Genomic DNA, 144,179 nt, shown 5'->3' with positions numbered 1-144,179 from the left:
ACAAACACAGCCATAACGAATACAAACATCTGGGCTTCCCTGGTGGTGCAGTGGTTGAGAGTCCGCCTGCCAATGCAGGGGACGCGGGTTCGTGCCCTGGTCCGGGAAGATCCCACATGCCGCGGAGCAGCTGGGCCCATGGGCCATGTCCGTTGAGCCTGCACATCCGGAGCCTGTGTTCCGCAATGGGAGAGTCCACAACAGTGAGAGGCCCGTGTACCGCAAAAAAAAAAAAAAGAATACAAACAACTCATAGGAATCCAGATCCCTGGAGTGCAGGCAGGACTTACAGATTTGACCAAGACAAGATTCAGGACTTTGTTCGATTTGGAGCAACTCCAGGGACTTGATCAAGCTGCTTCTTTGGCCTCTCAGCAGCAGAAGTCTACTCCACTCCTCTGTTTCCGCTTCTCTTTTGGGTATGTTCTCTTCTCATGGTTAACTTGTGAATTACCAAAATTTCTCAATTTAAATTCTGAGAGAAATGAGATGCTGCTTCAGCTTAGGATGGAGAAAGTAGGAAAGAGCACCAATCCCACCCTAACAACATGAAAAGCCAGATAAATTACAAAGTCATAAACATCCTTCAACCAATCAGAAGCCTGAGGTTACAGGGAAAATAAGTGGCCTAAAATCCAAGGAAAAATTGGTCCCCCCCATAAAAGAAGCAGAATGCAAACACAGGAGGAGGAAGACATTCCAGTTACCATACAAGCAGATAACAGGTATTCAGATAAACTTTGTAACACTTTTCTAAAGCAAAGTGTGGGGTGTGACAGTTAGGAGTTCCTGGAATTTCCAGATAAAAAGGGAGGTTGCCACCATCAATGCTCTTATCCATGGACCTCCACCTGGTGTTCATTACTGAAACTGGGTGTGGGGGTGCATTACATCAGCCACCCTGGGCTGATTCAGAACTGAAGGAAGGACTAGAACATGGTACAAACATTTTAAACCATTGTGGAAAGGGCAGAAACCACTGTCACCCTCAGGGCATAACTAAAGACGCATTGTACCTCTTGGAAGGGTAAGAAGAAATCCCTCTGTCCATGGGGAAGGTACAGAAAGAGTCCTGGCCCAGGATGCTATACCAATGTCATTAGATGCCTTCTGCTATTGGAGAAAGGGACAGGACACTAAATAATTTGGCTGCCATGAGGAGGAGAAGAAGGACCACTGAGAAATACCCACCCCCCAAGACACACAGGGTCTGCTTAAGACTAAGCCTGGACCAGGACAACAAAACACTCCCATCATCTCCCCCACCAAGCTAGAAACCACCAAGAAATGAGAAATCGCAGTCTATAGCTTAGAGAAAGGCAAGGCCATGGACAGAGAGTCTGTCCAAGGATCAGTCTCACAAAGAAGGCTGAAAGCAGAGCAGGGATGTTGAGAAACACCCTTGAGCCCCACCTCTAAGCACAACGGAATATTAGAGGAATTTGAAGCAGGAGGCTCACTGAAGGTAACCCTAACAACAGCAAAGTCAAACTGTAGTTCAACTCCTGGCTAGACTGACTCAACTCCCAAACTAGTAGCCTATCTAAAGAAAAGGTGTGCCCATTTCCAGGAATAAATAGTACTGACTCCACACTTTTCTGTTTTATACATGATATCTGGCATTTGATCAAAAATATGAGATATAGATTAAAAAGCAAGAAATAGGGGGTTCCCTGGTGGTGCAGTGGTTGAGAGTCCACCTGCCAATGCAGGGAACACGGGTTCGTGCCCCGGTCCGGGAAGATCCCACATGCCGCAGAGCGGCTAGACCCGTGAGCCATGGCCACTGAGTCTGCGCATCCGGAGCCTGTGCTCTGCAACGGGAGAGGCCACAACAGTGAGAGGCCCGTGTACCACACACACACACACAAAAAGCAAGACATAAACAACCCACCACCAAGAGACAAACTAATCAATAGAACCAGATCCAGAGATAACCCAGATGTTAAAACTATCAGAGAATTTAAAATAACTATGATTAACATATTAAAGGCTCTAGTGGAAAAAGTAGGCAGTATGCATGAGCAGATGAACAATTTCAGCAGAGAGATACAAACTATAAAGAGTCAAATGAAAATGCTGGAGAGGGAGGGAGGGACAGATTAGGAGTATGGGATTAACAGATACAAGCTAGTATACATCAAATAGATAAGCAACAAGGATTTACTGTAAAGCACAGGAACTTATTTTCAAAATCTTGTAATAACCTATAATGGAATATAATCTGAAAAAAAACTGAATCACTATGCTGTACACCTGAAACTAACAAAATATTGTAAACCAACTCATCTTCCATTTTTTTTAAAAAAAGAAAATGCTGGAAACAAAAATATAATTGAAGAAAGTTTCCACAGGCTCTTCACTAGACTAAACACAACCAGTGGAAGAGGACCTTCAAGATGGCAGAGGAGTAAGACATGGAGATCAGCTTCCTCCCCAAAAACACATCAAAAAATCACCTACATCTGGAACAACTACTACAGAACACCTACTGAATGCTGGCAGAAGACCTCAGACTTCCCAAAAGGCAAGAAGCCCCCTAGCTGACAGGGTCTTGGTGCTCTGGCCCGGTGTCAGGCCTGGGCCTCTGAGGTAAGAGAGCCGAGTTCAAGACATTGGACCACCAGAGACCTCCTGACCCCACATAATATCAATTGATGAGAGCTCTCCCGGAGATCTCTGTCTCAATGCTAAGGTCCAGCTCCACACAAGGACCAGCAAGCTCCAGTGCTGGACACCCCATGCCAAACAACTAGCAAGACAGGAACACAACCCCACCCATTAGCAGAGAGGCTGCCTAAAATCATACTAAGTTCAAAGACACCCCAAAACACACCACCGGATGCAGTCCTGCCCACCAGAAAGACAAGATCCAGCCTCATCCACCAGAACACAGGCACCAGTCTCATCCACCAGGAAGCCTACACAACCCACTGACCCAACCTTAGCCACTGGGGGCAGACACCAAAAACAATGGGAAGTACGAACCTGCAGCCTGTGAAAAGGAGACCCCAAACACAGTAAGTTAAGCAAAATGAGAAGACAGAGAAACACACAGCAGATGAAGGAGCAAGGTAAAAACCCACCAGACCAAACAAATGAAGAGGAAATAGGCAGTCTACCTGAAAAAGAATTCAGAGTAATGATAGTAAAGCTGATCCAAAATCTTGGAAATAGAATGGAGAAAATACAAGAAACGTTTAACAAGGACCTAGAAGAACTAAAGAGCAAACAAACAATGATGAGCAACACAAAAAATGAAATTAAAAATACTCTAGAAGGAATCAATGGCATAATAACTGAGGCAGAAGAACAGATAAGTGACGTGGAAGATAAAATAGTGGAAATAACTACTGCAGAGCAGAATAAAGAAAAAAGAATGAAAAGAATTGAGGACAGTCTCAGAGACCTCTGGGACAATATTAAACCCACCAACATTCGAATTATAGGGGTCCCAGAAGAAGAAGACAAGAAAAAGGGACTGAGAAAATGTTTGAAGAGATCATAGTTGAAAACTTCCCTAATATGGGAAAGGAAATAGTCAATCAAGTCCAGGAAGAGCAGAGAATCCCAATCAGGATAAATCCAAGGAGAAACACACCAAGACACATATTAATCAAATATCAAAAATTAAATACAAAGAAAAAATATTAAAAGCAGCAAGGGAAAAGCAACAAATAACATACAAGGGAATCCCCATAAGGTTAACAGCTGATTTTTCAGTAGAAACTCTGCAAGCCAGAAGGGAGTGGCAGGACATATTTAAAGCGATGGAAGGGAAGAATCTACAACCAAGATTACTCAACCCAGCAAGGATCACATTCAGATTCAAAGGAGAAATTAAAACCTTTAGAGACAAGCAAAAGATAAGAGAATTCAGCACCACCAAACCAGCTTTACAACAAATGCTAAAGGAACTTCTCTAGGCAGGAAACACAAGAGAAGGAAAAGACCTGCAATAACAAACACAAAACAATTAAGAAAATGAAATAGGAACATACATATCTATAATTACCTTAAATGTAAATAGATTAAATGCTCCAACCAAAAGACATAGACTGCATGAATGGATACAAAACAAAACCCATATATAAGCCATCTACAAGAGACCCACTTCAGACCTAGGGACACATACAGACTGAAAGTAAGGGGATGGAAAAAGATATGCCATGCAAATGGAAATCAAAAAAAGCTGGAGTAGCAATACTCATATCAGACAAAATAGACTTTAAAATAAAGACTATTACAAGACACAAAGAAGGACACTACATAGTGATCAAGGGATCAATCTAAGAAGATATAACAATTGTAAATATTTATGCACCCAACATAGGAACACCTCAATGCATAAGGCAAATGCTAACAGCCATAAAAGGGGAAATCGACAGTAACACAATCATAGTAGGGGACTTTAACACCTCACTTTCACCAATGGACAGATCAACCAAAATGAAAATAAATATGGAAACACAAGCTTTAAATGATACATTAAACAAGATGGACTTATGATATTTATAGGACATTGCATCCAAAAACAACAGAATACACTTTCTTCTCAAGTGCTCATGGAACATTTTCCAGGATAGATCATATCTTGGATCACAAATCAAGCATTGGTAAATTTAAGACAATTGAAATCATATCAAGTATCTTTTCCAACCACAACACTATGAGACTAGATATCAATTACAGGAAAAAAAAACTGTAGAAAATACAAACACATGGAAGCTAAACAATATGCTACTAAATAACCAAGAGATCACTGAAGAAATCAAAGAGGAAATCAAAAAATGCCTAGGAACAAATGACAATGAAAACAGGACAGGCCAAAATATATGGGATGCAGCAAAAGCAGTTCTAAGGGGGAAGTTTATAGCAATACAATACTACCTCAAGAAACAAGAAAAATCTCAAATAAAATCCCTAACCTTATACCTAAAGCAATTAGTGAAAGAAGAACAAAAAAACTCCAAAGTTAGCAGAAGGAAAGAAATCATAAACATCAGAGCAGAAATAAATGAAAAAGAAATGAAGGGAGCAATAACAAACATCAATAAAACTAAAAGCTGGTTCTTTGAGAAGATAAACAAAATTGATAAACATTAGCCAGACTCATCAAGAAAAAAAGAGAGAAGACTCAAATCAACAGAATTAGAATTGAAAAAGGAGAAGTAACAACTGACACTGCAGAAATACAAAGGATCATGAGAGATTACTACAAGCAACTATATGCCAATAACATGGACAACCTGGAAGAAATGGACAAATGCTTAGAAAAGCAAAACCTTCTGAGACTGAACCAGGAAGAAATAGAAAATATAAACAGACCAATCACAAGCACTGAAACTGAAACTGTGATTAAAACTCTTCTAACATACAAAAGCCCAGGACCAGATGGCTTCACAGGTGAATTCTCTCAAACATTTAGAGAACAGCTAACGTCTATCCTTCTCAAACTCTTCCAAAATATAGCAGAGGGAAGAACACTCCCAAACTCATTCTATGAGGCCACCATCACCCTGATACCAGACAAAGATGTCTCAAAAAAAGTAAACTACATAGATGAGCATACATGCAAAAAACCTCAACAAAATACTAGCAAACAGAATCCAACAGCACATTAAAAGGATCATACACCATGATCAAGTGGGGTTTATCCCAGGAATGCAAGAATTCTTCAATATATGCAAATCAATCAATGTGATACATCATATTCACAAACTGAAGGAGAAAAACCATATGATCATCTCAATAGATGCAGAAAAAGCTTTCAATAAAATTCAACACCCATTTATGATAAAAAACTCTCCAGAAAGTAGGCATAGAGGGAACTTACCTCAGCATAATAAAGGCCTTATATGACAAACCCACAGCCAGCATTGTTCTCAGTGGTGAAAAACTGAAACCATTTCCTCTACGATCAGGAACAAGACAAGGTTGTCCACTCTCACCACTATTATTCAACATAGTTTTGGAAGTTTTAGCCACAGCAATCAGAGAAGAAAAAGAAATAAAAGGAATCCAAATTGGAAAAGAAGAAGTAAAGCTGTCACTCTTTAGAGATGACATACTATACATAGAGATTCCTAAAGATGCTACCAAAAAACTACTAGAGCTAATCAATGAATTTGGTAAAGTATCAGGATATAAACTTAATGCACAGATATCTCTTGCATTCCTATACACTAATGATGAAAAATCTGAAAGAGAAATTAAGGAAACATCCCATTTTCCATTGCAACATAACTAGGAATACACCTACCTAAGGAGACAAAAGACTTATATGCAGAAAATTATAAGACACTCATGAAAGGAATTGAAGATGATACAAACTGATGGAGAGATATACCTTGTTCTTGGATTTGAAGAATCAGCCTTGTGAAAATGATTATATTACCCAAAGCAATCTACAGATTAAATGCAATCCCTTTCATACTACCAGTGGCATTTTTCAGAGAACTAGAACAAAAAATTTCACAGTTTGTATGGAAACACAAAAGATCTTGAATAGCCAAAACAATCTTGAGAAAGAAAAACAGAGCTAGAGGAATCAGGCTCCCTGACTTCAGACTATATTACAAAACTACAGTAATCAAAACAGTATGGTATGGTATGGTATGGTACTGGCACAAAAACAGAAATATAGGTCAATGGAACAGGATAGAAAGCCCAGAGATTATCCCACACACATATGGTCACCTTATCTTTGATAAAAGAGGCAAGAATATACAATAGACAAAAGACAGCCTCTTCAATAAGTGGTGCTGGGAAAACTGGAAAGCTACATGTAAAAGAGTGAAATTAGAACACTCCCTAACACCATACACAAACATAAACTCAAAATGGATTAAAGACCTAAATGTAAGGCCAGACACTATAAAACTCTTAGAGGAAAACATAGGCAGAACACTCTATGACATAAATGACAGAAAGATCCTTTTTGACCCACCTCCTAGAGAAATGGAAATAAAACCAAAAATAAACAAATGGTGCCTAATGAAACTTAAAAGCTTTTGTACAGCAAAGGAAACCATAAACAGGATGAAAAGACAACCCTCAGAATGGGAGAAAATATTTGTCAATGAAGCAACTGACAAAAATTTAATCTCCAAAATATACAAGCAGCTCAATATTAAAAATCAAACAATCCAAAAATGGGCAGAAGACCTAAATAGACATTTCTCCAAAGAATATATACAGATTGCCAACAAACACATGAAAGGATGCTCAACATCACTAATCATTAGAGAAATGCAAATCAAAACTACAATGAGGTATCACCTCACACCAGTCAGAATGGCCATCAAAAAATCTGCAGGCAGGGCTTCCCTGGTGGCGCAGTGGTTGAGAGTCCGCCTGCCGATGCTGGGAACATGGGTTCGTGCTCCAGTCCGGGAAGATCCCACATGCCTCAGAACGGCTGGGCCCATGAGCCATGGCTGCTGAGCCTACGCGTCCAGAGCCTGTGCTCCGCAATGGGAGAGGCCACAACAGTGAGAGGCCCACGTACCGCAAAAAAAAAAAAAAAAAATCTGCAGACAATAAATGCTGGCGAGGGTGTGTAGAAAAGGGAACCCTCTTGCACTGTTGGTGGGAATGTAAATTGATACAGCCACTATGGAGAACAGTATGGAGGTTCCTTCAAAAACTAAAAATAGAACTACCATATGACCCAGTAATCCCACTACTGGGCATATACCCTGAGAAAACCATAATTCAAAAAGAGTCACGTACCACAGTGTTCATTGCAGTACCATTTACAATAGCCAAGACATGGAAGCAACCTAAGTGTCCATCAACAGATGAATGGATAAAGAAGATGTGGCACATATATACAATGGAATATTACTCAGCCATAAAAAGAAACGAAATTGAGTTATCTGCAGTGAGTGGATGGACCTAGAGTCTGTCATACAGAATGAAGTAATTCAGAAAGAGAAAAACAAATACTGTATGCTAACACATATTTATGGAATCTAAAAAAACAACAAAAAAAGAAGAGGTATTCCAGTCCAGAATACTGAGGTTGGCCTAATGCAGCACATTTCAGACTCCATGGGAAATAAAATCTAGAATGAAATTTTGTGACCTCTCAATGATTAGAGTTTTATTATTGTGGTTTTTAAAAGAAAAGGGAAATAGAATATGGATAATAAAGATTTATTTTTCAGTTCCATTTGCACCCTGCATAGTTGTATTCAAACACTTTACACTGAGCCTTTCTACATTTAAGAAGGAATAACGGTGGTGGTTAAGACTCTTCTCAGTCCATGGCTCTCCCTCTTAACAGCTTTGACTTTGGAAATGTTACTTTGCCTCTGAGTCTGTTTCTTCATCTTCAGAAATTTATTATGAGGATTAAATATAATTCCAGGGAAGTGATTAGCAAAATGTCTGGCCCCTTATAAACACCCAATAAATTGTAGTTGCCGTTAGCTTATTATTTTTTCATTTATTACATTATTATTTTCATTATTATTTGATCAGAGCCACTTTTATCTAAGCAAAGGTATAATCTGGTAACTGCCTCTCTTTGCCTTATTCCTTGGGTCTCTCCAAAGACCCGGGCACATTTTTCTGTGACTTTTCACACTCACCGCTCATTCTCCTTTCTGAGGTCTGAAAGGTGAGTGCCAGCTCTGAACCTGGAAGCTGGACAACTCTGAGCAGACCCAGAGCATCATGTGCTTTCCCTGAGATGCAGCCAGAGAGCCTTTCCGTCCCTGCCTTTCCACCCATGTGTGCTGCTTGTTAGCTTTGCCCATTTTAAGGATGGGGTACAGTGGATTTGCATGAAGGGATCATATGAGCTTTAACCAAATCAGCACTGTGTAGGGCTACAAAAATATGTCTCAGATTGTTTTGTTTGTGGCAATTGTTATCAGGCTGACCTGTTACCTTATTTCCTGGCTTCACTTGCAATGACGTTGTATTTTAGATCCAGGGTTAGCAAACTTTTCTGTAAAGGACCAGATGGCAAATATTTTGTGCTGTGTGGGGCTACACACAATCCTGTTTCATATTCTTTTTATTTTTTTCACCACTCTTTAAAGAATTTTTTTATAATTCTTAACCTGTGGGCTATACAGAAACAGTCTAGGGGCCCAAACTGACCCAAAGGCTATAGTTGGCTGACCTTTCTTCTACTCTCTTATTTCCTTTGTATTAGACAGTTTGGCATCAAGAAGAATACACACAAACTTTTTTCTCTTTGCTCCCATTAAAAGTCAATCTTGTTTTTAGGTTTTCAGGAAACTGGGCTCTTTCAGAGATGTAATTGAAAGAGAAGAGGTATTTCATTGAAATAACTTTTGAAATACATTGTGTATATTTACAGACACTCACACACATGATCTCTACTCCAAGTTAACAAAAATGTCCGAACTTTCTCAGCTGGTTTCCAGGTTTCCATGGGAACACAGGTGAAAACAAAACGTATATCCTAAACAAGTACCAGGTTTTCTGGCTGATGAAACATTTTATGAGTTGACTTTGGCGGGGTGGGAGTTTCATTTCCATCATTGCCTGCCTGGCCACCCCTCCTCCCTCCCCTCTCCTCCTCTCTCCCGCCCCCTCCTTCCTCTCCGTGTGCTCCATTTGCCACATGTGTTCCCCATGGTCTCCCTTCTGCTGGTCTCTCCCTTTCCTCCCTCCTTCACCCACCTCTTTATGCTGCCCTCGCTCTGTGAGCCTCTGAGATGAAGTTTAAACATCTGGTTTCCATCTCCCTGCAATGTTTAACTGAAGCCCAGCCGACCCAGATTTCCTGTTCATAAATCATGACTCATCTGGAACGCACTCAGGACCACTTTGGGGACTGTTTACTCAGCGTATCTCCTTTTTCAGAAGAACTGCTTCCCTTCCACTTTGTTTCGAGTTGGCTGCCATCTTCTACATTGGTAAGTTTCTCAATCTTTATTTTCGAAATGTAGACAAAAGGAGAATGAATTCCTTTGATAAGGCATTGAAATAAACTGTATCAAAACTCGAGTTTGGCAGAACATGAGATTTTATGATAATAAAAGTAGTGAAAAATTGGAGGTCCACGTATATTGTGTTAATAAAATAAGATATTTGATATCTTAAACTTTTCAGAAGTAGAGGTGTTCACACATGATCAGAGCTATGTGCCAGGTGGTGCTGAGAATGTTAACTCATTTAATTCTCACAACATTACCTCAGAACAGGTACTATTAACCTTGTTTTACAGATGAAGAAACGGAGGCCCAGAAAAGTTAAATACCTTGCCCATACATTGAGTAAGTGGCAGTCGTGTGAAGAGACTCCAGACAGTCTGGCACCAGAACCTACTTTCTTAGACAGCTGATTCAACTGCTTCTTATTTTCTTCAACAATAGAATTATCCCCATTTCACAGATGGGGAAACCAAGGCACAGAGAAGTTCAGTAAATGACGCCATTGTAGCTATTTTCAACTTTTTCTAAACATTGTCTCTTTTCTTCGTACTTCTGGTGTATTTCAGTGCTGTGCTCTCTGTCTGGGTTTACACTAAATTTCCAAGAAGTCTTTTAATTCTTCTCTGTAGAATTAAAAGTTTAAAAAACGATTTCCACTTTCATATTTTTCACAGAAACTTGTGATGCATAGGTTTCTCTTAACCGACATCTCATAAGAGAAATAAAATGAATGTCAAAATATTTTTACCTAAAAATTGACCAAGTCAATCAGATGTTTCTCCTATGGTCATAATTATTTCAGAGGAAACTAAGAAAATGAAAATGTGAATTAAGGCAAAGGGCAGTGAGTTGCGCTTTAGTTCTTGATTGGGAAGGACTTGGCCATATGTCCATACATAACTTTAAGGGTCATTGGAAAGCAGAGTTTTGGTGTGCATCCAAAGAAGAGGAGACTGGATTTTGCTGAAGAGCTTACAATCTCTATAGAAAGTTCTTCCACTAAAATGTAAGTTACTTGAAAACGGCAACTTTGTTTTGTTCACGGTTATATGCACAATGCCTAGGACAATGCCTAGAACATAGCAGACATCCGATAAATTCATTTTAAATGAAGGAAAAATATGAACATAAGCAAATTTGATTTGAATGTAACCTGAGAAGGCTTGGGCTGCAGTCCAGGGCATATTTGAGAACAAACTCCCCCAGACTCACACCCTGTTTATTTCCCCATGTGTACTTCCCACAGATCATTAAATTCAGAACTAAGGAGATTCAAAAGGCGCAAAGTTGCCCAAGTATGGGCAGTTCCCTTTAGGGGGCCTGATGAATAAAAATCATGATTATCCAAAATTTCTTGTATTAAAGATTTACAAGTGTATACCCCAAAAATAAAAGAGAAAGGAACCTTGGCAATATTTTAAGTACATAGGTCACTAGAAAACTCTCCAACTTAGCTAAAAGAGTCTTGAGATTTTTCCATCAGTTTCCAGGATTCACCCCCATGTTTCCCGATCTTCCATGCACCCCAGGAATGGATTAGAATGAGTAGTTACACACACACACACACACACACACCCCACAGGAAATCTGCCTTTTTCAGTCCACGTCCAGGGCAACGTCTCAGCCCAGGGCTGGGTTCCTCCCTGGGGGCTCAAGGAGAGAGTCTGTCCCCTTGCCCTCTCCTTCTTTAGAGTCTGCTAGCATTCCTTGGCTCATGGCCTCTTCCTCCACCTTCAAAGCCAGCCACACAGTATTGCTCTGACCTGTTTCCATTATCATGCCTCACTCTCTGATTATGATGATCTCCGGCCTCCCTCTTCCACTTTTAAGGATGCTTGTGATTATATTGGGCCCCCTCGGATAATCCAAAATAATCTCCCTATCTGCTGTTTAGCAAATTTAGTTCCATCTGCAATCTCAATTCCCCTTTGCCATGTAATGGAACATATTCACGGGTTCCAGGGATTAGGACGTGGACATCATTGGGGGTCCATCATTCTATCTGCATCAAGGTTGCATAGCTAACAAGTAGAAGAGTTTGCATTCAAATACGATTCCAATTACAAAACTCATAGTCATAACCATGACATCCTCCAGCCTCTCATCTGATTACCATGCTGCTCTTTCTACCCCTTGAATGACTTCTTGGGACACTTCAAGCCTGCATCCAAGACGTCTTCATTCTTCAAAGCTCAGCATGACTTTCGTCTCTGCTGTGGAGCATTTCCTGAGTAAACTCTCCCAGTGAGCACCAAAGCCATGGTCAAACCCCCATCTGTAATCTTCCCTTCCAAGTGTTTGCAGAGTCTGGGATGACTGGAACCCAGCCTTACGCAGGCCACTTCATCTTCTACCACCTACCCATCTGGTTTTAAACCTTAGGAGTGAAAAGAACGAGAATCATCTTTCTTCTATAGGAAAGCTTTTCACATATATGCAGGAAATAACCAATGACCTCTCACCTCACGTCTTCTCTTTGCCACATAGAAGAGCTCTGTTTCCTTCAAGCACCCTCACAGGCCAGGGACTGGTACCACCTCCACACCGTGGGCATTCTCTCCTGCACATACAAGTTTACCAGTGGGCTCCTTATGGAGTAGCAATTCCTTTGGTGTGGTCTAACCAGACCTCCACCTAGACACCATATTTCTATAAACTCATGTGAGATCAAACTAGCTATTCAGTGGGTATTTCATAGTGTTTACTCAGATTTAACTGATAGTAACATTGATTAGAGTCTTTCAGATACTTGCAACATGCTATTACTATTATTCCTTTATCCTATATTGGAAGGTAGTTTATTTGTGTGATTTGGATGAGCAGATCCAAACAGAAGTATTCGCATTTATGCCTATTAAAGTGGATTTTTACAGATTCAGCCCCTTCAGTCAAGGTGTCCCTCCCAGTTTCACGCTACCTATAAATGTAAAAATAGTGACTTCTGTTTCCATCCGTGGCACTGATAAAAATGCTCAGTAGGGGCTTTCCTGGTGGCGCAGTGGTTGAGAGTCCGCCTGCCGATGCAGGGGACACGGGTTCGTGCCCCGGTCCGGGAGGATCCCACATGCCGCGGAGCGGCTGGGCCCGTGAGCCATGGCTGCTGAGCCTGCGCGTCCGGAGCCTGTGCTCCGCAACGGTGAGAGGCCCGCGTACCGCCAAAAAAAAAAAAAAGCTCAGTAGTCTAGAATTGGAGAGAGTTCTACAACACAAAGACCAAAAACCTTTGGGTGACTGAGTCAACAATTCTTTTGGACACCATTAGCCAGCTAATAATTCACCTCATTATCCCAGACTCCACCCCATATTTCTTCAGCGTGTCCACAAGGAGATCATAAAAACTGGTCAAATGCCTTGACAAGGAAGAGATGATTCACTATGCTGACAACATTTCCCAGCTAAGCTCTTATGAAAGAAAGAAATGAGATCTGGGTAGTGGACCCTGTACATCGAGTAGCTATTTTCCCCAGATCGTCCAGTGAATGAAATGCAGTGGTAGAAATATTTTCAAACCAGTCACCTTACACAAAATTACAAGTATCTTTTTTTAATATTGTGGAAATTATAGAATCAAAGAGCAGAGTCATATAACCAAGTCTCCCTTCGATGCCTTTGGACATGTCAGTGTTCTGTCAATGAAACGAACGTAGGATCTGCTGTGCCTGTCTCCCTGGGCTGTGGTGAGTATCAATTTAGCCAAGATAATGAACCTGCACTGTGAAAGCCACAGCACTATGCATTTAAGGTGATCTTGACATCATCCAAGAACACCTTTCACGGCCTTGCCTCATTTTCCTTAACCAGCTTGGGAACATCATACCTATGGGTGCAAACCTCAGGTGAGTTGTAGTAGCAATAAGTTCCTTTAAAATGCACCTACTACAGATGGACAGTTTGGAAGTTAAGAACAATTCATGTATTTTATTTTTTATTATATGAATTGCTCTTAACTTCCAAACTGTTCATATGTAGTAGGTGCAGTTTTAAGGAACTTATTGAAACTAGAACTACTGTATATAAAATAGGTAAACAACAAGGACACAGGGAACTCTATTCAATATCTTGTAATAATCTAAATGGATAAGAATTTGAAAAAGAATATATATATATATATATCTGAATCACTTTGCTGTACACGTGAAACTAACACAACATTGTAAATTAACTATACATCAATTTAAAAAAACCAATTCATATAGCCAAAAACTTTAATAGTACTAATCCCAAGAGAAAGGTAATCCTTTTAATAGAACAATTTCCAATTCACAACCGAATTTGTACTTATGAAAGTGCTTAAGCCATAGTTGTGGCATCCTTGGGTTGGTTTGTCCAAAGAAAGGAGTTAGCCAATCACATTGAAAGGATATCTTTCATATATGTGTGGTCACACCTGCTAGTTTAGCACCATTCAATAACCAGAGAGATGACCAACACAGAGGATGAGGGTGTGTTCTCTCCAACTCTCATCTAAACACACAGAGCATGGACCTGAGGTGTGTGAAATGTGGTGAAACGAACATAATAGCCAAAAGACCAGCACTCTTCATTCACCAAGTGTGTGACCTTGACCGGGCCACTCCAAGTCTCAGAACTTAATTTCCTTATCTGTAAAATGGGTTCATTGTGCATTCTCCACACTGCACCTTCTTTATAGAGCTGTTGTGAGGGTTAAGTGAAAAAATGTATATGAAATTGCCAACTGCAAAGCCAGGCTAGACCACAGGATTTTCCAAGACTAACACGGCAACAAATGTTTTCCTTGAGATGAATCATGGCTAATCCATACAGGACCAACTTCCACAGGTGACTGAACATTGCCTTTGATCACCAGCTTAACATTCATTGTGGTGTCAGAGATTTCAGTCAATATACCACAATCCCAGCATATCCACTTTGGGCTAAAATAAAGCCTTGTATAATGTATAAGCACTTCCGAATAAACTGACCTTGTCTGCATTTGCAATAACAAAATCCCAAACTTAAGAAGTCACTTAAGAGTAAGGAGCAGTGAGACCATTCACTCTTAAATAAGATATGAAATAACAGAAATGCAAAGTAGCTTCCAGCTTTAATGGTAATATTTGTAATACCTTTTTTAGTTTTATTTATTTCTCTATTTATTTTTTAAAATTTTTTATTGGAGTATAGTTGATTTATAATGCTGTGTTAGTTTCAGGTATACAGCAAAGTGAATCAGTTATACATATACATATATCCACTGTTTTTTATATTCTTTTCCCATACAGATCATTACAGAGTACTGAGTAGAGTTCCCTGTGCTATACAGTAGGTTCTTATTAGTTATCTATTTTATACATAGTAGTGTGTATAATATCTTTTGATAATGAAGAAAAATAGTGTTCTGTAGTAGAATAGTAAATACTAAAGATTTAAAACAAAAAATATATATTGATCTGTGCAATTTACTAAGAACATTCCACACACCTTAGCTCAATGAACCCCTTCTGAAGATGAGAAAATGGGAGCTTAGAGAGGTTAGGAAGCTTCCTCAGTTCTATGCAGATGTTCAGTGCACAAGCTGAAACCCGAATCCAATCTGTTCCACTCCAAAGCCCATGCCTTTTCTCTCTGACAGCAGACACTTTCCTGTACACCAAGCTGCCTCCAAGCTCTTAAGTCACCTCTTGCCACTTTCTTCCCTATTACTTGATAAAAAAGCAATGTCCACGTATTGAGGTTTGGAGAAGTTGTTCTGGCTTATACACGAGTTAACTTGAATTTTATGCTAACTAAAGCAGCCTATCAAATGTACATTGTACATCTGCTCTAATCATTAAAGAAAAGAGTGCACTGATCAGAAGTAAAGAATGTCCATGTTAAAAATAAAGATTAAATGCCTCCCTTCCTGGGACGCCAATGCTGGTCCTCCTTCGATGATAAGACTCCCTTCCCAGGGCCAAGGCCATGCTGACTCTCTGTGTACCTGCTGGTCTGTTTTCTTGAAACCTTGAAGAAATGTATCCCTGACATTGTTTTTTTCTTTCTTTTTTTTCATATTCTTTTCCATTATGATTTATCACAAGATACTGGCTATAGTTCCTGTGCTCTGCAGTAGGACCTTGTTGTTTATTCATTCTCTATGTAATAGTTTGCATCTGCTCATCCCAAACTCCCAGTCCATCCCTCCCCCGCCCCCCTCCCCCTTGGCAACCACAAGCCTGTTCTCTAGGTCTGTGAGTCTGTGTCATAGATAAGTTGATTTGTGTCATATTTTAGATTCCACGTACAAGTGATATCATATGGTATTTGTTTTTCTCTTTCTGACTTAGTATGATAATCTCTAGGTCCATCCAGGTAGCTGCAAATGACATTCTTTCTTTCTTTTTTAATGGCTGAGTAGTATTCCATTGTATGTATATGTATGTGTGTGTGTGTGTGTGTGTGTGTGTGTGTACGCGCCACGTCTTCTTTATCCATTCATCTGTCAGTGGACATTTAAGAGGCTCCCTGACTTGTTTGATGTTCTCTGTTCTGACAAGGTGTGCAACTGTGCTGAAAACCATGCTCCTCCAGAACAGTTCCTCAGAGTTATCTGGGAGGCTGGCTTCCAGGCTGTAGTCCTCAGCTTGGCTCAGATAAAAAACACTGCCCTACTTTTATTATAGACAGCTTCCAATAATTTTCATCGACTTTTACTGAAAATGCCTCCCTGAGCTCTCTCCACTGATGTTTCCCTGTCTGGTTACGATCAAGAATACTCGGACACGAGGGATGAGGATACGGGTCACACAGGCTGTGGAGTTAGGGGGGAATAGGACATGGCTGGGGGAAGCCAGGAAGCCCCATGGCTTGTGTCAAAATGGGGAAAATGCATTCAGAGGTATCCAAATGAGGCAAACGAGGCTACCAAGGCAGAGCCACCAGGTTGCTCCGCATGTGGATCCGCTCGCATCCCGAGCAGGAGGATCTCAAGCTCCTTGTGCACTGGGCTCAGGTCATCTGCAGCCGGGGTCTGGAACAGAGGAACCAAGACCCAGCGCTCCTGGAGGGAGCAGGGTCAGGCAGGAGTCAAGACGTCAGCCAAGACAGGGGTTGAGACTGAGCTCCAGACTCGGGGTGAATGGCCATATCAGGCAGGGAAACAGAGCGGGCCTCAGTCCCACCAAGTGCGTCTCACTAGGGGCTGGGGAAGCAGGCATGGCATACCAGGCAGAAAAATAAGTCAGGATCCTGCCAGGTTATGCACCAAGGATGCTGACGTAGTCCCTGCCCTGGTCAGAACTGACCCAGGAAGCATGAGAACTGATCCACCCAAGGGAGGAGGTCAAAGTGAACCCAGCTAGGAAAGGTCAAGAAAGAAGGAACTCAGAGCTCATCCAACCTGCATCACCCTCTTCACCTCTGTCTGCCCTGTGACCACTGTGCCTTATTATTATCGCTGTTGTTATAGTAATAATATTATCACTATTATTAAAGAATTATATGCCCATTGATCAGTAACGATTCATTGAGTTCCTACAACAAGCTAAGGGTTGTACCAAGTGGTGTTTATACAATGGTAAGGGAAGCAGTCTGGTCTCTGCCACCACGGAAATGTACAGGCCATGAAAGGACATTGGTGACGGGTAGATGAGTCACTCACTTTGGTCGCAAAATTTAAGGGAGCACCAAGAACCTCAGCAATCAAGATAAATAATATTGTAATGAAATATTTTTTAAAAAGAAATAAATGCAAGAAAATCCATGATGAACAATATATGAAAATATCAAATAAAACAGAATCTTCCAAGGGAAACACACAGGGAAGAAACGAAAATCCCCTACTTTCCTGAAACCAGGGACAGTACTGCAGTGAGCCTTTCCTTCCTGCTTTTAAGTATGTTTATTTGCATTTTCAAAGGGAGTGATGGCTCTACCCTTCATTTGATCCTTCAGGCTTGCATTTTAATCAGGATCTATCACTGGAAAGTGTTCTCAGTTTCGTAGTTTACTAGTTGAGCTTAAGTAGCAATTGATGCTTCCAAGCTGCAAATTAACTGCACCCACCATATTTCCTACGCATGCAATGTGTCCACCCAGGGAACTCTCCTAACCCTAGCCCTTGGGATCCAGGCTGATGGAGACCCATGTTGTATTTACTTCCTCAATTGTAGAGGCAGGAAAAAGGAGTCAGGCCATCGTGCCCTCTTCCAACTTCTGCTTCAGAGTGAGCTTGCCGATTCCACCCACCTTATTGTTGGCCAAAGCCAATGACGTGGCAACTCCCAGCCTACAAGCATCAAAGAAGGTCAACTGTACCATGGCTTGTGATGGGCTTTAGTGACATCACAGCCACCCTCTGGCCAACCAGGACAGTGAGAAATTCTTGCCCCTTTTGGCCACCATGGAGGAAGGTGGGCACCAGATTTGTTGTTCCAACAAGAAAGAAAGAAATGACTGGAAGAGCAGAGAATGCTGGGCAGTCAACAAACAACAAGCATGCACTGTAGTAAGCTGTTCAGCTACACGTTGTCCATGCACCCTCGAAGGGGGCCTTCTCCAAAGAACAACACTCCCAGTTAATGTTTTCCTATTTGGATGTCATTTGGTTTGGGGTTTTGGTTTTTCTATTTGTCTGCTTTTTTTAAATTAGTAGACTTTATTTTTTAGAGCAGTTTTAGGTTTATAAAAAAATTGAGCAGAAAATATTCGGGAGAATTCTCTTGTATCCCTTCCCAAACACACACACACACACACACATACACACACACACACTTTCCTTATTATTAACATGTTGCGTTAGTGTGGTGTATTTGTTATAATGATGAACTCAGTTGGTTGAGGTTCTTAGCCAGGGAAGAGCCTTAATTCTCTTGGCTGAGGAGCCTGAGCCCTTGGTGGTCCTGCCTCCATGGAAGAGCAATCATTTTCAATGGACCTTAATCACTGTACGTGACGGTTCAATGAGGCACAGCAGAACATCCCGCAGGCTGCATCCATACTCCTCTCCACCTAACTTGTAGCAGACAGCTTTTTACCCTTGAGGGTCAGGATCAATCACGTAGGCACTATAACCCTTCTTTGCTTTAATCCAGTAGCATGAGGAGTCCTGAATGGCCAAGTAGCAGCACTATTTCCTACTCAGTGGATGTACCATTATTAAAAGAATGGAAATCTTACTCAGTCCTTCCTAGGGTACCAAAATCTCTAACCCAGAATATCCCGGAGTCATGTAACACAACGGAAAAAAATGCAGTCGTGTTATCAGGGACACTTGTGGGAAATTGCACATCCCTTTTCACGTCATTGTTCTTAGATTCATATTTATTAACTGCAAAAGAAACAGCAGCATATATTGGTCTCTGGCTAAGAGAATTTACCACAGGCTGAAGGTCAGCTATTCAAAATCACAAAACAGGACAGATCTGATCTTCAGTAAGACATTTCTTTTAATCATTAGGTTGATCACATATATTCTGGTTCTTCTCTCCTTCCAGAAACCTACTAGGAAGGTCCTTCCTCACGTCCTGGGAGTCAAGTTTAACCTTGTAACTTGATTTGATCAATGACATATAATGGGAAGAGATAACTCATGCCAGGGTGTGAGTTGCCTTATCTATTTTTTTCCTACCTCGGTAACTGTAGACGCATTTGCCAAGATGAAACCTCTGTCAGCCTAAGTCCGGGTTGAGTTGAACCTGAAATGTGAGTGAGAAATAAACCATTGTTGTGTTTGGGCTTGTTGATTATGTCACCATAACCTAACCCATTCTAACTGACTCACCATTTCTTGTCTAAGGGCCAGTTGTTATGGACCATGGGGTACATGATGAAAGTAGTGAAACTTCATTTGCTGTAAAGAGATTCCCTTAATTTTTTAATTATTATTATCTTTTTCAGAGGGGGGCATGTTGCATGGCTTGTGCGATCTTAGTTCCCTGACCAGGAATTGAACCTGTGCCCCCTGCAGTGGCAGCACGGAGCCCTAACCACTGGACTGCCAGGGAATTCCCAAGAGATTCCCTTTAGAAGCAAGCCTGTGTGACATCCTGTGACAATGAATAAGGCATTTGATAAGCCCATGGATGGTGGTGCTGGCAGAGCATGGTAACCAGGAAAAGCAAACCCAAATTCAGAACAAGTGTCTGTTCCTAGTAGGACAAATCACTGCTCCCTTGTGGTGGAGTGAGACCAGTGCTAGCAACCCTCCATGGGGTTGTTGGTTGGTCCCTCAAGATGCCACATCGGGAGATCGGGGTCAGCCTTCATTGGCTGGCAAGTAGACCACACAACAGCAGCAATGGCCAGACTTGACGAAGTGGAGCCCACACCACGGTTTCCACACGTGGGCTTTATCACAAGCTCCAGGGCCACTTGGTTTGTTCAGCCATTGATCGCTGGAGGAAAGAAGCTAACGAAGACACCCCAGGGTCTTTGGGGGGGCTTTCAGACAGGATGTGAATAGTCTGAGCTTCTGGGTTCATCTGAAAAGCTCCAACCTTTTTCTCCAGGTGTCGTTGTCTCTAATCCTCCAGGCATGCTCATTTTGAGTCGATGACTCTCACACCGTGGTCCGTGGATCAGTGTAGAGCCTCATCTTTTGCCATTTCTCCCCTCTGGTTACCACGAAAGAAGTAAATGTGAAGAGGACATGGTACCTAGCACACGACTGCTGGTTGTTATCTTCCCCCCTGTTAGGGTGACTTCATGCTAAGTGGATAAGGGAATGGTTCAGAGTTCTGCCTTTAGGAAGGTTTCCCTTCTCTGCTGAGGACACCCCAAATAAGAGTTTAACACAGCATCCACCCACTGTCACATGGCCCTGACACATCTTGCAGAAACATCTATACACCGTGTTCTATTTTTCTCCTCCGTAAACTGTTATCGGTGCGGGTTGAAGAGGTGGTGCCACTGTAGCAGAAGTAGGGACATGAACTACTTGCTCACGCCAGGGTCCGGTGTCTGCAGACCTGCTTGTGCTGACCCAAATCTTCCACTGAGTGATGGCGTGATGCTGAGCACATCTGACTAGGTGGGTGGCTAGGTAGGCTGGGAAACAGCTGGTTCATGACTGGGGACCTAGGTGGCATTGTCACCTTGCACTTACTCCTATGACAGGAGCCGTTTCCAAAGGAGACTCTTTACATCATCAAGGGGATGGGGATGGCTCCAATCTCCATGGGACTCTGTGGTGACTCCATCCCCTGGGGGGTTGTCACTGGCTCTTCACAGCTCCCTCACGTCCATGGAGAGTTTGGGGAGGACTGGCTATGTTGGACCAAAGACACACGTAAGGGCCTCACAGCTGGTCCCCATATGCTGGTTCCATGTGTCTGTCTTATGATACGCTCAAAAGCCTTTAAAGAAAATAAGCGAATAGCAGTAAAAATAAATTTAAAAGATCCAAGGCCTGAAGTTTACAAAGTTAATTTTGGAAGACATGGAAAGAGTAAATAAACAAACTAAAAAGTTTTTACATTTGAAAAGGAAAAATGAAGTAGCATAAACTGAGATTATGAACAACTAACATGCTATTAAAAAGGATTAAAAAATGACACAAAGTTTTGAAATGATTCAAGAGGAATAAAATAAAAATAATTGAAAGATGGAGGATTAGGGAATAAAGCTGAAAAGGGCAGAAAGACAGTAATGAAATAAGATGGCAATTCAAACTCGAATGCTTTACTTGACAAAGATGAACCCACTGAAGGACACTTCAAATGGTCTACATGGACCCTCTGACCTCCAGTTTAGAAGGGAGACCAGGCAATGTCCTCAAGTTGGCATCCAATCAAACACTTTGGCTCCCTGCCTTTGAATAAGCAAGGATTTGGAAGCTGGAAGCCTTGGTGGTTGAGGCAGTTTTGCCCTCAGTGGGACATTGGCACATAGCCTCATGTGTCCCAAGAGATGTCCTAATAGCCTTCACTGCCAAGCAGCCAGCATGCACCCATTCATTCTCCATTCCATGCATACGCGTTGAGTAAGAGGTCCCGTGGGTCACGAGGGACACACACATGAACTGATCCAAATCCTCACTCCCAAAGACTCATGGAATAATTAGGAACAAGAGCTATACACAAAAATTACTGGCACCCAAACGTCTGTTTTCTTCACCCCCACTGACCTCCGGCGTTGATCTTTTCCCATCTGCATGGGAAAAGGGTCTTTGCTTTGGGTCCACACCAACTTTGAACTGATACTCCTATTTTATAGTTTTACTCAAATTTTTTTGGCTCATAAGAGGTAATGCATTACATAGAGAGCATTTCACTGAAAAAGTCAGACACCTACTCACCAGATCTCTTTCCTGGTACCCGACGACTGGGTGCTTCCTGACTGCCACAGGTCAGGGACACCAAACCAGTATCTGAGATGGAGATTTGCCGGCAGAAAGGTTATTTATTGGGACATGCTTTGAGGATCAACTCTGCCATCTCTGAGAATGGTCACAGTTATTAGGACAGAGGAGACTGCGGTGAAGACAGTGATAAAGAGGTGGGCAGATGACAGCAATCAGATGGAAGGGAGGAGTTCTTGTGAGGTTGGGGGCAGGGCAGTAACAGCCCGGGAGGTGGTGATGGGGAGAAAAGACAGCAAACTCATCCTCCGGCACCGGCAGTGATGGGATTCAAAAAAAAAACAAAAAACAAAAAAACCCTTGAGGGCTTCCCTGGTGGCGCAGTGGTTGAGAGTCCGTCTGCCGATGCAGGGGACGCGGGTTCGTGCCCTGGTCCGGGAGGATCCCACATGCCGCGGAGCGGCTGGGCCCGTGAGCCATGGCCGCTGAGCCCGAGCATCCGGAGCCTGTGCTCCGCAACGGGAGAGGCCACAGCAGTGAGAGGCCCGCGTACCACACACACACACAAAAAAAAACCGTTGAAAGAATGGAGGCAGAGAGCATTCCCCAGAGCAGAAAATCAGTTTTCAAGTAAGGCAAATAGGAGGGGGAAAAAAATCACTCTGAAACATTTACTGATGATACAAGGGGAGTTTGCTGATGATAGCCATGATTCAGAAGACACAGGGGAAAGGTTTGGGAAGCAGGGAAGAAGTGGAGGATGAAGAGTCTAATTGGACGATGTAGAGAGCGTGTGGGCGGAGACTGTGCGCAGTGATGAATGAGAAAACCTCTCATGAACAAGCGATAAGATAGCCTCACACTAGCTAGTCCGGAGCTTCTGCAGAAAGGCTTCTGGGCTGCTTGTGAAACTTACAAGCAGCCTAATTCAATGCTCCTCACCCTGCATGTTTCAACCAAATAAGGCACTCTTCCAGACCCTACCCAAAGGAAAAGAAACCAAAACTCTGCGGTGTCAGAGTCAAGAAACAGAAGATGGAAGAGGCACCACTTCTGCCATGCCCTGCATTAAGCAGAGAGGAAGATGTGCTCCTGGTCTGGGCATCCTGCCAGGAGAGGGGTGAGGCTGGGGACAGGTGCCACTTGTTGCCACGTGATGCCGTGGTGCTACTGCTGCGGTGCCCCCATTTCCAGAGGACTCTCTTTCTCCACATGCAGGCCACTTAGAGCTGGGGTCAGCCACTTGGTTCTTGGGCCCAAGGATGACTGAGATGCTGAGCAACCTAAGGCCTCTGTTCACGACCCCTGGGTTTTCCCTGGCTACAGAACCTTGGTGAGCTGCCTCTCAACTTCAGTTTGTGGTACCCGTGATGTCTGTGCCACGGCATGACATCTCTGAGCCAGCCATTCTTAAGCCCCTGACTGCCTAATGTGACAACCAAAACCACTTTGCTTCTACTGATTAACAGTTGATCTGGGGATTTTGCCCTTTGCTGCGGTTCCTTGAGTGAGATATGGCTTCTGACCCTGGGGCTGGGGGGAATCAGGTCACGGAGCAGTTGTCATAGAAGGGGCCCAGGGCCTGGGCAGATGGCCAAGCAGCATCTAACACACAGTTTTATAACCTTAAATAGAGATTTCATTTATAAGCATGGTAGCAAAGATGAAGTTTATAAGGGAAAATAAAGATAGATATGAGTTCAGAAGAATGTAGAGCCTCATAAATAAAAGGAAAATAGTGAGGACTTTAAAAATTGGCAATATTTGTGAAAGTTGCTTAATAAGTAAAGAAATCTTTCAAATAGAACAATAAATAGGCCAAAAGGAAAATAGGCAAAGAGGACAAGAAGTCAAGACAGACTTTCAGACCATGCTGAATTCAAAAGCCAATTTGCCCACTAGCAGCTGTGTGGCTAAGGGTGATCGCAAACCCTCTCTGAGCCACCATTGCCCTGCTTACAAAATGAAGAGCTGTTAATAGGCTCCTTTCCTACCTCCCTGCTCCCCTTGACATAAACCTAACAGTCCTCAACAACAGAAAGTGGGAGGAGATTGTCCAGCTGTGCTGAGATATAATCGTGTCATTTCCCCGCCTACATTTCAGGACAGTGTCCTCTGCCTTCAGAGGACACTGAAAGTATTAAACACACACTCTTTTGAGTGACATCAAGGCCCTTGAAGACTTACTAGCTGGCTTTTAGTCCAGCCTCATCTTTACCATCTCAGGAAGGTCCAGCAATAACAAAGGTCATGTCCCCTGAACACTGACTTCTCTCCAAAGCCATCAAGTGTTTGCACATGCTCAGGGACACACAGCATTCTTACCTCCATTGGAACAAATATCTTGTATCTTGTCTGTACATTGGCCTCTAAATGCTATTTAAGAGCCAGGGCCAAGGTGTTTCTTTTTCTTGTCCTATCGCCTTTCTCAGGGCAGCGGTGTGTCCATCGTGTGAGTGCCTTTATCAAAGCTCCTGTCCACAGGGAACTCTACTCAGCGCTCTGTGGTGACCTCAATGGGAAGGAAACCCAAAACAGAGGGGATATATGTATACATATAACTGATTCAGAAAAAAAGAAAGCTTTTGCTGTATTGCACTGAGAATATATTTTTTTAAATTTTTATTGGGGTATAGTTGATTTATGTTAGTTATGTTTAACAAACTAATGTTGTGCTAGTTTCAGGTGTACAGGACAGTGAATCTGTTATACATAAACATATATCCACTCTTTCTTAGATTCTTTTCCCAAATAGGCCATTACAGAGTGTTGAGTAGAGTTCCCTGTGCTATACAGTAGGTCCTTATTAGTTACCTATTTTATACATAGTGGTGTGTATGTGTCAATCCCAATTTCCCAGTTTATCCCTCCCCGCCCTTACCCCCCGGGAACCATAAGTTTATTTTCTACATCTGTAACTCTACTTCTGCTTTGTAGGTAAGTTCATTTGCACTGCGATTATTGTGTGCATGTCTGTCTCCCCTACATGACCAGACAGAAGACGACTCCAGCGTTTCCACTGCTGTTAACAGAGTCCAGCTGAGTGATGCACACACAGCCCCAGCCCTGGGGTCTGACACCACGCACCAAAACAGTTGCTAGACTCACATGTACCCCCATGCACGCCAGCATGACTGTTCTTAGAGCTGTTTGGATTTTGTAATTACCAGGTATGATGATGACCAGAAGGGGTGAAATCCCCAAGGCTGGAGTGAGAAGGAGGGGCAGGTCTGAGCCTCCCTTCCAGAAGCTTCTTCCTCCAGGCACTTCGTTTATGATAACGTCTTAAGCATTTGGCTCATGTGACAGGTCGGCCTCCTCTTTCCTCACGACCCTGAATGCCCTCCAGGACACTCCCTGCATTGTATCATGTACTCTGTTTATTCTCTGTGAAAACAGCCTTGCTGAACATAATGAATCTTCAGACAATTCTGGCAACTCTCACAGTCAGGCACGCATTTACCATTAGACCTGCAGACCTTGTCATCTGCTCTGTCCTTCTGTTGGGGTCACATCTAATGATTCTGAGGTCAAGTTGGGGTGTATTTCCAGGCCACAGCTCAATGTTTTGCATAGTCGTATACAGCAGAACAGACACAGCAACAATGAATTTTAACTCAGTGCCTCTAAACAGGAGATTGTAAAGTGGTGGCCCGAGTTGACTCGGTATAGCAGCGTATTAAACCTGTAAACCTGAATGCCCGTAAGATGGACATTCCCCCCTCCATACCCCAAGCCCTAGCAGTCCCTCCCCTGGCCTTGCTCACCTATGAAACCTGCCAGGCCTTGAAGGTATGTGTGTCCATGAGGCCACCCACCCCACATACTGAATGAGCTCCAAACAGATATGGGGGCTGGGACTGAGGGTAGGTCTCTGATGCATCACGGTGGCTGCTTTGGCTGCTTTGAAAGGACACCTTTCCTCCGCACTGTCCCATTCTGTCCACTTTGAAGGGTGGGGACCCCAGGGCCCAGAAGCCTAGGAAGGCGTGAGCCTCACTGTCACGGTGATTACGAGAGGGCATGGCCTGAGAACCCCATGCTGGTGAAGCTCTTCTCTGAAAAGCAAAAATTAATTTGGGGTGGGGTTGGAGTAGCAACTTCTGCCAAACAAGGGAATCACAGAGTCCCAGCGAGACCCAGCAGTGGTTCCTTTATTTTCACAGCAGCTGAGAATGGCTGTCGCAGCGAAGCCTGCTTCACCCCTCCTGCTATTTTTAGCCTCCTCTCTGCCACGCTGGCGAGGCCGTGCTGCCACATGGCAGGGAATGCGATCCATGTGTGCAGACTGGACCACTTCCAGCGGCTGAGTGTTCCCTTAAAAGGCATGAGAATGTCAAATCCGACGGCTACAGGGACAGGAGCGTGGGCTCCAAGCGGACGGTGAATTTCCATCTTAGAGAGCTCTTTGGGGACAAGGAAGCTAACAAGAGCTTGTGTGTGAGCATCCTTTCAGTGAAAACGGGTTTTCATTTTGAAACTGAAATAAGGATGAGGATTTGAGCTGATATATGTTGCATTCTGGTCGTCCAAGGAAAGACTACCCCTGTGTGATTCATTTGTGGCAGGGACTTGAGAGCCACTCATATAAATTCCCTTCAGACATTTACTTTACAAATCAAAGCTGTTTGGCCATTGGGTTAGAGCTGGATGCTAAACAGACCCAGGCTCAGCTCAAGCCTTTCCCAGGGCAATCCCACAGAAGGAAACAGTTTTCTGAATATATTCTAATATAGAATAAAATGAATAGAATAAAGTAGAAGATAATAGAACAGAATTAGAATATATTCTAATTTAGGACCTTTATTCTGAATATTATAAAGCATGCATAAGTTTTTGTTTCTGGAAATGATTAATGCTTATTTTTATTATCCTGAAGTTGTGTCTTATCATGAGTAGCATAAATTCTCTTGATGAGGTGGGAAATCTAACAAACTATTTATTGTACATAAATAAGGGCCAAACCCTCTAACACCGAATCCCTCTTTTGCCCCACTAAAGTAGAGAAAAACAAAGATGGAGAAATGTTTGAAGTCTTTTTTCACCTACTGTTTTCCAAGCATTGCCATGGGTCACAAGCATTATGTCTGGTGCAGGGATGAGTTAAGGCCACCAGAAAAATTCAGAAGGTGGGGAATTAGGCGTGGGCTGGAGTGTCAGGAACAGACCATTGACATCCATGTTGAGAGATGCAGCGAAGCAGCTGCCTTGCTGATACAGTTAAGTTGACAGTCATGACTTTTCCTGGACCACAGTGAGGGAACCACAATAGACAGGAAATGTCAGTAAGCGCCATTAGTTCAAGTGCTTTCTTTAATGAAAACTATATAGCTTTGTTTCTGCTGTTCTATTTTGCTTTGGAAAATATCAGGAGTTAATTTAGAAGAATAAAGCTTACGGCATTGGGTGAAGTACACACGGTTTGTTAAATGGCACATTGCTATGTTGTGGATGCACACTCACAAACCTATGCATGCACAGCAATGAATACAGTCAGCCCCCATCCCCCTGACCAGAGCCCCACTGACCTTCACGTCCTGGGCCTAAGGGAGGTGGGCTTGTTTGTCTGGGAGTAATGTCAGTCATCTTGCAAATGATTGGCTCAAGGAAGGCCACCTCAGCCAATTCTAATCATTGGAATTCGGGGGGTGGGAGCTGCTGGGAAACACGCTGTCACTCCCGAGAGAGCCACAGAAAGAGATGGTCTTCCTTTTCCATTAAATATTGCCATGTCCAAGTGAGGACCATCTCGTTACCAACCTGAGGGTGGAGCCCACACTGAAAATAGCACAGAGAGATGAAGAGAACCTGGTCTTTGATGACATCATTCAACCATCTAATAGACCGACGCTACAGCCCATGCTCTGCATTTCCTGTGAGGCGGGGATAAAAAATATCTTTATAGGCAAAGCTAATATGATATGGGGATTCTGTTTCTGGATGCTGAGGCCACCTAATACACATGTCAACATCTGCACGAATCTTCTCACGATTTCCCCTGCCCTCATTTCAGCAGCACTCAACACAGCTGAACATGCTTATTTTCTTGAAATAGTTCCTTTACATACTTTCCAAGATACCATTCTCTCCTGGTTCTCTTCTATTTGCTCCAGATGTTCCTTCTCAGACTCTGCCTGGACCCCTCTCCTCTCACTGTCTAACTGTCAGTGTGCTGAGAGGTCTATTCTAACCTCCTTTCCCTTCTCTATCTACACTCGCAAACTGGCTTATCTCCTTTGGACCCGTGGCTTAGAATATCACATGCTCTCCCAAAGTGCCAGCTCTATACCCTTAGTCCCAGTCATTGCCCTGAACTTCAACTGCCTTCTTGACATTTTGACTCAAAAGTTCAACTGGCATCCCAAATTATGATGCATGTAAGGGAATTCTTGATTTTACCACCCGTTTCTAAAAAGAAGCAAATGGCACACCAAAAACACCATTTCTCCCTCATCACAGTAAAAGGCATCTCATCACCCATTTAACTCCCTTACCTTCCCCGTGTGTCTAACTCGGAAGCAAGTCTTATTGACTCTGCTCCCAAAATAAGTCCAAATCCACCCTCTCTTCTCCATGTCCTCTGTCTTCTCCAACCAGGGCTGCAATTCCGAACCACCCCTCCCCGGTGTGCTCCAGCCCCACGAGCCATCTTGCTCATTCTCCAACGTGCCAGACTCAATGTGTCAGACTCAGAAGACCCAGCTCTACACCCAACCCAGAACCCTCCTCCCTCAGGTCTCCCTGGGCCTGGCTCCCTCTTGCCTTTGGGGTTTTAACTGATAAATCAACTCTTCAGGGAGGCGGAGTCAAGAGGGCATACTAGGAGGATGTGGAATTCACATCTCCTCACAACTAAGGCACCTACCAGGCACCAGTGGGGGACTATGGATGCCTAAGGGGACAGGAAGAACCCCCAGCGACCAGCTTGTGAGATCTTGGTTACCAGGCTGGAGGTCAGGCCCAAGCTCCTGTGGTGGGAAATCTGAGTCTAAACCACTGGACTAACAGAGAACCTCAGACCCCAGAGAATATCAATCAGATTGAGGCATCCCAGAGGTCCTCATCTCAGCACCAAGACCCAGCTCTATCCAACTGCCTGCGAACTCCAGTGATGGACATCTCAGGCCAAACAACCAGTAAGACAGGAATATAGCATCACCCATCAAAAAAAAAAAAAAAGAAACAACAAAAAATATATTACAGACAAAGGAGCAAGGTAAAAACCTACAAGACTAAATAAATGAAGATGAAATAGGCAAACTGCCTGAAAAACAATTCACAGTAATTATAGTAAAGATGATCCAAAATCTCAGAAACAGAATGGAAAAAATACAAGAAACATTTAACAAGGATCTAGAAGAACTAAGGAGCAAGCAAACAGTGATGAACAACACACTTACTGAAATTAAAAATGCTCTAGAAGGAAGCAATAACAGAATAACTGAGGCAGAAGAATGCATAAGAGAGCTGGAAGATAAAATGGTGGATATAACTGCCAGGGAGCAGAATAAAGAAAAAAGAATGAAAAGAATTGAGGACAGTCTCAGAGACCTCTGGGTCAACATTAAATGCACCAGCATTTGAATTATAGGGGTCCCAAAAGAAGAAGAGAAAAAGAAAGGGTCTGAGAAAATATTTGAAGAGATTATAGTCAAAAACCTCCCTAACATGGGAAAGGAAATAGTCAAGTCCAGGAAGCACAGAGAGTACCATACAGGATAAATCCAAAGAGAAACATGCTGAGACACATATTAATCAAACTATCAAAAATTAAATACAAAAAAAAATATTAAAAGCAGCAAGCGAAAAGCAACAAATAACATATAAGGGAATCCCCATAAGGTTAACAGCTGATTTTTCAGTAGAAACTCTGCAAGCTAGAAGGGAGTGGCAGGACATATTTAAAGTGATACAAGGGAAGAAACTACAACCAAGATTACTCCACCCAGCAAGGGACTCATTCAGATTTGATGGCGATTACAACCATTACAGATAAGCAAAAGTTAAGAGAATTCAGCACCACTAAGCCAGCTTTACAACACATGCTAAAGGAACTTCTCTAGGCAGGAAACACAAGAGAAGGAAAAGACCTACAATAACAAACCCAAACCAATTAAGAAAACGGTAATAGGAAAATACATGTTGATAATTACCTTAAATGTAATTGGATTAAATGCTCCAACCAAAAGACATAGACTGGCTGAATGGACACAAAAACAAGACCCATACATATGCTGTCTACAAGAGACCCACTTCAGACCTAGGGACACATACAGACTGAAAGTGAGGGGATGGAAAAAGATATGCCATGCAAATGGAAATCAAAAGAAAGCTGGAGTAGCAATTCTCATATCAGACAAAATAGACTTTAAAATAAAGACTATTACAAGAGAAAAAGAAGGGCACTACATAATGATCAAGGGAACAATCCAAGAAGAAGATATAATAATTGTAAATATTTATGCACCCAACATAGGAGCACCTCAACACATAAGGCAAATGCTAACAGCCATAAAATGGGAAATAAAGAGTAACAAAATAATAGGGGACTTTAACACCCCACTTTCACCAATGGACAGATCATCCAAAATGAAAATAAATATGGAAACACAAGCCTTAAATGACACATTAAACAAGATGGACTTATGATATTTATAGGACATTCCATCCAAAAACAACAGAATACACTTTCTTCTCAAGTGCTCATGGAACATTTTCCAGGATAGACCATATCTTGGGTCACAAATCAAACCTTGGTAATTTAAGACAATTGAAATCATATCAAGTAACTTTTCCAACCACAACGCTATGAGACTAGATATCAATTACAGGAAAAAAACTGTAAAAAATACAAACACATGGGGCCTCCCTGGTGGCGCAGTGGTTGAGAGTCCGCCTGCCGATGCAGGGGATACGGGTTCGTGCCCCGGTCTGGGAGGATCCCATATGCCGCGGAGCAGCTGGGCCCGTGAGCCATGGCCGCTGAGCCTGCGCGTCCGGAGCCTGTGCTCCGCAACGGGAGAGGCCACAACAGTGAGAGGCCCGCGTACGGAAAAAAAAAAAAAAAAAAAAAAAAAAAAAAAAAAATACAAACACATGGAGGCTACACAATACGCTACTAAATAACCAAGAGATCACTGAAAAAATCAAAGAGGAAATCAAAAAATACCTAGGAACAAATGACAATGAAATCACGACGACCCAAAACCTATGGGATGCAGCAAAAGCAGTTCTAAGAGAGAAGTTTATAGCAATACAATCCTACCTCAAGAAACAAGAAACATCTCAAATAAACAACCTAACCTTACACCTAGAGCTATTAGAGAAAGAAGAACAAAAGAACCCGAAAGTCAGCAGAAGGAAAGAAATCGTAAACATCAGAGCAGACATAAATGAAAAGGAAATGAAGGAAGCAATAACAAACATCAATAAAACTAAAAGCTTGTTCTTTGAGAAGATAAACAAAATTGATAAACCATTAGCCAGACTCATCAAGAAAAAAAGGGAGAAGACTCAAATCAATAGAATTGAAATTCATTTCTAATAGAAATGAAAAAGAGAAGTAACAACTGACACAGCGGAAATACAAAGGATCATGAGAGATTACTACAAGCAACTATATGCCAATAAAATGGACAACCTGGAAGAAATGGACAAATTCTTAGAAAAGCACAACGTTCTGAGACTGAACCAGGAAGAAATAGAAAATATAAACAGACCAGTCACAAGCACTGAAATTGAAACTGTGATTTAAAATCTTCCAACAAACAAAAAGCCAGGACCAGATGGCTTCACAGGCAAATTCTATCAAACATTTAGAGAAGAGCTAACACCTATCCTTCTCAAACTCTTCCAAAATATAGCAGAGGGAGGAACACACCCAAACTCATTCTATGAGGCCACCATCACCCTGATACCAGACAAAGATGTCTCAAAAAAAGTAAACTACTGGGCCTCCCTGGTGGCGCAGTGGTTGAGAGTCCGCCTGCCGATGCAGGGGATACGGGTTCGTGCCCCGGTCTGGGAGGATCCCATATGCCGCGGAGCGGCTGGGCCCGTGAGCCATGGCTGCTGGGCCTGCGTGTCCGGAGCCTGTGCTCCGCAACGGGAGAGGCCACAACACTGAGAGGCCCGCATACCGCAAAAAAAAAAAAAAAAAAGTAAACTACTGACCAATATCACTGATGAACATTGATGAAAAATCCTCAACAAATACTAGCAAACAGAATCCAACAGCACATTAAAAGGATCACACACCATGATCAAGTGGGGTTTATCCCAGGAATGCAAGGATTCTTCAATATATGCAAATCAATCAGTGTGATAAACCATATTAACAAACTGAAGGAGAAAAACCGTATGATCATCTCAAGAGATGCAGAAAAAGCTTTCAACAAAATTCAATGCCCATTTATGACAAAAACCCTCCAGAAAGTAGGCATAGAGGGAACTTACCTCAGCATAATAAAGGCCTTATATGACAAAACCACAGCCAACATTGTTCTCAGTGGTGAAAAACTGAAACCATTTCCTCTAAGATCAGGAACAAGACAAGGTTGTCCACTCTCACCACTATTATTCAACATAGTTTTGGAAGTTTTAGCCACAGCAATCAGAGAAGAAAAAGAAATAAAAGGAATCCAAATTGGAAAAGAAGAAGTAAAACTGTCACTGTTTGCAGATGATATGATACTATACATAGAGAATCCTAAAGATGCAACCAGAAAACTACTAGAGCTAATCAATGAATTTGGTCAAGTAGCAGGATACAAAATTAATGCACAGAAATCTCTTGTGTTCCTATACACTAATGATGAAAAATATGAAAGAGAAATCAAGGAAACACTCACATTTACCACTGCAACAAAAAGAATAAAATACCTAGGGATAAACCTACCTAAGGAGACAAAAGACCTTTATGCAGAAAACTATAAGACACTCATGAAAGGAATTGAAGATGATACAAACAGATGGAGAGACATACCATGTTCTTGTATTGGAAGAATCAGCATTGTGAAAATGACTGTACTACCCAAAGCAATCTACAGATTCAATGCAATCCCTATCAAACTACCAATGGCATTTTTCACAGAACTAGAACAAAAAATTTCACAATTTGTATGGAAACACAAAAGACCCTGAATAGCCAAAGCAATCTTGAGAAAGAAAAACGGAGCTAGAGGAATCAGGCTCCCTGGCTTCAGACTATACTACAAAGCTACAGTAATCAAGACAGTATGGTATGGTATGGTACTGGCACAAAAACAGAAATATAGGTCAATGGAACAGGATAGAAAGCCCAGAGATTATCCCACACACATATGGTCACCTTATCTTTGATAAAAGAGGCAAGAATATACAATAGATAAAAGACAGCCTCTTCAATAACTGGTGCTGGGAAAACTGGACAGCTACATGTAAAAGAATGAACTTAGAACACTCCCTAACACCATACCCAAACATAAACTCAAAATGGATTAAAGACCTAAATGTAAGGCCAGACACTATAAAACTCTTACAGGAAAACATAGGCAGAACACCCTCTGACATAAATCACAGCAAGATCCTTTTTGACCCACCTCCTAGAGAAATGGAAATAAAAACAAAAATAAACACATGGGACCTAATGAAACTTCAAAGCTTTTGCACAGCAAAGGAAACCATAAACAAGACGAAAAGACAACCCTCAGAATGGGAGAAAATATTTGCAGATGAAGTAACTGACAAAGGGTTAATCTCCAAAATTTACAAGCATCTCATGCAGCTCAGTTCAAAAAAAGAAACAACCAAATCCAAAAATGGGCAGAAGACCTAAATAGACATTTCTTCAAAGAAGATATACAGATTGCCAACAAACACATGAAAGGATGCTCTACATCACTAATCATTAGAGAAATGCAAATCAAAACTACAATGAGGTAACACCTCACACTGGTCAAAATGGCCATCATCAGAAAATCTACAAACAATAAATGCTGGAGAGGGTGTGGAGAAAAGGGAACCCCCTTGCACTGTTGGTGGGAATGTAAATTGATACAGCCACTGTGGAGAACAGTATGGAGGTTCCTTCAAAAACTAAAAATAGAACTACAATACTGCCCAGCAATCCCACTACTAGGCATATACCCTGAGAAAACCTTAATTCCAAAAGAGTCATGTACCACAGTGTTCATTGCAGTACTATTTACAATAGCCAGGACATGGAAGCAACCTAAGTGTCCATCAACAGATGAATGGATAAAGATGTGGCACATATATACAATGGAATATTACTCATCCATTAAAAGAAACGAAACTGAGTTATTTGTAGTGAGGTGGATGGACCTAGAGACTGTCATACAGAGTGAAGTAAGTCAGAAAGAGAAAAATAAATACCGTATGCTAACACATATATATGGAATCTAAAAACAAACAACAAAAAAACGTGGTTCTGAAGAACAGGGGCAGGACAGGAATAAAGACACAGACGTAGAGAATGGGCTTGAGGACACGGGGAGGAGGAAGGGTAAGCTGGGACGAAGTGAGAGAGTGGCATGGACATATATACACTACCAAATGTAAAATAGATAGCTAGTGGGAAGCAGTCACAAAGCACAGGGAGATCATCTGGGTGCTCTGTGACCACCTAGAGGGGTGGGATAGGGAGGGTGGGAAGGAGATGCAAGAGGGAGGAGATATGGGGATTGTATATGTACAGCTGATTCACTTTGTTATAAAGCAGACAGTAGCACACCATTGTAAAGCAATTATACTCCATTAAAGATGTTTTAAAAAAAACTGTTTGAACTAATAAATAAATAAATAAATAGACTTTTTTCCCCTCGAATATATAGGGGCTCCACCAGTTTTTTCGTATTGTCTCACTATTTCTTTGTCTAACCTCTCCTGGAAAATATGTGCGGATACTGGAACTTCGGCATTCCTCTTGAATTCAGACATGCTTGGCTGGTTTTCTCTGCAGCTCCCCGAGTCCCTTCCACTAGATGACTTTTTGTACCAGTAGTCTGAAGGTTTTCATAGACACCTGTGATTTAAGGCAGGAAAATCCTATGTACGTTCCAGGTTGAGTCTTACTTGGAAAGTGTCACCCTTACGCAAAGAGGCCCTTTCTCCTTTGCTTCCCATTACCCTCTACCAGGTATCTTTGGGCTGGAACGACTGGATTTTTAAACCCTCCTTCTTCAGTGTTTCACTCTTGGGCAATTTTATGCCCGCCACGTGAGTTGCAGAATCAGGAATAGTGTGGAAAGGGATCTCTGAACTGGTTCATGCTGGGCCTCAGACCTCTGAAGGACTGTCCAGTTCTTAAGTCCTGACGCCAAACAAACAGGAAGACCCGCTGGGAATCCAATGGCAGTAAGAAGAGCACTTCAGCTCCAGGGAGAGACAGGAGGCACACGCAGCATCAAAGGTCAGAACCCTGGACTAAATCGGAGGAGCAGACCCCTGGGCAACCCCTGGACCGGGGCCTAGCAGCTCAGCACCAGCAGCAGGCCCCAATTTCTCTGGAAGCCACACCCAGAAGGCTGGACTCCGAGAACCTGACCAACAGCCAGGTCCAGCTGGAAATCTGACAGCGAGGGAAATTTGGCAGTGAAATCTGAACCATTCCCTAAATATGAATCACCGTGGGGCAGAAATCTCAAACCGATCTTGAGGGTTCAGGGTATTGGCTTCCTACAGAAAGACTGGTGCCCATTCACAGTCCTTGTGATGTTTTTAAAATTATGTAGAAAGTTGTAAAGGGGGTGAGGGCGGGAGGGAGGAGTAGAAGGCACTTAAATCCACAAATCCAGCAAAGCTGATGAAAGGATCGAAATGTGCTAATAGTACGGTCCCAACAGATGTCTCAGTGACCTGGCCTCGGAGAACCAGGCACAAGCCCAGAATGGCTAGCTTTTCTAAGTCCTCCCCTGAGCAGCTCCAGGTAAGGAAAAAGAGATGGGAAAACTGTCGTTAAAGGAAAAGGAAAGGAGAGAGGGACTTTCTGCCCGCTGAGAGTTTCAGAAGGTCTTAGAAAGGGACTGGGTAGGGCGTGCATTGTGCTGGAAGAAGATACGGAGCTTGAGATTAGATCCAACTTCCAGGGAAACAGTCCCTGGGGAATGACAGTGAGGGTCCCGCAGGAACCAGTACACCTCTGGGAACTCAGGGAGAGCTTCTGGGTCATGGTGACTTTCTCAGATACAGCCTCCATTAGGTCGTAACTGGGTGAACTGGACCACTCTGACCCTCTGTTTCATCATCTAAAGAACTACTATAGTGACCGCTACCAGACAGCACTGCCTGAGACAATGTGGGTGAAGCAGTTAGGACAGTGCACGACACACAACTGCTACTGGGTAGAGGTAAATTGTGTTAAGATTACACCATCTTCTAGAACAGCCCCAAAACTCAGTGCATTACCCCAGTGGAAGTTTAGTTCTTGCTCACAAAATTCAAAACAGGTGTTCTTTTCTGGCAAGCCACCTCCATGCACACAGCCAGGCTGGAAGCTGTCCAAGGTTGCCTCATAAAGCACCCGAGGGTGGACCCTCGGGTCAGGGGCATGCCACAGCGCAGGCAAGGATGTGGAGACCGTGGCACCCTCTGACAAAGAACAGGTCTCAGAAAGAGGTCCACAGCTGTCTCAGGTCAGGAGTGCAGCTCAGACCATGCTTTGCTGAACACAAAGTCAGGACAGATGATCTAACAACTGTTTGGTTCTAGTTCCTTTGTGGAAATAATGTGTAAAACACTGTACACAGACGTTACCTCAATTCTTGCACATTTTAGACCACAATGTACCCAGAGTTCACACTTCATTTCCTCTGCTGTTGCTCTGGTCTTGGTCATCATCGCGTCTCACCTGAATTTCTTCCATGGCCTCACCACCGATGTCACCACTCCATCACTGGTGTCTCCGCCTCATTGCTCTGAGGTCTTGTCCACACAAAGAAGCTAGTGAATCCTGTAGAGTTCAAGGACGTTCCTGTCGGTCCCTTAATGGAGCTGCTGAATGATGGCTCCACGTCACTGAATAAAAGCCGGTAGATCGACCCGGGCCACCAGTGGCCCCTGGGCCCCTGCCCTCACTTGACAGAACCCAGCCCAGGGCCTTCTCCTCCATCTGAGGAACACGCTGCTGTAGGGGTCCCATCTGCCCCGAGCTCTCTCCTCAGTTACCACCTTGGCTCACCATCTATCTTCAGGTGTTTTTCAAAGTCTCCTTCTCAGCGAGGCCCACAGTGATCATGCTACTGAAACATGGTGGCTGCCCCAGCACAGCACTGCCTGCCCCCTACCCCACCTTCCCTGCCCCAGAGCCTCATCACCTCCTGCAAAAGCACGTCTACCATTTGCTGCTTCTTCATGGTCCTTGCATTCTCTCTGTCTCCCACCAGCAGAATGTAAGCCCCTCGGGGGCAGGAATCCTGTCTGGTTTGTTCAACACTCTATCCTAAAAGCCCAGAGGAACATATACAATGTGCTCAGGTGTCAAATGAATTAGTGTAACCAATTGTCTCCATTGAACAAGGCAGAATTATGTGGAAATGGGATCTTAGTATGAGATGCAAAATCAGCCTGATTTTCCAGGGGTGGAATGAACCCATTAATGACTCTTCCACTCTATTTTATAACTAACATTGGGGTAAAATGCAACTTCAAGATTAGGGTCTAGACACTGGGAAGGGAAAATGCTGTAGCTGGGTAGGGGACATGTCTGGTGGCCAAATGCAGTTTCTAAGACCACAGCCCTCCCTCCAGTGGTGTTTGATTCTGCACATCTGAGCATCCCTGGGTGTGGATGTAAGCTGTGACCACAGGTGATGTTTGTGCCCTCAAGCTCTCCTAAATTCCACGTTTTCTCTTCCTGGTGACCACCACATGCTAAATTGCACAAGGGCAGGGTAAGAAACCAAGGGAATTGGAAAGGCAGCTGCGGTTATTTTTCTCCTCAGCTCTTCCCACGTCTTTATGCTTTATAGATGCATTTGTGTTGTCTGGTTCCCCCAGTAGGTCAGTTCCAGCAAAACTGCATTCCCAGTGCCTAGACCTGGATCTAGCACGTGACACATGTTCAGTAAACACTTGTGGAACAAAGGAATGAAAGAAGGAAGGAAGGATGAGTGGTTAAGTACATCCACACAACACAGATTATAAAACAATTAAAATTTATGAATAGTGCAATTCGTATACAAAAATATCTTCAAGTTGAAAATAACTGTTTGATAAGGGTAATACACGGGTTTATTTTAGAAACAAATTTAAGTGTAGGAACATTTAAAGAACATTTAAATCACCATGCCAGAAACAACCACTGCTTAAATTTTCTTGTATTTGCTTTTGTTATTTTCCTTCACAAAAGGGAAATATATGTGTGTGCATGTGCACATATATATGAAACTATCATATTAAATATACAGATTTGTATCTTTTTAACATCATATTATATATATCAACTGATTAATGGCATCGACCATTTGCCAGCATCATGATGTATTTTTTAATTAAATTTTATTGGAGTATAATTGCTTTACAACTTTGTGTTAGTTTCTACTGTACAACAAAGTGAATCAGCTATCTGTATACATATATCCCCTCTTTTTTAGTTTTCCTTCCCATTTAGGTCACCACAGAGCACTGAGCAGAGTTCCCTGTGCTATACAGTAGGTTCTCATTAGTTATCTATTTTATACATAGTAGTGTATATATATATCAATCACATTAATGGCTATGTTTTTCTTTTGTTGGTGAAGCAGGATGTATGTAAGCATCCTTTTCTTGTTGGCCATTCTGATGATCTCGCATTCATTTTTGTCATTGCAAATAAAGTCATATCCTTAAACATAAATTTTTGTGCATCTCTGATTGTTTCCTTAGGATAAATTTACTGGGAGAAAAGTCATGATAACTTTAAATGCTATTCATGTGCACACACTGCTGGATGGGGTTATGGGAATGATGACCATCATGAGCATGGTGAGGGTTCTGTGCATGTATTCATTTGTCAAAACTCATCAAGCAACACACAGAAGTGGATGCATTTTATTGTACATAACGTTGATTTTTTTTTAATGTGATGGGGTGAACCGTCCCCACGTGAACAGTGCAGGAAGCAAGATGCCCACCATTCCGCCCTCTCTCGGGCTTTGGTTTTCCCAGTCAAAGTGCCCCCACTGAGGGGAAGACCTGAAAACTGCTGCAAGGACTGAGGGAATTTTAAGCAACAGGGGGAAGGAAGAGGAGGGGAAACTTGAGGTCGCTGTTGGGCAGAGGAACTTTGGGGCTGAGACAGCTTGTTAAAGGGTGTGTGTGAAGCCAAACCATGGACATGTGGTGAGCCTTCTCCTTCATCCCCTCGAGGAGCCTTCAGTCACTAACATGTGGTGAGGCGGACTCACACACACTAGTGGGGTGCCTCGGGGTGCCGAGGCTCACTTCTAGGAAATTGAGGGGCAGGAGGAAAAGCAGTGTTCAGCCTGCACTAGAGATCTGGGGCTGAGAGCTGTCCACTTATCAAGTTCCTACAAGAGGCTGGTGGTGGGTGCCTGGTGGGTCCTGTTTTCCCAGAGTTGATGGCTAAGGGCCCCAGCTTAGAGCGCAGTAACCAGTCACTAATGAGGTAGAACAGGGCCGAGAGAGAGGTGGCGGGGGCCTTTCGAGAGCAGCAAAGCTCTTATGAAGAGGCCATGCTCTTCCCTCACCTCCTGGTGGGGGTGGAAAGGAAGGGACTCACTCCCTGCGGCGTCAGGAAGGGGCGTCCACTGGACCCTGTCCCTGAAGACAAAGAAACACTCAAGAGTTGGAGATGATGGTCTGAATCATTCCTTCCCACCACCACCAAGTCAGGGGCTGGAGACCAGCTCTCAACTGACCATGTTCCTGACCCCTGAACCCGCAGGACCCCTGACCCCTGGTTGAGTGGAGAGAGGGATGTGGCAGTTGATGTGGCAAAGTCATGAGCATTTCCTATGGATTAAATGACCCAAGAAGGTGGCTGGACTTGAGCCAACTGGCTTACACTGCTCTCCAAGAGGATGCTCTCCTGCACAAAGACACCAGCACCGAGGGTCTGTGAGGAGGATGACCCCCAGTAGGGGGCTGTGAGGGGAGGAAGAGGTTCACAGAACTGCCAGGCTAGGGCCCCCCAGGTTCCACCGGAGAACCGACATACACCCCGAGAGAGTCAACATGGGACCCTACCACAGAAAGGAGTCAAGGAGAGAACAGAAGCCAACAGAAAGTCAGCTCCAAGTTCACCTATGGAGCCTGGGAAGGAGCTCCAGCCCAGAACTCCACAGGCTTGGGGAGTAAAAAGGAAGGTGGGAGGGAACAAGCCATGGGCTTCTCCACTCTAATCATCCAGTACCTGCGCCGGTCTACAGGGAAAAGGCTCTGCACAGCATCTGAGATTTAAGTTTTGAAATGAATAGGACGCAGCCTGAAGGTCCAGTAATGATGGTTTCAATAACCAATGCCACTGAGGAAGTGGCAGCATTCAATTGAAATCTCTTAACTACAGCTGCTACCTGGCTGTTAAGAGTGGATCGACAGGTCAGAGTTGGGAACCGGTATTGGAAACCCTAAAACTGTGTTATGGGTTGAAGTGTGTCCCCCCGAAAAAGATATGCTGAAGTCTTAACCAGGACCTCAGGATGTGACCTTATTTGGAAATAGGGTCATTGCAGACATAGTTAGATAAGATGAGGTTATACCAGAGCAGGGTGGGTCCCTAATCCAGTTTGACTGGTGTCCTTATAAGAAGATGACCATGTGAAAACAGAGGCAGAGATTGGACTCACATGCCTACAAGTCAAGGAATCACGAGAAAGTAGGAAGAAGCAAGGAAGGATTGCCATACGGGTTTCCGAGGCAGCATGGCACTGCCAACACCTTGATTTTGGACTTCTAGCCTCCTGAGCTGTGAGAGAATACATTTCTATTGTTTTAAGCCACCTGGATTGTGGCACTTGGTTATGGCAGCCCCAGGACAAATGCACACAGACTGTCCCATCCACTACACCAGTGAAGCTGCCTTTCCCAAGCCCCTGCAAATGTTTCTCTGCTCCAGTGGGATGGGATGCGCTTGGCTTGACTACCCACAGCCTGAGGGGAGGCACGCAGGCCTGTTTCTGTGGAAGGGGACTGCTCCTGTGGGGCTGGAGAGAAAAGCCTCTAAGAAAGTCACAGAAGGCACATTTCCCACCCAGGCTGAGTACCTGTTTGAAAGGAATTCATGGCCATCATGCTCTTGGTAGTTCCACTGGCTTGGCCTCATGCTAAAAAGGGGGCCCTTCAAAGCTGGGGAGGCAGTCAGCATGGCCTAGAGGGCAGACGTGGTTCAGGGGCCCCCTGACTGTGAGAGCTTCTCAGGAGTCCTCAAAGCCATGCAATCTACCCCGGGCTGCCCTGATACTCAACCAGGCTCTCTCCATCCCGACAAGGTGCTGGTAAACTCAAACCCCCAGCGTCTTGGATTGTGAAGAGCTGAGTCCTCCCCCAGATTCCTGCAGATTCCAGCAGAGGGGTCCTTTGCCCACAGCATCTTCCTTCCATCTCTGCCTTTGGCTACATTCTCTGACACACCGACTCAGGGACAAAGCTCAGTTCTTCCTCCAATTGCTCTGCAGATGTGCTCACTTTGAGTGCACTTGTGAATTTAGAAATTGCACCCAAAGATCTGGGTGGAAATCACAAGGAGTGGTGTCTGTGACTTCCCAGCCTCTCCCCACCCATCTCCATGGCTCTACACGCCCTCTCCCTCCTCCTCCCTCCCTCTGATCAATAGATTAACTGACAGATCCTTCCGCATCTTACATAAAACAGTTCGGTCCACACCCAAGGTCCCTAGAGCTCGGCCAGAAGCACTTGTCAGAGCAGATGTGTTTTACCAAACAAATTCAGTTTCCTTCCCAAGTGGAATTCAGGTACCACCTAAATATGTATTTATTTGTTTCTTGTGTTATTTCTGAAGACAGGAGCAAAAAGGTCTTTAAAGAAAAAAGAAACTTTATGCTTCATCTTTGAGACTCCAGAAAGGGGACTGGGGATTCCTGGGCCAGTGACATCCCACCTCTCAGCCACTGTAGGCAGGAGCAAAGGGAACCCCCAGGAAACAATTATCTTAAAGGGGCAGGGAAGGAGGCCACATCTCTGGGACACAGCAAGAAGTTAAAGGAGAGCATGAAAGTCAGCCTGGTTCTTAAGACTAGGAAGACTCCAGGGGCCCTAAGCAAGGAACGTGACCCTCCCGGCCATGGAGAGCTGGATCCACTGGGTTTCCCACTGTCGATAGAGCGCCCTTGCCCCTTCACTGGAAATCAAAGGGTGGTAGCCAAGACTGTGGGCCTGAACAAGCTCCAATTCCCCTGTCCTGGGGTGATTCTGACAACAGGTGCTAGGGAAACGACACAGCCAAGAACACCAAACCCACACCACTTTCAATATACTTTATTAAAAAGTTTCTTTGTATAAATTTCCTAAAATTTTTAAAATTAAAATTAACCCCCCCCCAAAAAAAACAACACAGACACAACATTAGAGGAATGCCAAAAAATCTTCTCTATTATGACTTTCTTTTCATTCTTTAATTAAGGCATTGGTCCCACAACAGTGCACAGAGATTAGAGGATTTTGCTTCCTTCTAACTAGATTGTTTGTTAGAAGCTCTAGAAAAAGGAAATTAGCTCAAAATCTAATCCAGGAAATTGGGAGGGAAATGGAAAAGTTAGACTTTTGTTTTTTCTCTATACACAGGCTTTCCATCTAAAGTCATGCTTAATTAAGAGGGGAAAAAAATGAACCAAGCAGAAGTATATAGAGTAGCTGTGAAATTGGGGGTTATTTTCTAGATCTTACACTTGCCTGTAACAGGCATAATGTGAAACTCCAGAGGGAATTTGAATTTATAGGAATGTTCACATAAACTCCAGCAGTGGATAACTATTATACAACGTTCAAAGTATACAATGTAATTGCCCGGAGACAAAGAGGGTTGACTCCACAGACACATTTAGCACCATATTGATAGGTCATGCAGCAGACGTTTCCTCCCAAGTTCGAGTGTAAATCAAAGCAGGAAATGGTACAGTGCAAGGGAATCTATACCCAGAGCTTCTACAAAGATGACTGGCAATGGCTGACTCCTTCTTCTTCAAGAGGTATGTGTCACTGGTCGGCCACGCTTAGGTCCCAATCGCAGCAATGACTCCGGGCTTGATGAGCACTGGGCATGGATGGAGGGGCAGCGGGTGAGGGTGGAAAGGAAGAGGAGGGGAAAAGTCACATTACTGACCCAAAAGGACACTGTATTTCTCATGAAAATATCCATGGCCTCTGGCTGTCATCACCAATCTCACTTTTCAGTTCATTTCCTTCAGTGGCTCCCCTGGAGCTTCTTGGCCTGGGGTTTGGGGCTCTCTGTGCCATCTGAGCCCTTTCTCTCTCCTGGCATCACCTGCCTGGCCTTTAAGCAAACCCAGCGCTCCCATTCCGCACTGGCCCCAGAATCTCTGTGTAGCTGTTCTGATTTTATTACCAATCACGTTGCCCAGCATAATGGAGATAGCGCATGGCCTGGCGGTCAACATTGTTATTTAGAGCAAGCAAGATTATTTAAAGATGAATAGACTATATAGCAGTTATTATTAATTGTTCATTATATTATTTTTCTAATCACCATGTCTGTTACAGTATTTTATGAATAACAGAAACTTAGTAATATTTCTGAAGGGTGAGGAGTGGTCCACCATATGTTTCCTCACTGGCAAAAATACAAGTATGTTTTTAGGAAACCATAATAACTCAGAAAATTAACCCCGTGTGTTTTATTTGTACACCTTCCTCATCTGAAAATCCAATTTATCTTCTTTTTCAAGTCTATCATCATCATTATCATTCAAATATCTTTAAAAGGTGAATTATTGGCTTGGATCCCTTACCTGCAAAAACCACCAACACAAAAGAAGAATCACTTACCAGGAGGGCAAACCTTTTCACATTCATCCTGTGAATCAAATCTGTTTTCATTTCCACCACAACCTCCATACCAGAATCTGGCGCAGCTTTCAGTAATGGAATCATAGTACCATTTTAATATAAAGTCCCTGCAAGTTCCTTCTTCTTTTGGCAACTTACATATATCTTGAAGAACAAGATGGGGAAAGAGGATTAATGAGAACATGTAAGTTACTGTGCTCCCAGCGTGAGGGGCTGAAGGTCTAATCACAGTGCTGTCAGAGAGAGAAAACAGAAGAGTTTCCAGGAGGAAAACTTCCTTTACCTCCCCAAGCTTCAGTTTCCTTACTGTCAAATGGACATAATAATCACCTACAGATCTGAGAGCAATAAATACAATCTTATCGATGAAAGGACTTCATAAACTACACTTGGAATCCCAAGTGTTGGCAATTATTATTGGATGATTTCAGATTAAATGAACTGTGTTTTCCCCTTTCCAATCACTGGGTCACTTAGTCTCCAGTGCTTTCAATGCTCAACCCCCGGAGAAGAAACCTAATTTTAAAACCTTGGAGTTTTCTACTCCATGGCAAAATAACAATTAAGTTCTGTCAGAATGTCATTCAAAAACAAGACTCTCCATTTCACTACAAGCCAGGTAGATTAAAAACAAAAGTCAAAGTGCAAAAAGAAAATCCTTTATGAATATGTGTGTAGGGACTTCCCTGGAGGCACAGTGGTCAAGAATCCACCTGCCAATGCAGGGGACACGGGTTCAAGCCCTGGTCTGGGAAGATCTCACATGCCACGGAGCAACTAAGCCTGTGTGACACAACTACTGAGCCTGCGCTCTAGAGCCCGCGCACCACAGCGAAAAGTAGCCCCCGCTTGTCACAACTAGAGAAAGCCCGCACACAGCAATGAAGACCCAATGCAGCCAAAAATAAATAAATAAATAAAAATTTAAAAATGTGTGTATATGCACACATGTGTTGTGTCTGTGTGTGTGTAGCTACTACCTTTGTGACCAGTCAAATTTAACAAGCCAAGAGAAGTGCTAACACTGATGCAAAATTCACAGAAGCAAAAATGTCACATAGCAAATCTATTTTGAAGACAGAGAAGCATTCTTCTTCCAGTTAAGGAAGTTTATGTTTTAAATGCATGCTTCTGATGCAGCCCAGCTGCAGAGTAAAAGCTACATTCTCCACCACACATGGAAAGAAAGAAAAGTTTACAGTTCACACACAGTAAAACTTCTGTTTACAGTGTTTTCTGACAAACTCTAGATGGGGCTGGAAAAGAGAAACATTAATATCAACTGTTATCTGAAAGTTTGAAAAACGTAAAACAAACGCCTGGAGTGGACAATGTTACATGTTTACATTCATAACTAACACCCATGAATCACCGGCCCTCCCCACACAGGGCTGACATTTCCGGGGGCCTTTCCCCAAGCTCCATGGATGGCAGGGGTGGTAGGCATCTTCAGGGATGGTTGGTAACAAGAAGTAAAAGGAAAATCTAGGTCTTCAGGTAGAAAACCAAAGCTCAGGTCAACCATAATGGACCAGACTTCCAGGCACAGGATTAAGGCTCAGAATTGGTCTAAGACACTACCTGGTGACTCTGGGGAGGCTGTCACCCCCAACCCCAGGAGGAAGGTGACCCCACACCTACGGCATCTCTGAGTTGCAGACACTTTCAGAGGCCCAGAAGGCCAGCAGTGCTACCAAGAGCTTCTGAAGACCCAAATGAGGCCAGGATAAAATGATGGCAACTTACAAAAACAACTTTCTTCCTCTCAGATGGGCCAACGCTAGAGGTGAAGGCCTGGTTTGAAGGAATGAGGGGACTGAGCAAGGCAAGATCATTCAAGCACCAACACACATCCCTTGTTTACTGGTGGGTCCCCTGTTAGCATGGGAACTTGGCCAAATGGTCGCCTCATCCCCTCCCCTTTCTTCCCCAGAGCATTCCCCAGTGGCCCAGGTTGGTTACACTTTGTTCCAAGTGCACCCAGTCCTGGCCATCTGTGTTTAGCTCTTTGGGTCCTACTCCTCTGTGCTCTTCTGAAGCAACAGAAGTCTTCCCAGACCCAACGACACCCAGCCTGGAGGCAGCCCAGCAGCAGGACACTGCTCCCTGACCAATTGGCTTTTCCAATTTCCTTTGATTTTCACCTTCAGTCTCCGGTACCAAACTACGACTCTTGCATTCTACATCCTTTACTCCAGCAGGAGTCACTGCCAAGACCTTTAAGGTTTATTAATGGAATATAAGGATGCTACTACTCTGGACACGTAAATTCTTAGAGAACCAAGAGAACTGTGTTAATGTGGGCCTCAACTTTGTGCAAAGACAAAAGCCTGGGGCTCTCCATTTTTAAAGCATCAAAATGGGAGGTTTTATGTTCTTAAGAAGAGAAAGTTTTTAACTCCCATCATTTGATTTCTGAGACCCATGTAGGCTGGACTCACCCAAGCTATGTCTACATATGCTAAAACAACGGCTTCAAAGTCTACAAAATTAAACTGTCCTATAGTCCAAAGAAGGATGGTTGGATCTCATTGAGTTTTTCCCTAGAACAAGTCTTTGGACATGACAGCTATTTATGTTTCCCTCCAGAAAGAGTTTTCCCCTTGGGGCCCAGCCCTGGAGGAGCCTGGGGTCCTTGATCCAAGAGAAGTGTCTGGCTACAAATTCATTGATTTTCTCCTCCTCATACTGAGAACACAACCAGAGCCTAAGAGACCATGGGGAGAGAAAATTATCACCAACCTTTCCTGGCTCACTTTTGCCTAGAATAACAATGTAAACAAGTTTCATTTTTTTTATTTTTATTTTTTAAAAAAGTTTCAGTTTAGGGCTTCCCTGGTGGCACAGTGGTTAAGAACCTGCCTGCCAACGCAGGGGACACTGGTTCGAGTCCTGCTCCAGGAAGATCCCATATGCCGCGGAGCAACTAAGCCAGTGCGCCACAACTACTGAGCCTGCGCCCTAGAGCCTGCAAGCCACAACTACTGAAGCTCACGTGCCTAGAGCCAGTGCTCCAAAACAACAGAAGCCACTGCAATGAGAAGCCGGCGCACTGCAACAAAGAGTAGCCCCTGCTCGCCGCAACTAAAGAAAGCCTGCGCGCAGCAACGAAGACCCAATGCAGCCAAAAATAAATAAATAAATTTATAAAAAATAATAATAATAATGTTTCATTTTAAAAGAGAGACTTGAAAGGCTGCCTGATTCAGATCCCCATCTGGTGAAACTTCCTGGTGAAATAGTCAACGGTTACTGGGCTTCAGTGAGCTTCCAAATATGAGAGGAAACTGATATAAGCGTGATGTCTGGAGAAACCCTGTCCAAGGAATCCCATGTTCACAGAAACCACAGGAGCCAACCTACATTCTGGAACAACAGCCATGGGGTGGAAGGCACCCAAAGAAACACAGCCTACTTTTGTAATAAAGACGTGTGTGTGTGCACATGTACTATTCATGGGAAAAAAACAGGAAAGACATGCATTGGATCATTAATGGTGGCCATAAATGGCCATCAGTGTTTGATTATGGGAATCATATTTTCCTTACATTTTTCTGTATGTTCTGAATTCTTCACAATGAATATCTATTATTTTATTACTAGAAAAAGTGTTTGAAACCAAAAACATGTTGAATTGGAAAATCTTGCCTTTTTTTATCAGTTGAGATTTGTATAGTGTCTAAAAGCAGCATATTTTTTTTTAGTTCTGTGATTCTAAAATTATCATTCATTATTTATTTCTTTAAACTTCTTTTTTTAATTGGGGTATAGTAGTTTTACAATGTTGTGTCAGTTTCTAGTAGAAACTGTATCTCCCAGTTCATCCCACCACCTGCCTTTCCCCCCTTGGTGTCCATACGCTTATCCTCTATGTCTGTGTCTCTCCTTCAAAGCAGCATTTTTAAAGGCATCAATTTGACATTTTCCAAACCAGCAAGTTATCAGTATTTAAGTTCTTTCTTAAGCTAAATCGTGGGAGCTGAGAGGAGGGGAAAGGGTTTAGGCTGCAGTTGTGAATATGTGTAAATATGTTCCTCGTTAGTTTAATGGTTTCAAAACAAGAAGAATGTTTAATTGCCTTAGGATCAGACATTGTTGACATGATATAAAGTGCTTCCAAACCTCTGAAGCAGATACAATTGGCAGGAATGAATAAAACTTTCCTGTGTTTACATTTTGAGTGTGGATTGGCTCAAAATGTACCAAAGAAACTTTTTTTGTACTTTTAACTTGATTTTAAATGTAGCTGTAATTGCATTTTAAATGTAGTTTCAGGTCTTGACCAATAGTGTTTTATTTCATAAGACTTTTATACTTCACAATAAAAAAAATACCAAATGCCCTTGGAGACCCGTCATAACCCAAACATGGTAGCTTACTCAGCTACATTCTCATGCAGCAATAAACACACAGCCTTGAAGATGGCTATGTCTCTTCAATGTAGAGAAAATATTTGTAGCCATTCAATATACCTCAAGTTGTGGGGTTAAGTTAGTTCTTTAAATTATTATCAACATAAAGTCATATATTGTCCCCATCACCTCATTTCATGGCAGCCAATGCTGTATATTCATGGTGGAACACAGCCAAGCAAATACTGGATTTCATCAAATCTAAGATATCTTAATTTTATAATTAATTTTATAATGTACTATTGTTTTATAATCCACTAAGTAAGAGAAAATGCTGCCAATAAGCCATGACATGTCATCAACTTCAAGTCACATTTCAATTTCAGAGGTACTACAATGGGGGAAATTGTACATCTTAGAATCAATAAAGTAAGTAAAACATTGGTGAACTTATTTCCTTCAGAGCTGTGTAACTGACCCAGGAATTCCTGATCAGACAAAATATGGTCATTTCTACAGACTGCTAATTTCTTGGGTAAGTAAAAAAGAATGTTACACGTTGTGTTAGTTATTTTTATTCTCTTCTGCATTGAAACATTTCTTCATACATGGGTGGGCCAATAATTTAGGATTCATTCTTTAATACTGTAAAAAGTAAATTTTCTGAGTTAGATTTTTTTTTTTTTTTTGCTGTTTAGAAACTTCAGAGTCTTAGCTTTACTAATCATATGCATGTAAAATATTCATCCAAGTCTTCTTTGGCCAAAAATGAGAAGGAGGAAGAGAGAGACGGTAACAAAAACCTAAAACCAACATTAGCAACAGCACAGCATCCTCAAAACTAGCAGTCACAAAACGTACTGCAAAAATGCCTAGCACAGTCAATGCTTTTTTAAGACTGTGATAAGCACTGAAACATTTGTTTAATTGCTGCTAACTGCCATTTTCAGGCAGCAAATGTATCTCAGAAAAGTGGGTGTGATTCCCTTAGGTGCTGAGGAAAGAAAAAAGTGGGGTGGGATTTTTCTTTTTGCAGGGCTTGTTTTGTTGAGGAAAATACAAGTATTAACCATTTAAAATGGAATCATGTAGTATTGCAAAGTCTGGAATCCTGAATGGTTAGTAATGATGCTATTGGTTTGCTGTTGTAATCAACCTTCATCTCAAGCTGAGGCCTTACTGCCACACCTCACACTCCATGTGACACAGGGCCAGGCCTCAGATGGGGGACAAAGAATCCCCTCACTAGGCTATCCTCCCATTACATGCCTGTGTCAAATTTCTGGTAAAGAAGTACCCATTAAATGTGAATTTCAAAAGGGACAAATATTAACATATGAAAACTCAAATAATAGTACTGCTCAATCTTCTCTCCCCTCATTGGATGCCATGGACCAAAGACCTTTTCATTTCACAGGATTTTTGCCCACAAATTCCTGCATAGATTCAAACACTGGTCACCATGTTTCCTAAACCCCAAGTGGTAAACTATTTCAAAATTCAGTTCCTAAAGATAGAATCAAAACCCAGTAAATCTTTTATTCATAGAGGTAAAAAAGCAAAGAAGAGTGTCTAGGGAATTCCCTGGTGGTCCAGTAGTTAGGACTCGGCGCTTTCACTGCTGTGGGCCCAGGTTCAATCCCTGGTTGGGGAACTAAGATCCCGCAAGCTGCGTGCCAAGGTCAAAAAACAAAAATAGTATCTAGCATTTAAAACTAAGAAAGGAACACATCTCTGTAAGCACAAACCGTGTTTGTGCTTACAGAGATGAACTGTAATGAACTGGTGCTGGAATTAAACTGCATTCACATCCACATATAAAAGCTAATTTTAAAACTTATTTTTGCCTGAATTGTCTAGAAAATACATCTTTGGAGAAATAATGCATATTGTGGCAATTGATATTTAGATGTGAAATATACATGAAACTACTGAGGAAGGATATAGTTAGTATATTTTTTAAAGTTTCTTATCAACAATGATTTGTTGTTACTCCTTTTCTATCTGCAAAAATATGAATATATTAAAATGTTTCACCCCCTGGAAAAAATTTCTAAGATGCCTTGATTATATGGCGGAGGGGTTGGTAGGGAGGAGGGAAAACAAGCTTCCATCTCCTAATCCTGTTTACCCATTTTCAATTTATACATTTTAAAGTAAATATCCAATTAATTTCACTGAAGAAGAGCATTCAAAATGGTGTGTGTGTGTACACCTACATATGCTCATTTAGCAAATGTTTATTAAGCGACTTCTCCAGGCAAAGTGCTGTTCTTTTTTTTTTTTTTTCAAAGCGCTGTTTTGTTACTTGCAGGCTAGAGATGAATTATGCAGAAACTTGTTCTTAAGAAGAGCAAGTAAAGGACTTCCCTGATAGTCCAGTGGTTAAGAATCCACCTTCCACGGGCTTGATCCCTGGTCGGGGAACTAAGATCCCACATGCCGCCACAATTACTGAGCCCACACGCCTCAACTAGAGAGAAGCCCGCATGCCACAACTAAGACCCGATGCAGCCAAAAATAAAAATAAATAAATAAATAAAATAAACAAAAATTTTTTAAAAAAAGAAGAGCAAGTAATTTATATTTTCAGGCTGACTTGAATCACTAGGGGGGAAATACACACGTGAAAGGGTGAAAGAACAGTCAAGTCCTGGATTTGAGGGCTCTGTACTGATCAGAAAGAAGGAGAAAGGTTTTGGACTCATCTGTATCTAACTACGACCCCTCGCCTTGAAGGACACAAAAGCCCCAGTCTCAAAATCTCTTTTCTGTCTGTCACATGAAGAGAGGAGACCTAAGTGTTGAAGGTCTAGATTGAAAACACCTTCCTACGTCTGAATCTGTGACTCAGTCTTAAAAAGCAAGACAGCCCAGCCAGATTCTTGCTTAAAGATTGTGTTGTTTATATTAACTTAACACTGTTTATATATTCTTATTCCCTCTGGACCATACATAAGAGAACCAAAAACATCCCCAAATCTCACTGTGTAATTTATTCCTAATCATTTTCTCTCAGTGAAGCACTGAATTTGCTAGAAGTTTTACTTTTCCCACACTCTGTGAGGGGTGAAGTTACCAGCAAGTGGCAAATAATATGCACAGATTTCAGGGACTTTGAAGTCAGAATGTCATCTGTCCTGACCCATATCTTTGGTGAAATCCTAGTAAGTCCATTGTGGCTTCTCTGAGCTCAAGCATCGTGTTGGGAGATGACTCAGGAAGGCAGCTGGGGTGCACTAGGGCCTGCAGGGAACCCCCAGTGCAGGGGACAAAGGCCTCTGCACATTGTCCCTTGATTATGAGCAGAAATCAAAGGAGTTGAGAAAACTCTAATTAAAAAAGATACATGCACCCATGTTCATAGCAGCATTACTTACAATAGCCAAGACATGGAAGCCACCTAGTTAAAAATCATAGCATTAAAAGTTTTTCTAAAATCTTTTTATACAACTCTTAAGTGAAAACTTAATTACTCAATCTACCATGAATTCTTGAATTGTTCCCATAAATTTATGTCAAGAGGAGAGAATTTCTTGTTTTTCTGTCAATCTTTCCATTGGAAAGGCAAAAGGAGTCTGAAAAACACATGGCTGTCTCTAACAAGGACCAATTCCTAAACGTGTTTCTAAAAGTAAACTATTTTAAAACATTTTGCAGCTCTATAAGTAGTTGGTTTTTTGACCCTTATCACAATCTGTGTATGTAATAGTTTCATAATTCCTGCATTGACTCATCATCTTCTTTCTAGTAACTCCTGACACCACATGTCAGTATGGGTTGCGGATGAATTAAGAGATGATAGATAGGTAGATAGATAAATGTAGATGTACAGATATAGATATACCATGGACACATGGACACAGGGAATAAAATACTATTCCAGCCACTATGGAGAACAGTATGGAGGTTCCTTCAAAAACTAAAAATAGAACTACCAGATGACCCAGCAATCCCACTACTGGGTATATACCCTGAGAAAACCGTAATTCAAAAAGAGTCATGTACCAAAATGTTCATTGCAACACTATTCACAATAGCCAGGACATGGAAGCAACCTAAGTGTCCGTCAACAGATGAATGGATAAAGAAGATGTGGCACATATATACAATGGAATATTACTCAGCCATAAAAAGGAATGAAATTGAGCTATTTGTAATGAGGTGGATGGACCTAGAGTCTGTCATACAGAGTGAAGTAAGTCAGAAAGAGAAAAACAAATATCGTATGCTAACACATATATATGGAATCTAAAAAAAAAAATTGTTCTGATGAACCTAGGGGCAGGACAGGAATAAAGACGCAGACATAGAGAATGGACTTGAGGACATGGGGAAGGGGAACGGAAAGCTGGGATGAAGTGAGAGAGTGGCATGGACATATATACACTACCAAATGTAAAATAGATAGCTAGTGGGAAGCAGCCGCATAGCACAGGGAGATCAGCTTGGTGCTTTGTGACCACCTAGAGGGGTGGGATAAGGAGGGTGGGAGGGAGATGCAAGAGGGAGGGGATATGGGGATATATGTATATGTATAGCTGATTCACTTTGTTATACAGCAGCAACTAACACAACAATGTAAAGCAATTATACTCCAATAAAGATGTTTAAAAAAATACTATTCTGGTAATAGAGAAGATTCCCTCTAGAAACAACTAAAAGAATTGAGAGCCCTGTATTTCCAAGTGGCCCCAAAGAGATGGGTGTGTGGAGTCGGAGACCACCCAATTTCATTTAAACACAGATGAGATATGATGCAAACTCTACAAAAAGGATGAGGTGGAGAAACAAGGGTCACTTTAAAACTTAAACTGGAAAGAGTAAAATAGGGAATCCTTGCCAACAGCTCAAAAAATAACTTGTTGCTGCTTCTGACAATGCAGGGCATATTGAGAAAGCACAGCTTCTTTTAAATCTAGCACCGTAGGAAAGCAGCTGGGCACTCGATATATGGCTTTCGTCATTATCCGTTACAGAAATTAGCAATGTAAAGAGATATGCCTTCCTTCTCCTGACTGTGGCCAATATATCAAAAACTAATGAACTGTCCCTAGAATTTGTGGAAACCCTTTGCTTTGGGGTCTGTAAACAATAAGATATCTAAATACCCTTGACTGTGGAATTAGTACCAATATCTTTTGCAGAATACTCTTAAGCAAAGCATATCGGCTATTTCAATAACCAGCTTCCCACAGATGAACAATCATAGCTCACGTTCCCCTGAAGAAGAGGATACGGGTCCCCCAGAGTTCCACTGCCCAGGACAAAAGCAAGTGACAACTGTCACTTCCAGAAACACTAACTCATCATGGATTTCACATAAAATGTGCACATGCTTGGGCTCAGACACATAGAGAATGGCAGGCTACACTAAGCCAGGGTGTGTGCTTAGGAAATTGGGACCAGAACATTGATCCCATGGGTCACTTCCAAACCCATTTATTTCATGGATTCCAGTCCGAATTGTCTTGTATTCTTCTAAGCAGTTTTTTATTAGATTAAATCACCAAGTGGATGAAATCCTATGCTTTGCTGCATCACACACCACAAATCAACTCGAGTCCCAAGATGAGTCACCAGGGAAATGACTAAGGGACACATGAGTTCCTGGCTACAGCCCCCAAAGCAGCCCTCATTCAACTTTTTCTAAGATCCTGGGGACAGGCAACTTGGAATGTGCAGAATAAGCCCAGGAGGGGCCACACAGAGCTACTTTGAAACTTTCTCCATACAAGTCACTCCTGGTCTGAGAATTAGAACCCCAGCAGATTAAACTGTTCAGAAGAATGCTTTCTTAGTGCTGCAGTGGACCTGATAGTTTCACAGCTCACCTGTTTTACTCCCAGCCAGCCGTTCTGCACTCACCACTAGATTGATGGTTGAACTAGAAGCTGACCTCACCGTTTGTGGAGATGGAGGCTGAATTTTCTCTATAAAAGAAAAAGATACACCACTAATAGGTAAATCAGAAAATGAAAGGCTTAGGAACCCTATGGGACTGAGGCAGGCTTGCCGTTCTGGGTCATGTCTTATGTAAGAAGGGGCCACTGAAACGTAGAGACCCAAGAAGTCTCCACACACCCTGCTTATGTCTGTTGTCTGCACGTTTGATTCATCTCAACAAGCAAACGGAGGAAATTTCTGAACCTGGAAGAGATCCTCTCATTTTTCCACATAACATCTTCTGCTTCCTTCCAAGGAAGTAGAACCCTGGGGTTGAAGCGTCTTTGGACTCAAATCTTCATGGGTTGTATGGTAACTGATGGGAATTGCCTTTCCTCAATCATAGTTCCTTGATATGAATAACTCTGGCCCAAGAGAAAAGAATGGGAGCCTCCCCTCCACGTCCCAGGAACAGCAGGGGTCGAGAAGAGTCAGGGGTGGGGGTGAGGGTCCAGGAGAACTTGGGGAGGGGGCTTGGAAATCATGCAGGCCAGGCCTCGGGGCAGCAAAGGAGCCACAGGGCCAACACAGCAGAGGGCGGAGCCTGAGCACGGTGAGACCAGGGGAGGGAAACGCTGGTGCCCTTTCGACACCTGTGGATGACGCCTGTGCCTGTGGACATCCTGTGGCCCCTGGGATGAGACTCCCTAAGGAGCCATGACTCAGTGGTGTTTTCTGTTCACTGACCACGGAAACATGCTTCCGACACGGGACATGGTGGGCAGCCAAGACCCAGCCAGGTTCCATGGCCGTATTTCTTCCTCCCTGGGAAGGGGCTGCACTCAGGCCACATGGATCTGGTTTCCCACATCAAGTAGCCCAGGACCCCCAAGGCAAGACAACAGTTCACAAGGAACCCATTTTCCATTTTGTTAAGTTATCAAGTTGGGTGCAACCGAAACACAGGATTTCGTTTTAACCTTGTTGCTGTTTCAGAAAAAGGTCAGTGAATAAGCACTGTTCCCTTTACAGCGCGGTTGGATATCCCACACACAGAGAGGTACCAACCTTCCTTAAACCGACAGTGCACTTACTTGTACTGAAACTGCCTTGGTAGACGGCTCTGATCTGAGACCTTAGGTAACAGATCACCGTGATGTGGTACGTCTGCCCAGGGAGCAGGCCCCCGATGACGTGGTCCGTGACCGTGAGGTTCTGCTTCAGAACCGGGGACTGATCGTGGGCCGAGGTGATGGTGAGGTTGTATAAATAAGGGCTGGGGGGCTCGGGCCTCTCCCAGTGGAGTTTGACGCTGTTCTCTGTGATTTCAGACGCGTGGACCTCTCGGGGTGCCTTAACTGCAAGATGGAGTGCTGAGAGCATGAGACAAAAAAGAAAGCCCTAAATGACTGTCACACACAGGCCAGAGGTGAACTCTAAAAGACATGTACCGGTAGACAGTCGATCTGAAATTTAGGTGAGGCAGACACCTAGTTTCTCTTTCAAGCTCCTGAGAAACACTGATCTTGTAGCCTACCAGCATATGTGAAACGTGAAACTCACAGTAATCAAAAATCTCATTGTGCATCGGCCAGGTACACGACTACCTTTTTTTCCTGTTGAAAATCTCTCTTATTAAGGAAATACTTTGAAAATGTGTGGTCCAGGGTGCTTAATCTGAAGCATTCAAGACAGAATGTGGCCCTAATTTAACATATATTAAATATACATCATGGAACTTTAGGGTGTGACATGAAATTCTTTCAAGGAATCCCTGCTTCTCCTTCTTCATAAAATGAAGACAATCTCCATTCTTTTCAGGAGCACGTACATCCTGCCTTCACTTTTCTATACAGTTTGTGACTGTATAGGAACTTCTAGCATCTTCTTTGCGGGAAAAATAAAATAACACCGTCTGAGTCCCATTAAGCCCACCAAGCCCCCAGCCCCGTATCTAATCCAGCCTGGAATGCCTTCTTCCCAGGGGCAGCACCAGCACGTAGTTCAGTCTGTGGAGACAGAACAGTCGTCTGGGCTCTATAACTTCTGAATTTGCTAAACGCAACGCCCCGGTGTTGCCACAGCACGAGGCTTGGGCCTCTTCTCTATGGGTACATGCTTCACAGAGGGGACAAGGCTTGCAATTACAAAGCTCCATCCGGATCTTCGGGAGTCATATTCTAAGGGAGGCAGGTCTGGCTCCAGAACTAAAGCATAGAAACATAAGCTTCACCATTTAAGAGCTGACAACAGGCTTTTTCTCTCTCTCTCTCTCACTCCCTCGATGGGGTCTAAAACCCTACATCTACTTAGAACTCATCCCTTTAACTGAAGACAACTGCATTTCCAGGAGGAGTGGGTGGTGGCCGCCCACTGACACCCCTGAGAGAATGAGCCACTTCCATGCCTGCCCCGATGGGGGTTCGGGGCTGGGGTGGGGAGTGGGAAAACGGGCAGCAGAGGCGGCAGAGGGGTAGGTATTTCACCTGCTCTTTGCTTGGAACTCACCAGCCTCATAGGGGGTGGAAGAGAAAGATTGCTTTCTCATATAGAAAAAAAGGGATGTTTTGGTAATTCCATGCTCAAACCAGCACCTTTCAAAATACATCATCTAGATGTCAGATTGCAGATCAAGGACCATGTCTGGACTGCTTTGTAAACAGGCTTCAAGGGACAAGCCCTGGACACAGTAAATGAGACATCCCAAGTAGGTGGCTTTCTTACCCATGGGCTTAGCAGTGGCTGGTCTGGTGGCGGCCAGTTTGGCTGCCTGGGGCCTGGGGGTGTCAGGCTTTGCGGCCATGGGCTTGGCAGCAGCAGGGGGTCTGGCAGGGGCCGGCTTTGCTCCTGCGGGCCTCGCGACCACTGCGGGTCTAACTGTCTTCGAAACCTCAGGCTTGGTGGCCTCAAGCTTGGTGGCCACGGGCTTGGCAACTTCGGGTTTGGTGGCCTCTGGCTTGGTGCCCACGAGCTTGGTGGTCACAGGCTTGGCGACCTCGGGCTTGGTGGCCACAGGCTTGGCCAAGGGCTTGATGGCCTCGGGCTTGGCGGCCTCAGGCTTGGTGGCCATGGACTTGACAGCCTCAGGCTTGGTGGCCATGGGTCTCCCAGCCACGGGTCTCTCGGCCACAGGTCTCATGGAAGCTGGCTTTGAGGCCGGCAGGTTTACTACTGTTATTGGTTTGGTGGTGGTGGTCACTGGCTTTGCTGTGGTCACTGGTTTAGATGTAGGACTTGAAGTAACATTATTCGGAACATTTCTGTTAAAACATATTAAATATTATTTCAACTGATACATATTTTCTCCTGCTATCTAAAATAGACAAAGACATAACTCCATGTGCCATGCAAAATTTGCTATCTCACCAAAATGTATGCAGTAGCTTTTATATATTACATATAGATTGCATATACTAAATTCCTTCCTTTTAGGATCTGTGCCACAGAAAAGACATTGAACAGCATATAAAAAATAGAATTATTAAAAATGAAGCCTCTAGTGTACTATAAATACACCTGAAATTTTATTTCCAATTTATAAAAGCTGGAAGAGAGCAAAGAAACAGAAACAAATATTGTCATAATAATAATACTTATTGTTAATAATAAATAGTAAAAATAAAATATTTAAATAATGCTCTAACTATAAAAATTGACCAACTGAAACACATACACCAAAAACTAAGATCAGTTAATAGCTACACTCGTTATAAGAAAGTAGCCACTCAACAAGATGCTGTGTTAAATGAAGCTATCTACGAAATAGACAGACATAGAGAACAGACTTGTGGTTGCCCCTGGCGGCGGGGGCGGGGTTGTGGGAGGGATGGAGTGGGAGGTTGGGAGTTATCAGATGTAAGCTATCATATACAGGATGGATAAATAACAAGGTCCTGCTGTATAGCACAGAGAACCATATTCAATAACCTGTAATAAACCATAATGGAAAGAATATTAAAAATAGAATGTATATATGTATAACTGAATCACTTTACTGTACAGCAGAAATTAACACAACATTGTAAATTAACTATACTTCCATTAAAAAGTTTAAATAAAAAAATAAGCAAGATGCTGTGTTGAGCTGGAAAATGATCAAGTCAGCATACGCTTTCATTCCTAGGGCATGTTGTGTATTTTTGTTTGTATTAATTTTTGTGTCTGTGGTTGTTTTTCTCACAATTTCTTGATTTACTATGAATCCCTAAAGAGAACAGCAACATAACCATCAGACATGGTAGCGCAGACCCAATTTTGTTCATTACTTGCCCTGAGACTAACATTCATTATTTTCTATAAATGTCATGCTATATGGCATAGGCAGTATATTTTCAAGTTGTTGTCATCAAACTTCAGATTCTAGGTTGCTTTGTTCATTCTGTTTTCCTAAAGATAAAGTTGAGCCAACTTGACGGAATGTTCTAGGGAAATTATACAGATAATACAAGGCTAGAAAAACAGAACCTGTGAACCTAGATCAAGCAGAATGAGTATCATAGCACTGGAGAAGGGTCACCACTGCCTTGGGAATGATTTTCAACTTACTAGGCTGAAATGTGAAGCGTTCCCTCTGAGGACAAAGGCAAAAGCTGAGGGACTTAAGGGGTATAGGGAGACATATGGGCAGTTGGAAGAGGTCACCCTGGGGCTCCGCCAAGAGTAAGGCAGGTTGTCACTTTACAAGGATAATTCGAATCTGCATCTCGTCTGGATGCAACAGACAAAACCTCCCCTTCTCCCAAAGCGTGATCCTCTGTGGCCTTCTCTTGAGGGGCACAAACTGCTGGTACAGTGCCTGACCTCAGTTCCTGCCACCATGTCCCCCTTACCCAGCCCTCTGTCACACAGCCACAGTGCCCTCCTCTCTACTCCTGGAGTTGGCATCAACAATGGCACTGGACATAAGGCCACGGAGCATGTGCTGAGCAGCCAGCATCATCATGGGCACTGCAGCCCCCCCCACCTCCCATCCATCTCATCGGTCTTCCTAGGAGACCATGCGTGTCCCCTCCCTTTGCTAACACCATCACCTGTGTCATTACAGCATTAATCATTTTGAGAGACAGGGAGTCCATTTTGCTTAATGTATCCAATCTTTCTGTATGAAATCATTGCACACCAGTTATAGTAGACTGTTGGGACATATGGCCCCAGTGGCCCACTTTCTCTGTACCCACACTCTTTGCAATGTGATGTGGCAGGTTCCCCCAACAAGCCCAGCTCCCCACTCTTGAATCTAGCGAGGCCAGCTTTGGACATGCTTTGGCCAATAGGATAGGGCATAGGTAACAGTGTGCCAGCTCTAGCCTAGACCTCAGGAGGCCTTGCTCACCTCCACCTTCTCTCACGGAACCCTCCCTGTCTCCTTGTGCACAAACCCAGGCTTGCCACATGGAGCCCAGCTGAGCCACCCACATGAGACCACCCAAGACCACCAGTCCACAGCTGACCAGCAGCTGACCACAAACATGAAAATGAGCTCTGTAGAGGCCAGAAGAATTGCCCAGCTGAGCCACCCACATGAGACTACCCTAGACCACCAGTCCACAGCTGACCAGTAGCTGACCACAAACATGAAAATGAGCTCTGTAGAGGTCAGAAGAATTGCCCAGCTGAGCCACCCACATGAGACCACCCTAGACCACCAGTCCACAGCTGACCAGCAGCTGACCACAAACATGAAAATGAGCTCTGTAGAGGCCAGAAGAATTGCCCAGCTGAGCCACCCACATGAGACCACCCAAGACTACCAGTCTACAGCTGACCAGCAGCTGACCACAAACATGAAAATGAGCTCTGTAGAGGCCAGAAGAACTGCCCAGCTGAGCCCAAGCAAAACCCACCAGCCCACAGAATCTCAAACTACATAAACAGTTGTTATTGTAAGTTACTAAGTTTCAGGTAATTTGTTACACAGCAAAAGCTAATGGATACAACAGACTCTTCCCCTGAAATGCTCCACGTGACATTTGGGAAGTCACGTTTTCTGGATTTCAACATCCTCCCCCCATAAAGTTAGGCGTTGGCTGAAGGACCTCTGCATTCCCTGTAGCACTCTAATTTCTAAGACAGTTATTATAATCACTTACATTTGTTTGTAACCAAACTGCACAAGATTCTTTGCCGGTTGGTCCCCTTGGAACCAATCACACTGTTTCCTGATATCTGGGGACAGGTAAAAAGCATTTTTACCTAGAGAAAAAGAGAGAAAGAAATATTTAAGGGCATGTGAACCACATGCAAACTAAAATCAATCTGCTAAGGAGCTAAATGGATCATGTATAGGTAGTCCGTGAATATTTGTTGAATTAATTCATTCTTCCAGACAATCTAAGTCCAGTGATTTGAAACATGAAGCATAATGGCGCTTGATCCATAAAACATCTTAAGCCAGTATCTCCTATTTGGCAATATTTGGGTGATTAGGTTAAAGGTAACATTGACTCAATGTGAGGGAAGACAGGAATAGAAGAAAACTCAAGTGCAGAATTCACCAAGTTCCAAGCTCTTGAACATCACATTATAATAGAATTACTTTGAACGTTTTCTCAGCGCTGTTTAACAAAACTACTGTTTTAATTTTCTGAAGATGGTAATAGTGGCTCCTGGGTGAACTTGCTGGCCTACCCTTGCTTCACATTTTTCCCCTAAAACTTTAGGGGGACAGGTCATACTTTATAAATCTCCCTCATTTGTTAGATGTTTCCTGTGCCTGACTCCATCAAGGCAGTGATGAATGATACACCTCCTCCAGGATGTGCAGTCTACTGGGACCACATACCCATAAATGAATGACCAATGGGCCATGTAATAGATGCAGTAAGTACAACAACCAGATTAACAATGCCCAAGCCTTGGGAGTGGGGACCATCGCAGAGAGCAGGGGGTCTGGAGATAATGTTTGAAGATGAATGCGGGTTTGTTGCTGAAGCAAGGGCGGAGATCATTTAGCAGAGGGAGAGCCATATGAGGTAAAGGCTCAGAAGTACCCAAGTGTAGGGCTGGGGGCCAAGCCCAGATCAATGCTGCTCCTTCTAGAAGCTTCCCTGATCCCCATCAGGGCACACTCAATGAGACATAACAGCATATGATGTCATGCCTAATAAATGTGCACTTGACCCCTTCACCCACCTAAACTATAAACTCCCAGGGGCACAGTCCACGGCTGGGAGGGGTCTAGTCAAGTCTGGTTGAATAAATGCGTGAACAAGGGCAGGATTCCCATCTGTGTCAACTGCCAACCCCAGCTCCTAACAGTGTGTCTGGGATGTGGCAGGTGCCAGTATATACTTGTTGAATGAATGGACGGGTCAACATGGGCACACTAGCTATCATTCCCATGCCTGCAGCCCCATCCCTGGGAGCCAAGTGTGCGCAGGACTTACTGCTGATGAAGGATGGCAACAGCCTCCCGAAGCGCATCAGAGGCTCTTCGTTGAGCTCAGTAGACTTGTCCACGAGCTTGAAGAAGATGTCGTTTGGTTCACTGGCGAAGCCAAACAGCTCCTTGACGTTTACCTTCCTACCAATGCCCAGGATCACGAAGAAGTAACCCTTGCATTTGGCCTGCAGGATGGCTCTCTGGGCCTCCTCCAGCTGCTGGTTCTGCACCTCGCCCGTCAGCATCAGGACCACGAGCTTCAGGTCCCGTGGGTTGGGTGCACTTTCAAAGATGTTCTCAATGGTATAGTCGATGGCACTGCCCAAAGCCCTGGTCCCCTGGAGCTGTGCCATCCTGCTGCCGAGGAAGGCCAGGAGCTTCTCCTTGGAGCCGTAGTCAGTCAGGGAGAATTCCACCTTCACAGGCGGCACACTGGCGTTGCCCACAGACTCATAGGGTGCATGCTGCACGACCGCCACTCTGGCGAAGTGCTGGGAGGCCTTGGGGTCCGGGCTCATGTCCAGCTGTTGGACCAGGTACAGTATGTACTTCCTCATCTCGTTGAACTGGAACAGAGTGGTGGACTCGGAGCTATCTAAGATGAAAGCCATGTCGATATCCACGTCGCTGCCCGCTGCTCTCCGGTCCCTGAAGGAAGGCCTCCAGTTGCCAAATCCACAGGATGGGTCGATGTTGCAGATGTCTAGAAAGAAGCATGGCAGCCCGTTTATTCTGTGACTCTCCTGGCAAGATACTGCACATCAGTCTGCAGGTAGTCTGGGGTCATTAGAATTGTCACATAATGTAGAAACCTATGTATACCTTGCTGACAGTATCATGGCTAGATTTCAGTTTTCATCACCTAGCACTTACTAGAGGAAACAAATCAAGCTGAAATCCTTGTTAATATACTATGGCATTGGCATAATGAAAGAAAAGGAAAGAAAACTACCTTACTTCTTTGCCACTCCTTGAAGAAATGTGTTCCAGAAACACATTACCAGATAATAAAACAAAACCAGATAATAAAATTCTGGACTCCAAGGTCAAAATATAAGCAGAGCCCACTTCCTCCTTTGTACCTATAGAACTAATCATTCTCTTAACAAAGAGAGGCTCTGTTTGGGGGCAGTCGGCTTTAAGCATGGAAACTACTTATGCAGCATATACACTGGTAAATACAAGGCTATGTGAATCTTCATTTAACTCAAGCTCTTTGTACAGATGATGATTATTCACTCAAATGTCCCTCTGTGGATAGTGTGTTTCGCAATTGCAGCCGGACAGATTTTTTTCTCTTAGAGAAGTACCTTACCCAAGCAAACGTGACAAGTCAAGACTTTCGTCAAGAAGTCCGTGAGGTCTCCACTAGCTGGTAGGACAAGGGCATGACCCACTGCTGTGTTATTGATCTGGTTTAAACAAAAGGAAATCCTTAGTAGGAGTACACAGGGTAAGTTACCATTTGAAAACGTAGCCGAAGAATACACATCAATTAAATAAACACAATTATTTAATAAACACATCAATTAAATAATTATTAAATAATTAAATTAAATTAAATTAAATAATTATTTAATAAAAACATCAATTAAATAAACCCCCCATTAGATCAATATCTTCTCTTTCTTGGGAAGTGGGATTAGGAAGGAAGGCACTGATTATGACAGGAAAACATAGGTTTTCTTCCAATGAGATGAACCAGAGTTCAAATCCCACTCCTGCTGGACCTGAAGCACAATTACTTAACTTCTCTGGAATTCAGTTTCCTTAGCTGCAAAGTGGAGATAATGGTAAATTCCCATGAAGTTAGTTGGAAGATTAAATTGGATAATGTATGTAAAGTACCTGGTATAGCCTCTACCAAATAGCAGGGACCTAAATGTCATTGTTATCTAGCAATAATAATAGCAACTAACAAATATTCACTCCGTCCCTCTCCCATGGGCCCAGGTCCAGAAAGGGATTTAACAACAAAGCAAGTTATGAAATCACTTCCAGAAGACACAGAATGTCCTGCCCATCACAGCTCCTGGCACATCATCATTAAATTGAATAAATGAATGAATATTTGACTTTTTGAACTTGCTGAAACTATGCTTTTTTGGAAACATGCATGGTTCTGGATCTCTCAGCCCTCACAGGGGGAGATGTATACATGATCCCCTAATAGGAACGTAAGGCTGGTAGCCCAAGCCGGAGTCGAAAGCCCAATACTGTGTTCTCAAATTGGCCTGGAGTTTGGCAGAATAAACCTTAAGAGGTGGTGCCAGTGACCCAACTGTCTCTTGCTGACGTGGCAGTGATAAAACCGTAGAATATCCAGTTTGGAAAGGAAGACGCTAGGGACCATCTCATCCACCAGCCTCTGTCACAGGTGAGAAATCTGAGACACAGAGAGCATAAGTGACAGGGCCATGGTACTCTTGGTGGCTTAAAGCTGGTTGGTGGTTGGACTAATACTAGAGCCAAGACCTCCTCACTCCTGGTCCCGCTGTGTCCCTTCCTGCCCACCATCCACCCATCCTGGACTGCAAAACCAGAATCAGCATTGAGTAAATATTAATTGACTAATTAATCTTTATATATATATATATATACACAATTAGTATACCAATTATACAAGTCATTTAAGCAAAGAATAAGGAAACACTTAGCTGCTTCATAGGCTGAAGCTAATGCTTCCTTGTCCTATGCTTAAATAACTTGTTTCATTGTTAGATGCCAGCCTGGCTGAGAAATGTTTGAACAGGGATGCAGCTTGGATGTTGGGCTTGCTGATGTCTGGAGAACCTCCCAAGGAGACTGTAGGCCTCCAGGGTCAGCTTGGGAGAGTCTCATCCAAGAAGCAAAGAGGGACCTGGTGGGAATAAGTCATGGGCATTTGGATGTCCATCTAGTGCCAGAGCTATCAGACTGTTCTGGAAGTCTCACAAGTGAGACCAGCCTCATCTAGAAGCTATGGGGTGCAAACCCATCAGGGAGGGTACAGTTGCACCCAAGCACCTTCTCAGAGTCAAGGTGCCCAGAGCACAGACCTGCAGGGCGTTGACCAGCTGCCGGTCCTCCTGGCTCGTGAGGAACAATGGTGTGATCCCAGCATCCGAGAGCTTGAGCACGGCCTCCCTGAGCTGCGGGGACTCCCTCGTGGGTTTATTGCTGAAGAAAACAACCACCTTCCTCATCAGGAATCCATTCCGCACCCGCTTAAATGTGTTTCTGGCCACGAAGGACATGGCAGTTTCCAGACTCTGTTGCTTGGATGTCAGAGCCACCTGAAGGTTTTTGATCTTGTCCTGGAGAACAGACTTCTTCTTGGAGTCAGCAAAGCGGATCTCCGTGGTGACCTCATTGTTGTAGGTGACCACGGCCACGCGGGCCCCCCGCGGGCAGTTGCTCTCGGCGATGGTCAGGTCGTCCACGATCTTTAGGACCACATCCCTCATCCGGCTGAACGTGTCCTGGGTGACCCCCTCGGAGGTGTCCAAGGCGAAGGCCAGCTCCGTCGGGAAGACAGGGCATTCCAGGGGCCCTGTGGGAAGGGGGAGGGTTTTCACAGACAAACTACTTCCTGGAAAGGGGATCTTCTGCTTTCCTCGGAAGGAAGTCCAATTACTGAAATGACTTACCGTAGCAGCAAGCTAGAAGAGAACAGAGAGGAGAGTGAAAGCCTGGTCCACCGGGTGCGAATTTCACACATAAGGATAAAAATGAGGCACAGACGGCAGAAAATCGTGTACTTACGACATTTATCTTTGATGCTCTGGACAAGGGCACATTGCTGGAAAAGGAAAGAAGATGTAAGAGAACAGATAGAAAAAGCTCACGGGGCAAGGGCTCGCGAGGCACACATGCAACTTACGTCCATCGAGTCACCTCTGCTGCCTTTGTAACCCTGCAAAACAAGGACGGGGGCTGAGATCTTGCAGACATGAGGGCTGTGGAGTTTCCCGCCAAGGAACAGCCCGGGGCCCACAGACACATGACAGAGAGAACAAGGTGGGCCCTGACTGACCTTGATCATTTACAGGCTCTCCCTATAAATTTGATTTAACTGCTCAAAGAGCAAAGGAGAGACTTTGAGGACAGAAGTGTTTCCCCTGTAAGATAAATAGCTCCACGCCCTGGAATCCAGGATACTCATTGCAAATCAACGTAAATCACACATTTGAACTTGAGTCTAAACGCTGCTTCTCCCAAGAGGAGAGCTGCCTTTCCCCTGCTGGATTCCTACATCCTGTCAGAGGAGGGACACCCAGGAGTCACTTAGCTACCCTGAGGCTCCAGGTCTAAGCATCCCGGGATTCCACCCCAGGGATACAATCATGGCTGCCCTCGGCATCTCATCCCAATGTGTGGCCACCGAGGGTCAAGCTGTCACCTCGTGGGCTGGCCAGCATCTTTCCATCCGGCTGCCCCTGCTCATCCGTCCCCCGCTGCAACTGGACTAACCATCTCCTGCTAAAGGCTCCTCTCCAGATTAAACACCTGACTCTACCATCTTCTCCTGGGTTCAACCAATCCAACCCTCTAACCTTTCTTTCTAAGGATGATTTTTCCACTTCCTGAGTTATCTTTTCCATTCTTCTGTGAACCTCATCAATTTCAATGTCAGGAGACAGTACAGGAAGAAATTCAAGCAAGGAAACAAAGACATTCATGATGAAGGATATGGAAAGGCTGGAGAAAGGTGCCCTCCTGGCTCTAGGTCACTAGTGGGGTTTCAACCACAAATCAGTAGCTCCCTTGGGGATATTATAGACCAAAGGGAATCTTCCCCAAACCGAGGTCTATACTATACTTCTTCCACAAGATGCAATCAAGAGGTATTCAAATGTGTTGTCTTTAGTTTGTCTTCAACACAAACCTCAAGCAAACCTACACCAGGAAATTGTAAAGGCAAATTACGATACACCCTAGATTATAGAGTTCCATGTGAAACTTGCTTTAAAATTTTCTTGGTACTCTAAAGCTCAAAAGCTCTTTTCTCCACTGTGGTATCAGAAGGGAAGTGGTTAAAAAACAAACAAACAAACAACAACAACAAAAATGCAGCCAGCTCTTTTGTGAGGAAAAGAGGTAGTGGAAAGTTTTCAAGGAGGACCACGTGTAAGGCACCCAGCCCTCGGGCAGCTTGATTGGAAATGGGTAGGTACTTACAGATGGTCCTGCGTAACCAGGGTCTCCCTTCTGTCCAGCTATCCCTGGAGGTCCCGCATTTCCCTAGAAGTAGAAAAAACATTACTCAATTGTGGCAGAAGATGGAGAACTCTCAGCTTCTGCAGTTGGAAGGGGTGGTGGAGATGATCTTGTTTAATGTCCCCCATCACCACAAGGAATCTTTCACTTTAAGAGACCTTAAGTGTCTCCAAAATTCAGGTATAGGCACAAGTGGCCCTAACAAAACTGATGTGCATCTCCCACAACTCTGTTCTCTGGCAGGTCAAGGTGAGATAGATGTTGCCTGAGAATCTTTAATAAGACCACTATGGATGCATACGAAAGCAGTAACTGACAATTAATTAGCTCACTTTTCGATGTAGATAACCAATCCAATGTTTTAAAACTCTACCATGAGTAATAAATGATCTAGTTTGAATGTCCTCACTGAGAAAATTAACAGGATAATTACAATGAATTTAACTATATTTTTTAAGCTAAAAATAACTGTTAGAAGCCTTTACCTGATTTTAGGCCACAAGTTGCTAATTCAAGACTCAGGGCAATCTTAAAAGGATGAGTAAACATCCACTACAGAGAATAATCCAGAATGAAAAGTAGCTTAAGAAAGAGGAGTCTTTTCATGGTGGGGAGGCAAGAGAATACATGGTCTCAGCCTGGCTCACCCCTGAACTTGGAACCCTAGTAAGCACTTCGTGCAGCTCGTGAAATCCTGTCTCCGCACCGTCTGGTGGGCATGACCAAATATGTCTGCGCAGACTGCTGATGTCAGTCATTGTGAGACTTGAGTCCCCCGGCACCGTGCGAGGAGTGGACCACGGGCTAGTGACCTTTGAGACGTATTAGACGAGGGGGCCCTCCAGACCTCCCTCTACAGGGAGCATGACCAAAGGAAGACAGCACAGACACAGCCGCAGGGTGTCCTGAGTACATCCGTCTAAGGCTTAGGATCCCTCTACTCCCACCCCATACGACCTCTGGCCAGGTTGCAAGCGAAGAAGGTTAACTTTCAAAGAAGCAATGGAGTCTTCAGTGTGCAGACCTGCTACCAGGAAGGTGCAGGCAAACTTACCCTTCGGCCTCTGATGCCTTTGGGTCCCAGTGCTCCGTCTGTCCCCGGCTCACCAGGATTGCCCTGGGAAGAGAGCCAGGAAGCAGCACATTAAGCTCTGAGAGGCAGGTCTAGCAGAGGGTCCTGGGGGCCTCTGGACCACACTTCCCAGAGCGGCCAAATGGCTAATTTTGATGGATTTTCCACCAAGTTACCGGCGCAGCTGTGGCATTTGCAGACTCAGTCTAAGCTTAGTGAACTTGGACTTAGAAGTTACATTAATGCTAACATCATACAGATTATACTAGCATCTTAAGGTTTACAAAGTATTTTATTTTATTACAAAGTATTCATTTAATCCTCACGAGCACCATGACAAGGGCATATTGTCATCTCCATGTGACTGATGAGGGAGTGTCTTGGAAAGTGTGGGCCTTTCCCAAGGTCACTTGATTAGTAAGTGTCTGACTGAAGACTAGACCCAAGATAGGGTGACCTTCAGTCCATGATCACATCAGACTCATCCTAAAACAATGATGCTGTTTACCCCTAGGGGAATATTTACCTTTGGTCCTGGGTATCCGGGGAATCCTCTTTCTCCCTATAAAAAATAAATGACTCAATATTTGGTCCCAACTTAAAGTCATCTAACATAAATTATTCTCGAGCAGAAAAAATATATCCATAGCATCACCAAGAGGAAAAATTCACTACATTACAATTCAATTTTGAGAGATAATCCTTTAAAAATACAGCATGTCAGAAGTTCAAGAATCTCGGCAGACACATACTTTTTTGCCTCTGCGTCCCTCACTGCCAACTCCATCCCGTCCGTCATCTCCCTAAGGGTGGAAAAACAGTGTTACGGCAGGTACCCCTGTCAGGCACACCACGACCTTCTTTTTCTAAAGCCCTGAGCAGTGGGTCTTTGTGTCCCTGGAGTGTTCCCAGATCAAGGTACAGCTCAAGGAAGAGTTCCTAGCCCTATCCCACCCTCCAGTGCAAACAAGACCATGTCTGTACTAAAGAACTACTACGAGCTATTGGTAAAGATGCTATTTGGATGTAGAATCAAAGACGCATGGAACCAGGGAATCTTAGAGTTGATAGGACTCTTGAAGGCCACCGTGATCTATGCATATAGGAGTCTTTGATTCCACTTCAAAGCAAGAACGCAGGACTCAGTCTCGCACCCTCCTGAGTCTCCTGTGCTCAGCCCTTACCCCCCTCTCCCCGGTGCCCCTTCCCTTCGTCCAGGTCATGCCTCTAGACCGCCTTCCTTCCCCAAACCCACTTCCCTGTACTCGGAGATGTGCCCCTATCACTCTCTCCTGGGGGGCTTTCCGAACTGGACACTGTTGATTATTTCAAAAGAATCCAAAGAATTTGCATGAAATATACATTAATATCTCTAAAACATGCACAGAACATGCTCCTTAGTTAATTTAAACAGCTAAAGAGCTGTTGCCCCAAATTTATAGAAACAGAATCAGGAAGAGATGTCATTGAATGGTTTGAGTAGATTTTAAAGTCTGGTTTTTTTTTCCCCTCTGCTTCTGAGACAGCAATAGCAATGGATTTTAAAATTTTAGTTAGCTGTAGAGAAATTACAAACACAAGAAAAGTATTTTCAAGCTTTGGGATTGTGAGTCAGATCAACCTGGTCCACTCGTGTAGTTTTTAGGTGTAATGACTCATCTTACAGAAAAATTCCCAATGTACTCGAGATTTCTTTTTCCTGGATAGAAACGTACGTTACAACATTATTGCAAGAGAGCAGTTAGGGTGTTTTTAAATAACTTTTTTAAACGAATTCTCAAAGTTAGAATTTCCATTGCTGGGATGTCTCATTCAACACAAACCGTTTCAACCTGAATTGAGATCTTATCAAAGCCCATTCCATTTTAAACCAAGGACGTTTATTTCTTTGCAGAGAAGCTCCATCTAGTTGAGCTCCAAAAGCATTTGCAAGACCTGAAATGAAGGTGGTTCAAGGGTCAGTAAACCACCACATTCACTTCTCAGAAAGAAATCAAGAAAAAATGTCTCTATTCACTCCCTCTCCAGTGAAATAAAAATTATTTTGAAACTTATAAGCAGCAGGTTTCACTATTTTCAATCACATCCCCAGTAATATAAGAAGCAGCTATCAAGCTGTCTCTTTGTGGAACCAACGCAAGTTGCAATGACAAAGGCCAGCCCAGCACAAGGCCACATCTCCCTGCTTCCTGAGCATCTCAGTGGAGTCAGTGGCAGCCTGGGCCCCGTGCACGTGTTGATCTTACCGTCTCCCCACGAGGGCCTCGGTTCCCGATGCTTCCCTTGGGTCCTGGATCTCCGGGCTCGCCCTAGACATAAGAAACAGGGCTGAGACACCTGTGGGTCTGGGACTATTTAAAATGTGATTCCAAGCCCTGCCCTTGTTCTGGGTGACATCATCGGTAGGGTTGCCACAAGCTGCTAACTTCACCTTTTAGATTTTGATGTTAATGATTTTTTAAATTTCAACGTCCACGTGCGGACTCCTGGAAGAGAATCCAGGAAGGCTTGTGTTGGTTCTTTTCATCTTCATGGCACGGGGACGTGCCGACAGGGAGGAGAGAGAGACGGGAAAGAGGAAGGCGTGGAATTAGCAGTGAAAGCCAGTGTGGCCCCACGAGGGGCAGAGAGGCAAAAAGGCTGGAGTCACGTGAACACACTGCTTTCCCCGAGAAAATGCTGCCTCTCAGACTGGCTATGATGAATAGTCGTTGTTCTCAAGGCTCATAGAAAGGCAGCCTGCATATAGCAAGCTGCTGTTATCCAAAGCAGCTGGGCTCTGGGACCCTTGGATTAGCTGCACGTGGCCAGCGGGGCTGCTGTGCACAGTGTCAATATCTGGAGAATATTCAGTGCAATACGGAAGTGGTCCTAGGCTGCTTGTGCTCCAAGGGCCCTGAGGATGCTGAGCTGTCCTCACAAGCCTGTGCTCGAAAAGATAGGGCAGTTCAGCAGAGGCTGGCAGTTCTGGTTATGAGAATGCAGGCCAACCCACTGCACACAGCTCATGGGTGCCCTTAAGGTGGGGACAGTGATCCCACTGGCCCAGCCACTGTCAACAGGGGAGGCCTGGTGGAAAAGACCAGAGGGGAGGAGACGGGATATGCAAACCAAGCAGCTGGACAGACTGACAAACGAGGGAGCGGTGACATGGTGTCTGGCCAGGCCCCGGCCTGGGGAAAACGAGCTCCAGACAAACCTTTCTTCCCAGGGGCCCGGTTCTGCCACGTTCTCCAGGAGCACCTGCGGTCCCCCCGTTTCCCTGGAGCATGAGGAGAGGAGAGAGTCAGTGAAACATTCACTCTCTAAGCCAAAGCGGTGGAAGCCCGCCTCTCGCAAGCCCCACCCCACCCCCTGCTGCCCCGTGTGGAGGTCAGATCCTGCAACTCTCTGCCACTCTCAGCCCTGGAGACCCCAGTGCAAACGTGCATGGAGGTGGCTTGTGCAAACCTAAAATATGAGTGTGACCAGTTTTCACAGGTGTGCACACGTCTCAGTAATTAACGTTCACCTCCTAAGTTACCGACTAGGGGACAAACACCGGATTTATGTAGCTTTACCTCCTCTCCCTTTCCACGCCTCCACAACGAGCACCTGACTTTACAGGTGTGGAAACCTATACACACTTTCTCACCGAGTGAGTGAATAAGTTAACAAAGGAACATAGCTCTTAAAATGAAGTGCAGCCTACAGGGCCCAGAAATGACCCTGACAGATGCGGCAAATCCAGATGGTGGCAGCTGTTTGTACTGTTAACTATTTGAAGGGCTTCAACTCACCTCTGCACCATCTTAAATTCTTGACTAATCAGAGCTTAAATAAATATTTAAAACAAAATAGGTATTTATCAGATTTCAAACTTGGGAAGGACTTTCCAAGCAAATAGGGTCTCTCACAAAGTTCCTACTTCCCCTGTAAAACATTTTTGCGTGTTTATGTAGCCTCAGGCCAGTTCATTGCCAGTTTATTAGTCATTACTAATTTCTGTAACACATTATAAGATGGTTCCCTGTTCCTAGTAGACCCAAGGGACACCAGAGTATGGGCACCCAGTCCTAGCTCAGCTACACCATGTTTCTGCTCATCATCAATAACAGCCAAGATAGATGTTGATGTTTGCATTGACAGCAAGTTTAAGGAACATCTTCCATGTCGAACTTGAGGATGGGGAACTCCTTACACAAATACCAAACCACAGGGGCAATTTCCAGGGGCCAAATATGAAATAATACAGAGTAATCTGAGAATTTTGGTCGATTCATCTGATTTCCTGCAGATCCACCCTAAGACTTCTGCAATGAGGCCCCTCCTTCCTTTGCTCACCTCCCAGGTGGCCTATGTTTGGAAGGGGCAGCATTGGGACTTAGCCCCTGGAGCATCAAGAAAAACCCCCTCTAACTTCCTCAGGGTGAATGAACCAGTTGCTCCGAGGACTGAGGTTGGCCCCAGGTCTGTGCTGCCAAAGAGTCGGGCGGAGGGGTCTGTCTCCTGTTCCACCCTTCCTAAAACATGGAACTCTCAGCCTGCTGGGGCAACATGCTATCCACTTAGCTAAAGAGAGGGGTGGGATCAAGACAGACTTACCCGCGGTCCAAGAATGCCTTGTTCACCGATCAGGCCTGGAGGGCCGGTGGGACCAGGAGGACCCTGAAAAAGTAAAATGCCAACGTAAGTGCCATGTGGAGGTGACACACCATGACTGCCATAATATCCACACAACGGAACATCATTCCACCATGGAAAGGAGCAAAACATTGACACCAGCTACAGCATAGATGAACCTCAAAAACATGGTGCTGAGTGACAAAGCCAGACCCAAAACCTATGAAACGATTCCATGCATGTGAAAGGTCCAGAATATGCAAATCCACAAAGACAGAAAGGGAGTTAGTTGGTTGTCAGGAGCTGGGGGAGGGGCATGATTGCGTTATGGGTACAGGGTCTCCTCTGGGGGATGATGAAAATGTTTCAAAACTAGATAGAGATGATAGTCGTGCAACATTGGGGATGCACTAAACGTCACCTTAAAAAATTAATTTTGTGCTCAATTTTGTAAAAGCCATGGTCACCTCAATTTTTAAAAAAGAACATGGTTTTAAAGAATCAATAACACGAACGTATTGGTGTCAAAAAAAAAATGGTAGGGCATCTGGGAACATGTCACAAGGCACGCAACCACACCGGGGGTACTGACCTGTGCACCTCTGGTCCCCTGCTCTCCCACAGAACCCGGCTGGCCGGGACCGCCCTTGTTGCCCTTTGAAACAAGAGAAGATGTAGGGAAGGGTCAGCGCTCTGTTCTACAGTCACATCTGCACAGGGGTGCAGGGAGACAGTCACAGCTGTACCAGGGGTCAGAAGTGAGAGGGCCATAACTCCAGGGAGAGACATTCAATACTCGGGGGCACTTTGCACTCTTAGGATCGAGTCGCACTCTTCCCTCACCTTTTCCTCAAGATGACTTCTCGACATGAAGCTCTTTTGGACCCAAACCTGTCTCGCACAGGTGGGAGGACAGAGCCACCAAGACATGTGACTTGCTTATGACCAGGTAAGTGGGCACGTCGCAGGCAAGAGGCCCCCAGGACGCTGCCTCCCCAGTCATTTCCCTTCCCTTCTCCCCTCCCCACCGTCACTTTCATTTTGTTAATCATTTCCACTGCCATCATCGTTTTTGTAAGTCTTACAGAAGAGGCTACATTTAAGGAGATGGTAGAAAAGATGGGAGCTACAAGCTTTGATTGCGAAGGAGAGAGTAATTTTTAACTTGCGGGTGGGGTGGGGACCCTCTCCCGAGAGCACACAGTGACTGACGTTGTGATGACAGCAAAGAGATGGTGACTTTGAGGCTTACCTTAGCCCCTGCTGGTCCCCTTCGGCCAAAGCCGCCCTGAGGAAGAAATCACACAAACAGTGAAAGGGAGGCGGGGAGGCTGGGGGAGGCCGGGCTCCCTGGGACTTAACCCGCACCTTCATGACACCCTCTGGGCCCCAGACACTGTGCCTACCCAGCCCAGAGGAAACTCCCATGAAGGGACACCTTTTCTCCCGCCCTCCCCTCGGCAAAGGTTTTCTTCCACGCTGCCCTTGTCAATCATCCACATGGACGGTCTGAGGATGACTTCAGACCTGCCAACCAAAGTAAGGACCCCTCGGGCTGCACGGCCCCAGACAGTTTCAAGTAAGGAATGTGAAACAGGAAGGTCGACCTGTCTATTTTTCTTCCATTTTCCTAACTGGAGGGAGAGGTAAGACGTTAATTATAATGGAAGGGAGTCCCAGACTCTCCACACTGTCCCGGCCAAATATAACACACACTCGGTTAAGTAAAGTATTCAGCGTGGGCGTATGTGAACCTAAAAGCCCGGCTGCACTTGGTTTGGGCTCATGACTTGGCAACATCTTCCCCGATGCTCCAGAAGTGACCCTTAGTTCAAATAAACGTGGGCTCGCTCTTAAGCAATCCATTAATTCCCACCTCAAGATGGCTTCCTCTTCACTGGAAAGGTTTGGGGTGGGAATCCATCCTGGCTATATCTTTGCAAGGTTAGGGGTTGAATTCTGGAGCCTGTGACGCACCAGCCTGTTACAGGCTTGGCCTCTATCTTCTGCATCGACCCAAGAACCACCTTCTCTTCTCCCAGTGAACAAGCCCCATGATCTTCTGGGGCCACCATTCTGCCCTGATTCACTGTAATGGCAGCTTCTTTCATGGAAGCCCTTGGCCTCCTTCCAGGGATGACATATGGACAAGAGGGGGAGGGACGCGGCCAGGCCACTCTCCACAGAGTAGCAATCTGCCTGCCACTTCCAAAGGGGACCTCACCGAGTATGACCAGGGGCCACCTGTGCTCAGGCCATGTGAGGAGTGAGGTAGCCCAGGGGAAGGATGCCTTTCATCTGGGCGTGAGCCTGGCTTAGTGATGTGTCCTAAGGGAAGACAGCCCTAACTTGACCGCACTGATTTCAAACCCAAACTGACACCCTGTGCATAGAATTAACATGAACTGTATGCTTGACTGTATTTTAAGTCTCTTCATGGAAACAAGCTTTGGCTGTACTCACGAACTAAGCTGTTTAGCACATTATAACAATGGAGTGTTTCCTCATGGTTTTTTTTTCATTGTAGAAATCAACAGCATTATTCAAAAATAATACTCAAAAGCTTTTAAGGTACATTTTCAAAATTTAAGTTTTCTTCTGAATTTTCAAAGCAAGGTTATGCCCATAGTATACCATTTGCCTAGGGCCGAGAGTCATTTCTTTTCCAGGCCCTTGTCAGCACACACCCTCTGATCGTCCACTGCGGACCCCTAACCATGTGACTGCCATGGGGGAAAGGGTTGAGGGGGCCCCGATCTGGCCCCCATCCCCAGCCAGATGCTGAGCAGACACCTTTCTCAGGCACCCACCAGCGCCCTGAACTAGCCGTGAGAATTTACAGACTTCCAGACACATCTTCTCCCAGCTAGGAGGTCTGAGCTCTCTGTAACCCTGGGCCCTGGAAGCACTCAAACAGCTTCCCAAAGATCATTCATCTCCCTTTGGCTTCAGCAGTTCTTCAACAAGACTCAAAGACGAGGCATGCACTGAGCAGTCTACAACAGGCATTTCTGAAACGTCTTGAAAAAGCAATTGCGAGATGCAATTCACTAGAAAATTGACTCTGGTTTCACTGCTGGAGTTACAGCGGTACAAGAAAAACAACTATCAAACAAAACAAATATACACCCCATCAGCCTCCCCGCCCTTTATCCCCTCACTCCCTCTGTATTTGTGTTTCTGTTTAGATTTTTTTAAACATTCAGTGGGATAAAGCCCAGCCAAATATTCGAAAGCAGCAAAGATATTACTTTTAAAAGTGTCTGTTCAGTATGTTTTGGAAGGGGAGGGAAGCGGGCTGAGGGAGTCCAGAGTGAATGATCAGAATGAAGGGTCTGCAGAAGTAGCAACACACGGGGGACAGTGGTTTCCGAAATCGCCTTAAATTCCCTAAATAAAAAGTTGCTGAGCAGCTCTGCCCCAAAGAGTGTCTAGCAGAGTTCAGTAAATATCACCACAGAGCCCCCGCAAACCCCAAGAGGCACTCACGCTTTTCCCGGGTTCTCCAGGCCCGCCAGACACCCCATCTGTCCCAGGGAGACCCTGTCATGGAAAAGAAAATTAATGTAAGATTCTCATCTGCAAAGAAGAACTTGTAACTCAAATATCGCACAAGACGCTGGGGAAAAGGAATGGATACACACAGGGCCAGTCGCACACTCTGGGGGTGCCTTAGACCCAGGTTCACTCTGTCCCCCACAAAGCTTAGTTTTGATGAGCACTTTCTGGAAATATCTATGGGGCACAACTCTGCCGAGAGGAAGCCCCTCTTGGGAGGGGCTGTTTCTGTTCCTCTTGGAGACCCCTTTGCCAGTGTGCACACTGGCTTCCTGGGGCTTTCTGCTCCCAACCTCAGCCTTGTACATCCACAGCCTTAAAGACCACGTCGTGGCCTCCGGGGCTGGCAGTGAACCAGCTTGAGTTTAGTTTCTCGGGCTCTCGGCACAGGGGCAGTCTAGGTACACAGAGTGCTGTACCATGGGGCCGATGTCTCCGGTTTCTCCTTTGGGTCCTCTCTGCTGGCTGTCCTGTCCTGAGTTACCCTGAAAAGAGAACAGGTCGGGAATAAGCCACGTGTGCAGGGAAAGCCACTGCTGCTGGGTCAGTGACCAGGAGAATATTAGTGGTGGTCTGAATGCCAGTTGCTTTGGCCACATCCCATCCAGATAACGCCCATCTCACCCTGATAGAGCCTACCGTGGGGTCAGCAATCACTCTGAGCCCCAAACAAGGGGGGAGATGGCTCTTCCTCCCCCCGGGAGGATGGTGGCCAGGCTCACTCTTGCCTTGTCCTGGGCTGGACCAGAAGAGGCTGGCCCAGCGATGGTCACTTGTTGACAGGTTTTAGAGACCCATAAAGCAAGAAAAACTGCAAACTCTTCCCTTTTCCTAAAGCGAACTTAAAGTGTCCTGAGACCACATTTTAGGGAAACTTCTCTGGTCTTCACATAAGAGGCTTTGCAAAGACTTATCTTTGCAGCGAGAGAGTAAAGACATCTTGAGCCACCCCAAAATTCTAAGGAAAGGGCAAACCACATATTTTGCCAACATGTTTTAAAGCAATTTCAAGAGTAAAATTCTTCCTTTCAACCCACTTCTCCCCACAAATTCCTTCCCCTGACTCAAGTCTCAAATCGGTGACAAGGATTTCCCCTTACCGAGTCACCTCTGATCCCAACATCCCCTCTTTCTCCTTTGTCTCCTTTGGGTCCTTTGTCACCCTAAATAAAAACCACAAGCAGAGACTGGGAATTAGATGAGTTTCACATATTTATCTCACTCTCAAAATTGCATTCTTCCAATCACAAATCTTAAAAAGAACAGTGTTCAGCATTTACCATTTACTCATTTGCCATGAAGGTAAAATTATTTCCAGATACTTCAGGTAACCCACAAGTATTTATTGGGGACCCACTCTATGCCAGGCACTAGGGATTTATTTCAACAAAACACACTCAGTCCTTGCCCAATGGGACATACTCTCCAAACAAGAAAATATAATGTAAATATGTCACAGCTGACAAAGGACATAGGAGATGCCAAGGATGCACACCCCCGGAGGAGGTCAGGGAAGGCTGCCTGGAGGAAGCGGTCTTAACATACACAAGTAAAAGAAATAATCCCTAAGTGAAATGTTCATAGTTTTTCCATGACAGTAACACTGCAGAAATATACTTACCCTTCTTCCTGGATTCCCTTTCTCTCCAGAAATACCAGGCAATCCTTTGTCTCCCTGCCAAAGACAATGATAAAATGTCATTCCTGGCATAATTTCTACCACAGACTGAGGTGTTAGTCACTGGAATCTTCAGGACCAAAAGCAATTTGCACTTAGAGTGTAAAATCACTTACATCTTCACCGTCAAGACCATCCAGTCCAATTTCTCCTAATTCACCCTGTGAGGGGACAAGACACACAGGTGAGTGTAAAATATGGCAAAACACTGGAAAAGTTTTAAATATAAAAAGAAAAGCAAGCTTAAGTACCTTCTCTCCTGGGAATCCACGAGAGCCCTAAAAGGGAAGGGAAGAGAAAACATTAGCTCCTTCCCGGAGGCTGAATAGAATAGGCTAGAATAGGCTAAGGGCTCTCCTCTCCCTGTCCCCAACTTAAAAGTCAGTGTCTGGGGCTTCCCTCTGGCTCACTGGTTAAGAATCTGACTGCCAATGCATGGGACACGGGTTCGATCCCTGGTCCAGGAAGATCCCACATGCCGCAGAGCAACTAAGCCCATGCACCACAACTACTGAGCCTATGCTCTAGAGCCTGCAAGCCACAACTACTGAGCCCGTGTGCCGCAACTACTGAAGCATGTGCGCCTAGAGCCCGTGCTCTGCAACGAGAGAAGCCACCGCAGTGAGATGCCCGCGCACCGCATCAAAGAGTAGCCCCACGAACCACAACAAGAGAAAAGCCCACACACAGCAGCAAAAACCCAACACGGCCAAAAATAAAATCAATAAAATAAATTTATATTAAAAAAAAGTCAGTGTCTGAAAGTTCAGTGTTAGAGATTCATCTGTTTGGCTAGCTCTCTCTCTATCACGAGGGGCTCATAAAACTAACTTGCCTGGACCTGAGCACTTGGGTAGTGTTGGCTCTCTGGGCAGGAGGGCTGGGCCCTGAAGGCCAGGGACAGGGCCTCCGAGGAGGCCCCTTTATAACATTGCAGTGGCCTGTCTCTCAAACTGCAGCAAATTGAGGAGAAAGTTCATCAGCCCTTGACTCCAAGTATTTCACACGCAGAACTTTCCAGCACATGAGTCCTTTCCCTCTGTCTCTGCCCCCTCTCCACTTCCCTCACTCCTCCCAGGTCCAGGGGCTGAAGCTGCCGGGCACCAGCCTTCTCTCTGCCCTGGCCCACGTTCTGTCTGTCCTCGTCAGTGTGTCCTGGCTGCTTCCCATTGCCATACCAAACTGTTCCTCCAACCTCAGGCTCCCTTCCTGGCATGGAGTGTGTTCCTGAAACCACCAGACCCTGGGCTGCTTCTGTGAGAGGCCATTGACTGCCAGCGCTGAGCAGAGAAGCCGGGGCAGGCATCTTCCTTCCCCAGGAGGCACTGGAGAAAGTGTCCCCCTTCTGCACGTGCCACCGACCGCCCTCTCCCCGCTGGGGCCTGGTGCCATGGTCCCCTCCCCACACATGGGGGTCACTGTACCTTTATGCCCCTCTGCCCGGGGCAGCCCTGGAAACCTTGAGTGCCGTTCACACCAGGCGGGCCGCGCTCACCCTGTCAGGAGAAACAGAGGCATTTTGCAAGTTGGAGCTTCTTGTCACGAGTCTCCACTGAGTAGGGAGCCCTGCGAAAGGCGTGCATTAGGAAGCTGTCCACTGGCTGGCGGGCTGATGGGCCAGGCGGGGCCTCCAGCATCCCCGCCCGCGGCCCCCGCAGGCCAACCTCTGCACAGGGCCTTGAACCTGCAGTTCCCTCCCCTGGAGGGAGTGGGGTCTGGGAGTGTCTGCAGCACAGAGGGCACCTCCTGGTGGGCGGAGGATAAGCAGGCCTCAGGGTACAGGGTCTGGGTGGGGGCTGGGCCCATGGAGAACCCTCAGGCTGGCTGCTTCTCCATATGGTCCTGGGCTCCCAGCTCTTCTATGGGGTCCAGGCTCAGCCCCGACACCCGGCACTGCCGGACGGGACCTTGGGGGCTTCAACTCTTCCCGCTGGGGCCCTTTCTCCCCATCCCAGGGCTGGCCATGGTCCTGGGCTCCCAGCTCTCCAGTGGGGCCCAGGCTCAGCCCTGACACCCGGCACTGCTGAACGGGACATTGGTGGCTTCAACTCCTTCCGCTGGGGTCCTCTCTCCCCACCCCAGGGCTGGGCCTTGTTTTAGTGTCTCAAAAGTTCTCAAACCAATTCTGGGCAGGATCCTGCTTCCCGAAGGCCCTGCTTCAGGCTCTACCCACCCCCAAATGGACCCCTTGGTGACTGATAACTCATAACAGCAACCGCCCTCTGGGAGGCTGCCCTCAAAGGGCGTCACCACTAAAATCCTGACTGGGTTTCCCCTGCACCCCCGGCTCCAGCTGCCTCTCAGCTCTGCCTGGATGTCTGAATCTGGTAGATGCTGGGTTTGCCATCCTGAGGGGTCCTCTGTCTCAGAAGCCATTTTGTCCCTCCCTCTGAGATGGAACACGTAAAAACCTGCACTTCCTACCCACATTTGTCATCCTCAGATTCTCAGACTAGTTTCCGTAGTGTAGAAATCTGAGTCAAGTTGTTAAGAAAGTTAGAAAGTAATTTTTTTCTGGTGGAAAAGACTGGAAACAGAACAGATGAGGAACCCCACTGTTCAATCCCAACATGTAAAGAACAAGGAGGGAACAGAGATTTAAGGAATAAAACAACCTTTACTTACAGGTCCACCCTCGTCACCAGGATAACCTCGATAGCCATCTTCTCCAGGAATACCCTAGAACAAAGTAAATCGTTTCCTTGGTTAAATGCTGTGGTTTTCTCTGTTTCCTATTTAAGCATCTCTTCACCCCCCTTCATTTGGTAGAGCGGTGCTTTCGGTGTCCCTGGAACGTGACGGTTTCCTACTCATTATTTCAGTGCAATTGTTCTATCAGGATCTTTAAGGCTCTTGATCTACCAAGAAATCCTGTGCATTTCCTATAACTTAGAGGCAAATGTGAAGAATCCCTGCTGGCCGTCCTAGTGAGGCTGCCAGTCAATGATGCCACTGGTCTTAACATAATTTTATAAAAGGAAGAACCAATGCACGAAAGAACCCAGTGGAAAGGGAGGAGGGAGCAGACACAGGGACAAGGTCTGCACCTCAGATCTGTCCTGCAGTGCAGCTAGTTCCTTCTCCTCCCTTTCCCGTCTCCCCACCATCATAGCAGAGAAATTCCCCAGCCAAAGGAATGACGGCTCTGAAATCTAGTCTCAGGTGTAAGAAAAGGGTAAAACCACCATACCTTTGGCCCAATGCTGCCAATGGGCCCTCGGTCTCCTCTTTGTCCAGAGCATTTGCAGGGAACCCCACAGCAGGCTTTCTCGGCGATGTTGTCCTACCAAGACAAAAAACGAAGCTCAGATCTCAATAAATGTCTAGAAAAAAGGCATAAATGTGCCGTCTGAGGACTGTGGCATCCACAGCAAGAGATAAAGTTACCTCCTACAGCACTCCCTTGAAGGCTGAGCCATTGGCGGGTAATACAGTGTCACAAATGGACTCTGAAGAACCACCAAAGATAATGCATCTTATTCACAATGTCACCTCAGGTTGGGCCTTATTTCTAGAAGTTTCCAACATAGATATTCAAGCTTCAGATGTTAAGCATAGCTTACATATTTTTAAGCTCCAGAAAGTAAAACCTGACAAACCATTGCAGACGGCCAGGATGGAAGGTGGTTTCAGAGCAGAGACCATACACCCTTCCCCGGAACCCTGGTCAGAGCCACGGAACATGGCGCCAGCCTGGAGGAGGCCTGGGAGCAGCTGCGGGGCGGGATCCCTGCCTCTGGGTCACAGGCACCGCGCCACCAGTCACCAATGACTCCAGCGCCCATCAGACACCCTGGACATTCCCTCCCATCCCAGCCCCTGGCCTTATGCGGGAAAGCGCACACCCAAAGTACATTTCTACCTGCTAAACTCATGATGGTCAATGCCTTTTCTTGCTGTGAATTTCCTACAGTTTTCACTTTCTCCCATGTCCTAGGTTTGTCAATTAACTCAACCTCCTTCCACTCAATAAAAAAATCCAAATTGTAGCCCTGGGAAGAAGGTCGGAGGGCAGGAGGGAGTCAGCTCGTCCCATAGGGCACCGCTGCCTCCTCCAAAGAACCCCTGAGTTGAACGCTCAGCCCCTTCACGTCCCAAAAGCCCCCAGCCTCACCCCCAAACCCAGACGTTAACCCCACCTGCTGAGAGACTGAACCCAAGAAGATTAGGAAGCCTCATGGGGCGCCCTCATTTGCTCCAAAGGGAACTAGAAAAGAATGCAATGGAAGCCCCTTTCCACCCAGAAATGGTCTTTCGTTTCCTGCATATTCTTGTTTTCCCTGTTTCCTGTTGACAGAGGGAGGGGTCAATCTCAATGTTATGGCTTCTCAACAATCTTATAAATGAAAAGAAGTCTCTTTAAAGGGAGCAGAGGAAACTCTAAGGCGACAGCTGCCTCGACACCCATGCCTGGGTGGCCGTCTTTCCAGTTCTCAGATAGCTCCGTTTCCAGGACTCATGTTACGGCAACAAAGTAGGTCCCAAGTAAATTACATGAATTAAATTGCCCACCCAGCGGTCTCTCCTCCATTTGTCTGGTGATAACGGACTGCGTTATCCTGAGATGCCCAATATTGTGCTATCTAAACCAGTTTGTGTGTAGATACATAAAACACTCACAAGTTGCTCCGCTAGTTCATAGTCTAGGTCCAGCAAGTTCAGTCTCAGGGGCCGGTTGTAGGTGAATCCTCGCCCAAACTCCAGCTGCATCAGCTGCTCCAAGTTGGCGACACGTTCAAGGCCCACGAAGATCAGAGCTCGGACGCCTGGGGGGACAGGTACACTTAAGAAGCCTCACCTAGGCATTCAAGAGCCACAGTACTTTTCCTCCTGACTCTCTTTTATTTTTTAAAGAAAACTTCAGTATAAAATTTGGCCTTGGGGCCTCCCTGGTGGCGCAGTGGTTGAGAGTCCGCCTGCCGATGCAGGGGATACGGGTTCGTGCCCTGGTCTGGGAGGATCCCATATGCCGCGGAGCGGCTGGGCCCGTGAGCCATGGCCGCTGGGCCTGCGCATCCGGAGCCTGTGCTCCGCAACGGGAGAGGCCACAACAGTGAGAGGCCCGCGTACCGTAAAAAGAAAAAAAAAAAAAAAAAATTTGGCCTTTAATTGAACCATGCTTAATCACACTAATTAGCTGCTCCGAAGAGTGGAAATACTGGAACTCTGGACTCCTCTGAGTAATTGTTTCTGATTTGTCAGTAAGTAAATGGATTAATGTAACTCTAGGAAACAACACCATGAAGTTTATTCATACATAAATTCTCAAGCTCTGGTCTTATGTAACACAGGTATGCTGTGGGAAGAATTGAAATCCCACATCTCCAAAATCAGATGATAGCAGTCTCATCTCCATTGCTCTGGAAAAGCAAGCTAATAAATAGAACATTCTTATGATAAATTATGCTTCAACAAATTCTTCTTAAACCTCTAGTGTTGGCATCCACTTTTTTGATAGCCAGTGCTACCAAATTCCAAAGCAGATAAACAGTCAAATAGTATATCTGATAACAGGTACCATTGCAAACCAGTCACCTTAAATTTGGAAAGTGTGCTTTCCAAATTTTAGGTGAAAGTGTACCTTTTCTTAACGTTGGAGTAATTTTGAGCTCTGATAACTGCAAACGGAAAATACAGCAAGATTTTTTGCTATAAAATGAATTCCTAGTTTATATAATACAGCCAAATGAATCAAAACTTCATGTTCTTTTACAAAAGCATCATGCTTTCTAGATGTTCTACCACAGGAATGAGCCTGAGACCCCGTGGGGTCTGTGCCAGGACTTGGTAATAGAGCTGTCTGTGTAAGTACGGGGTCCTTGCTGTCCCATCCTGTAGCCCCAGGCAGGCGACAGAGGACCAAAATGCTGGGATGAGGTGTCCTCCAAGAGAAGCCGCTCTCCCAGAGGGTCCCTTAGTGGAGTCGTTTCTCTCCAGCCCAGCAGTGCGCCTTCCTCACCCAGGTTTACTTCTCCCATAGAAAGCCCCAGAACCCACCTTCTTGTCGGAGTTCCTCCGATGCTCTTTGTAAATCAGCCAGATCTCCATCCACCCCATCAGTAAAATGAATGACCACCTGAAGATAAAAGATATGTCAAGCGCCAGCCAAAAGTAAAAGAAACATCACAGACCCTTGAGAGGAGGATTAGCCAGTTCAAAGCCACCACTTTACAGCGGAGGAAACTGGGGGCCAAGGTTGAGAAACAATCACCCCATGTTCATAGCTCCTTGATACTGTGCAATAAATGAGGTATAAAATAAATGGGTATAGGGTAGGAGTTGATTTATTTAAAAGCACAATCAACAATGGAAGTAAAAAGTTTATCTCATTCTCTTATTTAGGGGGTGTAGTTTCTAGAAATCATGCGTATGCATGGGCGTGTACATGCGTGCGTGTGTGTTTGTGTGCCCGTTCTGTAGGCTCCAAAATTCATATTTTGAAGTCCTAACCCTCAATGCCTCAGAGTGTGACCATGTTTGGCAATAGGACTTTTAAAGAGGCAATTAAGTTAACTGAGGTCATTAGAGTGGGTCCTCATCCGACGACTGGTGTCCTTCTAAGATGAGGCAATTAGGACACAGACACACATAGAGGGAAAACCACGTGGAGACAGAAGGAGAAGACGCCATTTCCAAGTCAAGTTGAGAGACCTCCAAGAAAACAACCCTGACGCTGCTCTGATCTCAGAGTTCCAGCCTCCAGGACTGTGAGAGAATAAATTCCTGTTGTTTAAGCCACCCCACCTGTGGAACTTTGTTATGGCAGCCCTAGCAAACTGATTGTGTATGTGTGTGTGTGTGTGTGTGTGTGTGTGTGTGTGTGTGAACCAATACAGAGAAAGAGAGAGATAAAAGTAAATACAAATAGAGAACATAATGCATTTAATGGTCAGGACTATGATTAAACATGAATTACTCACAAATTCAATGCATTCAAGCTTAATTACTGATTTCCAAGAATTTTTTTACTGCTTTAGTAAAACTAGAAGCAGATATTCCATTTCAGCCCAGCTGATAATAAAGGACTCTTACATACAGGCACCGCCAACCCCATCAAACATGAAGCGCCTCTATAGAAGAACAGTTTGGGGAGGGGGCTTCCAGGCATCAAGGGTTTCCCCTGCCCAGTAAAACCCAGAGATGGCACAGGAAGCGGAAACGAGGCAGCCGTTCTCACCTTCACACTGTCTGGCGAGGCCTGCCGGAACTTGTTCTGGTAGAGCTTCAGCGTGTCCGCAGTGAGGATGTAGGGCTGCTGGGTGCGCATGCTCTGGAACTTCTCAAACAGCTCTGGCTGGTACTCAGCAAAGTCAAAGGCCTCCACGGGGCCTGAGGGCATGTTGGCCACCACGGACACCTGCACCGTGGGCAGCTGGCCGCCACTGCAGCTGATTCTTTGCATCTGGCTGATTCTATTCAGGATGGTGTCCATCTTGGACTCAAAGCCCCTCTGAGCCACAAATATGTTCTGATCTCTTGAGCCATCAAAGCCCAGAATCACATCCAGGTTACAGACTGTAAAGGGAAAAGCAGGCCATGAGCTCGAAGTCGAGCTGCCGAGATGTGTTCAACCTACAGGCACAGCTCGGGACGTGGACCAGGACACCACGCTCAAGTGCAAAAGGGGACCTTCTGTGTATGAGCTCTGAGAAGCAATTAGATCTGCCTCTCTCACTGGGAAAACTCATGCTGACTCTTCGGAGCCAAAATTGTTGGCCATTCAGTATGTTTGCTTTGCTGGTATTAATCAACTTTGGCATGGTATACAGTCAGTGTCTATCTAAATGCATCCCGAGTTTGTGCTTTAGACTAAACACACTTGAGAACGCAAACCCTCTGATCTCAAATAATTGATCTAATAAACCTACAAACAGACACAGGCATCAATCAGTCTGAATTATTTAGGGGATTAAAGAGTAGGGGGCGGGGAGTAAATCTGGTAAGAGCAAGAAAAGACAGACATCCACTCCTATCCTGGAGCCACATCCGATCACAGTGGTAGGTGACAACCAGGACCCAACCCACGTGGACGTAAGTCAATGCCTGACACACCAGATGCTATAGGAGCCCAGAGGCCAGCGCTGGGGATCTGGGTAAACAGGTAACTCACCAACATCGACAGGACATGGTTGAAAACATGCACCTAAAGGGCATTACCTTTGGAAACATCAGGCACACCAGGACATAAGGTTTCATGCATCGCGTCATGCAGAGTTTCCAAAACCTGCTCGCTCAATTCCGACAGCTCCTGGACGCTCCCCACTCGGAACGCCGTGGCACTGTTGGACGCGATCTTCCCCACCTCCTCTGAGTCGATGTTCCTCACGCCCACCGCGAACACTTTGACGCCTCTCTGGGTGAGTGCCAGGCTCGCCTCCTGGGCATCCTCCACCGACCTTCCTCCGGTGACCACAAAGGCAATCTGCGGGACTCTCTGATCCAGGCGGCTGCCTGCCTCTGGCACGAAGTGATTCAGCCGCAGGTGCTCCAGGCCCACCTTGGTGTTTGCGTGCCTCCCCCCTTTGTAGACCACCTTGTTGATGGCATCAATAATCTGCTGCTTGGTGGAAAAGTCCTTCAGGAAGAATTCGTCAGTGGGGTCAGAGTTGTACTGGACCAGCCCCACTTGGATGGAGTCCCCCCCTTCATAAACCGTGTCCACAATTTCAGACACGAAACGGAGCACTTCCTGGAAACTGTCCCTCCGGAAATTGATGGAACCATCCAACAGGAACACGATGTCTGCTTTCTTTTTCTCTAAAGATGATTCCAATGAAAAAAAAAAAAAAAGGAGAAATTTGGTTTCTATATCCAGAACAAAAACACAAAATTTAAAATGATTAAAATAAGGCATTCCTGTAATTCATTCACAGTGGACACCTTGGGCTCTATTCCATGCCTTTAGAGTTCCTGAATTCACAGTCCTCCAAACACGTTTAGGTGATAAATGATAAATCACCTAAACAAAAGGAAAGGAGACGTGAAAACTCAGTGGAACTGAGTCCCAGGTATCCCGGGCAAAATGAGATTATGCCATGAATTCAACAGTCCGTGATATCAGGGGTTTTAGGAAATGCCACTACACACTTTCCTCCTGGTCAAAAATAAATGACAGTGTCTGGAAGGAGTTGGGGGAGGTGTGCTAGAGGCGGGGAAAGGGAGGGCTGAGAGAAGCAGATTGGAAAATGGGAAGCAGACTCTTGGAGGATCACCAGCCAGCATGCCGAGAGCTTGGTTGGAGCCTGTGAAACTCAACGACATTTGGAGATAATTCCCTAATTTCAATCAAGGGATCAAGACTGGAGGAGAGAGAAGGGGAATCCGGAGCAGTGTGAGATGTTCCACCACCAGTACAGAAGGAAGACATGAGAGAGCTCAGTGGAGTGCAGATGCCCCATGGAAAACCAACCCTAATCATTTGCTCCAGACGTCTGAGGGGCTCTCCCCTGGGGTAGGAGCTAAGAAAGACGTGGGTTGGTGGAGGGGCTCAGTTCGCTCTTGGCAGCCCCCAAGTTCAGACCCAGGAGCATGAGGTCAAAGCTGTAGGTGGACAGCTCTAAATTCCCGACGATACCAGTCCAAAGAAAGAGGGTTGACTGGACCATGACCCCACCTAGGAGAGAGGCTGACTTCCAGTCATGTTCGGAGGGGTGTGGATTGAACAACTTCAAAGGTGCCATTTTATTCTGAGAGCCAATGAGTCTGTGGCTAACCCTCAATGCACTTTTATAGAAACTTTCAGTGGGGCTACGATTAGTCTCGTGGAAGCTCATGGAAGAATCAATGACCATATGCTTTCTGAGATGCATTTCCTTCTATTCCTCCTACAATTTCAACTCAATTATTTTCCCCGTATTTAGTTTCTAATTGTATGGCAGCCACAGCCCTGAGAGAAGAAAATTATTTAAATGAATGCTAATTGCTTTTTTTCAATTAAAAAAAACAATTGGTGTCCCGCTCTGTAGTCACGGGTACCACAGCTCATACCTGGCCGTGAGGGAGAGGGCGTGTCCACTCCCGGAGGGGCAGGGGTGACCCTGGAGGGTCCAAAGGAGTTCATGACCCTTTCTTCTATGTTGGGGAGCTCTCTGAACTCCCGAACCGTGAAGACTAGTCTGGAGTTGTTGGTGATGGTCTGCAGCTCCATTCTGTCGATGTTTCGGTCTCCTATTCCTAAACTCGCAATCCCCGCGGAGCTTATCACCTGGGAATACCTGGAAACATCGTCCTGGGATTTGCCACCCAGAAACAGAACCAGGTGTTGGGGCACCCCGTCTTCTATCCGGCTCCCGGCAGACTTGACAAAGAAATTCCTTGCCACGAATTCCAGAGCTTTGCCAGCGTTCAGCGGAGACCCCCCTTTGAACCTCAGGCGACGTATGGCATCCAGCACACTGGCCTGGGATTTATAGGTCTTCAGGTAAAACTCTGGGAAGACATCATTGCTGAACTGCACGACCCCAATTCTCACTTTATTAGGGCCAATGTTAAGTCTCCGCACGATCCTGCTAACAAAGTCCCGAATGTGTGCAATGCCATCCGGCCTCACACTGTCAGAGCTGTCGATTAGGAAGACGATGTCTGCAGCATCACTCTCCACGGCTGTGGATGAAAAGGAAAAAAGAAAACTCACTACAAGACTGGCACGCATCTGGTTTCGTTTCTGAACTTTGCTCTATGTTGCACCATAATATCAATTAACATGAAAATTATAAGCCGATGTGCATGTGTTTATCTCCTAGGCTTTTTTTAAATCAATCATTACAAATTGGGCCTTTTGCATCAAAACAATTTCTGCTTCTTGAAATATTTTAAGTTCTCCAAAACTTTCTCTTTCTGAGTTTACTGGATTTTAATTTTGGCTTTGGTGTCTGGGTTACAACTCATTTCAAAAATATAAATAGCACTTAGAAACGAATCCTGGGTTACCATAATCTATGAATCATGAACTGTTACTACCAGAAGGGATTGAGATCACCAGGATCAACATCTTTGTTGTGCAAGAAAAGAGATAGCTGAGGACAAAGGCCCTCACTTCATCCAAGGCCACCACTTAGCTAGTGACAGCCCGGAGAATCCCAACTCGCTCCAGCAGGCCCCACCATCGTTCCTGGTGTTTGATTCATAGTATTTCTTTTTCTCACATATCTCTAGCAGTTATACAAAGTTTTTATTTTCACTGTTATGCCCCTATTTTCTTTGCATGAATCCATTTTTAACTATAAATTAATCAAAAGTCCTAGGAAAGATGAACCATGGCTTCCTATTAATTAGAATTCTAGGTACTTCTTGGGTGCCATTTATTAAATAGCTCATACCTTGCCTCTCAACAAATTCAACATTTGCCTCATAAACCACTGACTACTTATCGTGGAAACATAGCACAGCAAAAGCTGAGCAGGTCATGGAATTGAACCATTTATCTTGAGAAAGAGAAAAGCTGGCCAGGCATACACAGCCAGGACTTGGATTCTCCAGTGGCACATAAAAGATTTCACAGAACATCAGTATCAGGGACAGCCACGCCCTGATCATATCTGAACACTGACAAAAAGAAAACAAAAATCACCAGACACTCCCCATCCTGGATCATAGGCATGACTACTGCTTCTGTATCAATTTCAGCTTTAGCCATGACATTTGGTAAGATATCCAATGATAAAATTACTCCTTCTCGACAGCATTCGATCCGGGGCAAAGTCCCATTTCCTCAAGGCTTCCACAAAATCATCTATGATGAGTTCAAATCCTATCATAAGCCCTTCCTAACACCCTCTCGCTGTGATGCCCTGTGGTTCACCAGCGTGTGTGTCCTTCCTCCCTGCCACAAGCAATAGATCCAGCTGGTTCAATCTCAGGTGTCCCGTTATTTTAATTTTACTTGTGAGCACCATGGCCTTAGAGCCTGTTATTTTTTATGTTTTTTCAAGAAGACACAACAAAGAACAAGAAACGCCCAGTCTTACCTGGAGGAGGGTAGCGCGTGCTGGCCAGGAGCTGCTGTATCTGCTCGGAGGTTAGGGTTGTGATGGGTGTCAGCAGTTTCTGCTCCAGGCTCGGCAGCTCCCGGAAGGTGCTCACTGAGAACACGTATTCAGGGCTCAGGGAGATCTTCACCAACTGCTCCTGGTCTGCATTCCTTCCGATTATAAGTGGCGCCACGCCAAACTGCTTGAGCTCTACTGCCGATTCATCTACGTCATCATCAGACTTCCCGGAAGAAATGAGGATCAGGAACTGAGGGACTCCCTCTTCAATCCGGCTCCCCAGAGGCCTCTTGAAGATATTCCTTGACACGTACTCCAGGGCGCCCCCAATGTTGATCTGCCTCCCACCTTTGGGCCGCAGCCGCCTCACCGCGTTCTGCACCTCGTCCTTGCTGGAGTGGGCGTTCAGCAGGAACTCCACCCTGGGGTCCTCGCTGAACTGGATGACCGCCACCCGGGTCATGTCGAAGCCCACATCTAGGTAGTCAACCAGCCTCTCAATGAGGGTACGGATGTACTGAAACTCGGGGCCGGCACTTTGGGACCCATCGATGAGAAAGACCACATCCCTCTTGCCGCCGACACCTGTGAATCAAACGTTATCATAGGGCTTCAGCTTCATTGGCACCAAATTCTTAGTGTTCATGAACGGCCTCCCAATTTGTCAGAGAACTGCCACCTGACCGGTAAGGTATCCTAATTCAGACTATTGGAGTTAGAGTACCAGTCCCAGGAGAGAGTCCTGGGCATCTCAGGGATTACAAGTCAGAGGGAAGAGGAGGAAGCAGCAAAGGGCAAAAGGAAAAGTAAGTCAGCAGGAGGAAGAACCTAGACACACAGGAGCCAGGTCTAGACCGAGTGGGGATGGGGTTTCGGGAAGGAGGGGATCGAACCTGTGACAGATGGTGACACTCATAGGTCAAGGGGGACAGTGCCCGACAACTGACTACTGGGGTTTGCCAGATGGAGGGACCTTGACCAGAGCACGTTCTGTGGAGCAGGGAGAGCAAACAGCAGGTTAGGGTGTGTTCAGAGAAGAATTGTAGACAGCAACACTTTATAAAGGAGCCTGGAGCACTCCTGCAGCGGGGAGCAGGGCATCAAGGGAGAGTTTTTACGAGAAAAGAAAAGGCATTGCGTTTGTATCGTGAATGGAATCACCCAGTACGTCAGAGAACTGATGATGCAGGAGAGAGAAGGCGAGTTACAGGTGACACCCTTGAGTAGGGAAGCGGTGAGGCTGCCCAGGGAAGCAGGGACAGTTCCTCCAAGTAACGGGAGGGCAGCCGAGACATGGACACTGATGCTGGGACAGACCGAGTACGGCTTCTGGAAGTTCTTTTTCGATTTACTTGTATTTTCTCAGTGAAATGGGAATCAGGGTCACCAGCTCAGAGTAAGCGGAGGGAGGAGACGTGTAGAAGAAGCAGGAGAAGGAGAAGGTAGAAAACAGTCATCTTGAAGAGTGGGAGAGCCGATGGACCAGGAGTCGTACTGTTGTAGAAACATAGGCTTGTGTATAAGTAAGCTGCACACACATGAAGACAACATTTCCAAAGTGCCTTCTTGGGAGTACCAGTACCTCCAATGCCCCGTAAAAATAGATGGGGGGGGGATAAATTGGGAGTTTGGGATTGACATAGACACGCTACTATATTTAAAATAGATAACCAACAAGGACCTACTGTAGAGCACAGGGAACTCTGCTCAATATTCTGTAATAACCTAAATGGGAAAAGAATTTTAAAAATAATAGATATATGTACATGTATAACTGAATCGCTTTGCTGCACACCTGAAACAAACACAACACTGTAAATCAACTAGACTCCAGTATAAAGTAAAAACTAAAAAAAAAAAAAAGAAAGAAAAGAAAAAGGACTCCTACAGCCAAACAAGTTTTGGAAACGTTGTGTTCCCTTATTGTACTGGGGATACACCAAACATATCAATTAGGGCAAAACCAAAACCAAAAAACCCTCACTTCTTTTATCCCACTGCCTTCCCAAATTTATTTGATGGCAAGCCCTCTAGAACATTCCAGGGAAGGCTTGCAGGGCAGGCTGCACTCTGCGTGGACATCAGCGAGGGGAAGCGATCCTCTCTGCAGCACCGTGCCGGTCACCCTCCCTCCCTCACCCTCCCGAACAGCACTGTGTCCTGCATCGACTTTTCTCTCACTTGCTTTTACTCTTCCCTCCCCCTTCCCCACGAGCCTTTCCCATTTTCCCCTCCCCAAGCCTTGATGTGGATGGTTCTGTAGAATGTGAACCACACAGGAGCGAGGATGCATGTGCCTGTTCACCACTGTGACCTCCCCACCCGAGTGTCCAGGGAGGGCAGGCCCTCTGTGGGCATTTTTGGAAGGGGGGCTCTCTCTGAGCCCCCTTCCTTCTGAGCAAGTAAGGTTCCCTCCACTTTCCAGTTCATTGTATCAGGCCTAGGAGAGGGGAACAGGAAGGAGGACATAGAATAAGCCGAGGTCATAACAGCCAGATGGACTTCCTGCCAGTTAAGACACTTACTTCTCTGCCCCAAGCAAATTCAAAAGCAATCTTCACACATTGGCTCTGGAAATATTTCAGAGACTGTGATCCAGCTTGATAGGCCACCTGTGGTCGAACTCCCTCCTCGATCACAGGAGGCTGCCAGCTGGACCGACCGACCAGGGAAAGCCTGGACCCGGCATTGAACTGGAACTATCAATTAGATGGCCTCTCTCTTCGGTTAGCTATACAGAGCCTTTATGCAGAATTAGGGGTCTGAGCTGAAAGCCAAGCCTACGCCCATCCTTGAGACTTGAATTTGGCCAAAAACATGAATCTTAGCATCTCCCCAAGCCATTTCTGGCACCGAGCCCACGTGGTTCCTGATTCTTCGCGTGACTCTGTTTTTCACTCCCTACAGCTGAGGAAACAAAACTGAGAATCCTTTGTAACCCACAGTCCAAACAAGGAGCCCCAGATATGTCAAGGAATGAAGAGCCAAAGAATCCGCTCCTTACCCGGGCTCGTTACAGGGACCACAGATGCCCGCAACCTGCTCAGCTCCTCGCGGCTGAGCTGGGTCACTCTCTCGGAGATGACCTGTTGGACGGTGCCCAGCTGCCGGAAGGTGGGAATGGCCACTGCGAAGTCCGGGATGAGGGAGATGGTCTGCATCTCGGTGATGTCAGCATTCCCAATGCCGATGCCGATAGGCACGGCCCCTCCCCTCTTCAGGACCACCGAGGGGCCGCTCACATCATCCCCAGACCTGTCGGCCGCAAGGACGATGAGGAGCTGGGGGACGCCTTCTGCTATGCGGCTTCCGGCGGAGCCAATCAGGATGTTCCTCAGGACAAAGTCCAGGGCGGCCCCGGTGTTGGGGGTTGGCCCGCCCAGCAGCGTCAGCCCGCGGATGGCACTGACGATGCTCTGCTGGTCCATGTAGGAATTCAGGTAGAACTCGGGCCTGGTCCGGTCGCTGTACTGCACCACAGCTACACGCACCCGGTCCACACCCACGTCCAGGCTCTCCACCACTCTCTGGACAAACTCTTTCAACAGCGGGAAGCCGCTCCTGACACCCTCGGAGCCGTCGATCAGAAACACCACATCCTTTTCAACTGAAACTAGAAGGAAGACATCCTCTGTGACTCACACGGGACACAGTAGGGATAATTTCATACCCATTTGTGGTGGACCAAATAACTCCTAAGATATCCAACTCCTAATCCCTGGAATTTATATGGAAGAAAATCTGCAGGTGTGATTAAATTAAAGCTTAGAGGCATGGGGAGATTGTCCCGGATTATCCAGGTAGATCCAGTGTAATCAATCGCAGTGTCCTTATAAAAGGGAGATAAGAGGATTAGAGTTAGAGGGAGAAGAGGTAAGGATGGAAACAAGAGGCCAGAGATAGGAGAAGATCTGCTTTGAAGATCTGCTGGCTTTGAAGATGGAGGAGGGGGCCATGGACCAAGGATGCCGGCAGCCCCTAGACACTGGAAAAGATAAGGAAGTGGGTAAACGGCCAGAACCTCCAGAAGGAAAGCAAGCATGTTGACACCTTGATTTTAGCCCAGTAAAACAGGTTTTGGATTTCTGACCTCTAAAACGTAAGATAGTAAATTCATTTTGCTTTAAGCCACTTACATTATCATAATTTATTAAAGCAGGATTAGGAAACGGATGCACCAATACATACAGATAGCCCTTTTATTTTAGAACTTTTCCACGTTTGAACAGTATTGTTAAGTTTCAACGTTGTGCTCAAGAAGAAGTGCTGGGGGCAGGGAGAGAGACATGGTCGGCGGGGTCTGCACAACCGTTAGCGCTTCATAGATGAGAGGTTTCGACTGATGTACTGCAAGCGACAGCAGATACATGGGGGGAAATGTAACCCAGATGCCCAGGTTACAACCCAAACCCACAGCGAACGTGCGCAACAGCCAATGTAGAGAAGCTCTAGATTCTCTATTGTCAATCAAAGGGGTTATATGTGAAATTAATGACTCTTTTTGCTGCAGTTTTATCACCAAATGCAAAGTGGTTCAGCATGAAGTCATGGTAACAAAGATTAGTACCGAGAAACTTTAATGCAGCGTTTATAATGGGAATGTGCCTGCCTCTCTTCATGCTTTATGGTTTTCATGGATGCAGAGAATGAACTATGACACAGTGATACTCACTTAAAATAAGAAATCAGGGAAATATATGAAGATGAAGACCGTTTTAGCTCTAATGTAACCGTGTTATATGGCTTTTATTACATATATAGTAAAAACAGTGTGTTTTTTTTAAAAAAGGATTATTTTTAACTACTGATATAGCTAAATCTTTATAATGTATCTTATTACAAAATATTCTAATGCCCTTAAAAATAATCACCCTGATTCTCCTGTTTTGCCCTAGAGAGCAGTTAGAGAGTCACCTCGGGGAAAGAAAAGCCATATTCCATTGTTCCTGCAGAAATCACCTATCTTTCTTGGAAACCCAAGGAGCATGGGACAACTGAGCTGCAGGAGCAACCAGAAGTTCTATGTATGCCTTACCTGGTGTTGGCGCCCCATTTTGCACCGATTTCAAGAGGTTTACGATCTGTGGTTGAAGGTCTCCAATCTTGGGAAGGGACTCTGCAGCCAAGATAAAGGCGGGGGACGGTACTATCTGCTCCAGCTCGGCGGGGTCTGCGTTCTTGGCTTGGAGGATGAAGGGCACCACCCCACTCTGTTTCAGGTTGAGAGCTGGCCTGTCCACACGATCGGATGACCTTCCCGCCACCAGCAGCACCAGGAACTGAAGCACTCCATCCTCGACCCGGCTTCCAGTAGACTTCACAAAGATGTACCTCTGTGCGTAGTCCAGGGCATAGCCCAGGTTGAGGGCTTTGCCCGTCTTGATCTTCATTCTCTTCACGAGATTCAGGATCTCGGGCTTGTTCTGGTGCTCATCAAAACGGGACTCCACCCTGACATCATCGCTGTACTGAGCCACCGCAATCCGGGTCCTGTCAGGTTTCACATCCAGCTCATCAATGACCTTGTAGAGGAAGTCGCGGACGGCAGGGAACTGGCCCACGAGATTGGCTGAGCCATCAAAGAGGAACAGGATGTCTCGCTTGTTCTCTACAATGAAAGAGAGTTAGGACAGAGTGAGGGACAAGAACACAACAGGCACCAAACTGACCTGAGCCCAGAACCACCAGCTTTTGGTAATGGGAATTCACAAAATTCATCTGATGATCACTGCACCAGCAAGGGAAGAGAAAACCCACACCAGGTGTCTTTCACATGCCCCCTCTCATCTATGCACAGGATTAGGACAACTAGATGGGTCTGCCCAACCTAACATCATGCTTCCTCAACAAAGCAGGCCAAAGAAAAGCCCAGAGGGTCCTGTTCTTATATCAGGTGGCAACCACTCTAGGAGAACAGACAGTGTTTTCAAATTGTTATAAACAGAACTATTGCAAATATGGTCCTGTTGTTCTTCTGCTTAAAAATTGATCTGTCTCTAGTGACAAACGCTGATATGGGTTATCCACCTGACATGTAGACATGCTCTAATTAGATTCTCTTTTCATTAAATTTGAGCTTATGGGTTAGAACCCCAAATAGTGTCCATAATCGGTCTGTGGGTCAGGATCTCTGTCAGTGATTTCCAATCTGCTGTGATCAGACAACAGAAAACACAGACATGGGGGGGTACAGCATGTCATGTGAACATTATTTTAGGCACACACGGTTCTTAGAACTATTTTGATTATGGTTTTCAGTGGGATCTCTCTTGCTACCCATCTGTGATGTCAGCAACTGGTAGATCTAAGAGTCTGTATCTCATCACCCTAGTAATTTGCAGTCATCATCATCATCCAGACTTCCTTTGGAAACCATTTTGCCATCACATAAAGATACAGCCTTCATTGGGTTTATGACAAATAATGTTCTAGATACAGCAGATTTGTAACATAAAAATATCATATCAGGAAAATCCTTTCCATTTTTCAATGCTCCCAGTGCATACTCATGTATGAAAGGGAATCCATCTCTCTCTCTTTCTCTGTTTTTCTCCCATTTCCATCTGGATTTGCTCACCAGAATATTCAGAGGTATTGGGGCAAAAAAATAAATAAGTAAAGCTTCTGAATCAAGATTGGGATAACCAGGACAGAACGTAAGCTGGATTTTCTAGACTTTCTTTCATGAACACACATCCTTTAGACAGAGCATCTAAGCTTGCTGGTACAGTGTCTCAAGCCCCCCTTCAAATTCCTTCAACCAAAGAGAGCCCATCATCTTTCTATAGCTTATTGCCACGCTCTGGAGTTCAGATCGGGCCATCTGCCTGCCAAAGTGGTGTCGGGGGGACGAGGGAGACCGGAGCAGTCGGAGAGCGTTACCTGGCTGGGCGAGTGGCACTTCCTCCACACCTCCACTAACATAAGTGGTTAGGGGCTGAATCAGCTGCTGAGGCAAAGCAGGCAGGGAGCTGAAATCATCCATGAGATACACCAGGCTTGGGTTAAAAGCAATCTGCTCAAGCTCTGCCTTATTGGCCTGGCTAGTGCCCACACAAAAGGTCAGGATGCCTGCGCGTGCTAGGGCATTGGCAGCTTGCAAATAGGAGTCCTCAGACTGCCCGGCTGTGAGCAAGAGCAGGAGTTGCGGCACACGGTCCCGGATCCTGCTGCCGCCAGCTTCGGTGAAGTGGTTGTCATAGACATAGCTTAGGGCTGCGCCCGTGTTCAGGCCCAAACCCCCCTTGAGCTGCAGCTGCCTCAGGTGAGCTAGCAAATCTGACTTGGTCTGGTAGGTGTTCAGAGAGAACTCCGTCACTGGAGTGTCACTAAATTGCACTAAACCGACACGAAAGTGGTCGCTTCCAACATCAAGGCTGTTAACTACATTTATGACAAAGTCCCGCACGTAAGGGAAATTGGTCTTTCCAACGTTGAACGATCCATCCAAAAGAAAGATGATATCCCTTTTGTTTACGTGAACTGCAGTGGAGCACAGAAAACACAGTGAGACATACACAACCGCAGAGGGCTTCCTCATGTGTGCCCACAGCCCAGGCACACATGCCAACATGTAGAACACAGAGAACATCAGTGAGGCCAAGCACGTCCATCTCGTAAAATATGGCAGAAAGCTGCATATTTTCCTCCAGTGGGGGCTGGTGTTTGTGAGGAGTATTGATAGCCAACATTACGAAACCAAGTTGGCTCACAGAGAGATACAGTGCCAAAAGCTAGAATGTTTACAACCAACAAAAGTGATCAGAATCCTTGAAACAGAACATTCCTTGCCTGGAAATGAATTCTGCAAGGGTGTTGCTCCTTTCTGCATCACTCGGCTTATGACCACGGTCAGAGCCAGGTTTACCTGGGCGAGACTGGGTCCCCCTGGGTTTCCCTGTACACATTTACAGAGAAATTTCCACTTACAGATAGATTAGAAGGGTTAGCCCAAGTTCACCTGAGAACATGAGTTCCCTAAGGCTAAAAAAATCAACAAATTAGGCTGTTCTCATCTTGAAATATTCCTAGGGAGGCCCACCTGTCATTCTCTACTGAGACTCTTCTATGGGAGAGTCACGGCATTGGCAGGCAATAATCCAACCAGTGCCCATGGGGATTCCTCCTGGGTGAGATCACAGGATCATGGAAACACATTAAAATGCAAAGAGACTCTTTGCTATGCTTGGCTGAGGTTGTGCTCATAAAGAATCGAAAGTACAATTCTCAAATCAGAGTGTGTTCCCCAACACATGCCATCAACTTCTTTCCCATCTCTTCCCTGGCGTTTCACTAAAATTGAAGCCTAACAACGACTTATATCCTATGTTCTATCAAATTGAACTTTGGCCCTGAAAGTGTGGATTAGAAGTCTTAAGGAAATAAAAGAGAGAGAGAGAGAGGATTTTAGAAGACCAGAGAGCTTGAGGAGAAAGCATGCATCCATGCACCGTGGGTCATGCACCGAACATCCTTCCAGTGGTGAAGTTTGTGAGGCAGAAAAGCTTGTTTCTGTGATATCCATCTTCTTTAAGGACGGTGAATTGCACTGATTCAATTCGTAAGCTCATTGACCGTTATCCTGTCTTTAAAGATAACTGTTCAGTGATAACCATAATAAATGAGGGGTTTGGAGAACCACTGGGTTTTTATCTGCACATGCATCCCCTCACTATGCTTCCCCATTGAAGGAAATCCCTTAAAGAGAGAGGACAGAGGATGAATGCTCTATACTGCTCAGGTTTGGGCCATTTAGAAGTAAACTGTCTACTTGGGAAAGGAAGAGCCAGGCTTCATCTTGGCGGAGGGGGGAGGGGGCTGGACAGGAGCCACCGGCAGTGACAGAACGCTGGGGCCTCAAGAGGGATCAGAACAGAGGGGTGAGCTCTCGGCCAGAAGCTTCAAAGGCAAGTGGTCTCTGGTCCTATAGCCCAAGTCACACGACTCTTATTTTAAGACATACAGTTGTATCACATGGTGTTTTAAGTCATATATTTCCCAAGACAGGGTAAAAGGAAACCCGAAATAAATCTTGTTTGTTGCTATGGTTTCCATCATTTAAAAGGTGTCTCTCAGCTGAACACAAATAAAACTTGGGTTTGCTTTTTCCCCAGAGACTCCGCCTGGAGACAGCCCTCTCACGTGTCTGACACCCTCCCCACCGCACCTTCAGTGGTTCCAGAGAGGGTCCTGAGAGGCGCCAGCAAGCCAGGCAGCACACCCTGCAAAGGGGCGGTTCGGAACTCGGCAGGAATGAACACCAGGGAGGAATCGAAAGCGATCTCTTCCAGCTCAGCCCGGTTGGCCACCTTGTTCCCGACGGCAAAGGCCATGATGCCGCTTCTCTTCAGCTCCTGGGCAGGCTGGCTGACTTCATCTAAGGACTTACCACCTGTAATCAGCACCAAAAGCTTAGGGACCCCCTCGGCGGCCCGATAGCCGGCCGCCCCCGTGAACAGGTTGTTCCGAGCAAAGTCCAGAGCAGAGCCTGTGTACAAGGCCGAGCCATCCATGGGCTTCATTTTCCTCACGGCGGTCATGACCTCCCTCTTGGTGGGGTAGGTATTGAAATAAAACTCCGGCCTCACGGTGTCTGCATACTGAGCCACTGCCACTTGGATATAATCCTGTCCGATCTCCAGCCTCTGGATGACCTTGGCAACGAAGTCGCGGATTGCATTGAAGCTGACCAGTCCCAGGGCAGAAGAGCCATCGACCAGGAAAACTATGTCCCTCTTGTTGATTTCAATGACTGTAGGTAGCAACGTGACAAGGTGAGTAGAACAGCCTTATGCATCACATTCAGTATGACTCTCTACACAGCTACCACCACCCAAGGGGAGTTCCCTTTGCCCTGGCCAATGTCAAGTCCATGGGAGCCCCTGAGGAATTTGTCCTAACACACACATTAGTTATAGCTGCGTTAGTTATAGCTTCCCTACGGCTGGCAAGTGGGGCTCCCCAAACCCCCACCCTCTCTTAGTACTTTTTACAAAACAGTTGCGCAAAAATCAATGTAGTTTATTCACCACTTATTTACCATATTGTCACTAAAAATGTCAGAAAGCTCTTTTCTACCATAAATCCATAGCTTGGGTTTTAGAGGTGAGAACAAAGCCGTAGCTCAAGTAATTAAAGAAGCGATCAGTGTCTGCTTGGAGAACCCTGTGCTTCACAATCCTGATTTCATGAACACCTATTGCCAAGTGCAAAACTTTAAAAAGCATAAACACCTCTATTCCTTTTGGTGCTCTTGTCCATGCCTTGATTTTTTTTCAGGCAAGGGAAAAAGAACACCAATTATTTGGCATCATAAACTTATAAAAAGGAAATCGATGTCAAAACGAGCAAGTGGACCAGAAGTATTTGCAGTTAAGAGAGAGGCATCGTGCAGGTCCCACGTTACATGTTAAGGTTATGATAAGCCAAAGACAAATCACAAAGCAAAAACACCTTAACAAGATCACTGCCTCCAAGTGACTATGACCTTGTGTCCACCTGCTGTATCGACACCCAGGCAGCACACCTGAGTCTTGGGAACCAAGGCTCATATCGGACCACAGCACCCCATCCAGAAAACGGAGAAGGCTTCCAAGACTCATAAGATTGTAAATGGTGCAAGCAGAGACAGGAGTGTTTGCAATTTACTAAATGATCCTCTGGATATGAGGAGGCCTCCTTACTCCCTGCAGTCAGATGGATGGCACGCAACACTTTAGTTCACCTGATGTTTGATTATATTGACAGCACTGGTCCAAACTCTCCTCTTTAAGAGAAAACATGTTAATGTACCATAGATACAAAGCATTCAGGGACAGGCGCGTGGGGACCACTGCTTTGGCATTGAGTCGTGGTGTAAACAGTGAATTCCAAGTCCTCCAACTCTCCATCGAGGCCTGCAGACACGTGGATTCTCCCTACACGGGGGCGGGGCTGAGAGACCCTGAGAGCCACACCCCCTGCTTCCTCCCTCTCCCTCTCTCCATATACACCTAAAAGCCATATATACAGCTGTGCAGTTAACCACATGTGTGCTTTCTTGACACATACAAGGACAGCGAGCACACCTGGAAACACCCACTCTCACACACGCGCCTTCCATACCGTGGATGTAGGAGTTGAAACGATAAATGCAGAGCTTCCTGAATTCAATAAGATGTATGCAACATACGGATAGATGGAGAGGAAGGCAGATCCCTTTCATCCCCTGGTCTCTGGGCTGACTCACCCCCACCTCGTCTCCTCCCTCCCCCTCCAGTACGAGTCCTCCTCTTCCTGCTGTGAGATGCCAACAGAGCCATCTCCCCTCTTTCACACGGTTCTGCTGGGGCTGGGTGTGAAACCCCCTTACCACGGTGACCCTGAAGGTCCTGTAACCAGTCGACTGCAGCCCTCACCTCCCTATTGACCCACAGGATGCCAAGTCCCCTGCAGCCCTGGCAAGCGTCCTCGCTCTCCCACGCTCCTATTCCCAAGCAGAATCTCCTCCAGCAAACGTCCAGTCCCCATCGTCCCTCCTCGGTGCTGTCTTCCTCAGCATCCTCCTCTTAGGGTGACTCAAGGCGACTCTTAGGTGATTCTTCTCAGTGACTTGGGGGCCCTGACCTCCAATAAAGTAGGTCCTCCTGTCTCCCCAGTTTCACTGAAAAAACTAGAAGCCACTGGAGGACTTCACCCAAGCTGGTGATGCTCGCGCCCTAAACCAGAGGCTTCTGCAGGCTTCCAGGCATCAGTGAGCTCCAGCCCCGCCTCCTCCTGACAGTTCTGGGTGCAGCCAGGCTCCCTCGTGCTGCACGACTGACCGCCACACCTGGTACCTTGTTCCTTCTGCTTCCGTCCTGCAGCTCCTCGCAGCAGCCTTCCCTGGCCACTTGACCTACAGCTCTCTTTCCATGACAGCCCCCTTTAGCGTCCTCATCTGTCACACTCTGGGAGTAGCTTTCTGGTCGTTGGTTTACGTTTTTGTGATCTATCTCCCCATTATACTGCAACGAGCCAGCGGCCACATCAGTCTGGTCCACCAGCACTGGGTCCCCAGTGCTTGGCCTGGTGTCCAGCACATACCTGATAGCTAAGAATATCTGTTGAATATTTACAGATGAAGCACAAAGATTAAAGATGGCTTTGTAAGTGAGGAGTGAAAGTTAGCTAGGGAAAGCTGAAATAAGGGCCTGGACTGCCATAGATAAAAATGAACTTGAAACTTCTCCTGGAACAGAAATAACCTCTCATCCTTTGTCATCAGTTCAAAAAACTGGAGCCCAGAATGTCTGTGTGGGCTGCCCAGGATCACACTGCTGGTTAACATAAGGCCTAGAACCAAAGGCCCGCTCTTCGGACAGCAGCCATGGCGCTTCCTCAGTGTTTACAAAACCTATGGAAGTCATTCTTTTGTTTCCAAAAGCATGCAAGCCCAGAGAAACTTTAATATCGATAGATTGTATTCCAATCAGAGGGAAGTCTGGAAATATCACGAGAATTTTCTGGATGTAATTTTGCGTCAACTCTTAATTTGCCCCACCCAGCAATATGCCTAAAACCATTAATAATAAAATCCCTGATGGATGGGTGAGATCACCAGTGATGTAACCTGGTCCACCTGGATCTGCCAGATTTTTACCTGCCACAGCATCAAGCACCACTGGGTTCTTACTTAAATTTTTAAATACACTTCCCACCTCCCATGTCTGTGAAATGTATTTTTTTACGTGACTTGATTAGCTTTATATGTTTTTTAAAAATGACTCCAGTCGGGCTCTTTTGCCAAAGGCCTCCCATCTGAGTGTATAATCTTTCCATCAACAGAGCTACTCTACAACTCAGTAATCACAGGAATAAAGGTTTTCCTAAACATTCCCCCAAGTGAGTGCTTTGTTATTTCTTACCTCCAGAAATGCCACTCCTGCTACGCACCACAATACTGACTTTGGGAAGACAGTTCTCATGTGTCACCACACTCTAACGGGCTGACTTTTAGAGCTCATTGCCATTATCCTGGAGTAACTGTCTCAGAACCGTAATGATCCCCTGAGATCCACTTTTCAGATGACTGCATTATAAGTAGATCATACAACGATGTTTAATAACCAATGAAACTGGTTTGTTGAATTAGCCTTAAAAGCACACTTTCTTGACAATTCATGCTGTAAAAAGAACTTTCCACTCAATCACAGATCTCTGGTTTCTTTGGAACACTGCAACCATCACAGACACCACATCCAGGAACTAGCTCATCTTGGAAGGACTCGGCTGTGGGTACTTACAGGTTCTCCCGAGGCCAATCATTCTGCAAGGTGCCCACCTGACTTCTACAAAAACACACACAGACAGCCCACTACCACACAGATGGTGAGAAAAGCATACGTACCTTGGGTGACAATGGTTGGCGGTTGCAAGACAATGTGCCTTTGGGCCACGCCAACAATGTACGGCAGTAATTGCTCCTGGACGTCCCCAAAGCTACGGAATTCCGGGACAGTAAACACCAAGTTGTCATTGGTAGCTATGTGCTGAAGCTCTGCCTTGGAGGCGGCCTGGGCTCCGAGGCCAAACGAGAAAATGCTAGCCTGCTTCAGTGCTATGACTGCGTCTCGGATTTCATCACTAGAAGGCCCAGCACTTATGAGGACCAGCACCTGTGGAACCCCTTCCTCCACTCGGCTGCCCCCTGCCCGGGTGAAGTGATTCTCCACCACAAAATCAAGGGCAAGGCCGACATTGGCCAACTCCCCACCGATGAACCCCAGGGCTTTCACTGCGTCCAGAACCTGAGCCTTGGTGGAATAGCTGTTTAAGGAGAACAGGGTTCTGGGCTCATCGCTATACTGGACCACCCCCACTTGGATCTGCTGAGTTCCAACTGAGAGTCTCTCAAGGAGATTTACAAGGAAGTCGCGAATGACTGCGAAATTGACACTTCCGGTGTTGTTTGATCCATCAATTAGGAAAATAATGTCAGCAGAGTCTTGTGCTTTAAAAGAGAGAAATGCAAAAAATGTGAAAGCATTAGAACAAGTGACCACATGCATCGTTCAGTGTTCTGACATGTTTCTTGGGAAACCAATAAGAAACACGAAATACGGACAAACAAAACACATGTTGATTAAGGAATGTGAAATTCTCTTTTAGTTCTGCATTCTGAATGCATAAGAGGCAACTTCTTAACAGAAATGATGGTGTTAAGTAGGGCATTTAATATCAAATTTTCTTCTGTGCCATCTTTATCGTCAAATTTCAAAACATATTCAATTTCTGGGTATATTCTGAAATTTTCTACTAAATTTGGAGGGAACTGTAGTTGCATGGAATTATGCATTACCATACCTACAGGAGAAAGTGAAGGAGTATATTAACAAAGGTCCAAAGATGATTTCTAATTTGAGGACATTTCTCTTATAATCCTCAAGTCATTATAAGAATTTTCTTTGTCCAAATCCACAGCACAAAACAGAATCCCAGATTTAGGGTCTGGTGATTCATCATCCCAGTATGTTAAACACTTGATTCCTTGAGCAACTGTTGTTCCTTCTTTTTTACTTTAAAAACCTGGCTGTGTATCTACCACTTTGGGAGTATGAAAAGAAGAACTCAAACAACATTTACAGTTTTGATTCAAAAATACTCTGATATATTTTGGTTTGATTTTCGTCTCTTAAATGACGTTTAGTTGCGTGAAACTCAAATGCAAGTCTGGGATTCAGCTAAATGTTTTCTTCATTTATTTTTGCCATTGCCTCTATATTCAATCACAAAATGCAGAACAATGTTAAGCAGAGTGATATGAAATCAGTCATGACATAATTATCCAACCTTATTTTTATGACATCCTAGATCGAGTGTCTGGCAGGACCATGGGCATCTAGTAAACCCTGAATCAGAATTAGCTCTGGAGCTACACAAATGGACATAAAAAGGCTGACCAAGATCTCTTTTCTCCCCACAATGGCAAACATGACACTTCCATTCTGTTACTGAGAATGGGGGTTTCACAGAAGCACTGAGCAAGGAATAGCAATCAATAAACTATGAACCTGGGTGGAATATTTCAAAGGCTCATCTGCTAGAATGTTTAAATCTGGCTGATTTAAATGATATGAAAAGTAAAATTATTCTAGCAAATATATTTTAATAACTTAAGTATGTGTTAGGAATAGGAAGAGATTTTATGTGAGCATATATGGTATTTATATTCTGGATTTTAGGAAGCTATGTTTGGAGTATAATTGTAATATTATATGTACAATCATTCATTCTGATATTTTTAATGACAGTGAACATTTTATACATAAAATTAATTTTTCCTGGTACCAACAAAATTGCTTTTACTTCCACAATGGAAACAGGATACAAATCTTGTCTCATGAAATTAAGGAATTTTGCTATAGTGAAATGATGTTCTTACCCAAGCTCTCCCCTTGGGGAATCTGAGCCAAGGATGGCTGCAATTGGGATTACTGAAATCAGAACTGCTCTCTTTCTCCCCTTACATACATGAAACCCCTAACAGCAATTTTGCAGAGGAATTCCTTTCATAGGGAAAGATACTAATGTGAAAATATCTTGTAAGGTTTTATAAGATATTAACTTAGCGTTTGCTAAGAATTGCAAAGCATTTGCTACTCTTTAGCCAAACCGTAAAGTTCCTGAAGGATCTTATGGGATGGTGCGGTGCCAGCAGTGTGAATTATGTTGCAAGCCATAGAAATGGCCCACATGGTGCCAGGAGCTCCAGGTTCAGCAAACCATACCACAAAATTCCTCAACACTTCCCAGGCCTAAATCAATGACCCGAGGGACAAAGGAAGATTTGCCCCTTACTCAGCAAACTGAGACCTTTAAAGGAAGGACTAACTCTGAACCTAAGATCAATAAAAGAAGAACGATCTCTAAATCACAGATGACTCACTCCTTATTAATTTATTACTTACTTTTTGATTGCAGTTCACAATAGAATAAATAAAATAACAAACACTGAGGGAAAACCCTTGATTATTGCTCTTCTAAAAAGCTGAACCACAGCAGGTCATAGAAAAATGTTGGATAATTTGTCATCACTGAAAAAAACACGTTGTCCTCTTATGCACACAATGATGGGACACACAAGGGCATGCTGTTATCCAGGAGAGCCGAAGCCTCAGACAGACACAAGAGAGACTGGTTCTTGTGTACAGCAAGGCATACCAGGGATCAATATTAACTCTAAGAGGAATCAGATATTTCTAAAATTTAAATGTGAAGTTGTCTGGTTTTCTGCTTTTATGGCTCATGTATCACCCCATCTGTGGCATTTTCTATGGAAAAGTTTCGAAACATCCATGGAAAAATCATAGGTTCCTTCAACATCGTTGGAAACACTACTTTCCTGAGCACATTGGTGTGGGCACAATGCTTTCCTTAGCTCATGGGATGCTTCCTTTTTTCAAGCAAAATTTAAAAGATCACATTTGTATTTCCTATGCAAACACAAAACTGCAGATAGGTTTTGTGAGTTTTCTAAATCTTTATATTTTGCAAAGAAAAGAAAGCTCATCCTCACCTTTAGCTTTTGCTTTAGTAAAGCTTTTGTATTTTATATCCATTGATAAAAAGGGATTTTAAAAAACACAACTTTCAGTGATTACTTGAGTACGGTTCATTTAGAACAGTGGCCATCATATATATATATATGGGAATAAGTTACCTACCTAGTGGGCAGGAAATGGAAAGAAATGGCCCTAACTTATTAGCAATCTCCATAATGCCTTCCTGACTACCTTTCCCAAAAACTATAAGCAGAGAATTTTTATTATTATTATTATTTTTTTTTTGCTGTGGAACATGCAGTGGGACATGATACTGGCAGAATTGCAGAGTGAAGTTAATTAGAAAAGACAACATAAATGGATTAATATACCACCCTGGTGCTGCTAGTGGCTTGAACACTAGAAGACAGAGATGCTTTCTTGGCATAAAAACAAAGGTTTTGTCATCTGTGTGGAAACAGACTATGTTGACAGGCTTGTTTAGCATTCATATGGTAATCTAATCATTTATCCATTTATTTAATGGTTAAACATAATGGCAAACTCATCCACCCTTTTTCCTGAATTGGCCAAAGCACCAATAAAGAGAAGATGTTCCATTTCCCTCCTGATCCCTTTCATTGTTTTTGACATGGATGAGTTATTACCCCTATATTCAGAAAGGCAATGATTAGTGAATTAGTGAATTATTGATGCTGAGAACATTGTAGCAAATGGAAAAGGTCATTAGAGCTGCCATCTTGTAACCTCCTTGTAACGTGCAGTGCTTGGTTTGGGGTGCTCTCAGGGTCCACCTTCTTTTCCTGTAATCTGGCAGGATGGACACTAGTGTCATAATGCAGAGGTGAGACACATCATTTGAAGTAGGGAATGCTATTCAGGTTTAATGCAAATAATCCAGACTGTGCCTCACCCCTCTCTTAGAAGTAGACCCACTGGTAGGGTCATGAGCCCTCCCACCCCTATCAAAGCTGAAATCACGGATAACCATTGGGGAAACCATTTTATGAACAATCTCCTGAAATGCCTTGGGGTTGGTTAGTTCTGAAACCCTTCTCTTAACCACGATCTGCCTCCCGGCTCCTATCTAATGACGTCTACCCATCTTGCTCCCCACTCCTTCTTTTTGGAATCTCTCTTATGAAAAACTGATGTCTAGTACTATTTGCCTAAAAAACACCATTATTCTGATCATAATCCAGAAAGCCTTTCTCTGGACTCCTCCTCAACTGCCTCTAGGTCTCTTCCCCCTCATCCTGGCCCCTGCTCCTCTGGCTTTCCAGAAGTCTCCCAGCCCCTTCCAGCTCTCATCTGCTTCCCCGCCCAGCCAGGTCCCCAGGGCGGGCTATTTCAGGAATTTACTAGCTACCATCTTAGCAATGGTAAATTTCCTTCCCAAGAAGATTTTCTTGCCTCTCTATCATCCTCTCTTTGCAAGCTCCAACCTGGTAGCTTTTTTCTTCCAAGAGTGCCTGAGATACCTTCAGAACACCAGGGAGCCACGCTCATGGACAAGACCCCAGGCTGTGGTCTCTGACAACAACTGGACATCACTGCAAGTCAGCAGTTGCTTCTTGATCCTTTTTTGTGATCCTTTCCTCATATCCCTGTTGCAGCTGTTCAAACATAACTTTGATTCCTCCAAGCTCCCAAGCACCACTGCTTCTCTCCCTCTGTCATCTTCTCTTATTGGATGATTGATGCCAACTCAACCTGAACACTCTCAACGTCTCCCCTTTCCACCTCAATATCTTAGAAATATGATACATTTCTCCTCCTTTCTCTTCATCTTGTGGGACACACATCTCTCCTTCCGGAGCTCATCTCTCCCGTGAGCTCTCCCACCCTAGATTTCTGCCCACTCACCTAGAATTCTCTGCTACCCACTGTCAGTTGGCAACTTGGACTCATTTTGGGACACAGGGAGTTCCCTCTGTCCTGCTCGTCACTGATGAGGAAGCCTAGCCCTGGTCAGAATTGCTGTGGTGCAATACATTTGAAATTTACCTGTGGAATTCCTTCCCTATCAGTCTTTAGGCACTTAGCACTGGCAAGAGAGCTAATAAGTGTGACTGGTTAAGTGACTTGCCAGACAATTTGTTCCATGCACATTACCATGCATGAACACATCCATGTAAAGTCGCTGCATCATCAGTACTTCCAGAGTGGCAGTGATGAGGACCATTGGAATCAGAAGCATCTCTATGGGCACAGCCATGGTGACAGTGTGGAGGAGAAGTGAGAAAACCCACTCCAGAGCCAACATGTAAGGGCCTCCAGCTCTAAAACTCAATTTCTTCAAAATAGATTTGGACTGGATCGTCTCTAAGGCGTCTCACAATTCTAATTCCATCAAATCTCTGAAATAAATCCCATAGAGTCAAAGAGAGGAGCTCTGCGTGTTGCTTCACTGGACCCAAAGTGGACCCCCCCCTCCCCCTCCACTCAAGCTCTTTCAGACATAGAGCTTTCTTTAAAGGAAACGGGCTCTCTACCCCAGGAACAATGAAGGGATTTTTGTTAGATGCCTGCCCAGCCACGCTGAGTCTGTCTTGTCCAAGGAAGGTAGAAGCAACCTCTTGTGGGGTCATAATATCAGGATGTGCTTTTTTAGAGTTAGAATATTAATTGGCTCAAAAGCAAAGAATTCCTCTTGAAGGTAGATGAATTGCTCTGTTTTGGAAGGAGACTACAGAGAATATTCAAACCTTTGTTTTTAGACCTGTGAACAGGCATCTCTTCCCTAATCCGCCCACCATCTTTTAGCCGTAATATTGCCTAATGCCAGCGGTTGCCAAGCTTATCTCCAAAGAAGAGCGAGGCAGGCAGCAGCTTGGTGATGTTGCCATTACCTGTGATGTCTTTAAGGGTCTCTGTGCCTCCAGCCCTTTCTGGAGTCATGGATGAATGCACACAGGCCACTAAGTTTCCTACTATGTCATGAAGTGAGGTAAAATTCTCTAGGTTGAAAATATGCGTATTGAGCAGTTCACTTGCTGTTTCTTTTAACGCTCCTTCATCTGCATCCTCAACTCCAATTGCAAACACGTTAACATCAGCAGATTTAAGTTCCGCTGAAGGCAGAGCAAGGGCATCCTTCGAGTGTCCATCGGTTAACGCTATGATAACCTGAAGGACTCCATCTCTGGCCCGGCTTCCGGCAGCCTCAGTGAGGTGATTTTGCATTACGTATTCTAATCCTCTTCCAGTCTGATTGCTTCCCCCAGTATAAGACATGTTGGAAACATGGGAGAGGACTTCTTGTTTAGAACGATACGTATTTAACAGGAACTCGGTATCTGGGCTGCCGTTGAACCAGACCAGAGCAAAACGGAAATCGTTTTCTCCCACAGCTAAGGATTTTATAACATCATATAGAAACTCTTGAACAAGTTGGAAATGTTCCTTTCCAATGCTCCAAGAGGAATCCACTAGAAATATTATATCGGCAGCAGCGCCATTTTTGACATCTTTAAAAAAAGACATTGGTTTAGATGTTTCTCCTGTTCAAGAAATGACTTCCCATCAGTGCAAAGCCTTCCTCAACTCATTCAGTTTCCACTGTGCTGTTACTAAATAATTTACACCTCATGTGTGAAACAGGCGGGGACGCTGACTTACCTGAGAGACAGGGACCTGGACACATGGACACAACAGCTGTCAGTGCCCAGTCATTGGCCCAAGTTCCATATGCAATGACTGCCATACATGGACCAGTAGCAGGTTCCACAATGGGGAAAAACATTCCCTGGCATGTCCTTTAACTCTAGATGATTCTTTGTGGTAGTTTGAACCCCAAGACCCACCTGCTCAGATGGGAAGGATACCCTATCACAGGTAACCAAGCATCATCTTAGAAATTCCTTCCTCAGCTTTGGGTCTGAAACTGGGCCCGGACAAGACAGAATACTGAAATCTACTACTGTTTTACCTCCCATGCTTTGGGCAATTTGCCGAAAAATAAATGTCATAAATACATCTTAAGTGAAGAAGACTTGTATAACTGTAGGGAAGGGCAAAGTCTCATTTTTTTCAGACTTTTTAGCATGAAGAAAGGTACCCTAACTCGTCACTACATTTTCAGAGCCATCTAAGCCCTCTTAGATGCTGAACAGTATTCATCTCTTTCAAAGATGAATCCAGGGCTTCCCTGGTGGCGCAGTGGTTGAGAGTCCGCCTGCCGATGCAGGAGACACAGGTTCGTGCCCCGGTCCGGGAAGATCCCACATGCCGCGGAGCGGCTGGGCCCGTGAGCCATGGCCATTGAGCCTGCGCGTCCGGAGCCTGTGCTCCGCAACGGGAGAGGCCACAACAGTGAGAGGCCCACATACCTCAAAAAAAAACAAAAAAAGATGAATCCAGTTCTCTCTCAAAAGTAAGAGCAGGAGGCTCCAGGTGCCAGGCTGTGGGTGGCTGGGAAGTGCCCTTCTGCACTGGGCCAGGCTGGCTGTGCACAGCAGGCCCCTGGACTCTACTCACCTGGGGCTGACCCGATGCCCCAACCCATCCTCCCCTGGCATTGAGGTGGTCCTCACCAGGCCACCATCTAAGAACTACCAGGTCTGGAGGGAGAATCCCCATCAGAAGCTCAGCTCTCCAAGCAAAGCAGAGGGACCCAAGTCAATTCTGCCCAGCTCATAATACATGAACCATTTCTCATTTTTCTAAAACTCTGCAAGCAAGTTCTTAATAGGATTAGTTGGGATGTATTTTTAAGTAATTTGGGGAAACTGATATTTTACAGATTTGATGATTCTAGATGAAAAATGTCTTTTCCTGCCCAGAGTGGGAAAGAAATGGTGACATTTGTGTTTGTTTTTGTTGTTTTTGTCAGGGAAAATAATTTTTTACTCTCAACCATTGTCTTCTCTGGGTTTTATGTGCTCAGCCATCAACCAATGCCAGAAATGTGGAAAAGCTCTTCAGATGGTAAAATATTTTCGACACAAACTTTCTGCTCACACCCAAGGTAAAAACAAACCACTTGCAAACCACCACCAAGATATCAAGCCCAAGTTTCAGTAAAAAAGAATCTCTCTCTCACTGGATAAAGAGGAGCAAAAAGTCTGTAAAATAGATGAACATCCTGTAGCCAATGGCTTGGCTATCTCTTCAAAGCTTATCTAAGCTCTATATTCAGCACATGATGTCTAAGATCTAAAATCAGAGAATACTGTTCCTTTTAATGAAATGAAGAGATGTTTCTGGAGCTTACCTGCTTGTTGTTGTGCACGAGTAAAGGAAAAGCCTGAGAAAAAAAGGCAAAAGATGGCCACTAAAGGCAAATGTCGATGCTTCCTCATTTTGATTTTGTCTAAGCACCAAGTGAGAACCTACGAGAGAAAACAGGACAAAGGAGAATGATCAGGTCTTGACTCCCCGATTACTAATGAATGAATCAAGGATTTATCCCTTTTATGAAAAATAGTTTTGACTAAACATAGACATGAGAATCTTTGAATCTCGTGATTGTAGGACTTTGGCCATAACTAAAAATTGTGCAGTTCAACTTCTTCTCCTCTCAAATTGAGGCAGGCAAAAATAGTATATCACGAAACAAATGGCAGAATGAAAAAGGATCAGGAGAAAAGGTGCTCAGAGGCACAAAGGGGCAGGTTGGTGATGCCCAGCCTAACAGTCAATCATGTCTAAAGGAATCCCGCAGGGAAGCTTCCGTTCAGGGAGGGAACGGACTTCATCCAAGTCACAACGTGTGCCAACACAACCATGGCAGCTGGGACCATTTTGAATCTTGCCCTCATTCTCTGTTAATATTTAGCACTTTTCCTCCAACAAAAACCTTCTGTGTGTCCAACTCCAATCACAGGATGGAGCACACCCTGGGATACTGAATTAGCAAGACTGAAGCCAGTCATGAGGGCTGACGGCCACGTAGCGTGGTCTCCCATGCAAATTTAACTTCCAGCCAGCCAGGCTCAAGTCTAGATGGGTGCAGTAGGCTGTGTCACCATCACTTTTCCCTTCAAGCAAACACCACCTTCTCCCCATGCCACATCTGAAAGCACCCTGACCCACACCAAACCTTCAGGTCAGCATCTTCACCCTCCAATCCCCAGTGTCAGCAGCTTGAGGGTCTGGGCTCTTCCTTATGACCGTCCAGAGAGCCGGCCTAGGTCTGCTCCATCTGGGCTTAGGTCCCCTTGCAGGACATCACCTCTTTTCTCTTCCCCTTGATCCAAGGCTCTGGTTTCCCCCAACTCTTTCTTAGGTCTTGGGTATATGACCTGTGCAGACCCACTAGACCCCATGCTTGATTTACTGATTTGTAGTTGCTGTCTTAAAATTCTTAATAACTTTTGGACAAGGACCCTCCATGTTCATTTTGCATCGAGCCCACAGATTCTGGAGCTGGTCCTGGCTACAGTTGTGCATGTGTATCAATGACTCTTCTTACCCTTACCCAGACTTGGCAGGAGTTCCCTGGTGAGAGCCTTGGGTAGCAGCATTAGAGAGGAGGGGTGTGCCGGTCAAAATAATTGGTTATTTTTTCTTGTCCTTAGTTTCAAGAAGTACTATTTAATATTGAAACTTATGTAGTATAGACCACAGTCAAGCGAGAAATCCCATTTGGTTTAAGAAACCTAAATATTTTCATCTGGAGAGATTGGGTTACCATCATAATTTACAGCTCATTGTTAGGGTTTGAAGATGAAGAAGGCGGCCTTGGGAATTACAGCATGAAAAGGTAATCATCATCAGTATAAATAAAAATCAAAAAGCTCTCTCTCTGAGGCACTTTTTGTTAGAAATAGAAAAACAAATCCTAAAATGCATATGGAATTTCAAAGGACCCAGGAGAGCCAAAGCAAACTTGAGAAAGGAAAAATAGAGCTGGAGACCTCATATTTCCTGATTTCAAATCATATTACAAAGCTACTGTAATCAAAACAATATGGGACTGGAATAAAGACAAACATGTCAACCAATGGAATAAAATAAATATTCAAGAAACAATCCCTCACGTATATGGTCAAATAAGCTATAACGGTACCAAGGCTACACAATGGGGTCAGGAGAGTCTCTTCAACAAATGATGCTGGAAAAACTGTATATTCACACGCAAAAAATGAAGTTGGACCCTTACCTTACACCACTTACAAAGAAGTAACTAAAAATGGATTAAAAATGTAAATGTAAGACCTGAAACTATTATACATTTAGAAGAAAATATAGGAGAAAACCTTCATAATATTGGGTTTGGTCATGATTTCTTCCATATGACACTGAAAGCACAGACAACAAAAGCAGGTACAGACACATGGTACTTATATCAAACTTAACAACCTCTTACACGGCAAAGGAAACAACCAACAGAGTGAAGAGGCAACCTACAGAACGGGAGAAAATACTCACAAGCCATATATCTGATAAAGGGTTCATATCAGTGCACGTAAAGGACTCCCACAACTTTACAACAAGATCTGATTTAAAAATAGGTAAAGGACTTGAATAGACACTTCTCCAGAGAAGACATACGAATGGCCAATAAACATAGGAAAAAACACTCAGCATCAGAGAAATGAAAATCAAATCCACAATGAGATAATTCAAAAAGCGTCATGTACCACAATGTTCACTGCAGCTCTATTTACAAAAGCCTGGACATGGAAGCAACCTAAGTGTCCACTGACAGATGAATGGATAAAGAAGATGTGGCACATATATACAATGGAATATTACTCAGCCATAAAAAGAAACAAAATTGAGTTACGTGTAGTGAGGTGGATGGACCTAGAGTCTGTCATACAGAGTGAAGTAAGTCAGAAAGAGAAAAACAAATACCATATGCTAACACATATATATGGAATCTAAACAAAAAATGGTTCTGAAGAACCTAGGGGTAGGACAGGAATAAAGATGCAGATGTAGAGAATGGACTTGAGGACATGGGGAAGGGGAACGGAAAGCTGGGATGAAGTGAGAGAGTGGCATGGACGTATATACACTACCAAATGTAAAATAGATAGCTAGTGGGAAGCAGTCGCATAGCACAGGGAGATCAGCTTGGTGCTTTGTGACCACCTAGAGGAGTGGGATAGGAGGGTAGGAGGGAGACGCAAGAGTGGCAATATGGGGATATAGGTATATGTATAGCTGATTCACTTTGTTATACAGCAGAAACTAACACACAATTGTAAAGCAATTATACTCCAATAAAGTTGTTAAAAAACAAACAAACAAACAAACAAAAAACCACAATGAGATATTGCCTCACATCCACTGAGATGGCCACTATCAAACAAACAGTAAACAAGAAGTGCTAATGAAGATGTAGAAATATTGGTACTCTTAGGCACTGTTGGAGTGAACGTAAAACACTGCAACCACTTAGAAAACTGTATGGAGGTTCCTCCAAAACTTAAAAATAGAATTACTATAGAAGCCAGAAATCCAGCTTCTGGGTACGTATCCAAAATAATTGAAGACAAGATTTTGAAGATATATATATACACCCAAGTTTAATGCAGCATTATTCATAATAGCCAAGACGTGGAAACAACATAAATGCCCATCAATGGATGAATGGATAAAGAAAATGTGGTATATACATACAATGAAATATTATTCAGTCTGAAATAAAAGAAAGAAATTCTGTCATAGGCTACAACATGAATGAGCCTTGAGGACATCACGATAAGTGAAATGAGTCAGTCGCAAAAAGACACGTACCGCAAGATTCCACTCACATGGGGCATCTGAAATAGTCAAACTATTAGAAACAGAAAATAGAATGGTGGTTGCTAGAGGGAGGGGGAGGGGGGAAGGAGAGTTAGTGTCCAAAGGGTACAGAGGTTCAGTTCTGCAAGATGAAAAAGTTCTAGAGATCAGTTACACAACAAGGTACATGTAGATAACACTACTGTACTATTCACTTAAAAATGATTAAATTTGCTCACTTGCTCTACTCTGGGAATCTTCCAGGCCTTTCCATCCAGTCATACCTTTCTTCCCCACACTCTGCTAGACCTATTCCTGAGTTTGTCCTTTGGAAAAAAAAAAAAAAAAAAACCCAGCACATGTGGTCTTTGTAAGTTTTCTTAATTGAGGATATCCAGTTTAGAATCATGTAAATTCTATGTCATGTGTGTTTTACTACAATCTTTAAAAGGATAGGAAAAGTTACCTGAGATTTTTTAAAGTATGGGTTACTCCGTACACCTAAATTGTAGCCATCAGTTTAACAGGAATGGTATAAATGTGGCATCTTTTTTTTGAGGCATGTGTCTTTAAGAGCTAAAACAGGAAAACAATACAACTGCACATATCTTCTTAAAGCATATGTATGTGCCCCTATAATTAAATAACACAACATTTGTCCTTGCTCCTAAATAATATTTGGGAAGGAAGAAGAAAATAAGTATTTGGCAGCAAAATATTAATGTTTGGGGAAGAAGACTTCAATCCCAGGAAAGTGAAAAGAATCTGATATGAACACTGAGATGTGGTACAAAAGTTATTTCTACCCCAACGAGTATCATTAGAGCTACAAAATCAGGTCCGCCTAAGGCCTAGGCTTTTGTACCTGCTTGACCTTCCTACCTTGACCTTCCTCTCGCCATAGGCCTTCCATGGGCCTGGTGATTCTATTTGTGGTTGTCCGTTGTATATATAATTCAGGAATCCCATTTTCCCCTCATTGCTAAGGAAGACAATGTTAAGGGTGGTCTAAGGTTCTCAACCTTGCCATCTAGAGCAACAGAAATAATGACAGCAAAGGAAAAGATGTCTGGCTAATTAGCAACCTGGCCTTGGCAGGGGACTAGTGTCTAGATGGACTTCTTAGCAAGAGGCACAGAGGGCCAAGGAGAGCAAAAGGCAGCCCCTTATCGAAGCTGTCACCCAAGGACGTGGATGAAGTGGGCTCAGTCCCATGATTTTTCCTGCCAGAGATCAGGCCCGGAGGGAGGAGCTGGGGTCCAGATCCTGTGGCCCAGCTGTGAGGAACAGCAAGACAACAGAGTGTGGGCCCCAGGCCAGCCCAGTCAGCCAAATTGGTGGGATAGAAAAAGACAAAACCATAAACAAGAGAATGGATTCCAAGACCCACTGTTGCTTTGGATTTTCCAGGGAGGTCAAACCAAAAGTATCACCTGTGATAAAACGTATTTACCCTGTGATTCAAATTCTGAGAACTTGAAGATACAACCCCAGCACCTAATAAAAAACCACCTGTCAATACAACTTTCTCTTGGAAGTGTATCAACAGTGAGAAGGAAAGGTTTTTCTGATGATGATCAGAAGGTCAGTCATCAAGAGAACGTATTTCTTTCTACAATGAAGTGACAGCCAGTGGTGATAATGGTGACATTCCAAAAATGACAGCCCAATCTTCTTGGCTTGAAGTGGTCAACACGTGTTAGGCACGGATCTGTACGATATAGGAGGGCAGTCCTCAGCTCACAGCGCTTTGGTTCCACAGCGTCCCCAAGTCCTGGTTAGTGCTCAGGGGAGTCCCCTCAGGCAGTGTAGAAACCCACGTTTGTCTGGTTGGTCTGTTTCCTTCACTGAGGATTAATGCCCAAGCCACCGCCCCAATGTTGCCCCATTGCTCTCTAGAAATCCTGCAAGACCATGCTCTACTCTGGGAATCTTTTAGGCCTTTCCATCCGGTCATACCTTTCTTCCCCACACTCTGCTAGACCTATTCCTGAGTTTGCCTTTTGAAGAAAAAAAAGAGCACATGCAGTATTTGTGGTCTTTGTAAGTTTTCTTAATTGAGGATATACACTTTAGAGTAATGTAAAAGTACATCATACATATGCTATTCTTGATTCTTTCCATTAAAATTGAACATCAGGTTTCTTTACCAGCAATAAGCATCCTACTAGAAAACTATGTTGTGGGAAAATTGTCCGCCCACATTATTTAAATTTTACTGGATTCTTTCCAGAAATATACACTGTCCTTTCCAAGACAGCCTGTAATATTCTAATTGGTCGAGAACTTTTTTTTAAATGTGGGATCCACAGATTTTTTTTTTAATATGGGATCCACAGATTTCAAAGGATCTGTCAACCTCCCCCAAAAGAATACAACATTATATCTGTGTATGTGGGAGTCTCTGGGGATAGAATCCAAGTTCACATGTGATTCTAACCGCCTCTATTCTAACTCACCACTGAAGTTCAAGCACCACTCCTTCGAGAAAAAGATTTGATGCAACTCTTCTGGGAGGTCCAGTTCAATTGTTTTAAATGTTTGATCCATGCACAAGAGGCAGGATTTAAAGTAGTAATTTTGTTTTGGAATGAGGGCAAAAAAAATAGTATAATACCTCACTGCAGAGCATTGGACAATGTAATCCATGTGGAAAAAATAGGACATGACCACTGCTGAGTGTGGGATGGGATGAGCTTCAGGCTTCTCTGCAGACATCCTTGACAGAGAACATGGGTGAATTGTGCACTGAGTAGGTTTCACTGGTTTTGGTTTTGGTTTTGTTTTGTTTTTACTATCCCTATACTGTCCCTATACTGTCCCTATACTATCCCTATACTGTCTCTATACTATCCCTATACTGTCCCTATATTGTCCCTATACTATCCCTATACTGTCCCTATATTATCCCTATACTGTCCCTATACTATCCCTATATCCCTGTGTGGGATCTCTATTAACAAATTCCAAAGTTTGGTAGTCTTTGGTAGAGCTCAATAAAATCAAAACCATGATAGAACAAAGTCTTAATGTCTTTTGAGGCATTAATGAGTTACTTCAACTATTCTCTAAGGAAAATGAATTTTAAATTAGTTGAAAATTATATGTAAAGATTTTTATTTCCAAGATCTTAATCTTATGAAAGAGTAGACCCCTAAATGAATTCCTTCTCATTGGGACACAAAGTAATGAAAAAACATTCAGTACACTGGAATTATCTTTTCTAAAACCTATCCAGATGTTGAGGAAAGGGAAAGAGGGGAGGGCGGAAGTGGGGGAGGGGAGGAGAAGGCAGAGGAGGGCACAGGAGGGCAGAGGGGAGAAGCTCTTCCAACTCTGAAAGTTAAGGACAGAAAATGATGTTTGTTGGATGATGAGTTATCCAGGCTCCACTGATGATTAATGAACTCACATGTTCAGTTGAGCTGAATTCCCAGGTGGGGAAAAGGCCTTTAGATCCACACACTTTTCCTGCCACAGGGCTTAGGAGCCAGTCATGCGGCTCAAGCATTCCTAGACCAGCTGGTGAATGTTTGTTAATGTTTTTGTTTGCAGTTAAATCTCTCCTAGAGTTTACAATGTCATGGCATCTCACTTTTTAAAACTGCAGTTCTTGGCAACAAAGCTTGGAGAATTTTTTTCATTTAGATTTAAAAGATGTCAAATAGCATCTCCCCAAATGATCACCCAGTTTGTCCATTTTAATAAGGGGGAACAAGCCACCCTCCCATTACCCTTCCTTAACTCTCCCTCCCACCCCCAAGAAATAGAGACAAAAGAGCACAAGTCATATTTTCTGGGCCCCTGTCTCGTGGGTGGGATTTCATGTCCTTCTCCCAGTAGCCCAATGGCTGCATTTTCCCCCATCTTATAGCTGGGAAACTGAAAGCAGGTGAGGCATAGTGTTTTGCCCACTGCCATATTAAAAAAAAAAAAAAAAATTGAACCAGAATCCTAATGAAAGTTTGTGTTTCCAAAGCCCAAGGGAAGAACCCCAGGAAACCCTAAGAGGATGTGCCGGATTTGGCCCCAATCTCAAGGAAACTCCTGACATCTTTCAGGGGAAAAATACACTAAATTTCTTTGGTGGTGACAAACCACAGATTCTGTATCAACAGACTCCATTTGTCTGCTGCTGTTCTTCCAAATATGAAAAAAGTCAAAATTGGCTGCTTGAGACCCTTGTATTGGGTGGGGTGTCAAGCTGCTTTGTGTCACAGATTCTGTCCTAAAGGCAATAGATTCAAGCAGAGAACTTCATTAAATTCTTATCTTTCTATTGAGCATTAGTCATTCCTATTTTTACTCAGCCTCATTCTGAAAAGAATTTGAGGTGCCTTTTTCCTTTTTGTAGCTGTCCACTTGAAACTTCAAAAGATACCTCTTATTATGAAGACTGCTCTACATGGGCCTTCAACTCAAAATTGTATTCAGCGTCCAGTGACATTCCCCAACCATTGTGCAATTCCATGAAATTAGTTTTCATTAAGTCTCCTCAGAAGCTTTTTCATTTTCCATGTCTGGAAATCTTTTTTAAGACAGAGACACACACATGCACACAAGGCAATCTTTTTCAAATAAAGACTTAAATACATCCAGAGCTCCCATTTTGAAGTCATTTATTTGGTCTTCTCCAAGCACTGCTTTTTAGAATCAGGCTGGTCCTCCTAACAAGTTCGAGGACTTCTGTTAACTCCTAACTGTCCCATTTTAAGTGGGAGCTGCAGCGACAGAACTATGCCCCCCTGCCGTGAAATGAAAAGTCACATTTCAGTAAACCCTAGGGGCCTCTCGCTTGCAGCCACCCGAGTTCTCTCTCTTTTTCTTACCCTCCTTCTCTTTCTCGCCTGAATCCTGGGAAAAGAGCCCCCATTCTTGTCCCCAGAGAGGAAGCGAAGAGAGGACTTAATCTCCTCCGGTTAGCGAAGGAGGAGAGCGGAATTTAACATGTTATTGCTACTTGAAAGAGCTCTGGGGGAATCCTCAAAAGCAAACGATTTGGAACAACTCTAAGAAGATTCCTCCAAAGAAATGCATCGGAAGCTGCTTTTTTACAGTTATTTTACAACTTGAATCTCACATTTCCATTCTATGAAATTGTGCTAGAGAAGAAAATATCAGCCACGTGTACACATCTGTAAACAATTATCTGCGTGACCCAGGCTCTGAAGGTGTGTTCTGTGAGAGCAAAACTTAAGTCTTCTGATCCTGTGTATCGACTTGGTCTCACTGCCACCTACTGGTATCCTCTTTAGACACTGCGTACTGGACCCAAGATCTTTGGCTCAAGTAAAACAGTGTCTGTTCATGTCTTGGCTATTATAGATAGTGTTGCTATGAACACTGGGTTGCGTGTATCTTTTCAAATTCGTTTTCATCTTTTCTGGATATATGCCCAGGTGTGGGATTGCTGGGTCATATGGTAGTTTTATTTTTAGGGTTTCTTTTGTTTTTTGGGGGGGTTGGTTTGAGGTACGTGGGTCTCTCACTGTTGTGGCCTCTCCCGTTGCGGAGCACAGGATCCGGACGCACAGGCTCAGCAGCCATGGCTCACGGGCCCAGCTGCTCCGTGGCATGTGGGATCTTCCCGGACCGGGACACGAATCTGTGTCCCCTGCATTGGCAGGTGGACTCTCAACCACTGCGCCACCAGGGAAGCCCTATTTTTAGTTTTTTAAGGACCTTCCACACTGTTCCCCATAGAGGCTGTACCAATTTATATTCCCACCAACAGTATAGGAGGGGTCCCTTTTCTCCACACCTTCTCCAGCATTTATTATTTGTAGACTTTTGGTATCCATCAACAGATGAATGAATAAAGAAGTTGTGGTATATATATATATATATATATATATATATATATATATATATATACAATGGAATATTACTCAGTCATAAAAAGAATGAAATAATGCCATTTGTAGCAACACAAATGGACCTAGAGATGATCATACTAAGTGAAGTAAGTCAGACAGAGAAAGACAAATGTCCTATGATATCACTTATATGTAGAATCTTAAAAAGTGATACAAATGAACTTATTTACAAAACAGAAACAGACGCACAGACATAAAAAACAAACTTATGGGGCTTCCCTGGTGGCGCAGTGGTTGAGAGTCCGCCTGCTGATGCAGGGGACACGGGTTCGTGCCCCGGTCTGGGAAGATCCCACATGCCGCGGAGCGGCTGGGCCTGTGAGCCATGGCCGCTGAGCCTGTGCGTCCAGAGCCTGTGCTCCGCAACGGGAGAGGCCACAACAGTGAGAGGCCCGCGTACCGCAAAAAAAAAAAACAAAAAAAAAACTTATGGTTACCAGGGGAAAGCGGATAAATTAGGAGCTTGGGATTAACAGATACACACCACTATATATAAAATAGATAACCAACAAGGATTTACTGTATAGCACAGGGAACTATATTCAATATCTTGTAATAACTTATAATGGAAAAGAATCTGAAAAAGAATATATAAATATGCATATGTATAACTGAATCACTTTGCTGTACAAGTGAAACTAATACAATATTTTAAATCAACTATACTTCCATTTTTTTAAAGTGTCTATCTTGTTTACAAACAATGTCTGTTCAACAGCTCATGCATTAGAACAGAGCAATCCAGAAAGGGAGGGTTTGGCTGTGCCTTGGCAAGTTAGCCTCCTCCTGGAATGAGGTCACATGAGGATGTGCCAAGCACAATCCGGGGTTACCTTCCTTCTCCCCATAAAGGCAACTTGAAGAACCTCCAGATTAACTGCCCAGATATTTGGAAATTCATTTAAAGACGTATTCCTAGGGTCCAAGATAATAAACATGAAGCAGAAAGTTCCATATCTGCTATAGTTGGAAAAGCTAGACACCACGATGCACATGTAAAAGACATTTTACCCTCCTAAATATAAGGCAGCCACACAAAGCATTTCCTCCACTTTTCCTGCTAATTATAAACATTAGGCAGAGATTAGTTCAGATTTAATGTTAGGGCAGAGAATGCCTTAGAAGACGCTTCAAAAGGCATTGCACAAACACCCATTCCATTCCTGCCCCGTGACACACACAGTACCGTCGGCTCCAGGGTACATCCCAGCGCTCTCCTCCCTTCCTGCCTTGGCCATGGACTTTCGGGGCTACTGGCCTCTCCAAAACCATGGTGATCCATTGTAGAACTGTTCAAACACAGCGGCTAAAATGTCCTCCTGTTGTAAGGAAAAACTAAACATCTTGTTTTCTAGCCTGATTCGTGATCAAGTCCAGAGAAAGTTATTTAAAAGAGACTTCTTTAAACATTACATTGACACATCAGATAAAATAGCACCCACACTGTATTTAGTGTAATATCTGGGAAAAATTCTGCTTAGCTCCTGTCTCTATCAGTAACGGTCAGTTAATCTCTCCCAGACTCACTAATTTTATGTGTAAAATGAGGCTGATTGCCTGATGCTCTAACCAGCAGTGATTCTGTGACCGCTTTCTTTCATCTATTACCCTAGGCTCTGACCACTGGTGGGTTTCCTGCTGTCCCCACAAGAAACAGAGAGCCCCGCAGTGCACGGCGGGGCAGTCTGTGGGCTTAGCTGAACTGGCTCTGGGTGCTGGCACCGCACTGCTGAATCAACTGATGAGGATTCCAGAAGAGAAAAACCAGTTTCCTGGAATAGCTTCTCTTGAGACCTGAGTCATCTCCAGCTGCTGTTCAATTCTTAATTTTGAAATGCAACCAACCCACGAGCTCTTCCATCCAGTGGCCAATTCTCGACGCTCTGGGTCCATGAAAACTGAAGGTATGGGTCAAACCAGGGAGATTTGACAGAAACATTTGCCATTGTACCTTTCCCTAGCCATTCCTACCTCACAAATGTTTCTCTGTACTGCATGAGTCTTAAATTCAGGAGAACAGCAGGATTATGCTATGCAAAATGCAGCCAGACCCCTATGAAAGACTAACCATCTGCCTCTGGGAGAGGGTTTGGCAGAACTTTTCCTATTTGTCCTATTTTTCTGCTTTGCTTTCTCTTTCCAGATTTTTTGAAACAACAATTACCTCTCTGCTAAACAAACTTAAAATATGCTACTCTATAAAAGACTGGTCAATGGCAAAAAGTGCCTTTCTTCACATGAAACTCCAAAATATACTCTTGAAGACTTGTACCCCCTTGATATTCCTGGCCTTAGACACCTACCTGTGAGAACACATGAGTATGTGTCAGAGCGCCCAGGAAGTGCTGATTTTGCTTTCCTTCTAGTACTGGGACCTCAAACCACCAATTCACCTCCCTGTGTTCCATTTCTTCATCTGAGGTGTCAAGGGTGTGGGGAGACCATCCACCAAGGTAGTAATTTGGGGATATTTCCAGTTGCCAAACGGAAATCATACATTTGCCATCCAGAGGGCAGGGCCTAAGTCTTAGTCATTTTTGTCCCCTCCCTCGAGCCAAAGCTCCACGCCCTGGAGCACAATGGGGTTTATTAAGCTTAAAGGAATATGAGACACATAGACGAAGGGCAGGTAAGGAAAAGTTTGGGAGTTACTGGATTAGCTCATCTTAACAACATCTCTTCCAGTTCTAAACTTCAAAACTCCTACAGGGATACAGCATTGCACGAATAGGCAACCTTGCTCTGGTTCTGAAACACCTTTCTGTTCATTTAATTTAAACTTCTTTCTCAGTAGATATATCAGTAAAATGTTTCCTTTAAAAGTTCTTACTTGGGGGCTTCCCTGGTGGCGCAGTGGTTGAGAGTCCGCCTGCCGATGCAGGGGACACGGGTTCGTGCCCCGGTCTGGGAAGATCCCACATGCCGCGGAGCGGCTGGGCCCATGAGCCATGGCCACTGAGCCTGCGCGTCCGGAGCCTGTGCTCCACAACGGGAGAGGCCACAACAGTGAGAGGCCTGCGTACCACAAAAAAAAAAAAAGTTCTTACTTGTTTCATGCCCTTGTCATGAATGTATTTTAGAAAGCAGAATGCTTCATTGCAAGCAGAAGTTCACCTCAACACATGCATACCTGAGCATAGGGAAAAAATAAAATTCTAAATGTACATTTACTTCAGATATTACAGTCACATTTTTAAAACTTATGTATGGAAACAGTCTCCAGGTGAGTCCCAGAGTGACCCACAAGCTCTGGTGACATGTGTATCAACAGATTCCCTGCGATCCCGGAAACCCCACCCCAGGGACTCCCTACAATGCACGGAGATTTTTCTGGAGCTCAGAGGGATGCATCGTCCTCTAGAGGACGATGCATCTTTTCTCTACACTTTCAGGAAAGACTATACCAGGACAAAGGTGCTACTTCACAATTTCATTGGCTTCCTAAGATAGTCTGATGAGACCAGAAGGTACTAAAATTACGTCTTCAAAAATTAATATAATGAATTCCTGAAAAGAACCTCTCTTTGTAAATCACGGTGCTGCAGGTGCTCCCTGAGTGTGAGACGGCCATCACCCATGGTTGAGAGGGGACAAGCAGTGTGTTTTCTTGAAAGGGTAGGATTATCTCCCAGATTTTTGGAAAGAGGGAATCCATATCTAGAAATGTGGATGAAAAGAACCTTTCCTTGTCTCGCTCAAGGCTGTCTGAAGAAGCAGGAAATTTTTAAAGCTTTCCTATTGAAAACCTGAATCATTTTGAGCTTTCCTTTCCTCAGTGAGAGCTACTAATAGGATTTTTTAAAATGCCAGGTCACTCCTCAAATCATCAACTATTTATGTAGCAGTGGTGTGGTTTTTACAGCCTGCTTTCCACAGCTAAGACACCAAGAAAAGTTTGCTCCTGTGGGTTTCCATGGAAAGGCTGCCCGGGACACAAAGTCCCATTCAAATGGGAACCAGCCCACAATTCTTCTCGAAGAGATAGCAAATCCTCAGTTTCTTCCAAAAAGAACAGTGACAAGAACTAATTTTCAAATAAAACTTTTGCCTAAAGTGATTAGCATACCCACAAGACAGTCTCATGCAACAGAATTCGTGACCTGCCAGTGTATTTTAAATCCTAAATGTGGAATTTCACATAAAAGTGGGTAATGAGGGCTTCCCTGGTGGCACAGTGGTTAACAATCCACCTGCCAATGCAAGGGACACAGGTTCGAGCCCTGGTCCAGGAAAATCCCACGTGCCGTGGAGCAACTAAGCCTGTGCGCCACAATTACTGAGCCTGCGCTCTAGAGCCCATGAGCCACAACTACTGAGCCCGCTTGCCTAGAGCCCATGCTCCACAACAAAGAAAAGCCAACGCAATGAGAAGCCTGTGCACCACAAATGGTGTCCCTCCTGGCCGCAACTAGAGAAAGCCCGCGCGCAGCAATGAAGACCCAACGCAGGCAAAAAATTAATCAATTAATTAAAAAAAATTTTTAAAGGTGGGTAATGACAAAGACCCCTGTAACCAGTTGTCTAAATACTCTGAGCAACAGCACAGATGAAGCCTCCAGGGCAAAAGTTTACTAACTTTCGAAAGGGAAGGAGGTCTGATTTCAAGCTGGCTTTAAGCGGCGGCATCTGTAACCTCCTAACCTAAAACTAAGGTCAGATGGGGAGCCTCATTTGAGTCACGAATCCATCATCAATCATCAGTTGAAGAGAGGGGTTTCTTCCTACTTTATCATCAGTGTTGTATCAGGTTCTAAGGCACAAAATCACAGGAAGCACTTATGATGACAGAATGAGATGCAGTGAATCCTCAACACTTTGAAAATAGAGGGAGGTGCAGAAATAAAAACAATTCCTATTCAGAAAGATAGGAATTCTTCTTGCCTTACATCAGAAGTATCCTTAAGACCCCAAGTTTGGGCATTCACCATACATCCCATCACCTGAGGACCACCAAGCATGGTGGGGTGGAGCACACACCCTCCCAAGTGCTGGAAGAGCCCGGGCCAAGAGCTAACATTCTAGAGACTTCCCCAGCTGCCTCCCAGGAAGGTGGGAGTAGCTACACCCTCCAACTCCCCCACTGGAAGAGGGCAGGACACCCGTGCTCACCACCCTGCTCTGGGATTCTTCCCCAAGTCCTCTTTTCCACCAGGTCTCTTCTTAATGGCTTCCTCACTGCCGTGAGCGGGGAAAGAGAAAAATAAACCTTATGGTAATGGAAAACCCATGCCTCCTCAAAGAAGACATCAAGACCACAAGGCCATTTGTATAGCTTGAATTCCTACAAAAACCCTCACCTCTCCACGCGTCTGCCTTCACCCTCAGCAAAGCCCACACAAGATTGGGACTGACATATATACACTAATATGTATAAAACAGATAACTAAGAAGAACCTGCTGTATAAAAAATAATTTAATTTAATTTAATTAAAAAAAAAGAATGAAGCAAAACGCTGGTGCTGTCCCTCCAGGCCCCCATCCCCAGAGGTGGCCTGGATGAGGGATGCCTGCTCAGCTGCTCTGGTCACAAAGCCAATGTCAGTCCCTGGGGACCAGCTCTCTTCTCTGGCACTTCTTTCCCCGTTAGTTGGTAGAGGCCCTGGGAAGCATAATCCAATTTCCCCATCGCATATAATAGAATATGATAGGAGGACACTGGCTTCTGGGAGAACAAATCAAACAGTACGTTCCAAATCTAGATGTAAATTAGCTCAGGATCCTCCAGTGCTGGGCCATCTGCTTTCCTGAAATGGTAAAGACTTTACTGCTGTCTGAGCCACCTACTGGTGCTGTGGCCTCAGCAAGTAATTGAGCATCTCAGAGCCCCTGAGCCTTCATCTTTAAAGCCAGGGAACCACACCTCAGTGCCTCCTGACCAAGAATCTCTTCCTTTATCTTTAGCCCAGCAAAGAACTCGGAAGTTTCAATAATGTCCAACAGCCAACTGGTGGTTTTCAACATCATTTTGCTTAGGAACAAAAAATACCTGATTTTAAAGCCACTTCAGTTTTTTGAAGTATTAAGAATGGGTCCCCTGGGAAGTTGGGGGACCCCAGTGTGAGAATAGTCTATCCGCATGAGCTCTGAGCAGCCCTGCAGCTCTAGGACCCCGCAGTTCTCATGTGGAGGCAGCTGTGTGGAGGCTGGCATGGGCCAGCCCCTCTGAGTCCCCACTTGGGGGGACACTCCCCTCCGCCTACAGCAGTTTGTTCTTGGGGTCCAGACCAGCCTTTCAATTCACTCCTTGGGCTGGCTGTGAAATGCCAGTTTCTGTTTACGCCCCCCAGTACCCCTCTGGGGCCTCCTAGGGACCCCACCCCTGCTTCAGTCCTAATTTTCTAACACGGTAGCCCCTGAAACAGGTCCCCAGAGTAGATTGGCAATTGTCAGAGAACACTTTCCATCCTGGGCGAGAGGGTCGGAGCCCCACCCTCCTGGCTGGGGAACAGGCTCCCGGCGTCCGGGTTTGGTACTTGCTCCACTTCTGGGCAACACAGGACAGCTCGTGGCTCTCAGGGCCCTGCCCTATCCACTGGGCGTGCTGCCCAAACACCAAATTCCTTCTCCTCCTCTGACCCCTACAGCTCCTTTAAGCAACCCCAGAGGACTAAGACTCCAGCAGTAACTTTAGATTCCTGAAAAGATGGAGCCCTGATGGTAATAGCTGAGTAACTCTTGACTTGGCCCTGTTCCTGGACACCAAAGTCACCGCAATCCCCCGGAGGTGACAGATATACCCAACCAGCCCACGCCCCAGGGACGTGGGAGAACTCAGAGTCTCCCCAAGATAGCTCTCGAATCCTAGGAAAGATTCTGCGAACAAAGCAGATTCTCAGATTCCAGCTGAGCTTCAGTTTATTTATGTCAAATAAATAAACCGTGAGCCGAAGCGCACCGCAGTCAGGAGAGCAGAGGGTGATGGCGGGGGAGGTAGCGGGGAGCACGGCACGACTCGTGGGCAACCAGGGCCCCGGCCCAGCTAAGGAAACCCAGGTGGCACAAACTGAGAAAGAAAAATCGGCTGGATCTTCCAGAGACCAGCAGCGTGTACAGAAAACAGACTCTATGGGAGCGAACCTGAGAGCCATCGAGAAATGGTCAGCGGCGTTTAAAGCATTTCCCTCTGGCCACAAACCCAACACAGGGGGAACAGGGGCGAAGTGGCACTTACCCTGAGCAAACCTGGAGAAGTGTGTGTCCCTGGGCTTCGATATTCAATTATGTGCGAATCTGACACATGTTTTCCCCACTGGCTGCGTCTCCTTTTCCTTCTGCAAGAGAGGGGACCCCGAGCAGGCAGAAAACTCCCCCTGTGGTCCTTGCAGGGGGCTGCTGAGCGGGAGAGCTGAGCGGCCTTTGGTGGAGGACTGAGCTCCAAACTGGACCGTGTCCAGGGATACAGTCAAGGCTCCCTCCAGCCCCTCCTCCTCCTCTCCCCTCCTCTCCCCCTCCCCACTCGGGCCTGCCCCACACTGTAAATGAAAACCAGACTCTCACTCTGTTGCTTCTGGCCCAGCCACAGGCTGATGTCACCTCGGAAGGCTGTCTTCACCCTACAAGCCCGTAGCTGGATGCCTGCAAACCCCAACTCTTAAAAAAAAATCCACCCCTTCTACTCATCACCTTTGGGGCTGGATCCCTGGCCGCAAAGAGAATGAATTTTGGAATGTTTCTGTGGGTCTCCATGGTTTTGCTGCAGTGTTTTCCAACACCATCTGAAAGGAAAACAGGAAATGCAGTCTCCTGCCTCCCCCCTCACCACGCCCTCCCATTTCTTCTTGAAGTTTCTGAATTGAGACTTCTCCTAATAACCTCCCCTTTCAAATATAAAAAACCAGCCGTTAAAATCACCTTGGCGTTCTGCTAACCAAAGTTCTGTTTGCCGGTGAGAAGACAAGGAAAAAAGACTACTTTTTTTTTTGGTAATTCTGTGTATAATGATTCTGATCATGAAGCTAACGGTCCCAATTCCAGGACACATACGAGGGGAACAAGAATGGTTATCGTGCTCAGATTTACAGGAAAATTCTTGAGAAAGAACTTGTGTTTCGGCAAGGCTTTGTACCTTTCACGGCACTTTGATATTCGTTATCTCTTGCACCAAGAACATCTCCACCTGTTAAAGAGATATGTGTCATATTTCCTTAAGTGAGATTATGGTCTCATTTTACAGATGAGAAGAATCTGGGTTCGTAGCAGAGCTCAGATCAGAACCCTGACCGTGGACACCCCCAAACTGCTCACTGCTCACCCATCACATGGCCCCCCCTTGAAAATTCAGTTCATGTGAGATATCAAGAGACATCTGAAGAAACAAACTTATGATTACCAGGGGGTAAAGAGGAGGGAGGGATAAATTGGGAGATTGGGACTGACCTACACACATAACTGTATATAAAATAGATGAATAACAAGGGGCTACTGTATAGCACAGGGAACTCTTCCCGATACTCTACAATGACCTATATGGGAAAAGAATCTAAGAAAGAGTGGATATATGTATATGTATAACTGATTCACTTTGGTGTGCAGCAGAAACTAACACAACCTTGTAAATCAACTAGACTCCAATAAAAAAATTTTAAAAAGAGAGAGAGAGACATCTGAAGGATACTTTTGACGTGGAGATCCTTCCAAGGCCAAGTTTGAGGAGTAAAGGTGTCATTAACTCCTTTGCACAGACGATGATCTTCCGGTTTATGGAGGAAGGGGAGATGGTACAGGAGAGACAGCGCCTGCTCCCCTCCTGCAGCTCCAGGGCCCCCTTACTCACCCACAGGAAGACTCACCCCCTCTCTACACCCTGAGAGTTCAGCTCGAAGAATGTCAGAATGGGGATGGAGACCTGGATTGAGGGTTTTCCTGTCCATCACCTGTAGAGCAAGAAGAAATGAGCAGAGGCTCTGAGTAGGAGCCACATTGGCCGTGTGACGTGTGTGAAGACAACGTTCTCATGCAGGGCAGCCCGTCTCCCACCAGAGTCCCCGCTCCACGTGGCAGGTGTGGACTTGGACCCGAGGAGCTGGGACATGTGCTGCCACTCCATCCGTTGGCATCTGCAAGTTCAGCTCTGGAGAGAACCATTTCTCTGAGGCACATCGCCTGCTGCAAATTAGGCAACGTTTGATTACAACTTTCTGTCCCAAGCAGCTCCGCTCAGAGAGGCTAATGGAACAAGCGTGGCCTATGTACTTCCATTCAGTGGTTCCTTTTCCCAAATACCAATACAACTATTGCTTTTCAAAATGGCTAGGAATACACATTCCTTGCTGTTAGGAATTTCTACTATTTCAATGGCAAGGGTGATGCATCGTTTAGAACAAGACTTAAAGAAATAAAAACCCCTGCTCAAGCAGGAACGGTTCTCTGTAATATTTAACTGTAACTAATCATTGACAATCTAGACCCTCGCCAACACTGTCTGTGGCCTCAGAAACTTCTGGAAGCTGGCAGCCGTTGGTGGAAAACCTCCCACATCCTCCCTTGAACTCACCAGAGAGAGCATTATGACTCCTATGGTTTTCTCACTTAATCACCAGGATTTGGGATTCTTGGTGAAATGACCAGTTCCTCCTGCCATCTGAGGAAACCATCTCAAAGGTGAGAACTGACCTCAACATCAAGGGTCCTGGGTCTGGGCCTGGCCACCCAAGGGACCTTACAGAATCTCTCAGTCCAGTTTCTTGTTAAGTGCTGTGTTGAACCTGGGTACCTCTTCCCATTTCCCTCTGCACAAGTTAGAAAGTTACAAACCCCGTTTCCCAGGCTCCGCTGTAGTTAGGGCTTCCCTATGCACTGCTGTGATATATAGGAAGGTGGGGAGAGGCATGGCGATTTCTCTACTACTTTGGCTGGTCTTTCCCCTCCTGGCAAGTATAGTGCGGAGGTCCTCAGGGAGCCCCTCCCAGACCCCTTCCAAGGCTAGAACACAGCACCCTTTTTGGAGGACTGCTCTTTCCTGCTGGAAGCTGCCTCTTCTGGAGAGGCTGGGATGTGTGTGGTAGGTCTAAGGGAGACGCCAGCTTCCCAGGTGCTGAGGGTGAGTTGAAGGGAATTTGTGAAGGCAGTAGCGGCAGTCAGACCCCTCAGCCCAGCATCCGGGTGGTGGCTGGGGAGTGCCCCTCCCCCGTCTTCCTTCCCTTACCCCTGGATTGCCGCTGTGATCCTAAACTCAGGCTCTCAGTGCCGCCCCCTGCTTCCCTCCCTCCCTCAACGGGCCAGAGCATCAGGCTGGGATGCCCTGGGAATTACTACTGGAGGCCCCGCCTCAAACCCACTCCTCTGGCTCTTCCTGATAATTCCTGGCGAAGAATCCCTTTCTGCTCACAGTAGCAAAAGCGGTTTCTGTTTCCTGCCTGGAACTCCGACTGGAACAGATGTATTACATCAGCTCTAAAGCTTCTTTCAGTTCCAACAGCCCGTGCTTATATATTTTATATGACAGAACAAAACGAAAATAGCACTATGCCCAAATGGGACTGTAGATGTAATATTGTATTTAATTAGTCTCTGGCTCAGTCATACATAGATTATTCTGTAACTGGTGGCCTCTCTGCCTTTGAGTCTCTTCCCTAGAAGACAGCCTTTAGGGACTTCCCTGGCGGTCCAGTGGTTAAGACACCATGCTTCCAGGGCTTCCCTGGTGGCGCAGTGGTTGAGAATGTGCCTGCTAATGCAGGGGACACGGGTTCAAGCCCTGGTCTGGGAAGATCCCACATGCTGCAGAGCAGCTGGGCCCGTGAGCTACAACTACTGAGCCTGCGCGTCTGGAGCCTGTGCTCCGCAACAAGAGAGGCCGCAACAGTGAGAAGCCCGCCCACCGTGATGAAGAGTGGCCCCCGCTTGCCACAGCTAGAGAAAGCCCTCGCACAGAAACGAAGACCCAACACAGCCAAAAGTAAAAATAAATTAATTAAAAGAAGGCTCAACATTTAAAAAAAAAATAAAAAGACACCATGCTTCCATTACACGGGGTGTGGGTTTGATCCCTGGTCAGGGAACTAAGATCCTGCATGCCGCAAGGCGTGGCCAAAATAAATAAAAAAAAAAGGAAACAAAAAAAAAGAAGATGGCCTTTATTGTTCTTCTTGTACTTCTCTCTTGGCACTACTGCTGATAAATTCTCTCTGCCATTTGCAGACTTCATCACACTAACAAACACACAGAGTCAGCCCACACGGATAGAACTCTTACAGTGAATTGCCATGTCTCAGCTATACTATCGTACGTGTGGAAGCCTACACTTAAACGGAATTTTAGTACATTTTTAGAAGAAATGTGAGATGATCTCTCCTCAAGTGCCATCTCTTTCTTTTAATTCAACATAGCAAGTCCATGCTGATGGATATAACACAACTCACATGACCCTGAAATTGTAACTGGTATCTCCATTGAGAAGGACCCCCAGGGAGCTCATGAGAATCTTAAGAAATTTCCCTGGCAGATGCCTTGGGAGGAAGGGGTTGAATGATTCACACCCAGCTCACAAGAGCGAGCTTCTGTAAGTGCATGTGAGCTGAGCCCTTTTCCACTTTACATCTTTAATAACCCCCCTCAGGTCAGTTCCCTACTGCCATCCCCAACCCCCATTGTCATAACAACTAGCATCCCGTAATAGACACTGGTAGCCCTGACAGAGTTGATGGAAGCCAGAAGCCTGCCATGGTGACTTTGATCTCCAGTTCAGAGATATATGATCTGGGGGTCTGGCCTTCTGAGCTCATGGTCCCTTGACAAGTCAGGAGGTGCCTCAGTGGCTTCCACACTGGAAAGGCCTTTTCTGGGTCACAGCCAGCATCCCCGACTCCTCAGCCCCCAGGATGCTGCTCGAGACCAAAAAGCTCTTCCCAAAAAGCAACAATAGTTTTGGCAAATAACAAGCAGACATGGAGACTACAGCATTGTGGGAAAAGAAGCATCCCAATTCTGCATAATTATGTCCCAATCTTCAAAGATCGTAAGAATCCTAAACTAAGAGGAAAAGCACATTGTCACCAACCGCACATTAATTTTCACAGAGGCATTACTATTTCAAGAGAAGAAAGATTGTGAGTCCAACCAATGGGGAGGATTTGAGGTTTCCATTGACCCTGCAGCTGGAGGGCAGCTGGGATTCCTCATTCCATCCCCATGCCGGTTTTCAGCCTCCATAAGCAGCACCGTGGAAAGTGGGCCACCCGGCTAGGAGTGAGGCCCTAGTCCTTCTCTGCCACTAATGACCTGCAGGTCTTGGGCAGGGTGGCTCAGCTTCCTCATCTGTAGACCAAGGGCAGCTGTGCACCAAGGAGTCCAGGACAGTCCAGCATCGGCCCCTGGGGAGTTGGGGCTGCATCAGCACATTTGCCTCAGCCTGATTTCCAGGCTCTACTTCCTCCCTGGCCCCAGGCTGCAAACTCAGACTCTCCACCTCCAGATTCAGCCCCACCCAACCCCAGTCTCAGGGCAAGGATGGAAAACATAGTGGGCTCACGGCCCCTTCGCCCTGCTCCCCCTGTACTTGGTACATGTGCATTGACGCAATCCTCCCACCACTCTGGTCTACTGTTCAAATAATGCTGTTGCAGCAATTTTTGAGTCTAAAGCTAAATGACATCTCACCTCCAATTACTAAAATATAGCAGGCTACCTAAAGAAGATGTGGTACATATATACTTACTCAGCCATAAAAAAGAACAAAATAATGCCATTTGCAACAACATGGATGGACCTAGAGATTGTCATACTGAGTGAACTAAGTCAGACACAGAAAGACAAATGTCATATGATATTGCTTATATGTGGAAATCTAAAAATGGTACAAGTGAACTTATTTACAAAACAGAAGTAGAGTCACAGATGTAGAAAACAAACTTATGGTGACCAGGTAATAAGGGGGAGGGGGGTGGGGAAGGATAAAGTGGGAGATTGGGACTGACGTATACACACTATTATATATAAAATAGATAACTGACAAGGACCTACTGTAGAGCACAGGGAACTCAATACTCTGTAATGGCCTATATGGGAAAAGAATCTAAAAAAAGAGTGGATAAATGTATATGTATAACTGATTCACTTTGCTGTACACTTGAAACTAACACAACATTGTAAATCAACTATACTCCAATAAAAATTTTTTAAAAATAAATAAAGTATAGCAGGCTACAAAGGAAACTATCTGTGGGTCATGGAGGGACATCTGTTATGTCATTTGTCTAGACCGGCACTTCCCTTATTGTGGGAAAGGCCCTTCCTCTGCTTTCATCATGTGCTTCAACAGGGAGCTGCCATCTTCCTGCAGAACCTGCCAGCATCACCTCCACTGGTTGATGCAAGGATGGGGATGTGACACAAGTGGTCCAAACAACCCTTCCCTGGGGTTTCCAGCTCGGTCCTAGAGCCGGCCCATCTCAGGATCCCAGGAGCTGCCACATTTCCTGCCATGGGGAGGAAGGCAGTCAGAGGGAAGGAAGCAGAGAGGAGAGGAGGAGGATGAGTACCATCAGCTTCCTGGTTCCAGATGCCCCAAGACTGAGCCTACCCCCTTGTTTGGTCTCATCCTACCCATCTCAACTCTCCCTTTGATTATGTGAGCCAAAACTTATTCATTTTTATCCTAATTCAAGTTAGGATCTCAGGGCTTGCAACCAACAGAGTCTTGCCTGATGCACTAATAAAAATTGTTCACAGGGCAACCTTCTAATTTAAGTCCTAGGCTAGCAGATCAGTCAGACCGTTGCAATAATGACCATGACAATTCTATGATTACGTCTGCTGCAATAAAAATGTACCCCGTCTTTATTTTCCTTGATTTTTCTTTTTTTTTTAGTTAAAGTATAGCTGATTTACAATGTTCTGTTAGTTTCAGGTTTACAGCAAAGTGATTCAGATATATATCTGAATATATAAATATTCTTTTTCAGATTCTTTTCCATTAATTCTTTGATTTTTCTTAAAGCCATTTTTCTAATCAAACAGACAGAAAATGTTGTTACTGAGTGTCACATGGACTCAAAATCCTGCCATGGAAACTAGAGATTCAGTGGATTCTCCAAAGCCTCAACCCAGCAAGACACGGGGGAGGGCTTTGCATCCTAAAGAGAGTTTTCAAATTTAAGTGCACAGGAAACACCTCGTAACAATACACGTCCTTGCAAAGAATTGCCTAACAAGAGGAATTTTATATTTACCTTGAATAAGTAACTTTGGGGGAACATGTTAACCCACTCCGTTTGGGGGAATAAGAAGATGCACTGAGAAGAGGTAATCTGCCAGCAGTGAGCTGGGTCTAGGAAAATCTGTGTAAAATTGCCCAGTTAAAATTACAGTATTCTTCCTAGAACTTCGTGAGCTATAAACCATGCTCAGCTGATTCATTTTAAGGATGGCAAACCCAAATGTGAGAGTGGCCAAGAAAGTTTTTGCAGTTGATTGGAATTCAAAAATTCTAGCAAGGAGATGTTTGGTCTTATAATTATCAGACTACACCAATTTTGACTCATTTTTCTAGCTTTGAGATATAAATTTCCATTCATAAAGAATGGGTGGGTTGGTTCTTGCTTTAACAATCCTAGCCTTAGTCATAAAGTCAAATGTCTCCTCATTTTAGCTTCAGGTCATCTCCATTCCTTCATTTATTCAGCAGACATGTACTGCATGTACTGAGGGGACTTTGTGTAGAAAAGCGCTTTGCTGGGAGGCGGAGGTGAGCTGGGATGCATCCGACAGGAAGGCTTCCCCTCCAGGGTCTTATGGTCCAAGTGAGACCTAAAGGGAGCACAGAGAAAATGCTTGGGGAGGCCAGGAGAGGGCGCCCTCGTCTCCGCCTGGGAAGGTTCAGGGATTCCTAGAAGCTGTGACCTCTGGCTGCGGGACTTGAGAACGGGACATTGGTGTGCAGAGGCAGGTCCTTCAGGAACAGGAGGTTCCAGTTACTTTTCAAGAGTGAGTTGAGGCTACTTGGGAGTCTGAGTGAGGAGGACACAGCCCCAGATCCCTGCCCCATGAGACTCACGCCTTCCTCACCCCAAGAGAAACCGGAAGTTTAATTCCAAGAGCAATGAACTCCAGGTCCAGGGACACTGGGCACAGAATAGGGCAAGGGCGAGACCCTGAACTAGCATGAGGGGACATGGTAAGTAAAGTTAAAACAATAGAGATTTATTCTCTCTCAGTTCTAGAGGCTGGAAGTGCAAAATCCAGTTGTCAGCAGGGTCACGGTCCCTCCAAAGCCCCTAGGAGAGGTTCCCCGCTTTGTTCCTGCAGCTGCTGGTGCCCAGGCATTTCTCTATCCAATCTCTGTCTCTGCCATCACACGGCTTCTCCCTGTGTGCTTCTGTCTTCTTATAAGGACGCCAGTCATATTGGATGAGTCCCCCTTCTCCACTGTGATCTCATCTTAACTAATGACATCTGCAACAATCCTGTTTCCAAATAAGGTCACATTGTGAAGCAGTGGGTGTTAGGACTTGGACATCCCTTTTTTGGGAAACACAGTTCAACCCATTACACCCTCCCAACAGAAAACCGGAAAGCTCCTCCATAACGAAATTCACTGGACCAAGAAAAAAAAGCTGAGAAGATAGGCAGGTCTTCATACCACTGTGGAACCCATTATTCAACAAGCCCCTTATCTGAACACAGATAAATTAATTAAACTTATAGGAAACAAAGACAATGCAGGAAGCAGAGAAAAGTTTTCTACAGAGTAATGGTGAGCATTCATAGGAATCCAAGAAAAGATATTGCATCCATGAAACAAGAATAGGATGCTACTTTTTAAATGAGAATATTTAATATTTACTGGCTAAGAAAGCGTTTAGTAGTTAAAAATACCATAGCAAATTTCACTTATATGTGGATTCTAAAAAAGTTGACTCACAGAAGCAGAGAGTAGAATGGTGATTTCCAGAGACTGGGTGTTGGGAGAAATGGGGATATGTTGGAGAGATATTGGTACAAATTCAGTTATAAGTTGAATAAGTTCTGAGGATCAGAACAGCATGGTGATAATAGTTAATAAAACCGTATTGAACACTTGAAATTTGTTGAGAGAACAGATCTTAAGTGTTCTCAGTACATACACAAAAAAATGGTAACTATGTGAGGTGATGGATGTGTTAATTAGCTTGATTGTGGTAATATGCAAAATAATATCATAGCAAAACTAAAAATTTCGATAGAAGTTTTTGGACAATTAACAAGAGGGAATCCCTCAGCCAGTATGACAAAAATCAAAGAGAGAGAAAATAAAACAGGAAAGACAAGAAAATTACAGGCCCATCCAAGAGGCCCCAAATCTAAGAAATAGACGTACAGAATGAAAGAACAGAAAACAAGAGGAAGGAAATTATCAAATAAATAACATGAAAAAAAATACCAGAATTGGAGGGTCTGAGTTTCTGGACAATGAATGAAACAATGAATGAAGAAAGATCCTTGCCAAGGCACATCCTTGCCACATTTCACAAAACACTGACAATCAAGAGAAGATCCTGAAAACTTATAGAAAGTCAAAAAGGAAAAAAGATTGGGGGTTTACACAAAGGATTAGGAATCAGAAGACCTATCAGACATTCTCAAAAATAATACCAGAAACAAGGAGACAATGGAGAAATGCCTTCAAAAGTCTGGAAAAGGACTTCCCTGGTGGCGCAGTGGTTAAGACTCCGCCTGCCAATTCAGGGAACACAGGTTCGAGCCCTGGTATGGGAAGATCCCACATGCCACAGAGCAACTAAGCCAGTGCACCACAACTACTGAGCCTGAGCTCTAGAGCCCATGAGCCAGAACTACTGAGCCCACGTGCCACAACTACTGAAGCCCATGCGTCTAGAGCCCATGCTCCACAACAAGAGAAGCCACTGCAATGAGAAGCCCCCACAGTGAGAAGCCCGCACACCACAACAAAGAGTAGCCCCTGCTTGCCGCAACTAGAGAAAGCCCACACGCAGCAGCAAAGACCCAACTCAGCCATAATTAATTAATTAATTAATTAAAATTTTTTAAAATTTAAAAATTAAAAATAAAAGTCTGGAAAAAAATAAATATTTCCATCCTAAAATGCCACACCCAACTAATCAAAGGTAAGAGCAAAGACACCATTAGGTGAGATTTCAGAAAATTATTTTCCAGTACCTTTTCTCAGGAGTCTACTAAAGGATGTGCTCCACCAAAATAAGAAAGAAAACCAGGAAGAGGAAAACAAGGGCTCTGGGAGACAGGGATCTAACAGAAAAGGCAGGAAAGGGGCATTTCCAGGTAGTTGGTGTAAAACAAGAGCTTGTACAATTAGCTTGGAAGTTAGCAGGCCAGGACCAGAACAAAAGGTGCAGTCCAAAAGGGAGGCCCCCAGGAACTTAGGAAACAGATAGATTCGTGTTGTGTTGGGTGATTATTGAAAGGAGTTTGGGGAAGAAATACGCATAGGTACAGAGACTAGCACAACAAAGAAGAGGTCACTCGTAACTCTCCTAAAAATGTAAACATGGAAGAACTGTTTGAGCAAAACACATGATAAAATTATCAATAGGGAGGGGGAGTGGTGGACATAAGAAAGCTGAGCGCTCATTTCCACGGAAGGAAGTCAGAAGGTACCTGTGAATGAAAAAGCTGAGAAGAACAGGACAAGTATTACACGTAGATGGAGACAAATATCAGAAAAAAGAAAAAAAGAGTTAAAATGGTTTCAGGAAGGGTAGGACAAAGGGTTGTTGGGTTTAGTTTGTTAAAAAAATTTTTTTCTCCCCTTTTTAAAAAAGAGAGAAAAACAAAATCAGGAAGAAAATCAAATAACTTAGCTCTAAGTTTAATACTTGGTTTCCAAAATTTCTGAAGATGATTAAAGTGTAGAAAATTCTGAGCAGGATCCCTAACACCAGCATCAAGTTAATATGTCCCAAAGTACTACTTTTTGATTTGGAGGAATGGATTTTTTGGCTTAAAGATCAAAACTTCGGGGCATAAATTTATATACACATTTCCATCATTTAAAAAAAGAAGTGTTGGGCTTCCCTGGTGGCGCAGTGGTTGAGAGTCCGCCTGCCGATGCAGGGGACACGGGTTCGTGTCCTGGTCCGGGAAGATCCCACATGCCGCGGAGCGGCTGGGCCCGTGAGCCATGGCCGCTGAGCCTGTGCTCCGCAATGGGAGAGGCCACAACAGTGAGAGGCCCGCATACCGCAAAAAAAAAAAAAAAAAAAAGGAAGTGTTGACACACTTTCTTAAAATCCAGAACTCAACACCCTTCATAAACAGCCTTAGCAGGTAATTATGAGTAATAATCTGAACATAACCAAAGGATGTTTCACTGTTTCTGAGGTCTCAGCTTGAAGGATTTGTCCTACAGGAGGCTGAAGCAAGGAGAACCTTCATCTAAAATGCTTTTCTCTCATCTATTCTTCTACAACTGAGTCTCTGTCATGATTAAAACATTGTGTTTTGTGAAACAGAGTCCAACCTCATCACAAACCAATAGCAAACCTCCTCCCTGGTGATCTGAAGCAAATGTTTATGGCGTAGCATGGGATACTGCATATGGAACATGGCTGCATGCCAAAGAGAGCAGGGCTGTTTACAACTCATGTCTGATATTTACATGGACTGAGACGTTTTAGCTGTGCCATGCCATTTTGTCTTCAAAAAGTGTCTTTAATGTCTTCTAAGACAAAAGGCTTATTCAGGGAAGGGTTCCAAACCCTTCTAAACATTGCTATAAATATCTGGTTTTCATTAATTCTAAATGAACTGCCATTTCTGTGTTCCAAGGAATTTTCCTTGCTTAGAAAAGAAGGTCAAAAGGTAATCTTGAGAGCTGCTCCCCAAATGTACCTTTTTTTTATCGTTGAAATTCACTGCAGCTTCTGTGTTTCAAAATATTTGAAACAACACGCATAAAGCAGCTACTAGTGATTTTCTCAGGTACATCTGTATTGTGTCATTATTTAACTCAACAAACGCTTACTAAGCAGTAGGTACTGCATTAAATGTAAGGGTTCCATCCAATGAACAGCCCACTCCACCATTTAAAGTCTATCTGAAATTCCCAGTATTCTCTGTTTTTCCCTTGTTTACAAGAAAGAGGAAAACATGCTGGGTGTGGTAGAGTATATAATTGTCCCCCTAATATTCATCCTCTTCCCCAGTAGAAGAGTATGCGTTCCCTCCAATGGTCATTGATTTACAGCATCTACCTTCCTGCAGATTATAATTCTCATCCCATTGTCAAACTAGACCACATGACTAGCTTGGGCCAGTGGAGTGTGTGAGGACATGATATAGAAGAAATGCCTCACAGATTTCTGCAGCCCTCTAACTCTTTTTTCATTGGCTACAAAACCAATGTGTCCAAGACAGGAGCTGCTTCTCCAAGCTAGAGGACGCATGGAATAGAGCTGCTACAGCCAACCCATAGCCACTTTTATGCAACATGACAAAAAAAAATAAACATTCAATGTTGAAAGCCTAAAGATTTAGGGATTGTTTGTTATCACAGCTGAGCTGACTACTAGACTAGGATAGTAGTATGACTGCAACAGGTATGTACTCCAAAGATGATGGAAAATAGTCTGTGCTTTCTCTTTTCCTTAAATACATCCAATTTTGTGTCCCTGAGTCATCAGCATATGCTTAGCTCTCTGGGTCGCTGTTGGGGGGCCCAGTCTCTGGTCCAGTCTCTGAACAGTCCCCTGTCTCTGAACAGGGGCTCGAGATCAGGAAGCCTCATCTGCTATAGGGTCTGAGAGATCTGTGGGGATGTCTGCACCCTCAGGTGATAATGACCAGCATTGAACAGACCCAACGCCAAGGGCATCACATGCTTTGCCTCCTCTGACCTTATGACAACCCCATAAGATACCACTGTCATAACTGGCATCTACCGATGAAGAAACTGAGGCTTGGAGCAGTTAAGACATTTGCCCAAGTTCACCCTTCTAATAAATAGTAGGGCACAAATTTGTACCCAAGCAGTTGGCCCCTATACGTTCTTCCAAGGGGGGAGATGAAGAAAGACATCAACTGGATCCAGAGTTTAGTCCTAAAGGTGCTTGGGAATCAGACAGACAGAGTCCCACAGCCCCAGCCCCTCATTGTGCTTTCTTCCTCCATTCATAACTTTTTCTCAAAACTCCTCCCTTCTCCCTCCTCTTAAAATATCCTGATGTCTGCTAAGATTAGTTCTTGAATAGAGCTGGAAGAAAATCAAGCTTCCTCAATTCCTGGTGTGCAAACGTATGCCTTGCCAAACAAAACCACTTCTCCTCACAATTTAATTGGATGCCGTCGTTCAGCAAAGGAGACAAATGCTTACACTCAACTTGCCCTTCAGTCTAGCCCCATGAGTCCGTTCAAACCACTGGTGCAAGAGAAAAAGGAAAACCTCACCTCATGTCAAAATGTGTCAATCCATAGCATTAGGGGATTTGAGAATTGAAGGTCTCCTGAAAGAGCAGCTAACACAGATTCTTCACTGTACAGGTGAGGAAACTGAGGCCAGAAAAGACTCATCAAGCCACAGGAAGATCTGGCTGCAGAGCCAGCACTGGAACTCAGGCTCCAGGCTCCCCAGCCCTGCAAGTCACAGGGTTCCTCTTGATGACTTTCTCATTTTTCTGCAGTTCTCCCTGTGGGCTGATACATTCTCTCACCCTTAACCGCAAACTGCTTAAAAAGAACATTGAGTTTTTCTCTATCCTGCCTATTTTCAGCCTCCAAATGTAGACAGCTTTTCACTATCTAAATCTTCATCAGAAGATAAACTGTGATGAGATTTTTCTTTCACAGAACAACTCAACCCTGGTTTTTTCCTCATGTCATCTGCAACACCTAAGTGGCTCTGAGTCAAATCCCTGCAATGCTCCTGGGAAAAGAAATGAGTTTTTTTGCCTTTCCTTGCTAGCTTTCTAGCCCTGGGTTCATATCCAAGAGTAAGACATTTGAAGTTTTGATGCAGCTTTTAAGAAGATCGTTTGGGGTCACAAGTCTCCCAGGTAATGAACATGTAGGTAGCCCAAGTCTGATGTACAAAAATTAAAGTCAGAATAAGTATAGAGTTGGGAGCAAAATTCTTCTCTTCCATTAGCCCCAAAATAAGCGTGAGTTTGTCCCAAACTTGGCAAGAACTTTTAGCAAATTCTGCTGAACAGCCCCATAGGACGCTGGGGGTTGTCAGTACCCTTAATTCACCCACATCCCAGGAGGGAAGCACCCAAAAAAGCAAAATTGATCCCATGGCCCCATTGGAGCCCATAACCTCAGACTGCTGTGCTCCATCACCTCTAGCCCTTGCTCCCCATTCCTCTGTCTCCTTAGTGCCTGGCTTTCTTAATGTTCTTCCAGTTCCAGCCAGAGATTATCCCTTGGGCTTAATAAGGCCCGGATATCAACAATTTGTTTATTCATAAAGGAAAGAAGAGTGTCAGAGAAAGAACAAATGTAAGTAAAACAAAATATTTTATTTTTCTTATTCTTAATGGATATAATAGATAACTGCTCAAAGTAATAATTGAAACAATATATTAGGTGGTTATAGCATATGGATGTGAAATAAATAACAGCAATGTTATAAGGGACAGGTGGGAGGAAATGGAAATACTCTGTTATAGGATACCTGCATGGCCTGTGAAACAGTATAGTGTTATTTGAAAGTGGACTCAGACTATTTGTAAATGTGTACAGTGAACTCTAGAAGAACCAATAAGTCTTTTTAAAAAGATGTGTAATTGATATCCTGAAGCAAGAAAGTAAATTAAATTATATAAAATTCTTAATTAAAACCAGAGAAGGCATAAAAATGGCCGGGGATGGGGGTGGGGAGGAGAAATAGAGAACAAGTGCAATAAATAGGAAACAGTTACAAACATGGTAGATATTAATCCAGCTATATCAATAAATGGAAATAGTCTAAATGTGCCAAGTAAAAATAAAGATTGTCAGAGTGTATTTTTAAAAAAGACCCAACTGTATATTTTCTATAAGAACCCCAACTTAAATATAAAAACAGGTAAATTGACAGTAATAGGTTAGAGAAAGATATGCCATGCTAAAATTTATCAAAAGAAAGTTGGGTTAGCTATATTAATTTCAGGCAAAGCAGACTTTAGAACAAGAAATATTATTAGGAATAAAGGGGGCGTTACATAATGATAAAGGAGTCATTTCTCCAGGAAGAGATAATAATCCTTAGCATGTATGTACCTAACAATAGTTCATCAAAATACACTAAGCAAAAACTGATAGAACTGCAGGGAGAAATAGACAAATCCCCTACTATAGTTGGAGACTTCCATTCCCCTCTTTCAGTAATTAATTAATCAATCAAATAGGTGAAGATATAGGTAACCTGAATGTCACTATCAATGAACTTGATCTAATTAACATTTATAATATGCTCCATCAAACAACAGCAGAATTATCATTTTTCCCTAACTCACATGGAATATTCACAGAGATAGACTCTGGGCCATAAAACACACCTTAGCAAATTTAAGAGAATAGAAATCATACAAAGTATAAAATTAAATTATAAATCAGTAACAGAAAAATAGCTAGAAAATCTCCAGATATTTAGAGATTATACACACTTCTAAATAACACGAGTCAAAGAAGTATCAAGAGGAATTAAAAACATTTTAAACTAAGTAAAAACGAAAGTATAATTTATAAAAAGCTGTGCAAGGCAGTGAAAAGCAGTGCTTAGAGGAAGATTTGTAGCACTAAATGCATATATTAAGAAAGAAGAAAGATCCAAAATTAATAATCTAAATTTCCACCTTGGAAAAATAGAGAAAGAAAAGCAATTTAATTTTCTTCTTAAGTAGAAAGGAAATAATAAAAATTAGAGAAGAAATTGATGAAATTGAAAACAGGAAAAAAATAGAGAAAATCAACACAAAACCTAGTTCTTTGAAAAGATCAATAAAATTGATAAACTTCTAGCCAGCTAGAAGCTGAAAACCAGGAAAAAAGAAAGAATACACAAATTACCACTGTCAGAAATGAAAGAGGTATCATCAGTACTGATCCCATGGACATTAAAAGAATAATGAAAAAATACTTTGAACAACTTCATGTCCATAAATTTGGTAACTTGGATGAAATGGACCAATTCCTTGAAAAACACAAACTACCAAAACTTACACAAGGAGAAACAGATCATCTGAATAGGCCTATATCTGTTAAGGAAATGAACTCAATAGCCAATTACTTAACAAAAAAAGAAAGCACCAGTCCCAAATGGTTTTACTGGTGAATTCTACCAAACATTTAAGGAGAAAT

General features: G+C 44.5%; 1 protein-coding gene and 1 long non-coding RNA gene across 2 annotated transcripts; both read right to left on the bottom strand.

Annotated features, from left to right (window-relative positions):
* Nucleotides 1–42,572: 42,572 nt before the first annotated feature.
* COL6A3 (collagen type VI alpha 3 chain) lies at nucleotides 42,573–123,853 on the bottom strand. Its single transcript, XM_082631322.1, has 43 exons — nucleotides 123,757–123,853; nucleotides 111,587–111,704; nucleotides 103,218–103,820; nucleotides 99,018–99,602; nucleotides 96,734–97,333; nucleotides 94,887–95,459; nucleotides 92,856–93,464; nucleotides 89,831–90,436; nucleotides 87,852–88,466; nucleotides 86,022–86,621; nucleotides 85,042–85,379; nucleotides 83,862–83,940; nucleotides 82,485–82,630; nucleotides 81,055–81,147; nucleotides 80,490–80,543; nucleotides 79,289–79,360; nucleotides 78,116–78,142; nucleotides 77,981–78,025; nucleotides 77,808–77,861; nucleotides 77,287–77,349; nucleotides 76,606–76,671; nucleotides 76,118–76,171; nucleotides 73,881–73,916; nucleotides 73,221–73,283; nucleotides 72,611–72,673; nucleotides 71,226–71,288; nucleotides 70,273–70,335; nucleotides 68,779–68,829; nucleotides 68,553–68,588; nucleotides 68,009–68,071; nucleotides 66,916–66,978; nucleotides 65,618–65,650; nucleotides 65,500–65,536; nucleotides 65,385–65,396; nucleotides 64,794–65,287; nucleotides 63,071–63,167; nucleotides 61,760–62,458; nucleotides 60,464–60,566; nucleotides 57,099–57,634; nucleotides 55,469–55,747; nucleotides 54,323–54,421; nucleotides 44,116–44,280; nucleotides 42,573–43,363 (listed from the first exon to the last, which is right to left on the bottom strand). The coding sequence occupies exons 2-43, from the start codon at nucleotides 111,672–111,674 to the stop codon at nucleotides 43,323–43,325; spliced, it is 9,066 nt and encodes a 3,021-aa protein (XP_082487448.1). The 5' UTR covers nucleotides 111,675–111,704; nucleotides 123,757–123,853; the 3' UTR covers nucleotides 42,573–43,322.
* Nucleotides 123,854–128,239: 4,386 nt separating this feature from the next.
* LOC309809868 lies at nucleotides 128,240–129,789 on the bottom strand. Its single transcript, XR_014294902.1, has 3 exons — nucleotides 129,716–129,789; nucleotides 128,992–129,042; nucleotides 128,240–128,641 (listed from the first exon to the last, which is right to left on the bottom strand). It is a non-coding gene; the product is annotated as an uncharacterized lncRNA (long non-coding RNA).
* Between the last annotated feature and the right edge of the window lie 14,390 nt (nucleotides 129,790–144,179).

Source organism: Mesoplodon mirus (genome assembly GCF_964341445.2).
Source record: "Mesoplodon mirus genome assembly, chromosome: 8".
Lineage (NCBI taxonomy): Eukaryota > Metazoa > Chordata > Mammalia > Artiodactyla > Ziphiidae > Mesoplodon > Mesoplodon mirus.
This window is presented reverse-complemented; position numbering and strand designations above follow the sequence as displayed.

What these genes read in the sequence shown, in the direction of transcription:
- COL6A3 (XM_082631322.1), bottom strand. Translation starts at nt 111,674, where the DNA reads ATGAGGAAGCATCGACATTTGCCTTTAGTGGCCATCTTTTGCCTTTTT. An exon ending in CCGGGCCCCTGGGAAGAAAG is followed by an intron (nt 70,336 to 71,225) that starts GTTTGTCTGGAG and finishes TCTTATGTCTAG; the next exon opens with GGCGAGCCCGGAGATCCAGG. An exon ending in AAGGCATCAGAGGCCGAAGG is followed by an intron (nt 66,979 to 68,008) that starts GTAAGTTTGCCT and finishes TTCTACTTCTAG; the next exon opens with GGAAATGCGGGACCTCCAGG.